This window comes from Lissotriton vulgaris, chromosome 9, assembly GCF_964263255.1.
Source record: "Lissotriton vulgaris chromosome 9, aLisVul1.2, whole genome shotgun sequence".
Classification (NCBI taxonomy): Eukaryota; Metazoa; Chordata; class Amphibia; order Caudata; family Salamandridae; genus Lissotriton; species Lissotriton vulgaris.
In genome coordinates this window covers 563,953,396-564,097,574 of record NC_141697.1, presented here as the reverse complement: position 1 = coordinate 564,097,574, position 144,179 = coordinate 563,953,396, and the positions used below count along the sequence as shown (strand labels likewise).

At 48.9% G+C, this 144,179-nt stretch overlaps 1 protein-coding gene across 1 annotated transcript; it reads left to right on the top strand.

The window, feature by feature from the left end:
- The first annotated feature begins 39,497 nt into the window (after positions 1 to 39,497).
- UBXN1 (UBX domain protein 1) lies at positions 39,498 to 123,992 on the top strand. The gene is made up of 10 exons (XM_086938096.1): positions 39,498 to 39,912; positions 41,985 to 42,055; positions 53,122 to 53,175; positions 53,289 to 53,410; positions 77,508 to 77,592; positions 79,934 to 80,125; positions 80,235 to 80,286; positions 80,744 to 80,866; positions 82,792 to 82,972; positions 123,548 to 123,992. The coding sequence occupies exons 2-10, from the start codon at positions 41,997 to 41,999 to the stop codon at positions 123,586 to 123,588; spliced, it is 909 nt and encodes a 302-aa protein (XP_086794222.1). The 5' UTR covers positions 39,498 to 39,912; positions 41,985 to 41,996; the 3' UTR covers positions 123,589 to 123,992.
- The last annotated feature ends 20,187 nt before the right edge of the window (positions 123,993 to 144,179 follow it).

The following is a 144,179-nucleotide window of genomic DNA, read 5'->3' as shown; positions in this document are numbered from 1 at the left end:
AGCTCTGCCAATCAATCTTGTAGGTCATTCTGCAAGAGAGGATCAGAGATCACCCCCCTTCCCTCAATCTGTTCTAATTTCTGTTTCTCCGCAGTCTGGAATAAAAGGTGTATACCTACTTCTTTTTCTGGGTTGTAGTGATCTTGTAGGGATCTGTCCTGTGCTGCAGACAGGACGCAGCCAATTCAACAGAGCGCTGATAAAAGAGCAAACACCTGTGCTCATCAGAAGGCTGTGTACTTTGGCCACTCAGCATGAATTAGTGGGGGTCTGCACAAATGCCAGGGGATCCCCTTCCCCAAGCAAACACCACTTATCTAGTTTTACTGGGGAGGGCAGATGCAATGAGGCCGGGATTCTCACACCAAGGTCTGCTGGAGAAAACAATCTTCTGAGCAGAAAGCAATTGCATAGTCATATCCTTGGATACAAAATCTGTCTCATGCAGCCACTCATCCACCGGGCAGCCAGTCAAGCCCCCATCATTGCAGTAGGACACCAACGCGCTGTGTGCACCCAGACGGGGTGGTCTAGCATTAATGGTGCTCTTCCACCTCCGAGGAGAGCTTTGCTGATATGACCCACACCAGGCTTCTCTAGGCTTCCCTCTACACGTACCTGTCCCATGACCCTTCATTAGCATTGTCCATACTGCTGTCAGGAACTCTGACAAGGACTGCTGACAGGGTAGACAAAGTAACAGAACATTGGGTACAGATCTGTGCAAGATCATACTCTGCATAAGGTCCCAAGAAGTCAAAACTCAGAAAGAACAGACACTCAAGTGGATTTTCAGCATACACAATAACTAACACCCAGGACGTGAATTTAACAACATTAACAATAGAGGGAATGTGGGGTGGAACACTCGGGTGTTCCAAAAAAACTTGAGAGCTCCAAACAGTAAGACTGAAACTCAGTAAGTTCATCACCCATAACTGCTGTTCCAAATACTGACTGCAAATACCCACATATAGGAAATACATTCAAAGGTAGATTCTGTGAAGCTGATACCTATGCTGATGTTAGAAAAGTAACATAAAGACAAAATCCGACATAGATCTGGAAGGATTAGGATTTGTATAATAGTGTCCAAGAAGCTGGAAGTCAGTATATGGGTATAGCAGGAGGTACAGAGGCTGGAAAGTTCCACAGGTAGGCCTGCTGGTGAAGGGCATGAGAGAGCATGGAGCAGATCATAACAGTTGCACTTGTCTGCACTAAACCTCTCACCTCAGGTGTCTTTGGGTCCGCCTTCCCCCATCTCCTGTGAAGATATAGTCCAGTGCCCGGGGACTGTTGGAACAAATCCTCAATACTGCAGGATGGTGCCAGTACTGAGTTCCACTCTCATAAATCCCTTGGCTCTTATCCTCCTAGCCAGAAATGCCTTAAGTAACCGCCTGTGGGGCAAGCAACCACACTGCCAATACAATGGCAAGTAATAGGCTGCAGCATGGGTGGTAATTAATCCAACACAACTTTGCTTCACTCTTACCTCTTCTGTCCTGTGGATCCAGCAAGTGTTTCTGGAAGTACCTCCAAGGGGCAGGGAAGTTTCACATGCCCGGGGTACTCATATTCCACCCCTCCCCGCCCACCCTAAACCCACAAGGTCAGGATTCAGGGCTTAGGTCATCATTTTAAATTTGCAGCTTCTATGCTTCTCCTGCCCCACGTCTTGCCCCTCCTACTTCCAATCAGTTTGATGGCACCTCAGCTCTGTGCCCAATCAGTGCAACTTCATTTGTGTTGAGGACAGACCCCCAATTGCAACTCTGCCCACAGTAGTGCGGGTGCTTGGCAAGGCATGCAGCCGCACACAGTTGCTGATACCTAGCTGCCATCTTGACCAGAAGTCTGCAATCTTGCCTTTTCTATGTCGAGTAATGAGTTAGGTACTGGAGAATACTGTGACATTTGTAGCTTTTTGGTTTCTTTTCTCTCTAACCCAGCTCCTGGCCCTCCTGCTTCTTCAATTCTTCTTCTTTTGGACTTTTGCTTTGTTTAGCTTTGGCTAGGCTCCAATTTTACAACTGCCATGCATGAACACTACAGGGTCATTTCCTGCTGTTAGGGAATACAGTTTGTGCTGTTTAATATCTCTTTTGAGTCAAATATTTTCTTTTCTTTGGACTCAATAATTAGGTCGAACTGTGCTGTGTGTTGTTACTCGCGGCGTTGACGGCTGAGCTGGGCCTTGTGTTCATAACTTTTTTGATGAAGGAGACTGTATGAAATTGGGTTCTTGATTGAGGGGGTGAAAAACCTTATCAAGCAACCAAAATCTTTGTTAGTGTGAACCACGAAAGTCACTAAATTAACCTGTGCTACACCCGCTGGTAGCTTGGCACAAAAGCAGTCAGGCTTAACTTAGAGGCAATGAGTCAGAACCCAATTCAAAAGAGGGCTACAGAGCATGAAGAGGTTACTGGGCCCAACCGTGGTTGAGGACTTTTACTCTTGATGTCCTGGGGCCTGGCTTATGATGGCTTCAAAGTAACTGGGCCAAGTGCCCCTTCTGCACTAGATTCTCAGGGTATGGGCGGTTTGAGTAGTCCTCCCCTCGGGGGGGAGGTGCGGATACAGATTAATGAATGCAGGCTCACAATTGAAAATGCCTACGACAGCCGCACTAATTCATTAGCCAGCCAAATACTTTTATGAAGAAAAGTAGTTTTTTATTTCTCCTGCTTACCCATACAAAAGTAGGAATACGACGTTCACAAACAATTACACAGTCCTCGCATGAAGTAGGGGCTCTAGTGTCTCTTTGGCAGTATCCCAGTCCTACTAATTCCTTGAGTTAGAGATCGTGGTCATTCCCCATTTACTATAGGTAACATCCATAGTATGCCCCACTAGTAGTCCGAGTCTCAAGAGTTTATTATGACTCTGATTTAAAATCAATAATGTTCCAGGACAAACGGTCTCAAATTGGCAGCAAGTTCCCCGGGACCTTCAGGCCCGAAACACTGGCCGGTTTTGAGTGTCCCAAGATCCAGAGTGCGCCCCATCCTCGGGTACTCACAGCGGCAGTAAGTTGGCCCAGGCGGCTGCACTCACCGGGTGCAGATTATCATACTTGTGGTTGCGCTAATGAAGCAACTGGTGGTGTCCTGTAGCTTACTGCTGGGTAAGTGTTCCTTTGATTTTTGATTGGGGGTTGCTACGACAATCTTGTCTTGGGTCCCTCGACTAGGTGAAGGAGCACGGGTGCTCAGGGTGCCCAAACTTTTTCAGCAAGGGGGAAATAACAAGTCACAGTCCTTTCTGCTCTTGGTGATCCCCTTTGACATACTGGGCCACATCAACTCACTGTCCTCGGGCTCTGGCCCGATCAGCAGGGTGAAGTTATCCAAGGCAGCCTCTCCTGGCATCTGGAGTCACCGCACAGTTTCTGCACAAGGTTTTAGCTCTTACCGCACAGTAGTCTTTTCCTCTGTGGCCCCTGCTGGCATACAGGGTAGATGGTTTACTATTGCACGAGGCTTCCACCCTTATCGCACAACAGTCTTTTCCCCGGTAGCCACTCCTGATATACGGGGTCCCTGCGCTGCTACTGCACAAGGCTTCTGTCCTTACTGTATGGTAGTCTTCCACACTGCTATATTCATAGCGGCCTCCTCCTGCCAGATGGGTCACCGACTCAGTGCTGCACACTGGCAGCAACACAATTGATGCATTAGCTGTTTCCTTCGCACCTGGAGTCCACTGGATAGGGCTCCCCACTAGACTTCACTCCCTTTAGCGCTCCCCTCTTCATTACAGGGCCCACTGGTCTTGGCAAGCAGGACGGAACTGGTGCTCCAGGCTAGGTGGTCTTGGATTCCCTGAGTGATGTTCCCTCACCGAGCAGTGAGACTAGCAGGCCTTGGCCCTCAGTCCTGGTCATAGGCAGAAGTCTTGCAGAGCTTACTCTCCTCATCCCGTCTAGCTCCTTGGCGGATGACAATATTTGGAATCTCAACCTGTCCTTATAATTCATTTCCAGACATCAAATGTGAATAGTGGTTTGAGTCTTTGAAGTTGTATACTAGATTTCTGCTTCTTTTGCTGTACATACTTATCAAATTCTTCTTCCTCCTAAAAAGCAGTCTGTCACAGCCGATCTGTCTCCAAAGATGATAGTTACACAGCACAGGACATGGGAGTAACTAGAGTTCACATCTGGATGTCATTCACAGTGAATTGTGCATCAAATGGTTAGTCCAAGGCGCCAAGCCCTACTCTTTTTGATCCTCTCATCAACCCCATCTTCTTCCTTAGACGTGCCCAGACCACTTCCTTGTGACTTCTCAATGAATAAAAAGAACTACCTTTGAAGCATACTGGGGAGGCCTGGTCCTTCCCTCCCCAGTATATGTCCTACCCAGCTTACAGGAATGTAGCTAATCCACACATCTGTCTGGGGGTTCTCTCGACCTCCTCTCCATGTTTCACCATGCATGCCTGGGTCTCCCGAATCGGAATCCAAGGCATCACAGTATTGTAGCCTTCACAGGAACACATACACCCAGTGAATGTAAACAGGATCCATGCACTGCATAGTACTGTATCCTCCATGTACAGTACCATTCAGAGGCACACATACATCCAGCACATGCATCTAACATGCACACACTGCCCAGCATTGTATCCTTTATGCATTGTACCACTCACAGGCACACACCCAGCACATGCATTTATCCGGCACGCACTATATTGCACTACATTCGTCAGGTCCTGTACCACTCATAGGCACATGTACATCCACCATGCACACATTACTCAGTACTGCATGCTTCCTGGATTGCACCCTTCCCATGCACACATACACCCAGCCCAGATACACCACTTATTCGCTGTGCAGCACTTCACACCAACCTGATGTAGGCCACGGGTGAGTTAAGCACCCAGCAGCAGAACACTTAAAAGTGGATGATCCTTTAGGCCTCACTCCAGGGACAAGAGTTGAAAAGGACGCGCTCAGTCCTACTTCTCACTCCATGGTATGCAGCCACCATCGTGTTTGTGCTGCTTAACTCCTGGTAAAGACGGTAGCCTTCCACCACTATGATGGTAGCGCTTTGGGCATCCCTCCTGGACCAACAAGACTGTAATCCTAGAGACAGGCCTATGCCGTGGTGCACATGCATGATTTGTACTTGCCTATCACAACATAAATCAACATTAGGGTTACAGACATCAGAACAGTTGGAGACTCAGGGCAGGGGTGCACGCCTATTACAAGGTAGATAACTTTTCCGCCCCAACACAATGAGTTAAGTATTTATGCAGCACTTGAACAGTTATAAAGTGAAAACACAACACATGAAAAATCCCACTCCAATTTAGAATAATAGAGTAAAATGTTATAAATAAGATTAGACCAAAATGACAAAAATCTAAAAAGTAGAGCTAGAGATATGTAATTTCAAAGATTTAGGTAGGTATAGCACCTAAAAGCACAAAGCGCAACCCACATTTATCTGGTTGTGCTAGACCGAAGGGTACTCACAAATTCTGGCCAGCCAAGAGGTAGTGCGGGTCCGATACAGGGACCAAGTTAGTGCTGCTGAAAAAGTTACCTTCTCAAAGTTACTATAGTTTTTTTTTAATATGTTATGTTACTATAGTTTTATATAGCGCAAATCATCACTGGTCTCTAAGCGCTTTTAAAGAAAAAGGAACACAACAAATAGCCACCGGTAGACCGCCCGCGACCACACTGACAATTTAAAGTATAGATGTTATCTTTTTAAACAAGTGGGTCTTTAACGCCTTTCTGAAGGACAATAGCACTGGCTCCCCTTGCAGGGTTGCAGGTAGCTCGTTCCAGATTTGAGGAAGGAGGACCGACAGAGCTCTACCACCCTTTGATTTAAGGTTAAATATCCGTGGGGTTATTTTACAGGCGTTGGAGGAGCGCAAGGCTCTGCCCGGGATGTACTTTCTCAGACAGTCTTTGATATACTTAGGGGCTTCTCCATAGATGGTTTTATGGGCTATACAGAGACACTTAAACTGCACTCGATATTCGATGGGCAGCCAGTGCAACTTCTGTAGAAGGGGCGTCGTTCGTGTTCTCCTCGGTAGGGAGAAGATTGGCCTGGCCGCATCATTCTGAACCACCTGCAATTTCCTAAGGAGCTTCCGCGGAAGACCCAAATAAAGAGCGTTACCATAGTTCAGCAGCGAGAGGACTTTGGCGGACACAATGGATTGCAATGTCGGAACAGAGAGAATAGGAACAAGTTTCCGGAGTTGTCTGAGTAGGCCTATACAAGAGCCCCCCACCGCGGAAACTTGAGGGGCCACATAGATCTGCATCAATTTTTAGTCCTAAACTAAAGTCTGCCAAGAAGAGTCCAACTCACGGTGGAGGGGCCCGGGAAGCAGGTAGTGTTGTGGATGCTTGACGCTCTAGCACGAAGTTCAAGAAAAACAGAGGAACCCTACTCACTAAGGAACCAGGGTAATAGTTGTGAGAAGTTGGCCTGATATATGATGTTTCCAATTCTGGAACCACCTTGTATCAGTCCAAACAATCCCTTATGGTGTCTGGTTGTAAGTCAACCTTATTAGACAAGCTATCTTAAGGGTAGCATAGACTAAGCAGCCTTAAAGGCTTAACTCAAGAGGTCGTGTTAAGCGAGCTGTTTTACCAATCACAGTCCTGTAATATCAAATGAAAGGACACCACACAAGTATATATTATAAAAATATATGTATTTATTTCTAAATTAATCCCCAGTACTCTTTATGAGCAAAGGGGCACAAGCGTTAAATCAAAAGCACAGTATAACATACAAAGTTGCACAATTATGGATGAGGGCGGGTGGCCACTCAAACCATATATTAAAAAAGTGGTATAAGAGATACCAATCGAACAGTGGTTAGGCCTAGGGCCTAGGGAATCGCTGGGAGCAGTCGGGACAAGCAATGCTGAAGTCGGGAAAAGCCCGCGGGATTCGGGTGCAGCACTTAAAGTACGGCTTGCACCAATGCTATGTCAATGGTGCGTAAAAGTTACACAAATAGAGTTTAAGGACACTTCCGCTGAACCTAGAGGAACCAAACTTTAGACACATACCCTAGAGGTGTGTACCAGTGTGGGAACACCGGTGTTGCAATGTTACCTCACCCACAGGAAGCGGGTGCATAGGGTCGTAGTGGCGTCGGGTTTTGACACGCAGGTTCTTGGTGCTTGGAGCTGAAGATGCTGCCGGCGATGGGAAGGAGAAGTGTCCGGTGGGATCCAAGGGTGGATCAGAGTAGAAAAGTACCTGAAAGCAGAGGGGACAGAGTCTGGGTCACTCAGCAGTGACCAGGGTGGAACCAGGACGGAACCAGGCAATGTCGGGCGCAATCAGGTGGTTGTCGAGGAGCTTCTCTCCGCTGTCACGTGGGCTCTGGGGCATCTGCGACGTCCAGGAGCAGGTCACAATCTGTCCCAAGCAGGCTCTCACCGTCGGCGCAGTCGGATTCAAGATTGGAGCAAACAACACTTGGCAAGAGCAATCCACGCAGGACCGGGGGATTGCTTCTCACTCGGACCAGGAGGGTCAGAGCGGGTGCTCCTTTTCAGAGGAGCTGGTGCAAGTCTGGAGCAACCAGAATCGCAAGTCGGTTTTAGGTTTTCGCCGGCACAGGGGCCACAAGCCAGCTAGCAAGTGACAGGGCCAACGCGTCGAGCCAAAGCAAGCAGAAGGGCCCAACGCAGCACTCGTTGAGTGTAGAGGGGTGAGCTTCGGTGCAAGAGTGGCTCAGGGTTGGGGCTTCTCAAACCCCGGTGTACAGCTTCGAGGGTCACTCGTGGGCTGCACGGTCAGCGTCTCGTGGTCTTTTCAAGATGGCGTGCCCCACGCTTCCGGTCGCCTCCACGGGTCTCAGCTCTGCAGGGACTGTGGATCGGGCTGTAAGAAGGCAGGCAAGCTTGATCTCGTCGATCTCTGTCGCTCGAGTTCCGGCGGGAACTGCAACAAAGCAGACGTCGAGGTGCTGGATGGTGCCTGTTTGCACAGGGTGGTCACTCCTTGACCACAAGGGAGATTCTTCAGTCTTCTACGTTGAGTAGGATGTCGAAGGGTCCAGAGTTTTGTTTCAAATGTTTCACCAGGATAATCTGAGTGTGTTGGCACTGCTCCCATTCTTATACCAATCTAGGGGGCTGGATTACCTGCTAGGTCCCCTCCTATGGGTAGGACCCAGGAAGGGGGTGGATATACCCCTTTCCTTTGATCCAGGCCGTGCTGGGACAGGGGCTGGTGTGCCCCAGAACCGGTTTGGCCGGATTATGCAAGGGGCAGCCTTGTGCTCCCCAGGCAGTGTCTGGTTTCTTTCAAACGTCCCTGCTACAATCCACTATCTCCTGTCTGGGGTGGTGTGACACCTCCCTGTTACAGGAAACCCTTTGTCCAGGCCTCCTCTGCTGAGTTTCGGTTGGCAGCAGGAGGTCAGACTTGTGTCTGTGGCAGAAGCATCAATTTTAAGGATCTGAGGCTCTTTTAAAAATCAACTGCGTTTCAGCAAAGTAACATGTCTTCTCCCTCTAGAGGGGTGGAATGCTATCCCCGTCGACAGAACTGTCGAGGGGATAGTATTCCAAATCGTATGACACCTTACACAACATGTTTTGATAAAGCCAAACCAAAGTTGCTATATAACCGCGAGGATTATAAGGCACTTAATAGTATATGGTATGGCATTATCCTGGATCAGCTTAGGGAGTTGTTCCTGACAGCTGCAGACAGGCTCAGCTCATGCCAGAGCTCCATCTCACATTAAACCACGCACTCTGCCTCCAGGATTGATAAGGCCTTCCATAGGAGTGGCTCACAGGTTTATATGTGTCCAGATATAGGTTTAGATATAGGTATACTATATCTAAGCAAGGGGTGATTACACCCACTTGCCCCAGCTGAGTGATCAGCCAGTTGTGTCAATTTAAGAACCAGCCAGGGGTGGCAAAAGCTATGCTTCAGCCCCTGGTAGGCCTTGGTGGCACCTATGCCCTGAGCACCTATAGTGCATGGTACAGGGGCTGACAAGGAGTCCATTTCCAATTGTGGTATGTACCAATAGCACATGTATTACGTATTTAGAGAGAGAACAGCAGGCTGGGGGTCTGATTAGCAGGCCTACAGCCTCAGTAAGTAAAAAACCAGTGAAGCAAAAAGCAAAAATTGGGGTGACCATAGGATAGCAGACCCTACTCTCCTACAATAGTTATATAGGAAAAACAGTGGGGGCTTGGCCAAGAAGCATGGCCGACAGGACGTGACCTCCTTCGGCTCCCTGCTGGCCGCCGCATTGATCCTGAAATTCTAATCCTTTCAGCGCCCATCGGCGAGTAATCGTGGTGTCCACGAGCCCGAACTGCACTGGGCTCTCCTCTGCCCCGTTTTGAGACGGCTAGCGGGCGGATCGGCGGAGTGCTCGGCCCGGACTGCCTGGTCCCGGACCTGCATGTACCTGAGGCCGGGGGTTGAGGCCTGGCCCCGAGCGACGGGGCTCTCCGGACGAGGGAGGACCCACTGCCATCGGGGCCTCCCGCAGTAACTGGGGCACCGGAGTCGTGCTGAGGCTTCCTGGCGGCAAGGGGCCCGTGTGGAACATCCTGGCTAGTAGACGACTGACCCGAAGTGGAGGAGGCAGCTGGTCCGGTTAAGGACGGAGCCGCTACTAATTGAGGCCGAGGACTGAGCCTGGGGTCGTGAGCCGCAGGCAGATTTCTGCCGGGGGGGGGGGCACTGCCATCGGGACCCCCCCTGGGTGAAGGAGGTGCCGGCGGCAGGCGGAGTGGCGTAGAACTTGTCCCGGACTGCCCTGTGAGGAGCTGCCTGGGCCCGTGGCCAGGGGCTGAGGCCTGGGCCTGCGTGACGGAGATTTCCTGGGGCCCACTGCCATCGGGGCCTCCCGCAGTGAATGGGACGCCGAAGTGGTTCTGGGGCCTTCTGGCTGCCTGGGGCCCATAATTAATACCCTGGCTGAGTGTCCCTTGGACCGGAGTGAAGGTGGCGGCCTGCCCGATTTGGGATGGGGCAGCTCAAAATTGAGGCCGGGGACTGGGCCTGTCTTCAAGGACTGCGGGCGGAGTGTGACCGGGAGGCCCGCTGCCATTGGGCCCCCCCCCGGAGTGTAGGTGGTGACGGAGGCCGGCAGATCCGCGAAGACCTGGACTGGATTGCCCGGAGGTGGGGCTGCCTGTGCCCGAGACCAGGGACTGCGGCCTAGGCCCGAGCAACGTGATTCTCCTGGTGCGGGGGGCCCACTGCTATCGGGGCCTCCGCAGAGACTGGGGCGTTGGAGTTGTGCCGGGCCTTCAGGCAGACGGAGGCCCGGATGGAATTCCCTTGTGGGCAGTAGCCTGTGGCGGAGTGGAGGGACCGGCTGTCCGCCTCAGGATGAGGCCGCTCCTGCTTTAGGCCTTGGCCTGGCGGCACGAGTGGCAGGCAGATTGGTCCTGGGGGGGCCACTGACACCGGGGCCCCTCTGAGTGGAGTAAGGGACGGCGGCGGACCGGGCCTCAATCGTGCTGTCCATGACAGAGGAGGGTATATTCTGCAACATCCCACAGACGGAGCCTCCGGGAGCTGGGACCGGGGACTAAGCCAAGACATCTCCTGTGGCCCCCCTGGAGCCCGAGACGCAGACCAACAGTTATCCTCAGAGTCGGTCTGCATGTGTAAGGGAGTGATTGGGTCGGTGGCCGAGGCCCCGCAGGCCGCCCCCTACAGGACAACTTCTCCAGGGAGACTCCGGCCGGCGTTGGGACTGCAACGTTCTTGGACAGTGGGGGGCCCAGATCTTGACACTGTGGGCTGTGGTGCTTGGCGGCCTGTACGTGTGAGACACCCAGCTGCTCTGTTTGAGTCAAGGGGCTAGTGGGGACTCCCGCGCCGTTGGAGATGCCTGGAAGGGACTTTACCGCTATTCATGATGCGTAAGAATAAAACGCCTAGGGCTGCGGCGCTCAACACTATAACGCAGTACACTACGCAGAGGCTCCCCTCGCAATGACTCGCGCGCCAGTTATTATACAGTTACTGGATATTCAGAGCAACTAAATGTTTCCAGAGACTCCCTTGCGGCCAGTCATGGTTTGTCCCCAAAATGCAATTGTGGGGGGGGGGGGCTATATGGCCGCAGCAGAGGTGGTAGCGACGGGAGGGGGAGAAGGGTTGAATATAAAAAGATCTACCTGATCCTGCGGCTGCTCCGTGCTTCTTTGCTCCTCCGTTGCCCTGCTGCTCCCAACAGTCCAGAGAAGCGCCGGAATGAGCATGAGCAGGCTTCTTTGAGGCTCTGCTCAGGCGCAGGGAGTCTAACGTTACGTCTGTTTGAACGACCTAAGACAGCCGTCTAAACAGATATATGCACTTAGAAGTGCACCAATCACTCCTCCCTGACACCCTAGCCCTGCCCTACCCTATACATGCTGGCTCGGCCAGCCGGTGAAAAATTAAATCGATAATAAAATATTGTTTTATTTTTCAGCGCTAGCTCTGAGCCAGTGAGGCGATGCTCCTCCACCTTTGCGGAGGAGCTACCGCTGCTTGGAGCCCACCATGCCACACAAGATTGAGAGAGTCTGTTCTTTATGGCTCCAAACTACCTACTAATGCATATGAGAACAGAATGCATTCTTGCACTTTATTTACTTCAGAACGTATTCCCAAGCTTTTGATACAATTCCCTTGTTGGAACCAGCGGATAAGACGCTGTCCCCTTTAGTTGACTCAGCGTTCCCCAGCTGGTTGGTGATTTCCCCTGTGCCTGGCGTTTATGACATCTGAAACAATTTAGAAGAAAGTTCTGTACCAATGCACAGCCGAACACCAAGGGGGATATTTATGAGCCCGTTTGTGACACTCTTGCACGCAATGTGGTGCAAGAGCAAAGCCAACCTTACATGTGATTTCTGAAGCCACTCAAGGCCACTTTACATGTCCCTGAGTGACTCCATAAAGCTGGAGTAAGGCAACGCAGCGTAAATCCCTACATTGCCTGATTCTGCCCTGGGAAGGCGTTCCATAGGCGCTGCGTGGGTGTTTCCATGCAACTCCCATGGTTGTTGAAGCATTCCCATATTTCTGTATCACAAGACTCAGGGCCCTGATGGGGTCTCGGAAGGGTAGAGAGGTCCTCACAAAGGCGGTGGGAAGGGATATATCCTCCCTATGTACAATTGGTAGACCAAATAGATATCCCTCCTAGAACCAGGATGGTCCATATAACGAGATAGAGAGGGGGTGTTTTGAACGGAGGAAAACACCTAACAGAGTCTATACATCCCCAAGTTAATGACCCTCCTTGGCTAAAGGGTGGGAAGGGAGGAAGACCCTTTTGTTATAATAGCCCTCACTCATTCTAATAGTGACATGCTTCATCATCGGGCTCACCCGACTCCAAAAGGTCAGGGAAGGCTCAACTTTATTTTAGAGAGCACTTATGTAAGGGGGCATAACATTTAAGATAAAATTCCTCTCCCGCTCCTAAAGTTTCCTTTATTGGTGGAGATGGAGGGAAGGTTAAAAACTGACTATAGTAGGGTGAGAGTATATGATGGTCCTTTGACCCTAAAACAAACACCAACATGCTTAAGCCCTCGCTATTGGCTTATTTAATGGTCCTGGGTTTTCGTCAGGGTGGGATGCAAAGACGTCACTTCCCCAAAGATGTGAAAGTGGAGAGATCATGCAATTAACATGTGTCACACTAGACAAATTCCTTAAGGGAGAAGTCTAATACTTGCCACCTTATTCTTAGAGGAATTACCTGTAAAAAAGAAAAGAAAACACAAAGAGAATCGAATACATGAGAAAACAATTTTGTAACGCATGTGCAGTAAAACCAGAGGCTGACTGTTGCAATGAAGCTTCACTGTTGTTGTCCCTCTTGGCGGCATGCCGTGAGAACGTCTGGTATGGAGTAGGGAGCACCAGAAAGTGGTTGAATCTGGTGTTCGCAAAGCCAGTAGAAAGAATACCAATGAAACAAATACACGGTTTGTCGATCAACCATATATTATATGGGTAGAACATGCAAAGCATATTTTATTTAATTTGTGCCATTCACAATTAATGTTGCTACTCACAGTCAAACATACATGCAGAGTGGTGCCCAACTTGTAAATGCCTTAAATGTTAATAGCGGTGTGGTTAGGCACTCACCCCAGGAAATACAGGGTGTCAGCTTCCAACGGGGGGGGGGGGGGGCTTTGAGGGGGAGGCCTTGTACTCACACACTGAGGATCTTAGGGCACCACATTCTCTGTTCGGACAAGCAGGGGAGCAGAGCACCATAGGTCTCTAATGGGGATAGACCTTTGACAAAGCAAGTAATGCTCTACAGTGAGTATGAGACGCCCGACATACCATTATGTCCTAGGGGACTACTGCCTCCTAAATTAATTACGATAACAATCAATGTTGTTTTTTCTCAGTTAAATCCTCAGTGTGTGACTGCCATCAGCTCTGCTGTGCTATTACTTTCAACTAGCTGATTTTTCCTCACAATGCCTGCTTTTACCCTCCTGCCACACTCCCATCATTGTCACTTTGAAAGTCTTTGAGTTGTTTGCCTGCGTGGTTTCAGAGGGCGAGCCGCTTTCGAAAAATTCCTTAATTGCCTTTGCCATTCTAGCTGTAAGAACTGGATCTCAGAACCGAACCTCTTGCAGTCTCCAACTCTTCTTCCCAGAGACCGCCCCATCGCCATCCACAAATATCTCCAGGTGGGCATGGCCTGAGATCTCAGAGATGTTCACCCTCGCCAGAGCCCGCAAGATGAATCAAAAGGTAAAAACATAATTACTATGCGAGTATGAGTAATGGAGGTGCATATAATAAGTGTAATCCCCATCACCTGGGTGGCGGTGTCTTCATACATCTAGCAGTCCCTAGTCTGCCAGTGTCCTCTGCAGCCTACTACATATAATGCCCACTTTCGATGATATTTTGTGAGTTCTGTGAAGCTACAGGTCTTAAAACAAGTTAAAGTTCCCTCCCAGTATCATCTCTCTCCACACTCATAAGGACCTCTTGTAACGACGAACATAACATGTCTTGAGAAGAATATATGGTTTGTTGTGCTGAAGTACTTGGACTCTAATTTGGCCCTCTTGTGATCTTGGTGTCGGCCTCACCAACATGGTGTTGCTTGCAGAGGACCACCGCCTCTTCCGTTTTTAAATCTGCTGAAAGCCACAACTGATTGGGATCAAGCCTATGGCGAAAGAGATTACAATGCAAAAGATGGGTCTCGTGAAGGATCACTATATTTGGGTCATGTTTCTAGCCATTTATTGTTAGGAAATAATAGTATGACTACTTTTTTTTAATGGAGTTTTATATAGCGCAAACTTAACCGAAAGTATCGGGTATCAGAGTGCTTTACATAGCACCAGTTGCGTTACATGAGGACACATTCATTTTTGTTAGGCATGGTTAGATTCAGTGATTTGCCCAGAATCACAGGATGTTCAGCATCATTGCCGAGACTCAAACCCAGTTCCCCAGATTCAAGGTTGACCGCCCTAGCCGTTAGGCCAACTGACTACTTCCGTGCTCACATTCCCTGGATCAGATAAGCCGTAGCACCACGGTTCCCTCACACTCCCTTAAAATATTGGCCATCTGAACCAAACTTGATCTGCGAACCATGTATAAAAGATACCCATGGAGGGAACTTAGGAGGGCATACCCCATTCATTTTGGCTAGAAATCACACCCTACTAGGTGGATTTGAAACTTTCCCTAAGTAGTACTACCATGAACAAAAGTCTCTAGGTGAGTCGTGCCTCACCCCCATCCAGACTCCGTCTTAATAACCCTTCTAGAGTGTTAAAAAGACAGGCTTGCCTTCATCTCTTTAAGCACTGGAGGATGCACTTCCCCCCCAAACTTGTGACAGACCTGGCTACCAGCCAATAGAAGAGTGGAGTGGTGTGGCTCACTGGTTAGAGGCAGCAGACCCAGAAGCAGAGAACGGCCCGGGACCAGGGTTCAATTCCCGACGTGGCAGGGTCATGGACCAGGGTCAGCGGACTCGATAATTCTCGCCCCGGTACCTACTCTAACCAGGGATCACACTCGGCAACTCTGGGCATTAGCTTGCCTCATCTCTACAACCGCCCCCCACATTCGCTGGGGATGCCTGGTTTCACCTTGGAGATACCCAGTAGGGGCCATTTCACAGGGATAGCCAGGACGGGTTCCCCAGCGGTCTACAGCGCCACGACGCCTCAGGGCAGCAGTGTGCTTTACAAGACACATACATTTACAGAGTGCACCCAGGGCAGTCTCACAAACGGTACGGCTTAGCAGGACTTCTCAGTTTGGTTCTGGTGTCTCTTCCAAGAGCCCTCTCTCTGTTAGACAGCTTGAGCTCTCTCTGCAGCTACTAAATAATCTCCCTCATCCCCTCCTGTAGTTGTAGGGCTGTACAAGATGGTCACCTCAGTCTCAATTTGCAGTAGCTCCTTACCCACCTTCAAGTTGGCGACCTTCCGCTCCCGGCCCTGCCAAGCTAATTGAATGGCTTTGAGGTACAGCCACTAGTATTTTACTCACTTCCTGCATATTTCCTGACCACTAGACTTAGTTCTTGCCTCCTATGCATAGTAACAGAAGAGAGGTCTTAGTAGAGGAAGTTCTCACTGTTGCCAAAGAAGTACTCTTTCTGCAACTAGTCTCTGCCTGAGACAGGAGTCTGCTATCACTGTGAGTACACTCCTTGGTCTGGCATGACTGGTTGGAGTAGTGTCACACTCTATGAGCTCTGACTATGCTTATTGGGAACAGAGTCCTCTTCATGGATTCCTATGAGGATTTCAGAAGACACACATATATATCCCCTTCCTCAGCACCCCTGGTAAGATTGTGTATTCATTTGCTGTCTCTAGGAGATCGGTTCTCTAAAGCCTCACATTTCTTTTGGAAGATCCTTGTTTGTGCTTCCAGGTGGGCAATGGCCATGTGGATTACTTGAATCATGTCTTCTCCGACCACCAATGATGAATCCCCAGCTTTATAGAAAATGTCTGCCTTGATTATTGCAATGTTCTTTCCTAGCTCTGTCCACTGAGAATGTAGATTGTCCGACACTGCTCTTTCAAGACTATTTTTGAGCTCTGCCAATCAATCTTGTAGGTCATTCTGCAAGAGAGGATCAGAGATCACCCCCCTTCCCTCAATCTGTTCTAATTTCTGTTTCTCCGCAGTCTGGAATAAAAGGTGTATACCTACTTCTTTTTCTGGGTTGTAGTGATCTTGTAGGGATCTGTCCTGTGCTGCAGACAGGACGCAGCCAATTCAACAGAGCGCTGATAAAAGAGCAAACACCTGTGCTCATCAGAAGGCTGTGTACTTTGGCCACTCAGCATGAATTAGTGGGGGTCTGCACAAATGCCAGGGGATCCCCTTCCCCAAGCAAACACCACTTATCTAGTTTTACTGGGGAGGGCAGATGCAATGAGGCCGGGATTCTCACACCAAGGTCTGCTGGAGAAAACAATCTTCTGAGCAGAAAGCAATTGCATAGTCATATCCTTGGATACAAAATCTGTCTCATGCAGCCACTCATCCACCGGGCAGCCAGTCAAGCCCCCATCATTGCAGTAGGACACCAACGCGCTGTGTGCACCCAGACGGGGTGGTCTAGCATTAATGGTGCTCTTCCACCTCCGAGGAGAGCTTTGCTGATATGACCCACACCAGGCTTCTCTAGGCTTCCCTCTACACGTACCTGTCCCATGACCCTTCATTAGCATTGTCCATACTGCTGTCAGGAACTCTGACAAGGACTGCTGACAGGGTAGACAAAGTAACAGAACATTGGGTACAGATCTGTGCAAGATCATACTCTGCATAAGGTCCCAAGAAGTCAAAACTCAGAAAGAACAGACACTCAAGTGGATTTTCAGCATACACAATAACTAACACCCAGGACGTGAATTTAACAACATTAACAATAGAGGGAATGTGGGGTGGAACACTCGGGTGTTCCAAAAAAACTTGAGAGCTCCAAACAGTAAGACTGAAACTCAGTAAGTTCATCACCCATAACTGCTGTTCCAAATACTGACTGCAAATACCCACATATAGGAAATACATTCAAAGGTAGATTCTGTGAAGCTGATACCTATGCTGATGTTAGAAAAGTAACATAAAGACAAAATCCGACATAGATCTGGAAGGATTAGGATTTGTATAATAGTGTCCAAGAAGCTGGAAGTCAGTATATGGGTATAGCAGGAGGTACAGAGGCTGGAAAGTTCCACAGGTAGGCCTGCTGGTGAAGGGCATGAGAGAGCATGGAGCAGATCATAACAGTTGCACTTGTCTGCACTAAACCTCTCACCTCAGGTGTCTTTGGGTCCGCCTTCCCCCATCTCCTGTGAAGATATAGTCCAGTGCCCGGGGACTGTTGGAACAAATCCTCAATACTGCAGGATGGTGCCAGTACTGAGTTCCACTCTCATAAATCCCTTGGCTCTTATCCTCCTAGCCAGAAATGCCTTAAGTAACCGCCTGTGGGGCAAGCAACCACACTGCCAATACAATGGCAAGTAATAGGCTGCAGCATGGGTGGTAATTAATCCAACACAACTTTGCTTCACTCTTACCTCTTCTGTCCTGTGGATCCAGCAAGTGTTTCTGGAAGTACCTCCAAGGGGCAGGGAAGTTTCACATGCCCGGGGTACTCATATTCCACCCCTCCCCGCCCACCCTAAACCCACAAGGTCAGGATTCAGGGCTTAGGTCATCATTTTAAATTTGCAGCTTCTATGCTTCTCCTGCCCCACGTCTTGCCCCTCCTACTTCCAATCAGTTTGATGGCACCTCAGCTCTGTGCCCAATCAGTGCAACTTCATTTGTGTTGAGGACAGACCCCCAATTGCAACTCTGCCCACAGTAGTGCGGGTGCTTGGCAAGGCATGCAGCCGCACACAGTTGCTGATACCTAGCTGCCATCTTGACCAGAAGTCTGCAATCTTGCCTTTTCTATGTCGAGTAATGAGTTAGGTACTGGAGAATACTGTGACATTTGTAGCTTTTTGGTTTCTTTTCTCTCTAACCCAGCTCCTGGCCCTCCTGCTTCTTCAATTCTTCTTCTTTTGGACTTTTGCTTTGTTTAGCTTTGGCTAGGCTCCAATTTTACAACTGCCATGCATGAACACTACAGGGTCATTTCCTGCTGTTAGGGAATACAGTTTGTGCTGTTTAATATCTCTTTTGAGTCAAATATTTTCTTTTCTTTGGACTCAATAATTAGGTCGAACTGTGCTGTGTGTTGTTACTCGCGGCGTTGACGGCTGAGCTGGGCCTTGTGTTCATAACTTTTTTGATGAAGGAGACTGTATGAAATTGGGTTCTTGATTGAGGGGGTGAAAAACCTTATCAAGCAACCAAAATCTTTGTTAGTGTGAACCACGAAAGTCACTAAATTAACCTGTGCTACACCCGCTGGTAGCTTGGCACAAAAGCAGTCAGGCTTAACTTAGAGGCAATGAGTCAGAACCCAATTCAAAAGAGGGCTACAGAGCATGAAGAGGTTACTGGGCCCAACCGTGGTTGAGGACTTTTACTCTTGATGTCCTGGGGCCTGGCTTATGATGGCTTCAAAGTAACTGGGCCAAGTGCCCCTTCTGCACTAGATTCTCAGGGTATGGGCGGTTTGAGTAGTCCTCCCCTCGGGGGGGAGGTGCGGATACAGATTAATGAATGCAGGCTCACAATTGAAAATGCCTACGACAGCCGCACTAATTCATTAGCCAGCCAAATACTTTTATGAAGAAAAGTAGTTTTTTATTTCTCCTGCTTACCCATACAAAAGTAGGAATACGACGTTCACAAACAATTACACAGTCCTCGCATGAAGTAGGGGCTCTAGTGTCTCTTTGGCAGTATCCCAGTCCTACTAATTCCTTGAGTTAGAGATCGTGGTCATTCCCCATTTACTATAGGTAACATCCATAGTATGCCCCACTAGTAGTCCGAGTCTCAAGAGTTTATTATGACTCTGATTTAAAATCAATAATGTTCCAGGACAAACGGTCTCAAATTGGCAGCAAGTTCCCCGGGACCTTCAGGCCCGAAACACCGGCCGGTTTTGAGTGTCCCAAGATCCAGAGTGCGCCCCATCCTCGGGTACTCACAGCGGCAGTAAGTTGGCCCAGGCGGCTGCACTCACCGGGTGCAGATTATCATACTTGTGGTTGCGCTAATGAAGCAACTGGTGGTGTCCTGTAGCTTACTGCTGGGTAAGTGTTCCTTTGATTTTTGATTGGGGGTTGCTACGACAATCTTGTCTTGGGTCCCTCGACTAGGTGAAGGAGCACGGGTGCTCAGGGTGCCCAAACTTTTTCAGCAAGGGGGAAATAACAAGTCACAGTCCTTTCTGCTCTTGGTGATCCCCTTTGACATACTGGGCCACATCAACTCACTGTCCTCGGGCTCTGGCCCGATCAGCAGGGTGAAGTTATCCAAGGCAGCCTCTCCTGGCATCTGGAGTCACCGCACAGTTTCTGCACAAGGTTTTAGCTCTTACCGCACAGTAGTCTTTTCCTCTGTGGCCCCTGCTGGCATACAGGGTAGATGGTTTACTATTGCACGAGGCTTCCACCCTTATCGCACAACAGTCTTTTCCCCGGTAGCCACTCCTGATATACGGGGTCCCTGCGCTGCTACTGCACAAGGCTTCTGTCCTTACTGTATGGTAGTCTTCCACACTGCTATATTCATAGCGGCCTCCTCCTGCCAGATGGGTCACCGACTCAGTGCTGCACACTGGCAGCAACACAATTGATGCATTAGCTGTTTCCTTCGCACCTGGAGTCCACTGGATAGGGCTCCCCACTAGACTTCACTCCCTTTAGCGCTCCCCTCTTCATTACAGGGCCCACTGGTCTTGGCAAGCAGGACGGAACTGGTGCTCCAGGCTAGGTGGTCTTGGATTCCCTGAGTGATGTTCCCTCACCGAGCAGTGAGACTAGCAGGCCTTGGCCCTCAGTCCTGGTCATAGGCAGAAGTCTTGCAGAGCTTACTCTCCTCATCCCGTCTAGCTCCTTGGCGGATGACAATATTTGGAATCTCAACCTGTCCTTATAATTCATTTCCAGACATCAAATGTGAATAGTGGTTTGAGTCTTTGAAGTTGTATACTAGATTTCTGCTTCTTTTGCTGTACATACTTATCAAATTCTTCTTCCTCCTAAAAAGCAGTCTGTCACAGCCGATCTGTCTCCAAAGATGATAGTTACACAGCACAGGACATGGGAGTAACTAGAGTTCACATCTGGATGTCATTCACAGTGAATTGTGCATCAAATGGTTAGTCCAAGGCGCCAAGCCCTACTCTTTTTGATCCTCTCATCAACCCCATCTTCTTCCTTAGACGTGCCCAGACCACTTCCTTGTGACTTCTCAATGAATAAAAAGAACTACCTTTGAAGCATACTGGGGAGGCCTGGTCCTTCCCTCCCCAGTATATGTCCTACCCAGCTTACAGGAATGTAGCTAATCCACACATCTGTCTGGGGGTTCTCTCGACCTCCTCTCCATGTTTCACCATGCATGCCTGGGTCTCCCGAATCGGAATCCAAGGCATCACAGTATTGTAGCCTTCACAGGAACACATACACCCAGTGAATGTAAACAGGATCCATGCACTGCATAGTACTGTATCCTCCATGTACAGTACCATTCAGAGGCACACATACATCCAGCACATGCATCTAACATGCACACACTGCCCAGCATTGTATCCTTTATGCATTGTACCACTCACAGGCACACACCCAGCACATGCATTTATCCGGCACGCACTATATTGCACTACATTCGTCAGGTCCTGTACCACTCATAGGCACATGTACATCCACCATGCACACATTACTCAGTACTGCATGCTTCCTGGATTGCACCCTTCCCATGCACACATACACCCAGCCCAGATACACCACTTATTCGCTGTGCAGCACTTCACACCAACCTGATGTAGGCCACGGGTGAGTTAAGCACCCAGCAGCAGAACACTTAAAAGTGGATGATCCTTTAGGCCTCACTCCAGGGACAAGAGTTGAAAAGGACGCGCTCAGTCCTACTTCTCACTCCATGGTATGCAGCCACCATCGTGTTTGTGCTGCTTAACTCCTGGTAAAGACGGTAGCCTTCCACCACTATGATGGTAGCGCTTTGGGCATCCCTCCTGGACCAACAAGACTGTAATCCTAGAGACAGGCCTATGCCGTGGTGCACATGCATGATTTGTACTTGCCTATCACAACATAAATCAACATTAGGGTTACAGACATCAGAACAGTTGGAGACTCAGGGCAGGGGTGCACGCCTATTACAAGGTAGATAACTTTTCCGCCCCAACACAATGAGTTAAGTATTTATGCAGCACTTGAACAGTTATAAAGTGAAAACACAACACATGAAAAATCCCACTCCAATTTAGAATAATAGAGTAAAATGTTATAAATAAGATTAGACCAAAATGACAAAAATCTAAAAAGTAGAGCTAGAGATATGTAATTTCAAAGATTTAGGTAGGTATAGCACCTAAAAGCACAAAGCGCAACCCACATTTATCTGGTTGTGCTAGACCGAAGGGTACTCACAAATTCTGGCCAGCCAAGAGGTAGTGCGGGTCCGATACAGGGACCAAGTTAGTGCTGCTGAAAAAGTTACCTTCTCAAAGTTACTATAGTTTTTTTTTAATATGTTATGTTACTATAGTTTTATATAGCGCAAATCATCACTGGTCTCTAAGCGCTTTTAAAGAAAAAGGAACACAACAAATAGCCACCGGTAGACCGCCCGCGACCACACTGACAATTTAAAGTATAGATGTTATCTTTTTAAACAAGTGGGTCTTTAACGCCTTTCTGAAGGACAATAGCACTGGCTCCCCTTGCAGGGTTGCAGGTAGCTCGTTCCAGATTTGAGGAAGGAGGACCGACAGAGCTCTACCACCCTTTGATTTAAGGTTAAATATCCGTGGGGTTATTTTACAGGCGTTGGAGGAGCGCAAGGCTCTGCCCGGGATGTACTTTCTCAGACAGTCTTTGATATACTTAGGGGCTTCTCCATAGATGGTTTTATGGGCTATACAGAGACACTTAAACTGCACTCGATATTCGATGGGCAGCCAGTGCAACTTCTGTAGAAGGGGCGTCGTTCGTGTTCTCCTCGGTAGGGAGAAGATTGGCCTGGCCGCATCATTCTGAACCACCTGCAATTTCCTAAGGAGCTTCCGCGGAAGACCCAAATAAAGAGCGTTACCATAGTTCAGCAGCGAGAGGACTTTGGCGGACACAATGGATTGCAATGTCGGAACAGAGAGAATAGGAACAAGTTTCCGGAGTTGTCTGAGTAGGCCTATACAAGAGCCCCCCACCGCGGAAACTTGAGGGGCCACATAGATCTGCATCAATTTTTAGTCCTAAACTAAAGTCTGCCAAGAAGAGTCCAACTCACGGTGGAGGGGCCCGGGAAGCAGGTAGTGTTGTGGATGCTTGACGCTCTAGCACGAAGTTCAAGAAAAACAGAGGAACCCTACTCACTAAGGAACCAGGGTAATAGTTGTGAGAAGTTGGCCTGATATATGATGTTTCCAATTCTGGAACCACCTTGTATCAGTCCAAACAATCCCTTATGGTGTCTGGTTGTAAGTCAACCTTATTAGACAAGCTATCTTAAGGGTAGCATAGACTAAGCAGCCTTAAAGGCTTAACTCAAGAGGTCGTGTTAAGCGAGCTGTTTTACCAATCACAGTCCTGTAATATCAAATGAAAGGACACCACACAAGTATATATTATAAAAATATATGTATTTATTTCTAAATTAATCCCCAGTACTCTTTATGAGCAAAGGGGCACAAGCGTTAAATCAAAAGCACAGTATAACATACAAAGTTGCACAATTATGGATGAGGGCGGGTGGCCACTCAAACCATATATTAAAAAAGTGGTATAAGAGATACCAATCGAACAGTGGTTAGGCCTAGGGCCTAGGGAATCGCTGGGAGCAGTCGGGACAAGCAATGCTGAAGTCGGGAAAAGCCCGCGGGATTCGGGTGCAGCACTTAAAGTACGGCTTGCACCAATGCTATGTCAATGGTGCGTAAAAGTTACACAAATAGAGTTTAAGGACACTTCCGCTGAACCTAGAGGAACCAAACTTTAGACACATACCCTAGAGGTGTGTACCAGTGTGGGAACACCGGTGTTGCAATGTTACCTCACCCACAGGAAGCGGGTGCATAGGGTCGAAGTGGCGTCGGGTTTTGACACGCAGGTTCTTGGTGCTTGGAGCTGAAGATGCTGCCGGCGATGGGAAGGAGAAGTGTCCGGTGGGATCCAAGGGTGGATCAGAGTAGAAAAGTACCTGAAAGCAGAGGGGACAGAGTCTGGGTCACTCAGCAGTGACCAGGGTGGAACCAGGACGGAACCAGGCAATGTCGGGCGCAATCAGGTGGTTGTCGAGGAGCTTCTCTCCGCTGTCACGTGGGCTCTGGGGCATCTGCGACGTCCAGGAGCAGGTCACGATCTGTCCCAAGCAGGCTCTCACCGTCGGCGCAGTCGGATTCAAGATTGGAGCAAACAACACTTGGCAAGAGCAATCCACGCAGGACCGGGGGATTGCTTCTCACTCGGACCAGGAGGGTCAGAGCGGGTGCTCCTTTTCAGAGGAGCTGGTGCAAGTCTGGAGCAACCAGAATCGCAAGTCGGTTTTAGGTTTTCGCCGGCACAGGGGCCACAAGCCAGCTAGCAAGTGACAGGGCCAACGCGTCGAGCCAAAGCAAGCAGAAGGGCCCAACGCAGCACTCGTTGAGTGTAGAGGGGTGAGCTTCGGTGCAAGAGTGGCTCAGGGTTGGGGCTTCTCAAACCCCGGTGTACAGCTTCGAGGGTCACTCGTGGGCTGCACGGTCAGCGTCTCGTGGTCTTTTCAAGATGGCGTGCCCCACGCTTCCGGTCGCCTCCACGGGTCTCAGCTCTGCAGGGACTGTGGATCGGGCTGTAAGAAGGCAGGCAAGCTTGATCTCGTCGATCTCTGTCGCTCGAGTTCCGGCGGGAACTGCAACAAAGCAGACGTCGAGGTGCTGGATGGTGCCTGTTTGCACAGGGTGGTCACTCCTTGACCACAAGGGAGATTCTTCAGTCTTCTACGTTGAGTAGGATGTCGAAGGGTCCAGAGTTTTGTTTCAAATGTTTCACCAGGATAATCTGAGTGTGTTGGCACTGCTCCCATTCTTATACCAATCTAGGGGGCTGGATTACCTGCTAGGTCCCCTCCTATGGGTAGGACCCAGGAAGGGGGTGGATATACCCCTTTCCTTTGATCCAGGCCGTGCTGGGACAGGGGCTGGTGTGCCCCAGAACCGGTTTGGCCGGATTATGCAAGGGGCAGCCTTGTGCTCCCCAGGCAGTGTCTGGTTTCTTTCAAACGTCCCTGCTACAATCCACTATCTCCTGTCTGGGGTGGTGTGACACCTCCCTGTTACAGGAAACCCTTTGTCCAGGCCTCCTCTGCTGAGTTTCGGTTGGCAGCAGGAGGTCAGACTTGTGTCTGTGGCAGAAGCATCAATTTTAAGGATCTGAGGCTCTTTTAAAAATCAACTGCGTTTCAGTAAAGTAACATGTCTTCTCCCTCTAGAGGGGTGGAATGCTATCCCCGTCGACAGAACTGTCGAGGGGATAGTATTCCAAATCGTATGACACCTTACACAACATGTTTTGATAAAGCCAAACCAAAGTTGCTATATAACCGCGAGGATTATAAGGCACTTAATAGTATATGGTATGGCATTATCCTGGATCAGCTTAGGGAGTTGTTCCTGACAGCTGCAGACAGGCTCAGCTCATGCCAGAGCTCCATCTCACATTAAACCACGCACTCTGCCTCCAGGATTGATAAGGCCTTCCATAGGAGTGGCTCACAGGTTTATATGTGTCCAGATATAGGTTTAGATATAGGTATACTATATCTAAGCAAGGGGTGATTACACCCACTTGCCCCAGCTGAGTGATCAGCCAGTTGTGTCAATTTAAGAACCAGCCAGGGGTGGCAAAAGCTATGCTTCAGCCCCTGGTAGGCCTTGGTGGCACCTATGCCCTGAGCACCTATAGTGCATGGTACAGGGGCTGACAAGGAGTCCATTTCCAATTGTGGTATGTACCAATAGCACATGTATTACGTATTTAGAGAGAGAACAGCAGGCTGGGGGTCTGATTAGCAGGCCTACAGCCTCAGTAAGTAAAAAACCAGTGAAGCAAAAAGCAAAAATTGGGGTGACCATAGGATAGCAGACCCTACTCTCCTACAATAGTTATATAGGAAAAACAGTGGGGGCTTGGCCAAGAAGCATGGCCGACAGGACGTGACCTCCTTCGGCTCCCTGCTGGCCGCCGCATTGATCCTGAAATTCTAATCCTTTCAGCGCCCATCGGCGAGTAATCGTGGTGTCCACGAGCCCGAACTGCACTGGGCTCTCCTCTGCCCCGTTTTGAGACGGCTAGCGGGCGGATCGGCGGAGTGCTCGGCCCGGACTGCCTGGTCCCGGACCTGCATGTACCTGAGGCCGGGGGTTGAGGCCTGGCCCCGAGCGACGGGGCTCTCCGGACGAGGGAGGACCCACTGCCATCGGGGCCTCCCGCAGTAACTGGGGCACCGGAGTCGTGCTGAGGCTTCCTGGCGGCAAGGGGCCCGTGTGGAACATCCTGGCTAGTAGACGACTGACCCGAAGTGGAGGAGGCAGCTGGTCCGGTTAAGGACGGAGCCGCTACTAATTGAGGCCGAGGACTGAGCCTGGGGTCGTGAGCCGCAGGCAGATTTCTGCCGGGGGGGGGGGCACTGCCATCGGGACCCCCCCTGGGTGAAGGAGGTGCCGGCGGCAGGCGGAGTGGCGTAGAACTTGTCCCGGACTGCCCTGTGAGGAGCTGCCTGGGCCCGTGGCCAGGGGCTGAGGCCTGGGCCTGCGTGACGGAGATTTCCTGGGGCCCACTGCCATCGGGGCCTCCCGCAGTGAATGGGACGCCGAAGTGGTTCTGGGGCCTTCTGGCTGCCTGGGGCCCATAATTAATACCCTGGCTGAGTGTCCCTTGGACCGGAGTGAAGGTGGCGGCCTGCCCGATTTGGGATGGGGCAGCTCAAAATTGAGGCCGGGGACTGGGCCTGTCTTCAAGGACTGCGGGCGGAGTGTGACCGGGAGGCCCGCTGCCATTGGGCCCCCCCCGGAGTGTAGGTGGTGACGGAGGCCGGCAGATCCGCGAAGACCTGGACTGGATTGCCCGGAGGTGGGGCTGCCTGTGCCCGAGACCAGGGACTGCGGCCTAGGCCCGAGCAACGTGATTCTCCTGGTGCGGGGGGCCCACTGCTATCGGGGCCTCCGCAGAGACTGGGGCGTTGGAGTTGTGCCGGGCCTTCAGGCAGACGGAGGCCCGGATGGAATTCCCTTGTGGGCAGTAGCCTGTGGCGGAGTGGAGGGACCGGCTGTCCGCCTCAGGATGAGGCCGCTCCTGCTTTAGGCCTTGGCCTGGCGGCACGAGTGGCAGGCAGATTGGTCCTGGGGGGCCCACTGACACCGGGGCCCCTCTGAGTGGAGTAAGGGACGGCGGCGGACCGGGCCTCAATCGTGCTGTCCATGACAGAGGAGGGTATATTCTGCAACATCCCACAGACGGAGCCTCCGGGAGCTGGGACCGGGGACTAAGCCAAGACATCTCCTGTGGCCCCCCTGGAGCCCGAGACGCAGACCAACAGTTATCCTCAGAGTCGGTCTGCATGTGTAAGGGAGTGATTGGGTCGGTGGCCGAGGCCCCGCAGGCCGCCCCCTACAGGACAACTTCTCCAGGGAGACTCCGGCCGGCGTTGGGACTGCAACGTTCTTGGACAGTGGGGGGCCCAGATCTTGACACTGTGGGCTGTGGTGCTTGGCGGCCTGTACGTGTGAGACACCCAGCTGCTCTGTTTGAGTCAAGGGGCTAGTGGGGACTCCCGCGCCGTTGGAGATGCCTGGAAGGGACTTTACCGCTATTCATGATGCGTAAGAATAAAACGCCTAGGGCTGCGGCGCTCAACACTATAACGCAGTACACTACGCAGAGGCTCCCCTCGCAAAGACTCGCGCGCCAGTCGGGACAGGATGAGGGGATCTGGCGCCGGAAGAGCCCTCCCGGGTGGAATTGTTAAAGCGATACAGGGGTCCCACTCGGCCTTGGAGCGACAGATCAAGACTGTGTCCATCGATGTGAATCTCCTACGGACTGACATGCGCAAGGTAGCCGATAAGGTCACAGATGCGGAGGGGAATATCACTCAACTGCAGGGGGAGGTCGCGTCCCTCAAAAAAACGGTCTTGCAACTCTCTGCCACGACGGAGGCCCTCGAGAGGAGAGCAGAAGATGCGGAAGGAAGAGCGCGCCACAGTAACATACATGTGCTGGGGATTCCTGAACGGGCGGAGGCAGGCAACCCGGAACGCTTCCTTGAGCACTGGATCCATACGGTACTGTGCCCTGGGAGTCTGTCGGACGTCTTTGTGATAGAACGAGCCCACAGAGCGTTGGTCCCACCCCCGAGGCCCGGAGTCCCTCCGCAGGCTCTCATTGCCAAAATCCTAATCTACAGCGACAGAGACTGCATCCTTAGAGCGGGAAGGGAGTCTAAGGACCTCACGTTTCAGAATGCAAGGGTGTCCATCTTTCCGGACTATATACAATTGGTCCAGGAACAGTGGAAGTCCTTTTTGGCAGTCAAACAAAAGCTCAGAGAGATGCATCTACAGTATATGCTGCTCTACCCAGCGAAGTTAAAGGTTATATCCCAAGGGAAGGCGCTCTTCTTCAGAGCTCCTGCGGAGGTTTGGGAGTGGCTCGAGATTAGAGGGGATGCCCTCCCTCCTGGAGAACGGGGAGGGGCCCGCAGCACATGGAGGACTAGACCACAGAGGCGGCGTAGCAGGAGAAAATGTCGAGGGTCCCGTACGGATGAGAGTGTGGAGGGCAACCGAGTCCCGGTGAGAGAAGATGGATCCCTTCGCATGGATTTGTCGGAGTCGAACCGTTTGCCAGCAGCATCTCAACCTTCCTCTCCTGGGGAGATCCTTGTGCCGGACACGTTGCAGCCCACTACAGAAGTGGTTTCCCCTACCAGTGCAATGGTCCCGGAGACTGCTGGAGCGCAGGAGCAGGTGCCGGACGGACTATCGTGAGGAGGGGAACTGGCGCTGCATAGATTGCTGGACTCCGGACATGGTGCTTAACCGTTGTTGGACAGTAAGGGGGCTATTGTTGATGGGGGGAGCTCTACATGATTCTGAGGTTCGGGGGCGGGGGGAGCGGGTTGGGGTTCGGGGGGTTTGGCGAATGATGGACTCCTTCATTGTTATGGCCGGGGTCCTGCTTTGTAGGTCCTGTTGAGCGGCCCGGTGGGAAGCCGAGTGGGGGGGGGGGGGGAGTTGTTTCCTTTTTTTGTTTTCTGTGGGTTGGTTTAGCAGATGGGGAAGCTGTCCACATGCTCGTGGGTGGGGTTGGGTATGGGGGGGTTGTTGTTAGGGAATGTTGTAGGCATCGCATGTATGACACGCCGGGCATGGGACTGGAGGGACACTGAGAGTGGAGTTCGGGGGGGAGGCGGGACACTTAGTTGACAATGGGATACAAGCTTGTGAGATGGAATGTGAGAGGGCTAGGTACTTGCACAAAACGATACAGAGTACTGTCTTAGCTTCGTAGGCATGGGGTTGCGATTGCATGCCTTCAGGAGACTCATCTTACTGAGGAGGGGGCGCAGAAGCTGGGTAAGAAATGGTGGGCCATTTGTTTCATTCTTCTTACTCTTCTTACGCTAGAGGGGTGCTGATTTGGGTAGCGCCTGGGGTCCCGTTTGCAGTCCAGTATGTAGAAGCGGACATTCAGGGCAGATATTTGCTTCTCAGGGCTAAATTGGATGGTAGGGATGTTGCCCTTCTGAATACATATTCACCGAATGTGGATGATCCAAGCTTTTTCCCGGTTCTACAGGGTGTCCTAGTTGATGACCTGGGAGCGCCGATTTTCTGGCTGGGGGACTTTGATTATGTTCTGTACCCGGTCCTTGATAGGTCTCCGCCGCGGGAGGGCACGAAACCCCGAATGACAGCACAGCTTCAGGAGGTCATGGAGAATATAGGGGCTGTAGATATCTGGCGGCTGGCCAATCTGACGCTGCAGGTATATACCTGTTTTTCTCCTACTCATAATACACACAGTCGACTTGATAGAATTTTAGTAGCCAACGCGGAGAGCAGCATGGCTCTGGAAGTGACACATCAGGCACGCTTTCTGTCCAACCACTCCCCAGCGGTTTGTCTGGTGGGATGGGGAGCCCCGGTTCCCCGTCCACGTACTTGGGGGTTCCCAGTAGATATCCTCCGTGACTCTGTGGGACGAGCACATGTTGAGAAGGCCATAAAAGACTATGTAGACCTTAATTGGGAGGTGGGAGACCTGTCACTGGCCACTAAATGGGAGGCCCTGAAGGCAGTGGTGAGGGGAGCCTGTATGGGGTTGACATATGGAGTCCGGAAACAACTTCTCCAGGACTTGCAGTCGACAGAGGAGGGGCTCTTGCGTGTCCAGACTGCAGGGTCTCCTGACGACCTACATAGGACGGAAGAGCGGGTAGCCCAAGGGAAAGTCCATGATATTCTGGACCGACTGGATAAGTATACCCTAGGCCAGTATAGGCAGAGGCTTCATAGAGAAGAAGACAAATCGGGGCGACTGTTGGCCTGGATCCTTCGTAAGGAGCAAACCCCGGAACGTATTGTGGCTCTACGGGACACCCATGGGACTGTGGTCCACTCCGAGCGTGCAATTCTTGAAACTCCTAGATCCCACCTCCAGCAGGTATACACTGCGGACCCAGGCATCTCCGAGGCCTCTTATTCCCCTTATCTGCAGGGGCTGACCCTCCCATCTATCTCTGCAGCAGACCAGAAGGACTTGGATGCGGCACTGATGGCGGACGAGGTGCGGGCAGCCCTCGCCCGCCTGCCGCGTGCGAAGTCACCGGGTAGTGACGGATATCCGCCAGAGTTTTATAATGGTCGACTTGTACAAACTGTGGAAACCTTGTATTTAATATTCACATTGTCACTTAGGTTTAGGTTCCCTTTGTCACTTGGGACACTGCACAAATGTTGTATTGATGTATAATGTTTACTCCTAACTTTATTGTTTAAACAACCCATAAAATATATTACACTGTAATCAGTGTGTTAGTGGTTCCTTCGCGCTCTGCCATTATCTAACGCTCGATATTGCAATTGTGCTTATGTATCATAACCTCATAGTATATCATTCCACAGAAAGCTCTAGCACGAAGAGAAGGCTGAGCGTCGCAGCCGGTCACTGCTGTAGTGCAAAGATCCTGTCAGTCATCACGGGCTGTCGATGCTGTAGCGCAAGGTGCAGATCTCGAGCTGTTGGGGGTCACTGTGGTGGGAAGATTTGGGTCCAGCGGAGCTTCCTATTGGCGGTCGTCATGGGCAGCAAGATCTCTGAGCTAACTGACCCCTTTGTGGTCACAAAGAGCTCAATACTTCACAATTTCACAGTTTCATAAGAGGAGCTCAACTGATACCAGCCAAGGGTCCATGGCCTGGGAAGGCACCTCTTGGCAATCAAGATCTTACTATAGCAGAGGGCAGCAGGGCTCAGGCAGATGAAGTTGCAGGTCTATGTATGCAAAAACAGAAGGGGGTACCCCCGACTATAGTTCCTAATTCGGGATATACAAATCAGTTGAAAGAACAGTTAATTAGGAACAAAGGTAATTAGTGGACATAAACTGACATCAGATAATAATAACTGTATCTAAACATGATGCATGGTACAAAAATATATATATATTTTTTTGTGTTATTCAATTGTCATTTAAAAAGCAATCATTTGTGTCTCCAGTATATATGTGATGAACAATCTACATATATGGAATGCTGTACACATTTGTTCATTTCAATTAGTCGTGCATTGCATTACAATTCATTATGTGGAGATTTTATTTTGGAGGATATTGATCCAACTAAACATTTCAATCTAAAAACATGGCTAAGGGTTACAAAGTTGCAGGTCTAGGCAGGTCCAATGCAGCAGGTTAGATGGGCAGTTGCAGGGAGGCCTCTGAAGCTTGTTGTGTTATGGCACCTCAGAATAGGTCAGCCACCAGACCCGTGGAATCATCCTGCCTGGGATGAAGGGAGAGGGTCCACTCTTCCTTCTCAGAGAGCATGGCAGGCCACAAGCATCAGGGCAATTGTCTGGCAGCAAGGCAGGCCTTCTGTAGTGTCCACAGGTCCAGACATTTACTGAAGAGTTGGTCTGAGGGTTCAATATGTATCCCTGGTGCCAACTTTGAAGATTGAGAAACTTCTAGACTTCCCCCACATCTGGTTCTGAAATTTCCTTCCCTACCCCGCCCAGGCTCCAAGGGGCCTGGTGTGACAATAGGCTGGTGTCAAGTTCTTCGTGAGTGTACTGGAGACAGCACTGATGAAATGTAATTTGTCAGGGAACAGCTCCGCCTCTTCTATCCTGGCATTAAGGCCAATCCTGTCAGCATCTACTTTCCCTTTGTCTCACTGTCTGGGAAGAATACACAAAGGCCAACTCAACTGCCAACCACACTTTGTCATGTGACTCGGGACATAAACTGCAGGCACCAAATGGTAAAGACAAGAAAATGGCAACTTTCTTAAAGTGCCATTTTCAGAATTGTCACCTAAAATCCAACTTTACCATTAGAGAGGATTTTACATTAAAATTCTTCGTAAACGTGATATCCCTACCTACTCCCAATTAAAAGTGTTCACATATTAAATGTAATAAGGTAACCCAATGTTATTCATTTGGGAGGGGTAGGCCTCACAGTAGTGAAAAACGAATGTGACGTTTTTCACTATTAGCATGCACAAAACTTAAAAGTACATGTCCAACTTTTTAGATATACTGCAACCTGCCCTATGGGCTGGTTAGGATCTACCTTAGGGTGACTTGCAGGTATTAAAAAGAGAGTTTTAGGCCTGGCAGAAGGTTTTTTTTGCCAGGTCGTATTGGCAGTTTAAAACTGCACACAACCTGCAATGGCAGGCCAGAGAATTTTTTTTAATACTACTTATGTGGGTGGCACAATAGGTGATACAGGCCCACCAGCAGCATTTATTTACAGGCCCTGGGTACATGTTGTGCCACTTTACCAGGGACATATAGGTAAATTAAATTTGCCTATCAAGTGTAGGCCAATTTGATCATGTTTAAAGGAGTGAGCACAAGCACTTTAGCACTGGTTAGCAGTGGCAAAAAACACAGAGTCCCAAAGCCAACAAAAACAAATTTCAACCCGTGGGGTATGCAAAAGGTTAGGAAGAAGGCCACTCTAAGGCTGACAGATCTAACAGAGACTACCACCACGGTTGCCCTTAGATAACACAAAGTAGGAGGGTCAAGCTGCCCTCTGGTTTATGAGGAAGCTATGTGCCCTTACGCATCGCATTTGTGAGTCCTGGAGTTTTCAGGCAGGAGATATGGGAGGAAAGGTAAGTGAAGCCTTCAATTTAATTTCTTCATTATACAAACAGCTGGCAATGTAGTTTTGCACTAGTCAACTGTGGTGAGGCCACCTTCTGGGTTGCTGGCTTTAGCCTTCATGAGGATGCAATGGGCTTTCCTTGTAAAATCCACGATAAAGTGTTGCCTTTTGTGGCTAGTATAGAAACTGTTAGGGTAGGAATAGTCTTTAAGTTGGCCCATTTTTCCTTCAGTTTATCTTTCTTTTCTTTTGAACATATTTGTTAAACCTATTTTGTGCTCGCCTGGTTTGGGCGCTGAAGATTGCATGCTCAGTTGCATTATAGGTTCATGTGCTTCATCCAGAAACATTTTAAAATATCCTCAGAAGTTCTAGATTAAAAGCCGAAGCACTTACTCTTTCAATCAGAGTGGAAAGTAGTGTTGAGTTTGTGATGAGCAACGGAAGGAAAGGTAGGATGATGAGATAGCCCCAAGTGAGTGTATGAGTGAAATTGAGAAATTAATGAGAGATGGTGAAATGAGGTGTGAGGGCAAAAGGATGTTGATTATGTCAGGAAGAGTGGCGAGTGATATCAGGGTGTAGTAACTGACAGGTGGAGTGAGAATGAAAGGAGGAAAGGGTATGGCAAATGATGGGAGCATTTGGTGAGTGATGGTGAACACAGTGAGTCAGGTCCCTCACTGCCAGTTGTTTCCTGGTGTTGACAGACAGAAGAAAAAGTTATTTCACCAGACTGCCCACCTTAAATAGGACAGGTGGTGTCATGACCCTTGTCTGACAGCCCCTACTCTGTAGGGACTGTTGGAGCAGGTTTTCCATCATCGGAGCCAAAGGGGCCTCAGTTGAGGGAAAAGAAAAGGTCCGTCCATCTCTAAATGAAGCAGGCAGACGGAGGGTTTGGGGAGTAGGGTACTCTGTCATGTTTTCGATGGAGCACTGTGAGAAGCTGGCTTAGTATATGGTGCACACTTATGTAAGTGGGCACCCTGCACTAATCCAGACATCCCTTATGGTGATTTTAGTTGTCTTAGACAACCTTAGAAAGCTCTCTAAGTGGTAGCTGTGGAGAGCAACCTTCAGGCTTAGTCCAGAAGGAGTGTAAAGCAGCTTGTTTTACCAGAGCTTAATCTTACTGATATAGATGAAGTGAAAAAGAACCAAACAGTGAATTTATAAAAATAGGTATTTATTGTAAGACACTCACTAACACATAAAACTATGTCCTGCCCAGAGATAGGCACAATGTACACAATACTTTGCAAAATAATCTGATAGGTAGCACCAATACACAGTGGTCGCCAGGGGAAACCAAACCATGTTCTAAAATAGTGGTATGCGAACCTCGACTCAAGTCAAGACTATACCCAGAAAAAGTAGAAGGGCCGGAGACCCAAGGAACCACCGAGCTAAGTAACCAGGAACCCCACGGAGGCCATGTGCAGAGTGGGAACACGACCGCTTGTGCAATTCAAGTCAATGGGTAAGTCGCGGTTGCAATTTTAAAGAAGGACCCTTACCAGTGGACCATGAAGAAACCCCGTGGAAGACAGAAGGTTGGAGAGCCAACCCACCCGTGGATACACTATGAACCAGGATACCTAAACCAGGGAAGCCGGGTGCATAGGTACGAAAAGTCACTGACACACCGAAGGTTGACCCTATCATGGTCACGTTTATGAAAAAATACTTAAAGGCCCCTAGAAAGGCCTAAGCTGAGTGTGGCATATTTGCCAGGACAAGTTACTCAATATGTCTGGTACATTCACGTAAATTCTTGAGTTGGCATTCCACGCTAAAGAATCTAATTCCCCCATTAACCTGGATGTTCTAGTGGGGTGGGCGCAGAGAGCTATCTGTCAATTAGGAATTTCTAACTGCACTATTTTAACAGAGCGCAGGAGATCTATTCTCATGAGAATAGACCCAAAACGTAATGATTTGGCTACCTCAGAAGTCGGGCCAGTGGCTGAAGGTGTGTTGTTTGGTTTTTCATCTATCCAGAAGCTAGCTAGATTTGTTTCTACTTACTCCACCCTTGATAAGGCCCAATTGTCCCTCAAAAACGATTTTCAGGAAAGCTTTTTTTGCAGGGCTGGGCGCTTTGGAGGGCATGTGTCAGGGCTCTCAACAGGGATAATATTGCTGAGGCAGGGGTGGATGGTAAGGAGAATCGGCAGACAATACCTTCTACCCCTCCTGTGCCCGTGGAGGCCGTCCCTGCTACTGTCAAGGCGGTTGCAGAGGATCACAGGAGCGATTCAAGATGCTGAATCTAATGGTAAGAGTTATTCCCCTTTCAGAGGTCATCCTAGGGGGCAGGGTGGGCCTATTCCCAGACAACTGGAGACACATTACCCAGGACCCTTGTTGTATCTTGGAGACAATCCTAGGCTTCAAACTGGAATGTTACGCTACTCCGGTGCAGTCAATCCCTCCAAAACTGATGCTTTTTTCCCAAAAAGAACAGTCTTTTCCAGACTCAGAGATTCAAATGTTACTGGCTAAAGGGGCAATATGTTTTTCGGTCATACAATAATGCTTTAGAAGTCCCATGTTTCTCACTGAAAAGAAGGGGGGCTATTGCTTGGTTCTAAATTGAAAGACTTCAATGCCTGGATATTGTACAGGCACTTCAAAATGGAAGGTGTTCACTTTCGGAAAGATATTCATCAAGAAGGAAGTTGGATGGTCCATCTAGACCTGAAAGACACCTACCTCTCAGTTCCCATCGTCTCTCCTCACAGGAGATTCCTACAATTCTTTGGCTGGGTAAATTCCTAGAATTCACGTTGCTCCCTGTCTGCCACTCATCAGCCCCTGATGCTTCAAAAAAGCTGATGAGGCCAGTGGTGGAGTTTCACTCGGTCAGAGGCGGATAGAGTTTCCATATAAATTGCCTGGAGCTCCGGGCGGGTTTGGTCGCCATCAGGAGCCTCTCTCCCTCAAAGACGTTTTGCTGAGGATGGACAACATCTCAGCTGTTCACTACGACAATAAGCTGGGGGGATGAAGTCCCGTCTACTAGCAGAGATTGCTAAGGTTTTCTGACATTTCTGTCTCAGTCACTCAATCTCTATCACAGCGGAACATCTTCCAGGCAGGAGGAACACTATAGCCGATTAGAATTACTGTCAATTTCGGGATTTCAACATCAAGAAACTTCATCCCACTGTACTCCAGGGCCCTCACGACCAGTGAGGCCCTTGAATAGTACACTTGTTTGTATATCGGCTCAATCGCCAGATATCGAATTTCTTCAGTTGAGAGAAAGTGAGGCCCAGGCTACAGATGCGTTTCTCCAGGACTGGTCTCAGTTTTGGGGTTATGCCTTCTCTCCTATCCTGATGATACCCAGAGTCCTGGTGCAAGTCAGACGACAGAAGTTTAAGATCATTCTTGTGACTCTGTTCTCCCTTGTCTACAGTACATGATGCCCCTACCATTATGACTAAAAGATTCCGGTGAAACAGCATGCTTGAATCAGACGTATCATGCAGAGAGATCGCACAAGCACATTGACTTTTTTGATTATTTGATTTTTATCAATTTGTCCGACGGTAGATCAGAGCACATTGCAAATCAGTTACATAATTTGACGTAGTTCAAACACTATGTGCAAAAATGAATGCCCCCTCCACAAGCCTTGACATAACATAGTGAATACACAGCACCAATGCGAACAAGTGTCCACAGATGTATTTGTATTTTCAAATGATTTAAAATAAGTTTCTGTTTTCAATAAAAGATGGGATTCAGAGCAAACAGACCATTGTTTCAAAAGAAGTCCACGTAGGTGAGAATTTTTATGGTTTAACTTTGTTAATTAGTATTATTATTATAATAATGATGAGTTCCATATACACTTGCCAGTGGGGTGACTTAAAAATGAACAAATTAAAACACCCCATGTACCCTCCCAAACACCCCTCTCCTGTCCCATACCCTTCGCTACTTCAGACTAGTTTTGTAGTTTGCATCAAAAGTCATAACAATGAATGAGGGTAGGATGCCTCCCACTGCGGACATCTGGTCTATTATAAGGAGGGGAGCTATAGTGCGGTACTCTGGACATGGTGTGTGTGGGGTATGGTGTTGAGAGGTGAAGCACCCTCAAGTACTAGTTGGGGCATGTGATTTCCCTGAACTCCTGCAAAAGGAATGCTCTGCAACTGCAAAGTACCCAAGTTTTCTCAAAGAGGGCCACCCTCCCCTTCAGCCTGGCTGAGATTTGCGCTGTCCCCAAGAGTTTCTGCAGTCTGTTGAGCCATGCACAGTAGTTTGGCTTTGTGTCCTTTCCCCAAACAGCTGTGATCTCCTGTAGGCTGCAATAGAGCCAAGGAAATTGTAATGCCTCTTACTGATCTTAATAGGTAAGTTGGCCTGTTAGGTAAACCTAGGCAAATGTATGCTGAGAATTGCAGGATATCAGTAGAAAAGATGGCATTTATACTAGGTATTACTTATTGCAATTCCGCTGGAGTTAGGGCACCAACATAGGAGGTGCGTCAGAGTTCCTATACTCCCACACCAGCTGTCTGTAGTCTACATAGGGTTCCAGCTACGTATGCAAGCTGAGGTGTAATATTAATACAGTGTAGTTTTTGTCAGGGCGTTCTTGCCTTTACTGCTCAAGGCACAGATGCATGTTCTATAAAACAAAGTCCATCCATACCTTAAACATGTGTGAATACGCCAGTTCTACGTCCCAATTTTCTGTACTTGAGATTTTGCTGGAGGAGCCATTTTTTTTAATGGCTTTACTAAATGTACAGTATATGTCATCATGGTTGGTGAAGACCCATTTCTCAAACAGTGTCAGCTATATTGGCTTGGGATTTGATAGATGGCTGGGTCACCCAGTGCCTGATTTGTAGATCGTGTATGCATTCATTCTCCAGGGTACCATACCTGGATTTCAATTGTTTGAAGGTTTGCAGGCTCTCCACGTCATGAAAATCTTTTACCCTCTAAAGATCTGCTAGTCTGCAAATTTATTACAGGTTAATGTAGGGTAAATTCAGGATTATCGGTTATTGGTGACATCGGGGAAGGCATTGTTGTAAGGCCCTTGTTTACTGCCACCCTGTCCAATGCTTCTAATGTTGCACTAGTGGATGGGAAAGATTACACCTCAGTGACTGCGGAAGAGTACACGCCTTCTTCCTGGTTAACCAAGGGAACTTCCATGTATGGATACCTGCAATGTGCTTGATGATAAAGCACCAGTGTTTCTCAGGGATGGGCCGATGCCATTCCACCATAAGACACGGTTGTGCTGCCATCTAGTAATAATTCCAGTGGCCCTGGCTATAGCACAGTGCAAAGTCATCCAGGAGATGGATTCTTGGGAGACAATATATCCAATTAATTGGTTGGTTTGACACGCGCTTTTGATTAAATGCTGAATCCAAAAATGTGTCTTATACCATGCAAGGTAATTATTGTGCAAATTGTACTGCGTTTACGGTTGAAAAGGCTGTCTTTTGTTCCACTAGGAGGTGCTTTTAGTGTTTGGCTTCTTTTTGTCCCATTGGACTTCCATTTGGCCACATAGGTTCCCCAGGGTGGCCCTTTGGCAGCTCTAAGCCCCATGGGCCTGACGCTCTTGCAATTTTGACTCAGTCATAAGTTGACTCCAACACAAGGCCCAGGTTACTCCCTGCGATCATTTAGCTACCAGCGTGGAACTAGGAAGACTGAGAGAGCCCTGTATTATTATTAATGGTTTTTATTGAGCGCAGACATATCACCCTGTTGGGTCTCATGGCGCTGTTACAATGTTATGTATGACTTCATCTACTCTTAGAGCTGAGATTTCCATGAAAGTCTTATAGTCTTAATTCAGTACCTGAGCATATTAGGACGGAATGTATGAAGCTCTGTGGTTATATTGAATAAGCAGCTACCTATGTTATGCCATCTATTAATGTAATAACTGCACTTTGCTTTATTAACCTTCCTGCTTTCTCAAATTTGCTTGAAAATGCACGATTTTTCTTCCTTTTTATGTCAAAATTTTCTTGGGGGGGGGGGATAACCCCCCCAAACTCCCCTTTTGGGGTTCGGGCTCGCTCGCTGCTCTCGCTCACTCGGGTGCTGGATGCAAATCACTTTGAGCCCCACCACTTTCAAATGTCACCCACCGCCCCTGCGAACAAAACAAGGCTGCCTTCTGAGACCTGCTAAACTAACAGACATGCCGACCTCGGCGCCAGATACTGTCGTTCACGTCTCCTCCCTGGCCCACACAGCAGCGTGAACAAGCCCACCGCCCCAGCCCAGCACATGAGCATGAAGCATGCTCCGAGCGGTGCAAACACATCTTTGTGTCTAGCGCCAAAGGAACTGTTAGTAAAAATAACAACAAATAAGTAAATGTGAATAACAATAAAGGGCAGCTTACATGTGGCTGTGAGGATAGACAAACACAGGAAGACAGACTTGGGGGGGTTAGGGGAGCATTTACTCTTTTCATGGAAATAGAAGACAGCCTTAGGCTATAGGGATCATAGATCCCTAGTGTGGCTAAAATCTCTGTTGTCAGAGGAGTCGCATCACCAGTAAGGACTGGGACGAGGAGGACAGAGATGTGGGGGTAAATTAATAGTTAAAAACGTTTTAGCTAAATTAAGAATCCTATGGCTTCAAATTGGCTCAGAAACTTAAACTTTAATGTTTAAGCAGAAAAGAAATCAGGAGTCTCCAGTTTCTGTGAATATTAACAAGAATTACACCACACTGCAACAGGTTGAAAAAATATGCTAATTAACCTGAAAATTACATTCTTGTACCTTTGCCCCCTTAAACGTTTTCTCCACCTCACTGCAAGTTAATAGGTGATGTAATGCCCACGGTTGGTCCCAACTCTTCTTCTTTTCTGTTCCCAAATGTTTACATGCATGGTTTAACACAAAGTTGGCAGTCTCTGCCGAGCAGACGGAGACGAGGGATATCTCCCCCAATCCCTCAATGGACCACCGTCCAGAGCACAGACTCATGCAACTGCAGGTGTCGAGCTGTGCCACTCCCTGGGCTCTTCGCTGCGGAGATTTCACGAGTACCCTTTTAGGTCGTGGCGGACACGTGCTGGAGAGAACCAAAGGAAGCAACCCGATCGTGACGCAAGATCAGGCCGGGTGGCTCTCGTCTCATCGTAGTCCTAGTGCACTGGAAGGAGAGAAGCAGAGGCCACAGGAAGCGAAACACTAGTGACGCACAGTACAGACCGGCTGGCTCTTGTTGGCGGAAGTCGGCACACCGGCAGTCGGATTCGCATGGGTCACAGGGGTCTTCCGGCTGCTTCAACTCATTGAGAGCAGCAGAGGAAAGGCGGGATTGGAAGCAGGTACCAAATTATTCTGTGCCAGCAGAACCTCTGTTGGGAATCCGGCAGCGTCCATGGCGGGTCTCCCTCGTTCGACACGAAAGCGCGGTGCTAGTTCTTATGCACTCTCATTGCAGTTTTCAGCCGAGCAGCGGCTGCAGCAGCTATGCGCTGGACTGCTTTGGCTTCCCCCGCTGCTCGGACCAAGCAGATGTGTCCATGTCAGTCCGGCATCTCCCGGGCTCTGTCACACCAAGGCACCCGGTTTGGGTGACGTGTTATGTTATCAAAAAACACTTGTTAGGACCAAAGTGCACGTTAGTGCATCGGTATCTGTGCCGCCCTGCATACTCATGGGGCTGCATTTCAGAGTAAATAGTCTTTTCAGTGTAATGCTTAATTTATATCAAGAGACATGAAACGGGGATTCGTGGTAAAGACCATATTAAATAGTGTGTGGGGGCTGGGTTACAGAAAGGTATCAGGAAAAATAAATACGAAGCGGGGGGATTTAACTAGTCAAAGGAATGATACCAAAAGACATTCACTTTTTTGTAGGGCAAACACAGAAATGCTAAAAAGTAATGTATGTAGAAAACTAAACTATTGTAAATAGAGTCTGGTTGTTGTGTGTGTGTGTGAGTGAACCAGTTGAATGTGGTATGTGTTGACTGACTGAGTTTTGAATATGTATAGTCCAAGGTTTTTTATTGTAAAAATTGTTTTTGTATGTTGATTGTAGGAGTTTAAAATGCGAAATTGGTGAAATTTAACCAACAAATGTACTTGAAGTAAGAATAAAAAGTGATTGATTGAGACTGAATTACAAGTTGTACCCACATTACGTTTATTTCTATTGTGCTATGGTTAAATAAGAAGAATTGAAGAGAACAGTATTGGCAATGTTTAGTTTTCTAGTTGGTCAGTGGCTTGGCCTTACTGTTGGGAGCCCGTACCCAGTGGTGTTTTCTAAAAAGAAATGTATGGGCATGAAGTCACCAGGGCAAGCCATGTGGAAGGAGAGAGACCTTAGCTATGTATGAAATATAAATGGATCACGGTAGAGGAAGGGCATATAATACGCAAAATTGACCTTTCAGGGACCATGGCCAGCATAATTTTGTGTGGTGACGGGCACACAACAAGAAGATAAAAAAAAATGCATACATTTTCGAGTTTAGAACAAAAATGAACCTTGGACAAGGGTAGACAAACAGACGATGCTAAGAATGAAAGACGGGAAGTTGTTAACTGATAGAAAGTGGTGTATGTAGTGATAACGTTGTAGACATTACTTGGAGAAATAAAATAGCACAAGAAGAAGAGGAAACTATAATATCATTTGTATTGTGCTTTACAGCTCCCAAATGTGCCTCATTGCACGGGCTGGTGGGTTAGGAACACTAGAGAAATTACAATCTGTGCTGGGAAATGAAGTCTTCTTGTAAATTGGGAAGGCTTTTCTCAAAGTTAGTTTCTCACCAGTGTCTTGTAGAAACTTTGCATTCTGCCTTTGACGGGAAGTAAGTACGAGATGTAACGGGGAGAGGAGGTACTAGCAGTGCTTAATTTGTAAAAGAATAAGATACAAAGTGTTGCTCAGAGGCCTATGGCCACGCATCAAAGGCTGCCTAGTCTTGATTTCACGTCGTGCCTCTTTAATCCAATATCAGACACTCCCTGTCCTCCTTATCTCACTCTTACATGTTCATTTTCATTCCTGCTTTCTCCCTTTGTCACTGTTTTTCAGTCATTCTCCCTTCTGCTTTCCCAATTTTGTATTTTTTTTTTCTCTCTCTCTCTCTCATGATTTGCATCAAAGTCTGTTGAGGGAAAATAAGTGCTGGTCCGCGAAAATGAGTGCCGGTCAAATCCACCTTCAACCACCGGCTCAGATTAAGCACTGTGGTAATAAGGGAATGGAAATGGACAATGATCAGGAAGATATAACTTGAAGTAGAAGGTAAAAGGAGCTAAAGGTTTTGAGTAAATCTAGAGAAATTGGTATAATCTAGGATTGTTCAAAGGATGTGGTGACCGTCAATGTTTTGCAGTTGGCTGCTACTCTCATCCTGTCTGTCTTGTCTGTGCAGGTATTGGGGATCATGGCGGACTTTTCGGCGCTTGAAAGCCTGTTGGAGATGGGATTCTCCCAGAACAGAGTGTAAGGAATTTTTGTGTGCCACTATGCATGTTTTTTGTATATGCCAACACGGAGTGTCAACTCAAGATCATCGTAGCCACTCTGACTCTTTTGAAAAACATGTGAATTACTGGGTCTGCACACACGCCTCCATAACAATAGAGGGTTGCACATCTTCTTAGAGGCCAGCAGTATATCTCCAACCGGTCCTGAAATAGTGTTCTATAATGTGTTTTTACCCAGACAGCACCGTTATTCTTACACCCACTCAGTTTCTCACATTAAAAGGCACATCTTGGGGTAAAAAGTAAAAGATGAATTTGTACAACAAAATCAAATATTAAACCCAAAAACGCTTATTCAGTGCAAGAAATAAAATCGATTTACATGCTAAATTCTAGGTAGACTTAGTGGCTATGATGGTTCTATATTAGTTATGATCATTTTGTACAGCAGATGCGGTACTTTGACAATGGGAGTGACTCTTACTGTTAAATTTATAAATGGAGATTGAGCAGAGTTGTTCTGTGACAAGTGAGAATAGTTTATCGTGTTCTGGCGTTGGACTTTGCATTTGGAATTTATAATTTTTTTCCGTTCTCTGGTTCGGGACTACCACTGCTAGAATACAATGAAAACAAGAATTGGCAAAGCCAATATGTCTTGCCTATGCAAGAGCTATTGGCTTTGCCAATGTGTTTTAGCCATATTGTACACCAGCGTGTCTGCTGTTCAGCATGGCTAAAAGTTAGTGACATAGATGAGTGGCGCGGAGTCTAGTAGAGTGGAATGGTGAAGAGTAGAGTGTTGTGGATTAACAGAGTGTAATTTATTGGTTGGCATAGTGTGGAGTCACATAGATTGGCAAACACTAGAGTGGCACAGAGAAGAGTGGACTGGTGTAGAGTGCATTGGCGTAGAGTGCTGTGCCACTGAATGCAGTGGCATACAATGCAGCATCATATAATGCAGTGGCGTAGATTAAAGTGGTGCATAGTAAAGTGCAGTGGTTCATTGCAGAGTGGCATAGAATGGTGCAGTGTAGTGGCGTAGAGTTGAATGATGCACAGGGAAGTGGCGCAGGGTAGAGTGCAGTAGCGTAGAGTGGTGTACAGTAGCATAGAGTGGTGCACAGGAGAGTGCAGTGTCATAGAGCGGGTTAGTGCAGAGTAAAGTGGCATAGAGTTGAGTGCAGTGTTGTAGATTAGAGTGTCAGAGTGCTGTGGTAGTGTATAGTGATGCAGATTATAGTGCAGCGGTGTGGAGTAGAGTGGCGAAAAGTGCAGTGGTGTAGAGTAGATTGTTTTAGAGTAGAGAGAAGTGGCTTAGAATAGAGTGGTGCAGGATAGAGTGCAGTTGCATAGAGTAGTGGTGTACAGTGAAGTGTTGTAGAGTGTAGTAATGCAGAGTAGATTAGTGGCGTATAGTGGATTGGCACAGAGTGCAGGGACATAGAGTTGAGTGTTGGAGTAAAGTGCATTGGCGTGTAGTGTATTGACATAGAGTGCAGTGGCGTAGAGTGCTTTGTGTCATTTGTGCCTTTCAACGTGGGAGTGCTGGTGAATTCTTGCCTTTTCAGACCTTATCGGTGCTTTTTAGCCTACCTCTAGCGGCCCCCGCTGCGCGGGTGCCGCTCGTGCTGGCAGAATCTCGAGGGAGTGCTGGACTCACTCTGACCTCTTGGGACTGCGCCAAACCTCTGGAGATCGACCCACTGACTACCCGCGGGACTGCGAGGACCAGACTGCAGTGGCTCCTGATCGACCACAGCTGGTCCTCTTCCCGCCTTTTCACATGATAAAGCTGTTCTACAAACTCTGGATACCGGGTGGCATTTGTTCCTTTCAACTTGGGAGTGCTGGTGAATTCTTGCCTTTTCAGACCTTATCAGAGCTTTTTAGCCTACCTCTCGTGGCCCCCGCTGCACGTTTGGCGCTCGTGCTGGCAGAATCTCGAGGGAGTGCTAGACTCACTTTGACCACTTGGGACTGCGCCAAACCTCTGGAGATCGACCCACTGACTACCCGCGGGACTGCGAGGACCAGACTGCAGTGCGGCTCCTGATCGGCCGCAGCTGGTCCTCTTCCCGCCCTGCCTTCTCCTATTTAGCCGTTGGGTCGCAAGCGCCCGCGGGATGGGCGCGTGCGTACGCCGGGCTAAGCCCGGGCCGTCTGTGGCCGTCCGGGGCCTGACGAGGCCGGGCTGGGCCACCCCCCCCCCCCCGCCCCCCCCCCCCCAGATTTTGTTCATCACACTGTCACTACCCTTGGGTGTACTGGTCGTTTTGATAACCATTAAGGGCTACTTTGTTTCGTGTATACTATTTGGCTTTACGTCAACCTATCCACCAGAGTTTTGTTCCTTTAACATGGCCGGACAGTCGGATAAAGGGGGAAAGACTGGACTTAAATCGATCAGTGGAAGTCTAATGGGAACACTAGACAATTATATTACTCGGGTTGCAGCCGCCCTGGATCAAGAAATAGTTGACGTTGAAAAAAGATTGTTGACCGAAATATTCTCCAAACGGTCCTCACTCCAGAGAATCGTATAAGTCAACGTTTAAGTGACTTGGGATTGCCACAGACTAGCATAGAGTTAGATTCGCTCAGTAGTATCTCCTTGGGGAATAGCTCACAGAACTCACAGATAGGTAGTGCTATCCAGGTCGTAACTATCCCGTGTGACACCTCCCCCCGATTATTCCCGCTTGCCATACAGCTGATTCTTCATCTTCATGTAATTTACCTACAGACAAAGGAAAGCGAGGGGGAGGTGGACAGAAAGGTAAAAGAGCAAAAATCCTAAAGTTAGTGAATAAAGGGGCCAAATCTCAGGGTGCTTTCAATCATATACAGCCTGTTACTTCGGTACAACCTCACCCAATGTTTAAGCCTATAGCTGCTGTACAAGGAGATGGGGTTCTGTTAGGGCAGCTAGAACACACAATTAGATCCCTAATACTCCCCCTAATAGAGAGATTGAAAATAATCACTGTTAGTTTAGGCAAGCAGGAACAAGTCACTATTAACAATTTTAAAATGTTACACTCTTTAACCGCCAACAAGAAGGTGGGAGCTGACTCTACACAAGTAGGCGAACGGGAAGTTAATAATGATTCCCAATTAATATCTCCATGCAAACTTGCATCTCAAACAGTAAAAGGGCCTGTGATAAACAGTGACAATAGAGCAACTGACCCGAGGGGTAGAGACCTGGGCATTGAGGCAAGCCAGTGCCTCACAGGGGGTCTGCAGTTACATCAGGAAGTCGGTGCTTAGCCATCTAAAACGGCCACTGGCCCTATCCATCGTAATAAGCCGGTCCAAGGTATAGGCAACCGATCCACCCTAGATTTACCCCCCAAAGCACTCCTTTAGTGGTGGTTTTGGCCAAAGTCCCTCCTCTCCGTGAAGGGGGAAAGAGAGGACTATTTTCAACTAAAGAACAAGGTTACTCACTGGTTTTCACAAAATATTGAAGGTGGCCATATGGTAGGTCACAATATAATTATGGCCCGCCGAGTTGCATGGTTGGGAAGCTCTAGGAAGAATAGAGAGGGCGATTGTATAGTTATAAACTTTAATAGCCCGATACCAGTAGCTAGGATCCTTAGGGAGTTAGAGCGAAGTACAACGTCGAATGGACAGGGCATTGAAATATTGCCTCTGGGTTCTTTTACAGACCAGGTAATCAGGGCAAATTTAGTCACTGGAATCCTATGAATAAGACGTCCGCCAATAACATTTGCTTTCCAATGGGAACAGGAGGGTGGAATACAATACCTATGAAAATAAATAGAGCTTGGCACAGAGGAGAACCAGGATATATCACAGATGTTGAGGTCACAAATAGATTTAACGTTCTTTCGGGCCTCAATGACTGCGACTGACTGGGTAGTAACCGAGCTAGCTGTCACTTGCAGGAAGACTTTAACCCCCTTCCTTTTTATCCTTTATGTCGGGCTGACATGACGAATGGAAACACTGATCCTGTTGCAGTTATTTGCAACGCTACTGCTCTCTCCACTCCCCCAGTAGGTATCCCCCAGGACTTTCTTATAGTAAGAGGGATGGTGTGGGAAAGCTAGTTTCATGGAACATAGCTGGCATGCGCCTTAAACAGGAAACACAGGATTGGCTAAACTTTGTTAACACTTTTGACATGTGCATTTTTCAGGAGACGTGGCTGTGTGAACCCTCTTTTTTGCCCAGGGGTATTTGAATTATTCGATCCCAGCAACTAAAGGTCCTAAGGGCCGTCCTATGGGTGGCCTGACTATCTGAGTCCGGCAAAGTATGTCGCTAACTGTTAAGGTGGTTGATGTTGGAAGTAAAGATATCCAATACATTAAAGTGGATATGGGCCCTCTAGGACGGCTTGACATTTATAATGTCTATGCCAGGGGCAACAAGGGTGGGAGGTCAGAAGTTTTAGCGGCTTTGGGCTCCCTCCTTGAAACCCATTCCCTGGACAATAACATTATCATAGCCGGTGAACTGAACCGTACCTTTGAACCTTTGGCCATTTATGATGATTTTGCTGGGGAGGAAGAGGATAGGCAAAGGGGGTCCCCAAACTAGAACTGAATCCTGTCACTCGATGGTCCGAAGACATTATCTGTTTAAATGCGATTTGTCTCGAAAGGGGCTTAAGGGCACTAAACGGGAGGACCAAGAGTGACCAGGTGGGGGCATGTACCTTTGAAAATGGGCGACATAGGAGCAGAATAGACTGTTTTGTGTAGCTTAAAACTCTGGAAATTAGTCTGCGACATGGAAGTTAAATGGAGGGTTGAAAGCGATCACAATCCGCTGTGCGTAGAGCACAAATGGTGGACACCCGACAACGAGACCCCGGCTCCAGGGAGGGATAGTGCCCCTTCGATTGTCCCTACAAACGATATGCGTAAGTTAAAATGGCCATATGTTTTGTCCAACCAACGGTCTATGGATTCCATTAACGCTGAGGCAGTTAAAGCGATAACAGCCATGGAGCAGGTCAATCCAACCATATCACGCCCGAATACAGTAACAGAAATCCATGATCTTTTTTCTATTATCAGGAACCATTTTCTGAAACCAATAAAGAGGACCAGTTGGGAAACTATCAAGCCAGCAAAGTGGTATAACACCCAGTGTAGGAACGCCCGCTTAGCTTTAGGCACCGCAATCAAGAGGAAAGAACTGACGGCTATTCGTATCGCTATAAAGGCCTATAAGGATAGTATATCCACAGCTAAGAAAACGTGGGATGAGCTCCACTGGCCTGAGCTAAAGGATGCGAGTGGGGAAAAAAGACCCCAGGCTCTTTTAGAACATTGTAAAATGGGGCAGGGACGTAGTTCCTGACCCTCCTGATAATAACGTATCGGAGGAGGACTGGGTTAACTATTTTAAGCCCTAGTATGCCAAAACGCAACTTGGTAGTGAGATGGTTGGGTTTAGGCCGGTTTACTTTAAAGATAACTCCTTTAGTAATAATGAAGTAATGATGGCCCTCAGCTCAGTGACTACCGGTAGAGCCCCAGGCTTAGACCGGGTCCCGGCGGATCTCTTTATTAATGATAAAGAGCGCTGGTGTAAGTATATCTTTCTTCTTGTTAATGCAGTGGCACAGGGAGCACCTGTACCGACATCCTGGCAAGGTGCAATCATAATACCTGTATTCAAGAAGGGAGATCGATCCAAACCCGGGAACTATAGACCTATAAGCTTAATTGACACCATCCAAAAGGTGGTGGGGAGGATGGTTGTCAACAAGCTTTTGAACTGGGTGGAGGAGAACAACGCCCTGTCTCCATTCCAAGCTGGGTTTCGGAAGTCCACCAGTACGGTGGACCAGGTATTCCGATTTACCTTACTGCAGTGGCGAACTGTGTTACTGGGCGTGGGCAGCCTGTACGCAGCCTTTGTCGATCTGCGGGCTGCCTTTGACCTGGTTCCAAGGTCTAAGCTGTGGTCGGTACTGAGGAACCTGGGTCTACCAGAAGAATTACTGACAAGGATAATGCAGCTGCATGAAGCAAATTTTGCTAAGATTCAGTTGGGGGGGGGGGGGGGAAGGAGTGGTCACTGTAGACTTCCCGGTGGAGCGGGGAGTCCGGCAAGGATGTTCAATGGCCCCCACGCTCTTTTCCCTGTTTACTAACGGGTTAGTGGCTCGCATGCTATCTGCTAATGTGGACGCTTCTTCTCTGGCTGGTATTCAGATACCGATTTTAAAGTTCGCAGACGATACCCTGATTTTATCAAAGACTCCGAGCGGCCTACAGCGAGCATTACTTATTTTTGACAATTTCTGTGGGGAGCATGGCTTAGAAGTCAATGTGGTTAAAACTAAGCTTATGGCCTTTAACCCCCATCGAAGTTTTAAATCCATGCTGATCATAAATGATCGCCCTCTAGAGATAGTTAAAGCTTTCATGTATCTGGGTATCCATGTAACAGATGATTTTAGATGGTCCCAGCATATAGATATTGCAGTCCTAAGGCATAGAAAATTGGCTGGTGCTCTTGGTTCAGAGCATAGAAAATCTAGGACTAAACCGATTAAGCCAGCACTGCAGGTCTACGAGGCCAAGGCCCTCGGCTCTGCACTATATGGTGCCGAGTTGTGGGGCTTTGAGAAGCTCCAGTCATTACAAACATCAGAAAATAAGTTTCTCAGGGCAATTACTGGTCTTCCCAAAAGTACTCCATTGCTCCCACTCAGGTACGATCTGGGCAGGAAGGCTGTAGTAGATCTGGCGAGGCTCCGTTCTATTCTATATTGGAGGAGGCTCTGGACCACTCCCGAGCTTTACCATTATGCCGAGGGATTTCTAGCTATAATCAAAGCGGATGTGTTCCATAAAATAGGCTGGCTAAATGTCCTTAGAACTATGCTGGGTGATCTTGGTCTCCAACTGCTCTGGGATAATCCGACTGGTGCCCTATTCCCAAGTAAAAAAGTTCGAAAGGAAATCTATTGGGAACATGTGGCTACTCGGAATTGGAGAGATACCAATGCTGGTTCTATGGCTGGAGGTTTCTTAGAAGCTAAACTGTATCCCAGCTTAGAACTCTATTGGGATGCTATAACCACCCCTAGGGACAGGCAGCTCCTTTTTCAAATTAGAGCAGGCGCCCTCCCCCTTATGTCTCTAACAGGCAGGTGGGGGGGTTCATCCAATAGCAACTGTCCAGCCTGTGGAGCACACAAGGAAACAATTGGTCATTTCTTATTTGCGTGTAGATCCTATGTAGAACCCAGGCGCATTTGGTTAACACCAGTGTGCAAAAACCTAGGTACCATCAGTAGTGCTGTAGCTTTAAGAATTATTTGTACTAGCACTTTTTTGCCTCAAGCTATAGCAACAGCCAAATATCTTGGATGGGCATGGACTATCAGACAGAGGGTTTTAGGCAGCTGATAGTCTTTTATTGTACTCGGGGTTTTGTCTGTATTCTATCTTACCTGTATATTGTATTCGCAATTTTTACTTATGAATTAATGTTTTCTAAATGCAGTGGTGCTTTTTTTAATGTTGTTTTTATATTTTTTATTGTATGCGCTTTTATGAGAAAAACTTGAATAAAGCTTCTTTGATTTGATTTGCTTTGTTGCTGAGTGGCATAGAGTACAGTGGCGTAGAGTGGAGTTGTGCAGAGAAGATTGGAATCGTGTAGAGTGCAGTGGTATAAAGAAGAGTAGCAAATAGTAAATTTTTCCTAAATGCTTGTTTAATCTGTAGGCTGTGTTGTCGTCTTTTTTTATTTATGCATGAAGCTTCTCCTTAAAGTCAACCCCATGTCATATGTAGTGTTAAACACTATAAATACACTGATCAAAACGTCCCTTGTTTGTAGCATTTCACTGTTACTTAATATCCAAACATGTGAAGAATTATGTTGCTTCACTGGTATTCATACCTGCAGCTTGCAAATCACAGAAGATGCTAGCAGCGAACGTTTAACTTGGGGAGCTATCTTGCTGGACAGATCTCAAGACATAAAGTGACATTAGCTTCTACACTTTCGCTGTCCATAGTGTACCTGTGAGGAGAAGCTGAAATTGGCAACCCTTGGAATTAATTTCCAAGCATAAAGGCCAATTGAAGACTGAAAGCTGGAGCTAATCGTATTTTCAATGTGTCCACTCCAGCAACTGTGAAAAATGTCTAGACAGGCTTCATCCTTTTGTGGAATCCGAAGATAAATTGTGCTGTAAAACCATGATGAGCGACTGCTTTACTGTGACTGACCGTTCACAGAAGAGGCTCCTACACCTCTGTGTTGTAGATATGGATTGCAACCCAGGCCCCTAACTTCTGTAGTGACATCTGTGTATTTTTTCATTCTACTTACAGCCCCAGCCATTGCAAATACCAATGTTTTAATCATTGTGGGCAAAAGAGAGTGCCATTTTAGAAGCTAATGCTGGGATCACTGTGTTAGGCATGCTTCACAGCTGCCGCGAACACTCGTAAACGCGCACTCACTTTGAAGTCAGTCGAAAGCAAAATAAACATCAGGCTCCCTCGAAGACAACCTGACATTTGACCTCTGTCTTTGAATGCTCAGTAAATGTGAGGAGATAAGATCAAGATTTACATGCCTGTTTACAGGTGGGGAGCTCTTGAAAGGATACTGGTAAATAAGGTTTTGGCATGGGAGGGATAAAGTGAACCTGGAGAGCTAAGCCAGCAAAAGGGAAGCAAGAAATGTGAGTTGCAAACCACAAAGCCAATGGCAAGAAACAGGCAGTATGCATTCGCAGGTCAACTTTCGGAAAATCTCCAAGATGTCTTTCGGATACTACACAGCTACGCTGTCTGGTAGGTTGCGACCTAACAACAAGACAAGCTACTTACGTCTAGGATGGGATGATATGAGATTTTTGTTCCTGTACAAGGGAATGTAGAGCAGCATTTGCAAACATAATATCGGCAATACAAGAATCAAGAAAAGATGCGGCATGTTGACCCTGCAGAGGGATTGATTCCACTGAGGGAAGCATTCGCTCCGGTACCTGGAAATAACCTTAACTAAAGAGGTAGAATGCATTAATGATGCCAATATCCCGCCCTTATTAGACGTTCTATTTAAACATTGATATTGCGGGGGGAATTGGAAATATCAAGGCCGGGGAGGTTCGCTAGTATAAAAATAAACTTGTTGCCTCATTTATATATGTTCTCCGAGCACTTCCAATTTGTTGCCCCACTCCCGGCTATTGCATACATCCAAGAGAAACTCCTCACCTTTGTCTGGGGTGATAAATCGTCAACAGTATCAAGATATACCTTGTTTAAGAAACTGGCCGAAGGGGGCCTGGTAGTCCCTGATATCGCCAATATAATATATATGGGTGGCTCAACAGGTCCCAGCCCTAGATTGGCATTGGTTTCCCCACACACCGCTTAGTGTAGTGGTAGAACAACAATGCATTGAGACCCCGTTGGCTACCAGGTAAACATCGACAAAACCAACGACAACACTTCTCTCCACAGCAATTCTCCCAGGTCATTGGGAATTAACGACCTGCACTCGCTAACAGACTTCCTTCCTGTCCCCCATAACTCTAGTCACTCACAACGCTAGGTTCCTGCCGGGTTGCCAGAAGCCAGTCTTTTTTGCGATGAAATGAAGAGAACACAACACGACTGGGAGACTTCTATACAGATAGAACACTGGAGGACAGGGCCAGTTGTGTAAAACAATTCCAACTCCAGCCGCACAACAAATTCAGACTGACCCAAGTATCACACTGGTTGAGGGATGGTTATATTCAAAGTAAAGCTCACTGAGAAAAGACACAGTTTGAGCAGCTATTTCTCAACTAAACAATAAAAAAAAAATACTTCACTCCTGTATACAACACTGAACCAATCACCTAGGGCACTTCCCCCTGCCTACACTTCTGCGTGGAATAGAAACCTGGGCCAAGACATTTCGGAAGGCGTGTAGTGACTAAATGGACTAGGGTGGCAAAGTCGTCCATATGTGTAAAGATTTAGGAAAATACACACAAACTTAGCCAGATGGTACTTTGCGTCAGCTGGATTACAGGCAATTATGGGTGGATCAGACCTCTTTTGGAGGGGTTGCGGGAAAGTCGTGAAAGGATAAAATTATGGTGAATATGCCCCATGGCCATTGCTTATTGGGTGGTGATAACACAAGAGTTCGAGCCGATCACGAATGTGAAAGTCAGCATGGATCCTCTTTTTTTACTGGGGGCCCCAGGGGAAAACTCTGTATACCTGTTGATGACCCTCTCTGGTAAAAGCATTAGCCACTTACTTGTAGCGGCTCACTTGGCACAATTATGGATACCGGTTCTGTCCACCCCACTCCATATCTGGTGGTCTAAGGTTTGGTCGGTTTATGCAAATGAAAAATGTACGGCATTAATACATGATATCCCTCACACATTTGAGAAAACGTTGGCACCATTTCAAACCTACATGAAGACAGAAAAGAGATACATAGGAGAACCCACTAGCAGACCACCTATCCTTCAATGCTCAGGATTGGATGATATGCCCTCGGCTCTAGAAACGGACAGCTCTGAAGGCGAACGTGACACCTAACAAACCCCTAAACCTATCACAACACACATGCTAGGGGTACAAAGCCTGCTTACTTCCAGGGGTGCTCCTCGTCATGCACCCTGTAAATGTACTACTGTTGGTAATGAGGTTAGCAATATGAAAATCAATTTTAACTCGTGCAAAAAAAAAGGAAGAAATTGGGCTCTAGAGCAAGTGAAATTCTGAGTTAAGACAAAGAAGACTTGGATTTGAGAGAAACGCAGGACCAGCAAACTAACCCCGATTCCTTTGTCTTGAAGTGAATCGTTCTGTAAACACTGTTGAATATCTCTTCCCTCTAGATCATTACTGCTTCGAAGCCCTCTGGCCTGTGGATTGTCTTCCCACAGTGCTGATACAGTGAATGTAAATTTTTTCCTTCTTTTCTGCTCCTGGAAAGTTTGGTGGGAGAGGGTAGGAGGGAAAAATGAATGCTAGTACATTACCATAACTCAGATCCTCCCAGGTTCTATCTTTTTATGTAACTTTCACTTTTCCGCTTTCTTCACAGAGAGAAAGCTTTGGCTCTGACAGGAAACCAAGGCATTGAGCGTGCCATGGACTGGTAGGTGTACCATAATAATTGTAGGCTTAGTCATCTAAAGAAATGTTGGGTTTTCTGGTTCTTGTAGCTAACTTCTTTGCTGCTTATCATTCATGTTTCTCCGTTATCAATAGGCTGATGGAACATGAGACTGACCCTGACATTGATGAGCCATACGTCCCTCCTGAGGGCAACGTTTTAGGCACTCAAGAGCCCCCTGAAGGCCGAATACCAGAGGCAATGGATGCCATATCAGGTGAGATGTAATTTCGGAGGTACCTGTCCTCTTTGGGATGTCCTCGTGAAACGCCAGACTTGTGGAAAGGTTCAGTACTCTATTCTTAATATAAGAAGTCCATCCATGGGGAACCAGAAATGTATCGCTTTGTTGCTCTCATCGATGTGTATGCCTAAGCTCATGCAAGGCTACTCCTTAAATGATGTGAGTATTTGCGAATAAAAGCCATCTTTTACCTTTTTGTTGAAGTTTTTGAACACATAATGGGGCTGCTGATAACACTTTCAATAATGGGGGTATTATTCAATTCACTTAATCAAAGAGTGAATGGTTGCTTGATTTGTTGATCGAAAGCCAGTCCTTGATGGTGTGTATGTGTCGATAGTGCTTAGCTTCGAGGCAAGCTTTCTGCATGTTGTGTTTCACCAGCCTTAGAGATCTTCATCACTGTATTTAGGGACTTGGGAATATTGAGCAATAGGGGGCTGAAGCCGAGATGCCTTTTAGCACCCCTTCTCAGCTTCTATATAGCTGGTCGGAGTCCTTTTTTTTTCAAGAAATAGATTTGTTTAATGGGTAATAATTGATCCCTCTCATGTTGGCTTTCTTTGAGGCCCAAAGTTAGATGTCTGTAATACAGCATTTTTGTGGCTAATCAGCGGGCCCAAAATCGTGATTTTTAGTAGAGGCCGAAGGCTTTGGGGCAGCTGGCATTTAAGCATTAGTCAAAGTTAGCATTTAGGCAATGATTAACTGTGCTCTGTGTTTCCATATAACTACCTTGGTGGCTCTCTAATTGCTATGGGCGCATTGAGAGTTCATAAAACAACTTTAAAAATCGAAAGTGCCTCTTAAACATTTGATTTATTGGTGGGTTAAATGGTGAGTTAAGAAGTTCATTGACGACTATGATTATCTTATAAGTAATCAAATCTAAAATTTCCATCATCTTTTTATTTGCAGGGTGAAATTTCCTAGGAGGGTAGCCTTTTAGTAGATTTGGTAAAGTGTTGCACAATATTGTAGCCTGGGAAAGATATGATACACTTAGTTGCCACTAATTGCATTACTAGGAGTCCTTTCTCCCTTTGGTTCACTTCTTTGTGGGGTCGCTGTGACGCCTAGACACCAACAGCTAACCCATTAAAAAAAGTAAAACCCCTCACCCAACCTCCTCCTGTACATACAAAAGACACAGCATATCAGTTGTCCTGGTACTCAAGAGGAAGGGAAGTAATAAAGCGAGAAAGGACTCGTAGTAATGCAATTACTGGTAATTGAAGCATTACCTTATCCTCTTGCTTCATTACTTTGTGATACCTACTGCAGCAGAATAAAAACCAGGACAACTGAATGTGTATGTTTAGAATTTATTAGAACAGATTTACCCTCCATTATTCCCTCCACAGAGCAAAGGACCTTTGATCTAAGAGATCTTAATTTCCAGTTCTTGCATAATTCTGTAATGCTTCACAAAATTGGAAGGAGTCGCCCAGGTTGCATCTTTGCATATTTCTGCTATTGTAGCTCTCTGCTCTTGTGCTAGCGTAGCTATTAACATTTCCCTTGTTGACCTACCCTGGACCCTCAGAGGGGAAGGGACCCATGTTCCCTATAGACCAAAGCTATCAACAAATTGATCTACCTAGTAAGGGTCTGAATTGTAAACTTTGCTCCCCTCTTGACCGTGTCACAAACAAACATCATTTCATGGGAGGCATAAAATAGAAAAAACGTGGCTTAAACCCCACTAATCAATAAATTGTGTTCTTATCTAATTAGCGTAAAGACTAATCTACACCAGCAGCAGGAACCCCCCAGCACTTGGATACCCTTGCAGGTGAAGAGCAGCGCTCTACACATAGTTTGATTGATAAATATCTTTACCAATGAAATGCTAAGAGATAACCAACACCAACTCTGCTCTCTAAGCTGTGTCATTTGCCAATGATGGAAATGCTCAAATGTCATAAATATTTGGGGGAACCAAGGCGATCTCAGTGATATCAAGGATTTTTGCCTGCTGCCCCCTGGAACGCCCCACTGCTCCATTGTGGATTGCTCCCTCCTCTGTGCGAGTTGCCTGAGCTTGTACCATACGTCTCTGCTGACCTGCATGGATTAGTTGTCAACAGCCTATCCCCGTTGCGCTTGCTGGCTTCAGGGACCGCCTCACCACAGCAGTACACAGCCTGAGGTGGTCCTCACTCTGAAATTCTCCACCGGGCCTGCAACAGTATTTCCTCTCCTAAATCCTGGGTGAATGCTGCAAACATGAGGAGGGTTTCTAAAATTAAATTAGTTAATTTTTGGTATCTGGGAGGTTCGGGGCCACACAAAGTAATAAATCAAAGCAAGAGAACAATTGTATAATGAAAAGGAGTTTGATTTTCTTAGGCATGCTTTTGTGACCAATGCTGTTTACAAACCCTTGTCCTTGGCCTAGAGGGCGAGCTGCTGGATCTCTTTATTCTATTATTGGGCAAGTGATTGGAAGCTGGGATTAATTCATGTACACCCTTTGACAAATTTGATAGATCGAGTTATGGAAACTCCGTCTTCAAAGTGTATTGGGATGACAATTGATCACTAAATTTAGTAAACCTGATTAGTTGGAACTGTCAAATATTTAGATTATATTCCTAATTCTCATATTCCTGGCTCAATGCATTATTTCCCTCATTCTGCAGTGAACTGAAACATTAAACATAAGATCATTCAATTTTCTTCTTTATTCTGCAACCAGTAAAATTTAAACGCGAACAGCAAAGTTCTCCTATTGAGCTAGGATCTTGTAGACCAGGTGTCTCCAACCTTCTCTGTAGTACGAGCTAATTGTGCTAAAGGAAAGTCCTCCCGAGCTACTAGCAAATGTTATCTCCGTATAATAGTGGCCTCATATGTTATCATTACACTGTCACCCCCAAAGTGGGATTATAAGTAGGGACTGCTCAAACATTTCAAGTGAGATTACCAGTAGAAATGCCAGGAAAAATCTGATTATTAAATGCGTTCACCTAACTAATGAAGTAACGGCCAAAGCATCACATGCTCTTTGACGCAAAGGACATAACCACAGCACTCTACTTGAATTATCGTCCAAGGGTTAACCTTCAAATGTGTATGTAATAGTAGCCTTTTTTTTACTTAATCAGTGTGTGAAAATGCTCATATTTTTCTAACAAATTCAGGTTTTCATTTTGGGCAAACAAACAGAAATTTCCAGAATAAATCCCTTTTTTAGGAAATACAGTCCCCAAGTATCAGATTGTCATTTTCCTCTAGTATTTCCATATACAAATGCCTCACATAAACAGATTCTGCTTCAAATGACCAGGTGTGTTTGTGGGGGGCTCTGTGTGTGTGTGTGTGTGTGTGTGTGGGGATCTCTGTGTGTGTGTGTGTATGTGTGGGGCTCTCTGTGTGTGTGTGTATGTGTGGGGCTCTGTGTGTGTGTGTATGTGTGGGGCTCTGTGTGTGTGTGTGTATGTGTGTGGCTCTGTGTGTGTGTGTGTATGTGTGGGGTTCTGTGTGTGTGTGTGAGGCTCTGTGTGTGTGTGTGGCTCTGTGTGTGTGTGTGGGGCTCTTTGTGTGTGGGGGGGGGGTCTCTGTGTGTGGGGGGGTCTCTGTGTGTGGGGGGGTCTCTGTGTGTGGGGGGGTCTCTGTGTATGTGTGTGGGGCTCTCTGTATGTGTGTGGGGCTCTCTGTATGTGTGTGGGGCTCTCTGTGTGTGTGTGGGGCTCTCTGTGTGTGTGTGGGGCTCTCTGTGTGTGTGTGGGGCTCTGTGTGTGTGTGTGGCTCTGTGTGTGTGTGTGGCTCTCTCTGTGTGTGGCTCTGTGTGTGTGTGGCTCTGTGTGTGTGTGTGTGTGGGGGGGGCTCTCTGTGTTTGTGGGGGGGGGCTCTGGGTGTGTGGGGCTCTGGGTGTGTGGGGTACTCTGTGTGTGTGGGGCTCTGTGTGTGTGGCTCTGTGTGTGTGTGGCTCTGTGTGTGTGGGACTGCGTGTGTGTGGCTCTGTGTGTGTGGCTCTGTGTGTGTGGCTCTGTGTGTGGGGCTCTGTGTGTGGGGCTCTGTGTGTGGGGCTCTGTGTGTGGGGCTCTGTGTGTGGGGCTCTGTGTGTGGGGCTCTGTGTGTGGGGCTCTGTGTGTGGGGCTCTGTGTGTGGGGCTCTGTGTGTGGGTGTGTGTGTGGGGGGGCTGTGTGTGTGGGGCTCTCTGTGTGTGTGTGTGGGGCTCTCTGTGTGTGTGTGGGGCTCTCTGTGTGTGTGTGGGGCTCTGTGTGTGTGTGGCTGGCTCTGTGTGTGTGTGTGTGGGGGGGGGCTCTCTGTGTTTGTGGGGGGGGCTCTGGGTGTGTGGGGCTCTGGGTGTGTGGGGTACTCTGTGTGTGTGTGTGTGTGTGTGTGTGGGGGGGCTCTGTGTGTGGGGCTCTGTGTGTGTGGCTCTGTGTGTGTGGCTCTGTGTGTGTGTGGCTCTGTGTGTGTGTGGCTCTGTGTGTGTGTGGCTCTGTGTGTGTGGGACTGCGTGTGTGTGGGACTGCGTGTGTGTGGGACTGCGTGTGTGTGGCTCTGTGTGTGGGGCTCTGTGTGTGGGGCTCTGTGTGTGGGGCTCTGTGTGTGGGGCTCTGTGTGTGGGGCTCTGTGTGTGGGGCTCTGTGTGTGGGGCTCTGTGTGTGGGGCTCTGTGTGTGGGGCTCTGTGTGTGGGGCTCTGTGTGTGGGGCTCTGTGTGTGGGGCTCTGTGTGTGGGTGTGTGTGTGGGGGGGCTGTGTGTGTGGGGCTCTGTGTGTGTGTGGGGCTCTCTGTGTGTGTGTGGGGCTCTGTGTGTGTGTGTGTGTGGCTCTGTGTGTGTGTGGCTCGGGGGGGGGGCTCTCTGTGTTTGTGGGGGGGGGGGGGCTCTGGGTGTGTGGGGCTCTGGGTGTGTGGGGTACTCTGTGTGTGTGTGGGGGGGGGACTCTGTGTGTGTGTGGCTCTGTGTGTGTGTGGCTCTGTGTGTGTGGGACTGCGTGTGTGTGGGACTGCGTGTGTGGGGCTCTGTGTGTGGGGCTCTGTGTGTGGGGCTCTGTGTGGGGCTCTGTGTGTAGGGGGGCTGTGTGTGTGGGGGGGCTGTGTGTGTGGGGGGGCTGTGTGTGTGGGGGGGCTGTGTGTGTGTGGGGGGCTCTGTGTGTGTGTGTGGGGCTCTGTGTGTGTGTGTGTGTGGGGCTCTGTGTGTGTGTGGGGGGGGCTCTGTGTGTGTGTGTGGGGCTGTGTGTGTGTGGGGGGGCGCTCTGTGTGTGTGTGGGGGGGGGCGCTCTGTGTGTGTGGGGGGGGGCGCTCTGTGTGTGTGGGGGGGCTGTGTGTGTGGAGGGGCTGTGTGTGTGTGGGGGGCTCTGTGTGTGTGTGGGGGGCTCTGTGTGTGTGTGTGTGGGGCTCTGTGTGTGTGTGTGTGGGGCTCTGTGTGTGTGTGTGTGGGGCTCTGTGTGTGTGTGGGGCTCTGTGTGTGTGTGGGGGGGGCTCTGTGTGTGTGTGTGGGGCTGTGTGTGTGTGTGGGGGGCTCTGTGTGTGTGTGGGGGGGCGCTCTGTGTGTGTGGAGGGGGCTGTGTGTGTGGGGGGGGGGGGCTGTGTGTGTGGGGGGGGGGCTGTGTGTGTGGGGGGGGGCTGTGTGTGTGGGGGGGGCTGTGTGTGTGGGGGGGGGCTGTGTGTGTGGGGGGGCTGTGTGTGTGGGGGGGGCTGTGTGTGTGTGGGGGGGGCTGTGTGTGTGTGGGGGGGGGCTGTGTGTGTGTGGGGGGGCTGTGTGTGTGTGTGGCTGTGTGTGTGTGGGGGGGCTGTGTGTGTGTGTGGGGGGCTCTGTGTGTGTGTGGGGGGCGCTCTGTGTGTGTGTGTGTGGGGGGCGCTCTGTGTGTGTGTGGGGGGCGCTCTGTGTGTGTGTGGGGGGCGCTCTGTGTGTGTGTGGGGGGGCTGTGTGTGTGTGGGGGGGGCTGTGTGTGTGTGGGGGGGCTGTGTGTGTGTGGGGGGGGCTGTGTGTGTGGGGGGGGCTGTGTGTGTGGGGGGGGCTGTGTGTGTGGGGGGGGCTGTGTGTGTGGGGGGGGCTGTGTGTGTGGGGGGGCTGTGTGTGTGTGGGGGGCTGTGTGTGTGTGGGGGGCTGTGTGTGTGGGGGGCTGTGTGTGTGTGGGGGGGCTGTGTGCGTGCGGGGGGGCTGTGTGCGTGCGGGGGGGCTGTGTGCGTGCGGGGGGCTGTGTGCGTGCGGGGAGGCTGTGTGCGTGCGGGGGGGCTGTGTGCGTGCGGGGGGGGCTGCGTGCGTGCGGGGGGGCTGTGTGCGTGCGGGGGGGGGCTGTGTGCGTGCGGGGGGGGCTGTGTGCGTGCGGGGGGGGCTGTGTGCGTGCGGGGACGCTGTGTGCGTGCGGGGGGCTGTGTGCGTGCGGGGGGGCTGTGTGCGTGCGGGGGGGCTGTGTGCGTGTGGGGCGGACTGTGTGCGTCTGGGGGGCTCTGTGTGCGTGTGGGGGGGCTCTGTGTGCGTGTGGGGCTCTGTGTGCGGGGGGGGCTCTGTGTGCGGGGGGGGCTCTGTGTGTGGGGGGGCTCTGTGTGTGGGGGGGCTCTGTGTGTGGGGGGGGCTCTGTGTGTGTGTGGGGCTCTGTGTGTGTGTGGGGCTCTGTGTGTGTGTGGGGCTCTGTGTGTGTGTGGGGGCTCTGTGTGTGTGGGGGGGCTCTGTGTGTGTGTGGGGGCTCTGTGTGTGTGGGGGGGCTCTGTGTGGGGGGCTCTGTGTGGGGGGCTCTGTGTGGGGGGCTCTGTGTGGGGGGCTCTGTGTGTGGGGCTCTGTGTGTGGGGCTCTCTCTCTGTGTGTGTGTGTGTGGGGGGCTCTCTGTGTGTGTGTGTGCGGGGCTGTGTGTGTGGGGGGGCTGTGTGTGTGTGGGGGGGCTGTGTGTGTGTGGGGGGGCTGTGTGTGTGGGGGGGGCTCTGTGTGTGTGTGGGGGGGCTCTGTGTGTGTGTGGGGGGGCTGTGTGTGTGTGTGGGGGGGGGCTGTGTGGGGGGCTGTGTGTGTGTGTGGGGGGCTGTGTGTGTGTGGGGGGCTGTGTGTGTGTGGGGGGCTGTGTGTGTGTGGGGGGGCTGTGTGTGTGGGGGGGGCTGTGTGTGTGTGGGGGGGCTGTGTGTGTGTGTGGGGGGGCTCTGTGTGTGGGGGTGTGTGTGTGTGTGGGGGGGGGTGTGTGTGGGGGGGGGTGTGTGTGTGGGGGGGCTGTGTGTGTGGGGGGGGCTGTGTGTGTGGGGGGGCTGTGTGTGTGGGGGGGCTGTGTGTGTGCGCGGAGGCTGTGTGCGTGCGGGGGGGCTGTGTGCGTGCGGGTGGGCTGTGTGCGTGCGGGGGGGCTGTGTGCGTGCGGGGGGGCTGTGTGCGTGCGGGGACGCTGTGTGCGTGCGGGGACGCTGTGTGCGTGCGGGGGCTGTGTGCGTGCGGGGGGGCTGTGTGCGTGCGGGGGGCTGTGTGCGTGCGGGGGGGCTGTGTGCGTGCGGGGGGGCTGTGTGCGTGCGGGGGGGCTGTGTGTGTGTGGGGCGGACTGTGTGCGTCTGGGGGGCTCTGTGTGCGTCTGGGGGGCTCTGTGTGCGTGTGGGGGGCTCTGTGTGCGTGTGGGGGGGCTCTGTGTGTGGGGGGGCTCTGTGTGTGGGGGGGCTCTGTGTGTGGGGGGGCTCTGTGTGTGGGGGGGCTCTGTGTGTGGGGGGGGCTCTGTGTGTGGGGGGGGCTCTGTGTGTGGGGGGGCTCTGTGTGTGGGGGGGCTCTGTGTGTGGGGGGGGCTCTGTGTGTGGGGGGGGCTCTGTGTGTGGGGGGGCTCTGTGTGTGTGCGGAGCTGTGTGTGTGCGGAGCTGTGTGTGTGCGGAGCTGTGTGTGTGCGGAGCTGTGTGTGTGCGGAGCTGTGTGTGTGCGGAGCTGTGTGTGTGCGGAGCTGTGTGTGTGGGTGGGGCTCTGTGTGTGGGTGGGGCTCTGTGTGTGGGTGGGGCTCTGTGTGTGGGTGGGGCTCTGTGTGTGGGTGGGGCTCTGTGTGTGGGTGGGGCTCTGTGTGTGGGTGGGGCTCTGTGTGTGTGTGTGGGGGGCTCTGTGTGTGTGTGTGGGGCTCTGTATGTGTGTGTGTGGGGCTCTGTGTGTGTGTGTGTGGGGCTCTGTGTGTGTGTGTGTGGGGCTCTGTGTGTGTGTGTGTGGGGGCTGTGTGTGTGTGGGGGCTGTGTGTGTGTGGGGGCTGTGTGTGTGTGGGGGCTGTGTGTGTGTGGGGGGGGCTGTGTGTGTGTGGGGGGGCTGTGTGTGTGGGTGGGCTGTGTGTGTGGGGGGGCTGTGTGTGTGGGGGGGCTGTGTGTGTGGGGGGGCTGTGTGCGTGCGCGGGGGCTGTGTGCGTGCGGGGGGGCTGTGTGCGTGCGGGGGCGCTGTGTGCGTGCGGGCGGACTGTGTGTGTCTGGGGGGCTCTGTGTGTGTGGGGGGGCTCTGTGTGTGTGGGGGGCTGTGTGTGTGGGGGGCTGTGTGTGTGGGGGGCTGTGTGTGTGGGGGGCTGTGTGTGTGTGGGGGGCTGTGTGTGTGTGGGGGGCTGTGTGTGTGTGGGGCGTGTGTGTGTGTGGGGCGTGTGTGTGTGGGGGGCTCTGTGTGTGTGTGGGGGGGCTGTGTGTGTGTGTGTGGGGGGGCTGTGTGTGTGTGGGGGGGCTGTGTGTGTGTGGGGGGGGGCTGTGTGTGTGTGGGGGGGGGCTGTGTGTGTGTGGGGTGGCTGTGTGTGTGGGGGGGGCTGTGTGTGTGGGGGGGGCTGTGTGTGTGGGGGGGGCTGTGTGTGTGGGGGGGGCTGTGTGTGTGGGGGGGGGCTGTGTGTGTGTGGGGGGGCTGTGTGTATGTGGGGGGGGCTGTGTATGTGGGGGGGGCTGTGTGTGTGTGGGGCGTGTGTGCGTGTGTGGGGGGCTGTGTGCGTGTGTGGGGGGCTGTGTGCGTGTGTGGGGGGCTGTGTGCGTGTGTGGGGGGCTCTGTGCGTGTGGGGGGGCTCTGTGCGTGTGGGGGGGCTCTGTGCGTGTGGGGGGGCTCTGTGCGTGTGGGGGGGGCTCTGTGCGTGTGGGGGGGCTCTGTGCGTGTGGGGGGGCTCTGTGCGTGTGGGGGGGCTCTGTGCGTGTGGGGGGGCTCTGTGCGTGTGGGGGGGCTCTGTGTGTGGGGGGGCTCTGTGTCTGGGGGGGCTCTGTGTGTGGGGGGGGCTCTGTGTGTGTGTGGGGGGGGCTCTGTGTGTGTGGGGGGGGCTCTGTGTGTGTGGGGGGGGCTGTGTGTGTGGGGGGGGCTGTGTGTGTGTGGGGGGGGCTGTGTGTGTGTGGGGGGGGCTGTGTGTGTGTGGGGGGGGGCTGTGTGTGTGTGGGGGGGGCTGTGTGTGTGTGGGGGGGCTGTGTGTGTGTGGGGGGGCTGTGTGTGTGTGGGGGGGGCTGTGTGTGTGTGGGGGGGCCTGTGTGTGTGTGGGGGGGGCTGTGTGTGTGTGGGGGGGGCTGTGTGTGTGTGGGGGGGCTGTGTGTGTGTGGGGGGGGCTGTGTGTGTGTGGGGGGGGCTGTGTGTGTGTGTGTGGGGGGGGCTGTGTGTGTGTGTGGGGGGCTGTGTGTGTGTGGGGGGGCTGTGTGTGTGTGTGGGGGGCTGTGTGGGGGGGGCTCTGTGCGTGTGGGGGGGCTCTGTGTGTGGGGGGGCTCTGTGTGTGGAGGGGGCTCTGTGTGTGTGTGGGGGGGGCTCTGTGTGTGTGGGGGGGCTCTGTGTGTGGGGGGGCTCTGTGTGTGGGTGGAGCTCTGTGTGTGGGTGGAGCTCTGTGTGTGTGTGTGTGGGGCTCTGTGTGTGTGTGTGTGGGGCTCTGTGTGTGTGTGTGTGGGGCTCTGTGTGTGTGTGTGTGGGGCGTGTGTGTGTGGGGGCTCTGTGTGTGTGTGGGGGGGCTGTGTGTGTGTGTGTGGGGGGGCTGTGTGTGTGTGGGGGGGCTGTGTGTGTGTGGGGGGGGCTGTGTGTGTGTGGGGGGGGCTGTGTGTGTGGGGGGGGGGCTGTGTGTGTGTGGGGTGGCTGTGTGTGTGGGGGGGGCTGTGTGTGTGGGGGGGGCTGTGTGTGTGTGGGGGGGGCTGTGTGTGTGGGGGGGGGCTGTGTGTGTGTGGGGGGGCTGTGTGTATGTGGGGGGGGCTGTGTATGTGGGGGGGGCTGTGTGTGTGTGGGGCGTGTGTGGGGGGCTGTGTGCGTGTGTGGGGGGCTGTGTGCGTGTGTGGGGGGCTGTGTGCGTGTGTGGGGGGCTGTGTGCGTGTGTGGGGGGCTGTGTGCGTGTGTGGGGGGCTCTGTGCGTGTGGGGGGGGCTCTGTGCGTGTGGGGGGGGCTCTGTGCGTGTGGGGGGGCTCTGTGCGTGTGGGGGGGGCTCTGTGCGTGTGGGGGGGGCTCTGTGCGTGTGGGGGGGCTCTGTGCGTGTGGGGGGGCTCTGTGCGTGTGGGGGGGCTCTGTGTGTGGGGGGGCTCTGTGTCTGGGGGGGCTCTGTGTGTGGGGGGGGCTCTGTGTGTGTGTGGGGGGGGCTCTGTGTGTGTGGGGGGGCTCTGTGTGTGGGTGGAGCTCTGTGTGTGGGTGGAGCTCTGTGTGTGTGTGTGTGGGGCTCTGTGTGTGTGTGTGTGGGGCTCTGTGTGTGTGTGTGTGGGGCTCTGTGTGTGTGGGGCTCTGTGTGTGTGGGGGCTCTGTGTGTGTGTGGGGGCTCTGTGTGTGTGTGGGGGCTCTGTGTGTGTGGGGGGGCTCTGTGTGTGTGGGGGGGCTGTGTGTGTGTGGGGGGGGCTGTGTGTGTGGGGGGGGCTGTGTGTGTGTGGGGGGGGCTGTGTGTGTGTGGGGGGGGCTGTGTGTGTGTGGGGGGGGCTGTGTGTGTGTGGGGGGGGGGCTGTGTGTGTGTGTGGGGGGGCTGTGTGTGTGTGGGGGGGCTGTGTGTGTGTGGGGGGGGCTGTGTGTGTGTGGGGGGGCTGTGTGTGTGTGGGGGGGGCTGTGTGTGTGTGTGTGGGGGGGGCTGTGTGTGTGTGTGGGGGGCTGTGTGTGTGTGGGGGGGCTGTGTGTGTGTGTGGGGGGCTGTGTGCGTGTGGGGGGGGCTCTGTGCGTGTGGGGGGGCTCTGTGTGTGGGGGGGCTCTGTGTGTGGAGGGGGCTCTGTGTGTGTGTGGGGGGGGCTCTGTGTGTGTGGGGGGGCTCTGTGTGTGGGTGGAGCTCTGTGTGTGGGTGGAGCTCTGTGTGTGTGTGTGTGGGGCTCTGTGTGTGTGTGTGTGGGGCTCTGTGTGTGTGTGTGTGTGGGGCTCTGTGTGTGTGTGGGGGGGCTCTGTGTGTGTGGGGGGCTCTGTGTGTGTGTGTGGGGGGCTGTGTGTGTGGGGGGCTGTGTGTGTGGGGGGCTGTGTGTGTGTGGGGCGTGTGTGTGTGGGGCGTGTGTGTGTGGGGGGTGTGTGTGTGTGGGGGCTGTGTGTGTGTGGGGGGGCTGTGTGTGTGTGTGGGGGCTGTGTGTGTGTGGGGGGGCTGTGTGTGTGTGGGGGGGCTGTGTGTGTGTGTGGGGGGCTGTGTGTGTGTGTGTGGGGGGGGCTGTGTGTGTGTGGGGGGGCTGTGTGTGTGTGGGGGGGCTGTGTGTGTGGGGGGGGGGCTGTGTGTGTGTGGGGGGGGCTGTGTGTGTGTGGGGGGGGCTGTGTGTGTGTGGGGGGGCTGTGTGTGTGTGGGGGGGCTGTGTGTGTGTGGGGGGGGCTGTGTGTGTGGGGGGGGCTGTGTGTGTGGGGGGGGGGCTGTGTGTGTGGGGGGGGCTGTGTGTGTGGGGGGGGCTGTGTGTGTGTGGGGGGGGCTGTGTGTGTGTGGGGGGGAGCTGTGTGTATCTGGGGGGGCTGTGTGTATGTGGGGGGGGCTGTGTGTGTGTGTGGGGGGCTGTGTGCGTGTGTGGGGGGCTGTGTGCGTGTGTGGGGGGCTGTGTGCGTGTGTGGGGGGCTGTGTGCGTGTGTGGGGGGCTGTGTGCGTGTGTGGGGCTCTGTGCGTGTGGGGGGGCTCTGTGCGTGTGGGGGGGCTCTGTGCGTGTGGGGGGGCTCTGTGTGTGGGGGGGCTCTGTGTGTGGAGGGGGCTCTGTGTGAGTGGGGGGGGGCTCTGTGTGTGTGTGGCTCTGTGTGTGTGGGGGGGGCTCTGTGTCTGCTAATACTCTCTACTACTCTCTAATGGTCACCTATTGCCATTGTAAATGACAATACCATTTATTTATGTTTAAAAAAAATGCCATTTGCAATGCCAATAACTCTAACTTTAACAAAGCGCTGAGGCCATTGCATTGTAAATGCTTGTTATGTGAGGGGCACCCATTAGGCCAGGGATGAGTTAACTTAGAACAGGAATGTTATTAATATGTCACTGATGGCTGGCATTGTGCTACAGCTACACCAATAATGCCCCAGATACTTTAAGCATGGCAATGATTATGCCATTGCTACTGTATCATGAACAGACACTATTACGCCAGAGGTATACCTCTTGTGAAGTGGCTAGCATATTCTTAACACCAAACATAGCTTTCAGGGAGTGACACTTTATGGGGGGTCCATCTTTTTTCACACTCTTGCATACATACAGCTGCTCCTGAGGCTCTTAATAGTCTCCGCTCTGGATCCATACCTTTGGCTGATCATGCACCCAACTAATACATTTTCACTCTTGTGTCCCGCAGTCCCACACTTAGGTGGGCCGGCACTGGTTACTGCTTAGGCTACTGCAGTCCTACAACAGGGACAGTTTCTCCTTGTGGCTGAGCTAGGTGGTGTGTGCTCTGGCAACTATCTCAGAGAAAGGAGAAATCCACAATGGAGCTCTCCAGTGGGCAAAAAACCTTGAGATAACTGAGGTCGCCTTGGTTCCCCAAATATTTGACATTTGGGCATTTCCATCACATTAGAGAGCGGAGTTAGTCTCTGCATTTCATGGATAAATTGTATTTTAAGACAGTTTGTTGATTGGTGGGCTTTTGGAGACAGATGGGCATGTGGCAGGCCCGAGAGATTGATAAACTGTATGGTTGAGTGTGATTTTGAGGCTCTGCCATTGGTTTGGCACTGGGCTTGTCTTCACCTCTGAGAACTACTCCAAGGGTGCTGGTGAACTACCAGCAGCTCCTAAGCTACTTTTTGGAGACTATTGTTGTAGCCTATGCTTTATAGGTTATGCTTGCACAGTACTTGTGTGGGGCTTTCGAAATCTCTTCTAAATAATAATGTCAAAAAATCTTAAGGGGCTTCCAACCCCCACATTGCTTACTATTTATTTGTTTGCTTTCTTTTCAGTCTCATTCCCTTTCTTTCCATTGGTTACAGCATGCCATTTCATGTTGGTTTCTGGTATCCCTTCGTGCGTTTGTGTTTTCTCTGAAGCATGGACCAAGTACCTCTTCCTTTTGGAGTGTTCATCCGCTGCTTTCATTTCTGGGGCTACATTTTTCTTTTAAACAAGCAATTTCTGCTACTGCATGTTTTTTCGTAGCTGTGCTTCTTCGCCTCACTGTATATATTCTTTAATGCTACTTTTTGCTATCTGTGCTTCTTGTACTTTTTATGATCTCTGCCTGTTTTATGGACTTTTGTTGCGTGCACTACGGCGTTTATTTTATTTCCAATTGTATTGTTAGCTGTGTTTTTTTATGGGAGATGATATTTGCTTGCTACAGATGAGACTGGTCTGTCAGTTTGTGATTGAAACTCTTTGTTCTCCCTTCAAGCCAGCAACTCCCCCTGGCTAAATTTCACATCCTAGCTGGCCTCTTCCGGCTTCTCCTCAAGCATTGGTGAGCCTCTGTGTTTTGCTCGCCCTGTCCTGCAATTATCCTTAGAGAGAACAACTCTGAACAGCTCGCACCCAAACATGCAGGAGAAAGGTTCCACGGTGATTGCCTGCCTACTCTTTCTCTGCCTCCTTTGCGCTTTGAAATCCACCAACCAGGAACTACAAGATCAGAGAAGGCTGGTCCCAGGACAGCACCAATCCGAGCGTGATTCTCTGGTGCTTAATCCATCTGTATCCTGACGAATGGCCGTATTCATACCTAGGTGCTTTATGCATGCTTCTATCCAGTGCAGGATCCTGAGAACCAGTAACTTCTGAATTCTGCCCCTAAACCCCTACACACGGTCTACTCCCCATAATAAACACATCATTAGTTGGTAGTATTGGCAGCAGTATATTAAACATTGATTCAGAGCTCGTGCCCCTTCCCCGTACTTTACTCATAATCATTTGTGGTAGGTGTATCATAAATCACTTCTCACATTTTTATGACTCATAATAAATCTTTAATACCGTAAATGCCTTTATGCATTATGTCCCTGTCTATTATGAATCTTGCTTTCTCCCTGAGCATGTCTGTGCCCCTGTTGTCGCTGGGTGCATTGTGCGCTGGTCATCCTCCTGCTGCTTCGGCTTTGATCTGTCTGCGGAGCCACTCAATGCCATGGGTCACGGGGCGAGAATGTGGCCTAACGGCTAAGGCGTTAAACCTCGGAGCTGGGGAACCGGGTTAGAGTCTCAGCAGGGATGCTCAACTTTTTGTGATTCTGGGCAAATCACTTAATATCCCCATGCCTAACAAAAATGAATGTGTCTGTCTGTAATGTAACTGGTTCTTATGTAAAGCGCTCTGATACCTTCGGATCTAGTTCGCACTACCAAAAACTCCTTTGCTGCCTGTATAATCTCGCCCAGTTCGCATTGCCTGTTGCTGCTGCCTTGGCCCTCCATGTTGCTGCTCCCATTGCTGGTTGCTGCTGCCTCGGCCGTCCATGTTGCTGCTCTGCTGACCTTGTCTTCTTTGCTTTCATGTTTAGCCACGTCACATCACCCTTGTTGTGCTGTTCCTGTCTGACCGTTGCCTGTCTGACCCTTGCCTGTTCCTCTTACAGCCGGGGCGCCTCACCCTTACGGGCTGTCTGACTGTTCTTGTCCTGCTTGCCGTACAGCAAGGTTGTGTCACCCTAGTGGGCTGTCCGAATCTGCTCTACAAGCTATAATCAGCCTTGGCTGCTTGTTCTACAAATGTGAGTGGTGTCACCCTTGCAGGCTATCTTCTGCTGTTCTTCAGGCTGTAATCTGCCTGGGCTGCTTGTGTCCGCAAGTGCGGGTCGTGTCACACTGGTTGCCCACTTGCCTCTTTTGCCGCCGGGGTGCAGCAGTCTGTGGCTGTCCCTTGCTGCATTTCTTGGGTCTCAGTTAGGCAGCGCTTTCGCTTTCTCTTTCTCTTCAAGACATACTGTATATGGGCATAAAGCTCTGCCCACTTTCCGCCCATCTTTTTAATCAGCTCCAGTCATGTGTAGATGGTGGCTTATCATTGGTCAATAGGCTTAATAGTCCCTCCTTGGTACCGCTTTCTCTTCTTGTAACCTCCCATGAGGACACTGCCTGTTACATGTGCTGTTTCTCCATAGGTTTTAACTACAGCCTCAGAGCACTATTTTTTTAAAAGGGATTCCGAAAGGACACACGCTTGATACTAAGCAAGGCTGACAGTGTTTACTTTACTCACTAACACATCTCACATTTATATGATACATTTCCTTTCATCAGATCCAAAGAGTACAACCTAATCTGGAATTACTATATTAATTATTTTTTCGCATTTCAAAGCTACTAATTGTAAATATGGACATAGCTATTTGAATCTACTCCTGGTCCTGTCTTGCATGCAGTCCATTATGGGTAGGGTGGATTTATCATATCTTCTGCAGGGTGCAGTACTATATGTCCTATAGGACCTCTTTTGGCCACATATGGTACTGCACCCTGCAACATGCCTAGATAAAAAAACATTGGCTTTTATAATGCCAATAACTCCAACTTTGCAGGGTACAGTACCATATGTGGCCAAAACTGGTCCCATGGAACCACTTTTGGCCAAGTATGGTCCTGCACCATGGCTAGGTAAAAAACATTACCATTTATAATGCCAACAACTCCAACTACGCAGGGTGCAGTACTATATGTGGCCAAAATGGGTCCTAGGGGGCCTCTTGGCCACATATGGCACTGCACTCTGCAACATGGCTAGGTAAACCAGCATTGGCATAGCCAATAGGTCTCGCCTTTGGGACCTTATAAGTGTTTAGCCATGCAACAGTTAATGTTGTTACACCAAGGATATTGTGCTGCATAACTAAATACTTATAAGGTCCCAAAAGCGAGACCTATTGGCTATGCCAATTTTTTTTATTTTTTTAAAGGCACAGGAGATTAAGTGAATTGACCAGAACTACTGGCTATTTTGCCTATCAAAGACTCGAACCTCATTCCTCCAGTTCCAAAGTCGAAAGCTCTGCCAATGGTGCCACATCACCTGCTGTGACCTAGGGCGGCACAAGTAAGATACATGGGTACATAGTGGAAATAAAGGGCGGCACAAGTAAGATACATGGGTATATAGTGGGAGTGAAGGGCGGCACAAGTTAAAGACGGGCATATAATGACAATGAAAGGTGGCACAAGAGAGGGGCATATAGTGGGAATAAAGGGTGGCACAAGTAAGAGACTGGGGCATATAGTGGGAATGAAGGGTGGCACGAGACAAGCATATAGTGGGAATGAAGGGAAGCACAAGAGATAAGCATATTGTAGGAATGAAGGGAGGCACAAGTAAGATACAGCGGTATATAAAGGGAATGAAGTCTGGAACAAGCACTATGGGGTGGAGTTACTGAGAGGAGGGTGGTAAAGAGAATATAAATGGCAAAGACTGGAAGGAGGGTGGTGGTACTGGAGGACAACTTGATGAGATAAGTGTTGAGCTCGCGTAGATCTAATATCGGACGCCACTTCTCCTTCGTTTTCCGAACCAGGAAGAACCTGGAATAGACCCCTTTCCCCTTCTGGGAATGAGGTACAGGCTCTATTGCCCCCTTGATGAAGAGTTGGTGGGCCTCGAGACAAAGAAGTCCTAGATGTTTGGGTGTAATGGCATCTGGAGCTCTCGTTGGAGGAAGATTTTGAAACTCCAACGTGTCCTCCCTTGATGATGTTCAGGACCCACTGGTCTGATGTTATGACCTTCCAGCTGTTTAGGCAATGGGCAATCCTGCCCCCCACTGGTGTTAACGAGGGTACAGGAACAGTAGAAAGAGCCACATGGCCGCTATTGTCTCTTAGTATTGTCTCTCCTCTGTTGCCCCCGACGTCCTTTCGGCTGCTGGCCACAGAAAGACCCCGACTGACCCTGCCTCTGTGAATATTAGGATTTGTATGACTGGCCAGGTTGGGAGTAGGAAGAGTAGCGTTACTGATTGCCGCCTCTGTAGGATGAGAAACCTCTTCCTCTTGCCTCCCTAAAAGGAACTTTGAGGTATTGTAATGTTCCCAAAGACTTAGCCGTGTCAGTATCTTTCTTTATGCCTTGTAGGGCGTCATCCACGTGTTTACCGAATAACATCTCCCCGTCATAAGGTAGGTCCAGAATCTTGTTCTGTACTTCCTGTCTAAACCACGTGGCTCGCAGCCAACCCTGGCGTCTTAAAATAGCCGAGCCTGCTAGCGCACAGAAGGCCGTAGTTGCTATATCCGTAGCGCAGTCGATTACCTCCGAAGAGGCGCGCTCCCCTTCCATCAAGATTTTCCTGACCTCATCCTTAGACCCATCCTGAAGTTCTTCCACAAACGGGGAGAGGTCACACCACATCTGGCCATCATATCTCCCCAGAATCGCCAGAGCATTAGCCGCCCTAACAAGGAGGCTGGCCATTGTGGAGAATCTTTTTCCAACATTGTCCAGACGCCTGCCCTCAGGTGGTGTCGTTAGCGGCGTGGATGGATTTTTGGATCTACTCTGTGCGGCCTGGGAGATAACCGAGTCCGGTTTTGGTTGACCTGTCAGACACGCAGGGCTGCCCTCCGGCGCCTTATACTTTTTCTCCAGTGTGGGAAGCACTGGGAGGACCGTGGCTGGATTTTGCATAGCCTTTATTCCTTCTGACCAAACATGTTCAATGATGGGGATTGAACGAACTAACTTCCGGAATGGTTCTTTGAAGTCGTACAAAACACAGTCAGATTGAACTGTGGTAATTGGAAGACCAAATCTCTTGGACGCTCATTCCATTAGGTTGTGAAAACCTCCAATATCTGCTGGAGGAGAGGTTGCGGTATCAGGCCCTGTAACATCTGGATCTTGAAGGCCATCCTGATTCCAGTCCATATTCTGATCTTGGTCAGGTTCCCCCTGCTGATCCGCATCTGACGAGGCATCATCATCATCCCGAGGATGTTCTACGGGCTCTTCTGGGTCATGCACCCGTAAGGGCAAAGAGGCGTCCGCCACTGTTTGCGATACTTGAGGCAGAGGTGTGGGAGGACATATTTGTTTAACCTCCTGTTGAGTAGGAAACCGCCTCCGATAGTCCTGCAACATTAATTGCAGGTCAGAGATGACGGCATCGCTACCATCTCCTGTTGAGACCGACGTGGAGATCTCTGTGAATGATCCTGCATGCAAGGCCTCTCTTGCTGGTTATAACAGTCTTGCGGAGCATAGTGGTGTTGCTCCGTCTCACCTTCTTCAGAACTGACCTCCTGTAATTTGACTTGCAAGTCAGAAGGGCTATAAGCTGGCCCATAACTGCTATCATTTTCCTCCTCAGAGTCATCATCAAGTAATAAGGTAGGAGGCAACAGCGTAACCCACCGTTGAGATGTCATTTCTGGTGTTATACGCCTCTTCCTTTGAGAAATGCAGATTTTCCCAGTCGTCGACGACGTCGTCGACTGGATCGTCGTCGACGGTTGAATCTTCGTCGACTGTTTCGTCGACGGAAGCGCCGACGAAGAGACTGTGCTCGTCGTCGAAAGCTGAGTCGTCGAAGGTGAAATGGTTTTCGTCGACGATGGCTGGATCATCGACGAGCTCGTCGTCAGAATCATGGTAGTGGCATCGTCGACGTAGTTCTGGTCGTCGTCATCGCCGTCGGCGCTACCCTCGTCGTCGACGCTGAAAAAGTCAGCTTTGTCGACGACTAACAGGAATCAGGCGTCTTAAACATCGTCGCCGGTGTAGATGCCGTCGTCGTAGCCATCGTCGAGGAGCCCGTCGACGAGGCCAGTTTTAGAGACAAGTCTTTCTTGACAAGAATCGTCGACGTACCTGTGGTTTTCACCGTCAACTAACGCTGTTTCTTGTCAGAAGCAATGCTCTGAGGCGTAGATGAAGGCTTTTTCACCCCTCTTTCTTTCTCTGAAGGTGGCGAAGTCACAGAGACTATCTTCTTAGCCTTTTTTGTAGGTTGCAACTCCTCAGGCTGTCCCTGTCTCTCCTTTTCACCGTGGTGAGGAGATTTTAGGGAAGCAGGCCTATCAGACCTATCAGAGGTCCCAGGCAAGGCCTTCACATGGGGCTCATTAGATGTTGAAGGGGGAGACCTACCCCTCTTCTTTGATCTTCTTGATGACACAGCAGAAGAAGAACCCTCACTGTCCGAAGACAGAACTTCCTTGCGATCCTTTATTTTTTGCAACCAGGTCAGAAGGCGGCCTTCTCTGTCCCTCAAGGTCTTGGTGGAGAAGGTTCTGCAAATCTTGCAGTCAGTGGCCTTGTGGTCCGGGTATAAGCAGTATATGCAGTCCTCGTGTTTGTCTTCAACAAACAACCTCTTTTTTGAGCAAGTAGCACAAGCTCTAAAAAGTGCTTTCTTCTCTTTGTCAGACATGACGAAAAAACAGGCAGAGTTGTAGAAATATACCCAGAAGTGAAGAAAATTGAGCAGAGCTCAATGGAGACTCCCTTGCACAACGTGTGGTAGAAAATCTGAGGCTCTCAGGAAGGTTCTATGGCGTGAGGCTGCTCTGATTGGCTATTGCAAGAATTTGGTCTCTTTTACAAAAAGAGGTGGATAAGCTACAAAATGAGATGAGGCCTAGGCCTATTTTTTCACTTTGTGCTTACTACTATGGTATTTTTTATTTACAGAGGCTCCTCATTCCGACGACGGGGAATGATACAAAGCATGGGAATCTATGAAAGTTCCAATACTGGGGCAACAGATGTTTCTTGTTACCCAACTCAGTGGTACTCGTTTTATCGACCTCAGCTGGATGAAAGGCTGAGTGAACCCGCTGGGATTTGAACCTGTGACCATTAGGTCGAACACAGGCCCCTGCAGTGGAGGCATTAGTCCACTGAACCACCAGACCCGGCTAAATGGGTACAGAGGTGGTATCGACCATCAGTAGGGTGCTACAGGAAGCTGGCCATGTACAGGGAGTGAAGCCAGAGGGGTGGTGGTGTAGCCAGGAAGGTGATCAGCACAGAGAGATGATAGATGCAGAGGGACACAGAAGCAGGGTGATATGGAAAGGGAGGGCCGTATAGACAGAGTGAGGGTGGTACAAGGACAGCACCGTAGAGGTGATAGATATGAGGACACGAAGCAATGCGGTTTGTGGGGATCGGACAGGCAGGAGGGGGCAGTGATCCAGGAAGAAAAGTGGAGGGAAAGCTGGTGCAGATCAGAAAGTCAGGAAGGAAAAAAGTTGGAGAGGCCAAATGGAGAGTAAGGGAAAATGCAGGGGTGGTGCGAGGTGGATGGTAGTTTGTAGTACAGAATTGCTAACTGTAGTGTGGTTAGTAGTGAGTAGTTCAGAAGCGCTGGCTCTGGGAGGGCTAGTAGTGAGTAGTGCTGGAGCGCTGGCTGTTAAGTCTTGTATGGGATTGTGAAGGATTGCAGACAGGGCCGAAGCTTACTTTACAGTGAGTCTCACCTCCGATAGCAGTGATATCAGGGTGACGAAGCAAGGTTGTTTTTGGGTTGGTGGGCCCAGCACTTAAACATGACATTTTACATAGCTGTGGGGCAGTCCTCCGTGCTCTGAAGTAAACCGCATTGTCCGGCCTCGTACACCAGTCACCAACGGGCAGTGGCGTCTGACTGACGAGTCGAGTGCCAGCCAAGCAGACAGTAATGAAATAACCTGCCGAACGTTGAAACGGACAACATCCGTGACCGAAGTCCTACCATTACTCACTCTATCCCCACCTGGGCGTTAGCGGTGACCCTAAGTGCCACGGACCTGTCCCTGCAGTCACCGCCCGGATATAGTATTGCAAACAGTCCGTGGCTACCTCACTGTAATTTAGACACCAGCTAAATCAAGTCAACCTCAAACCCCGCAGCGAGCATAGAATGGCACGTACACTGTAAAACAAGGTCACATGAAAACAGTTGAAATAAGTCTTTCTGGGTGGGGGGAGGGAGTTTTGTTGGGAGGGGGGGGGGAAACTCAGTCAGTGGTAGAGGTAAGCAGAGAGTTTGAGATATACAAATAGAGATGCTATAGAGAGAAGGGTACTTTACTTTCCTAGGGGTCCTGTGGAAGGTGGGGGCTCCAGGCTATTGCTCACTTTGCCCATGTCTTAAAAAGTCTCTGTCCTGCACTGACTAGGCACACACAGAACTATACAGCATCCACTCTAACCTGTGAAATATAAAATTCAGTCTGTTTCGTAACCAATTAAGTAGAACAGAACAGAGCATATTTACTTAAATTACATGTTCCCAATGTCTTTGGAGCAGCTTTAAACAAATTTGTAGATTTACTGTCAGACTTCGCCCCCTTTGACTCCTCCCCTCGTAACTCCACCCCTTCTGCTCCCACCCCTTGACACCCAGTTAATGGGATTCCACTGTGTGTTTTCCCATTTGCAGCACCGCATGCGTGTTTGTGTCAGTTTTGGTTCGAGTTAAAAGATGTGCTTTTTCAGGTCAGTCAGTCAGTGAGGAAGGGGTTTGGGCACTTGAGCCAGGAATGCTCCTGCTTTCCTAACGCGGAAGACGGTATGCAGTGCCAGTGGTTCTTTCATGCAGAGGAAGGAGTGTGCGGGGAATGGAGGTGGGTAAAGCCCTGGGTAAACTTAACTCACCGCCCTCTCTGGAGGGAGAGAGTACTCTGTGGGGGTACCGGTCCAGTGTAAGCTGGCTGCTGCCTCTGCTGCGGTCTCCGTCCTGTCCTAAATCCGGCGCTGTGAGAAGTTGGAGTTTTGAAGTTTCCAGCACAGAACCGGGTTTGTTTTTCGCTTGGGAATTTGGCTACTTTTTTTGTATCATTGCCTCACATTTCCTTCGGAAAGAGTCACATGCCTGTGCAGAAGGAAGAAAATGCAGCAAGATGTCTCGCGGGAGGGAGACACATTTTGTCTCTCCTGAATCAGTTCACCTATTAAGTGGTTCACACCCACGGCAAAACCATTTTTGCATCATTGATTCCACCCCAGAGCCAAGACACCAGCTAAAGACATGTGGGAATTAGGCAGTACCTACGAATTACGGACTTTAATGAGAAACCTAACAAGAAGAAGAAGAAAAAGTGCGGAAAGACAATCGCGGCCGCAAAAGTGAAAGTACATCTACAGCGTTTACCTTACGGGAGCGAGCAGCGGCGGGCACAATAATTGCAAACTGATGGTGCACGATAATTGCAAACAGATGGCACTGTTGCTCTCTCCCGCAAGGGAAACGCCGTACATGCACGAGGGCTCATTGGAAACAGTGCAGAACATACATGAATTTCCACAAAAGCCCGGAGTGATTCCAAGAGGTCACTCCAAAGCAGCGCTTGCGCGTTGCGTAGGCGAGACCTAAAACATTGGCATTTATAATGCCAAAGACTCCAACAAATGCAAGACCAATTGCATTGAAAATGCAATCAGTCTCGCATTTGTTAAAGTTAGAGATGTTGCTATTGAAAATGACTGTTTTTTACGTATGCTTTTTTATACCATTAGCAGTAGTGCTATGCACATATGATATCTCCACTGCAAATAAAAAAAAACTTACAAAAACAATGCTATTTTCAATGCCAACAGCTCTAACTTTAACAAATGCGAGACCTATTGCATTGCGAATGCTTGTTAAATGCGTTCTCGCAGTGCTTGGGCTACTTGCCCCTGTGTCTGTACATTAGCTCATGCTTGTTTGTGCACAAATGCAAAAAAAAAAAAAAGCTGTAAAATTGATGTGTTGTGGAGGGTAAATGTCAGAATTTCTTAATTTTTGTTTGTGTATGTTTTTACAAACCATAAATAAAGTATGAATGCTGCTAGTGCCCGATCACAAGTAAAGAATTATTTTAGGAAATGTTGGTATCCATTAAAAAGACAGTGTCCCTGTTGATACTGATTTCTTCCTTGTGCAATACTTCCCCTGCGCATCCACCTGCTACCCCAGTACCATCCATCCTCCGTCACTCTCCACCACCTGCAGTCCTTTAAGAAAAAATGTGCCCTTTCAATTTTTTTGTTTTAATTTGCTGATCCAAGTGGCAGCCCCTTATCTTGGATTGCTGAGTAAAGAAAATTGAAACAAATGGCACTCGAGTCTGTCCACTGGCACATGCATGCTTTCTAACACTTGCACTAGTGAAAAGACTGGACCAGTGCTTAATTTGAGCCGGTGGTTGCCGATGGGGGCCACCAGCACTCGTTTATGGGGTCCAACACTTATTTTTCCTCCTCATACATTTCCCGGGAGTAAAACAAAGCACCGACCATGGTCTTGTGAGCAGTGCTTTGGGCACTGACCCTCATTATTTGACCGATTAAGCACTGGACTGGACTGCCAGTTGTGGCCACCTCACTGCACTTTTTAATGTATTTTTCATGATAATGCATATCGTCAAGAAAAAGCTGAAAGCTGTAGAGCCTGGCCAAAAGGCATTGGCAAAGCCAATAGGTCCTTCGGCGAAACCAATTTGCTTTGCCGGTGCTTGTTTAAGTTGGAACCATGGTCACTTTTACTGTGCAGGTGTAAGAGAAAGGAGTGCAAAGTTTTTGGCTTTGTCATCCTTTAAGTTTTTCCCTGATCGGTTACATTTATGGATATAACTGATTTAATTTACAACAAAAAAGAAAGTCTGACTCAATATCTGCGTGACCGAAACAGTATTGATGCGTTTGTTAATGAAGGTATGTTATGTTTTTTTCTTCTTGTCAATATTGTTTTAATTGATTGCCGAAATCTTTTTAATGTGTAGTGTAGCCTGTTCTGTTTTAAATGTGACATTGTAAATGTTATTTGAAATAATTAAAATCTCCTATAAATGGCTTACCTTCTTATTCCTTCCGAAGGGAGGGAGGCAGTGGTGCTCAAAGTTCATATTTTGCGATTAATGACCCGTCCCTGCTTCTCCTCTCTAGAAACGGAAGCAGGGGGATCAACGGACGAGTCAGCAGATGGAAAAAGGCCACTGACCGAGGCAGAGCGGGAGGAACAAACTAGAAGGTATTCTGTACTGCGCGATGGTTCAGTGAAAGAACACATTGGGCAGGGTTAATCTAGGGTTTACAGAACTGCTTTCTGGCTTTTGGACTATTGTAATGCATCACCTGTTGATTGTTACGGCTTCCCGCGTCCAATCATGACTTCTACTCTTGCCTAAAAGTCATCTTCTTGGATACGTGGTTTCATTTAGTTTTTATTTTTTTATTTTTTTTTATTAATTCGAAAGTTCTACTTTCTCTTTTTTTTTTTTTTCTTCAGACAATGGATAACCCAGTGAGTTAGTGGTGCAGGGAGTTGAATACTGTTGCATCACAGAAAGACAGCCACACATGGTCTTTACATCCCGCCTATACACGCCACACCAAAACTGCAAAAAAAAAATGTGTAGCATCAGTGGTCATCAGGTGATTAAAGGATAAAGAACTTCTAGTTGAAAACCGTGCTGCAAGATGCTATTTTAATAGTCAAAAGCAAATAATTAATTGATGCAGTGGTCCATAGAACTATCTTTCCGCTGCCCATTGCCTCTTAGTATTAGTGGTAGGGTGTGGGTAACTATAGTCCTGTGTTCCTTTCGTGATTGGTCTGTTTTCTTTAAGTTTTTGGTGTACATGTTCAACAGAACGAGACCAACAAAAAGAAATACATGGGAAACAGAACGAGACCAACAAAAAGAAATACATGGGTGTCGATAGAAAAACAATGACATTTAAATCTCTGAAGCTCTTAGGTAATAGCAAAAATAGGCAGTTATTGTTAATTTGTGTTTAAAGACATTTTAAGGAACATTTTTAACAGTTGATTGCGCTGGGACAAGTCCTCTGCACAGCTTAGAAATGCTCTGCTTTCTATCTGATTATTTTCTGATTAACCCCATTAGCAAGCAAGCTCAACTCAAGTTCATCAAATTCAAAGGAGATGTGTGCACTCTTTATATAATCTGGTTGCAGTATGAGCACCATTATGATTATTGGGTGTGGGAGGGCACTTAAAATGTGTCCTTACTTTGAGTGAAGATGGTTGGTTCCCCTTACCCAGGCTGTGGTGTGGTGGCCATGAATTAGTAGTCTGGGTTTTTTTGTTTTTCTATTTTTTTGTTATAACTTCTAATGTGGGAATAATGCCTGCTCACCCTCCCTACTAAAGTTCCACCCATTTCTGAGGCCAATTGTTTTCATCATGTGTAAGACCTAGGAGGAGGATTTATATGAAATGAGGTTCAGCAGCTACTGGGTCAATAGTGGGGCCTATTTGACGACATCCTTGTTCGCCATAAGACTGTTCATCTCTCCCTGCATGTACTCTTTCCTAAGAAGTCATATGTCTGTGCAGGGTTCTGGCTGACTTGGGTTCAATCTTAACACATAAACTAGTATAAATAGTGGCACCCCTTTGAGTAATTGTTCATACTCGTTTTGACATCCAGTGGACTGTACATACCAGTAGGGCATGAACGTGATGTCAGGAATTGAACCTTTTCCTGAATAATCCCCTCCCTCTAGACTAGGCCTAAATCAGGAATCTTGCTTGGACATTGCTTCTGTGTCATGAGGAGAGCCTCTCTGCCTCCTCGAATAGCTGAATTTCTCCTACCAGCAGGCCTTGCATAGGAACTCAGCTGGCTAAATAATACGTGGATGAATGAAGTCACAACAGATTGACTATAATCTGGAGTGGAGCCACAATGCTCCTACAGCACTGCTGAACACCAGTAAACGAGAATCAAAATCTGCACCATTTGGTAGTAAAGCTGCCATTTCCTTTCTAATATGAGAGTTTTATATTTTGAGCCATTTGAATCTTCGTTAATACCCATATGGTTCTGGAAATGTCAAGGTTTAAGCTCCATACAGCTAGTAACCACTGGGACCCCTCCAGTAAAGGCCTTACAGAAAGTCTGGAAGATTAGTAGTCTGTCTGTCCGTACTCCACTCCAACCTTCTTCTTGTGGAGAGGTAATCCTCAGTCAAAGCCCTAGCTTCTCAATATATGCGCATGAATAAAACCCAAAAGTGTGTGACTTTTAATTCCTGTCTGTCCCAAAAGGAAGAAATGAATCGAACAATCATTGTTTATGCATTCATTGTGGCAATTCATAACCCTTATTGAGGAAGACACGCAAATGTTTCTTTCTTGTCCCTTCCGTGGGTGAAGCGTAGGTGCAACCCTGTAATGTTCCTGTGGTCCATTACAAATGCAACTCAAGGCAACATTGTCCTGCAGTGGCAGCTTCACAGTTGAGTGTAGGATACAAATTGCTAAACCTCAGACATTTTGTCTCTTATCTCATACATGCATTGAATGTGGCTGACCAGACAATGTCATATTTTTCAACCAATAGGATGATGGAGCTCATTGCCCAGAAGCAGAAGGAACGTGAGGAACGGGAGAAGCGAGAACAGATTGAGCAGGAGAAGCAACGACGGAAGCAGGGCCAGGAGCTCTCCATGATCCGGCAGAAGATGCAGGAGGATGAGATGAAAAAGCTAGCAGAGGATCGCCGCCGTGAGAAGATGGAGGAGAAGATGGCAAAGTAAGAAGGCCTTGGTGTGCCTTAGCAGCAGGTGCCGGCATCTCTACCGAACCTCACTCCTGGCCTAGGTTATGTGACGGGCCCATTAACTCTCATCTCTTCCTCTTAGGCAGCGGGTGCGTGAGAAAATTGAACGAGACAAAGCAGAAAGGGCTAAGAAGGTCAGTCTGTGTGGTCAGGGAGCGTATCTCTAAATACCAAGCGGGTATGGAGATGCAATGACTTGGTTATTTGTGCTAACTCGCATAAAATATTTACTTGTTGACAGTTGTCCAGTAGGGGAGTTCCTACAGGTCAGTCGTGCCTGTAAGTCTGGACAGATCCTCGCAAATGCTATATATTTTAAGTTGATAGGTAATATTAAGTACTCTGCTAACTAAATTGTTACTAAACATTTGAAAAATGGGTGGTGCTGTTATCTAACTCAATGCCCATTAGTATATTAATCTTGGAGTAAAGGAATTTGAACTTGTGTGTTGTACACAAAATCGCTTCAGGCAATACATAAACCCAATCTGCTATATTATTGTTTGTGTTCTCCTTTGGCCTTGGGTTTGGGACTCTCAGTAAGTAAAGTCTAGGTTGCCCTAGTTGATCCATCATTTCTTTTCCTTTCAGTTTGGGGGTGCAGGTGTATCACAGGCATCTCCGCCAGCAGAACCTGTCCCTGCGCCACCAGCGCCTTCCTCCCCCACCCTAGAACCACCAGTCAAGAGAGAGTATGACCAGTGCAGGATACAGGTAAGTGTGCCCAGAAGTGGTTGCACTAAAATGCCTGGGGATTCCAGTACTCTAATCTAAATTAGCTGTCGTGCTGCACCTTTTCGACTACTGTGTCCTGGTGGATTCCTACTGTGATAAATACAGGTAAACAAGTGTTTGTTCCATTTATGCTCAAGTTGGTCTATCCAGGCCATTAAACTAATAAAATGGTACCACTTCGACCAGGTTCGCAGCATAAATTGAGCAACATTAGATCTTAATTGTGAAAGCATAAATAAAATGTAAAAAAATACATCTAAACTTTCTCATAACTACACCCTATTCTGGCTAGTGTACAACATTCTGTTACTTTCCCGGAATACTGCATTCCCTTGTGGCTAATCACTTCTGTCCTGTAAACAAAGATACCAGTACAACCAAGCACCATGTGTCATCAAAGTTCTTATTTTTAACCAGCCTGGTATTTCTAAACAGAAGATTGAGATAGCCTGGGCCCAAAATCTTCTTGTATAGTATACTCCAATTCTACATTTTAGGAAAACGTTGAACTTGATAACATAGAGCTATGCAGCACACTTTCCAGCACTGCTATTAAATTAGATTGCTTATGCAATGTAAGGCAAGGGTTTATATGTACACTATAATTATTATGCAAACTATGCATTTCTAAACAAAGTGTCATTTAGAAAGTAAAATGCTGCAGGGTTTTGCAACCCCCTCTTTCTTTAAATGCTGAGTTTTAACATATTTGTAAAGTGCACGCCACACATGGGTATATTGGTGCTGAGAAATAGTAGTTTATTAACCAAATTCAGTGGCACTCATGTTTTTTTTCGACGTCTGCGAGATGAAAGGATAAATGGACTTGTCGCTATTGGTACGTGTAACCATGAGGTCATACAGAAATCGCTGCAGTTGATGCATTAGTCTACTGAGTAGTAGGACTTCAGATTTCTCAACTGACTCTTCCTTCTCATGAGTTATTGACAGAGCGACAAACCCATCTGCACCCTGTCAGAGACTGGAAGCTATGGACTTTGGAAATCATGAGGCTAGCAAAACTGTTAAAGTTGTCTCTAGGCCATACAAAAACAAGCATTTGCAATGCAATCGGTCTTGCCTTTGGGACCTTAAATGTATTTGGCTATGCAGCACATTAACCTGGGTGCTGAAACATCTACTATTCTTTAACATGGACGGAAAATAAGCACCAAACTGCATGACACGCCAGGTATGGGAACACATGGTGAGAAATATTGCCTTGCAGCGGGAAGTGGTATAGTCTAAAGCTCTGTTTTCAATATAAAATCAGGGCCTTCGGTGGTCATATCACTGAAAATGCAAGATTTGAAAAAAATATTATTGTCAACGGGTGCTCCTGTAAGGCAATTTCTCTGGACTGGAAACTAAATAATGCTAAAGAGCTTCTGGTATTTTACTGACCTCTGCTGGTCGTTTTCTTTCAAGAAAGTTAAATAGTGCCAGTTGAACAGAAAAAACGTCCCTAAGCGGAAGCAGCAAAGTCCTAGGACTGATCTCCAGATCCCACAAAGTACATACACATATAAGTGGGAACCAGACAAGTCCTAGGGCTGATCTCCAGATCCCACAAAGTACATTCATAAAAGTATATACTAAAGTATATACAAGAGGTCTCGAATGCTCGACCTAAAAAATGTCGAGATGTGCTTGGTTCTCAGCCTGGAACAGGAGGAGTGCTTTATTTCAGTATGAAGAAGCGTGGAGCTGTTGTGTGGTTCTAGTGTTAAAACAGGGGATCAGCATGGGAACAGCTGGTGTTGCTCTGCAGCAGAAATTAGGTGAATAAGTGGAGCACTTGGTTTATGCTTTTTCCAGTCCCGGAAGTGCGAGGAGCACGTTGTAATGTGTGGCAAGCACCTGATCTCTGTATACATCATCTGCGTTCTGTCGTCTGTGCGCAGGTGCGACTCCTCGATGGCAGTTCTCTCACTCAGACCTTCAGAGCGAAGGAGCAGTTGGCTGCTGTGCGGCTGTACGTGGAGCTTCATCGTCAGGACAGCGCAGACCCGTTTATCCTCCTGACCAGCTTCCCTCGCCGGGTCTTTACAGAGGACGACATGGAGAAGCCCCTTCAGGAACTGGGTAAGAGTGTCCACTAAGTCACATAACCATATGACACCCACTACAAGGACCTAACTAATATATTGCAAGGTACAGATAATGTGTATGTTATCGATAATAGTTAGGTAGTAGATATAAAGGTAAATAAATATGCTTGCTAACACAATATAGTTCAGTGTGATGCACTGGATGCCATCATATTGGCGGTTATCAATATTGACCTTGATGCAGTGCTGTTCTACCCTATCTGCCATGGTCAGCATCATGCTTGTCACGGTTCCTCCCTCTGGGTTTTCGTTCTGTAGGGGTGCTGGGCACCCCTACAGCCATAGACTGCTCTACAAGCCATTCGTCATCAGAGATGTATTCCAGTAGAGAAGCAAGGCTACATTTTGCATACCTTGACTTTGCAGTGCTTGGCTCAGTCGCAGTTGGTGTGAGTACGGCTTAAGAAGTAAAGTTAGAGTGATTTGTTTCTCGCTGGGTTGAAGACACCGCTCACCCAGGAAGCTCTCATCCTTCTCAGCGCCTCTCAGCATCTCCTCGCATTAAAGTAAGACTCACACTATTTTTCCCAGAGTTGCGGGTGGAGCGGTTGGAAGGGACATGCACTAATCCTTGACCAATTGTTAGGACTTTCCTCGCTTTCCTAGTAGTCGGTAGTTACTGGGCACTATCCCAGGTGAGCTCTATTTACCATTCCTGTTCCCTAATGTATTCTATTTGAGTAACCTTTCGGCGCTTAGCAGTCAAGGCTTACTTTTTCAGGTTGTAGTGGTTAGCAACTCGGATACTATATGAAAGTAAATAGCACTCAATGGCATTAATGTCTAGGCAGTGCACATACTTCACAGAAGAATATGCCTTTTAAGTACGAAAATAGAAGAGTTAAAATAAAGCATACAAAAACCTGCAAGGTACTAGCACGTTTTGGGTTCAGCATACTATTGCATACATGAATATCTTTGTGACTCCTTGTGCTTTATTTTTTTCATAGATTCTTCCTCTGAAATAATACAATTTGTGATACAGATGCAAGATACAGTAACTCACACCAAGTCGTTGAAAGTGGCCCCCTATCTCTCACAATAGGTTCTGATGCAGGATTTTTCTCAGAGTTCCAAAAACATGCCAGCAAAGAGTCTATCACCCCCCAAAACTGGATGAGACCCATTCTAAGATAGATGTGGATGATGTAAGATCCTATTGGGCCCAGTCTAAGTTTCTGTTTCAGTAAACTGTACACAGGGAATAGTTGGGACGCTGTAGTGTCCACTTGGGGATCCTAACTGGATCCAAGTATTTGAACATTTTTTTTTAATGTGGGCTACCACCTCTACTCTATCTTCTGTTATGACCTCAGTTTAGGGGTCAGCCTTTCATGAACAGGCGGCCATGGTCAATATTTTCACTGAGACGGGGCACACATATTTCCAAGAGCACCCAATGTACCACAAAGGCTTCACTAGTACTAACTAGGAATTGAACCTGAAAGGTAGAGTCCCATTAGTGTTACTCAAGACAGTTTGTCTGGATTCATAAGGTGTTAGAAAGATAATTATAGTAGTTACTGAATTAGCATGACCACCTCCAACCTATGCAACCAAACGCCACACCAGGTGTGCAATGGTACAAGACCTCTTGGCCTCTCGGAGACTAAACAGAACAGGTGCAGATTGCCTTCCTAGTGCTGAGTGGATTGGTAACTTGCAAGCTCAGCCACCTTATTACTGCAGTTCCACAGTCTAGATTATATCGATATTACACTTGGACGAGCAACTGAAGGCTCAAACTAGGTTGACGTCGATCCTAGCTCAGCTCAAGGTCCTCTTGGACACTTGCACCAAAAACAAGCCTGCAACCCATGCTGTGTCATGCCCCAGACAGAGAAAGAGATGCTAATCTAGCGCCTGAATTGCATTATGTGAAACTAGAAAACTTGTGATCAATCCCGGCTTCCCTTCGTGATCAAATAGTAAAATTCTGTGCAAATATTTTATTTCACTGAGCCCCCTTTTTCTTCGTTATCACGTAAGAGAGCAAATTCATATATGTGAGTTTAGGATGTGCGCTGTACATAAATCTCGTGTTTGATAGAATAGACTATAATGTTTATTCACAGATAATCCGAATCTAGGTCACCTATAGGATGTACGTAACAACTGAGACTTCCTTTACTTCACTCATGACTTAGTCAGGTTAGGGGGTGGTAAACAAACGCTTCATTCATGTTTAAAAATTATCACTTGTATCAATGCCTCTGTGCTGTCATGTAAACTGCTGTACTAAGTTGAAACACTTCTGCATGTTTAGGAAACGCACTTTTTCTAATTTTGAAGAGACTTTATAATAGTTTATATGGTGTTTCTTGTATGATTTACATGACAAACATTTTCAGGGCTCAGCTTGTGTGTGGGCTTTTAAAGCCAAGCAAGACCTTCAGCTAGTCTCTGGATTTGCTTGCTTTGTGAAATTGTTGGCTCACCCACCGCTGATTTTTGTTTTTGACTTCCTTTCACTTCTGGCCAGCTGAGCTGTGATTACTTTTGGCTGTAGTGTGGTTGTCTACTCAGATACTCCGGTCAATTGGGCCTTGTGATTATGATCAGGATAGCTCTACTGCTTCAGGCACAAGTAGACCAGAACCGTTTTTTTAGATGCAGGTAAGGTACGCTGTCTTCTACGCAGGTCCTGCCATTCAAGCGTCAAGCAGGCAGCACACTTAGACCCCGAAAGATCAGACACCAAGCAGAGGTCTGGCTTCTGACAATTTGCTATCTACTGGTGCGCAACCTCCACTGAGAGTCCAAACCGCATAAGACTGTTGCTTTATTGTAGAGGATGAACTTTTTGCCGGATTTGGTGACAATGGAGAAAACGAGAACCAAGAAAGTGTTGTCCTCCAGTTAAGGAACTACAGCAACACATGATAGATGGAATGCTGAGTAAATCAAACATTCACCCCCCAGTCAAGAGATCTGGGTTAAATCCATTGTTCTTTTGCTCACTACGCCACCCCACTTTGGACCCAGCCATATGTAAATTAGTCTTGACCCTGCTCCTCATGGGAACAGTCCAGCCCAACCTGCCGGAAGGTTCTCACTGGACCGCAAACAAGCAACCTGGGACCGGTTTCGGGGTTTCACCCCACGTCAGCCAGGCTAGCTTGAATCTTGTGGCACAGCGAGCGAATGTCCTTTTTATTTTTTAACTCCTTGTTGTGTTTTCGATCGGATTCTTCAGGATTGCAGGGCTCAGGACCTTATGCAGCAAATAGAGGTCCAGAGGGACACCTAGTACTAGGTACTGCACCCTTTCCCTGCTTCGTGGATTTCCTTTTATTGCGTATGCTACTGCTGTAGTCCGAGACTCCATTGCGTCTGGCGCAGTAGAACACTTGTGGCATGTGTATGCACTGTGGTCATCATTCCACTGAGGGCAATGTTTGTTTTTTGTTTGAAGGAACCTGAATGTCTCCACATTACATACATAGACAGGCCCTCTTAAGCATGCCAACAAGATAACACCAGCCTGACAGGCTCAGTGAAAATGTTGTTCGGGGTTTCCTATTTAAACAGATGTGGCCAGAATCGGACCCTAATCCCTCCCCCCTGCCGGCCGTCAGCTTGCCACCCCCCATTCTCATCCTGCTTCAGCCCCCCCTTCTCTGCCTGTCCTCCTTTTTTCACTGCCGCTGCGTGGATTGCCTTTTCAATCACATTCCCTGACCAAGTAGGCCCTCCTTGCTTTCTGTTTTTCGCATTTACGTCCACACTCCTCTGATTCTGTACCTACATCATTTGCTTCCTCTCTCTAATCTCCTCTGCTCAGTGGAAGCCGCATTCACCATATGCAGAAATATTTGGCCGTAAGGTCAGTGTGTGATTAGCCTCTAGTCTCAGCCTGCTTCTGCACCAGTCCCCCCTTCTCTGCCTGTCCCCCCTATTTTCACTGCTGCTCCGTGGAGGGCCTGTTGCACAGGTTAAGTTGCAATCTTTCAGTTGCTTATTGCTGTATTTGAGAGATCAATGGTGCTCAACAGTTAAAATCTTTGCCAAAACAGTGTTAACGCATACAAATGACACAATAATTGAAAAATAATACTATCACAAAACCTTCCTCATTATCACATAATTTTCCCTTTCTTGCTCCATAATTTAGTCAACCCTGCCTCATAATTCCATTGCCCTACTATGCCGGAACACCTAATTTCATGTGTATTCTTATTTTGGGAGTTGTTTACTTCGTTCACTGCCAGTGAGTTAAAATGGTAGATTGCATAGGTGTATACGATTAAAACTAGCTTCTGCAAACACTATGTTCCAGTCACCTGAGTCCTTGTAATGCAATTACAGTAGGGTCATGCCTAGCCTGGTCTGAAAGACTCTAGAACCTACTGTATTGCTGTATGTTTCTTCGAGAGTGTGCAAGATTGGGAGTGCTCTGGAACCTGCGGTGCTGCCATTTGTGTTCTTGAGAGCCCTAGATCAAAAGCACTCTAGAAACTGCAGTGTTGCTCTATGCTTGAGAAAGAGCACATGATAATAAGCACTCTGGAACCTATAGTACTGCTACATGTGTACTTTGGAAAGCTAGTGTTCATCCCACATTCTCTCCCATTCTGCATGCGTTTCATCGCCAGAGGTCCTGTTTAGCTATATGCCATCTGCTTCTCTTTGTTATCTAGGGTGTGTACATTTTCTTCTTATGTCATGTGCAGGAATGTTTGTCTTCAACCGCCTTGTGTGCTCAGAGTACGCACCATAACATGCTCCCGGCTGCAGCAGGAAACTAACTGCAACTTTTAAAACCATCAACATATATGGTAGCAATAAAATTTGTCTCATGTTATTCATTTGGCAGCCTGTGTACACATATCGTTTTTGTGCAATATCAGGTTTGATGTCCTGTGTCTTTCTTCATTTAACCCACAAACCTCCCTTCATTCAGCACCCCACCCCTACCGTCTATAATTACTTATTTGTGACGAGCAGCAATGTTTGTCGTCACCCCCTTGTGTGTTCACTGTACTGTTACTGAAGCGTCTGTCTGCCATTTAAATAGCCTATTTAAGGGAAAGTATCAGTTAGCAAAGAGCACTTACATAAAATCCCTGTGTTAATAATTCTGGTAGTAGCTGCCACATTGGCTTTGAGATTGTGTGTTCCAGGTACAGAGATCTAAATTGCTTCATCTAAGGACAACAGCGAGTAAAAAACATCTGGGAAGGCTGTCTGTTCCATATGAAATGTTACCCTAATTACCATTCCCTTTTATAAGCGGGGCATGCATGCTGTATAATGGCAATGTATGCGGACTACGTGTTCGTACTTTTCACTGCTATTCCAATCAACATAATTTTACTCAACGCCACAGACTTCCATGCCACACAATTCAACTCTGCATGTTTCAATTCCAAACCACATAATTCAACTCAACAATAAAATTACACAACACATCACATACATCCAATCTACGCCACAGAATTCCACATCATGCCACAAAATCTAACACTCCACATAATTTAACTCAACTACACACCACTCCACAACACAAAATAGCAATCCACATAATTACATTCCCATCACAAACAGTCACACTCAATCACACTCCACAACATTCCAGTGAACTCAATACCACATAACTGCTATCCACATTTCCACTGCACACACTGCTACATAATTCCACTGCACAAATCCCTTCACAGCACACAATTCCAGAACTAACCATTCCAATCCAACCACATAATTCTGCTCCACTCCACATACATCCACTCTACTCTACTCCAAACCAAAACATATTTTATTTTATTTATTTAAAAAGTTTTATATAGCGCAAACAAGATCTTCACAGATATCAGAGCGCTTTACAAAGACGGGTACATGAGGGAGCATAGTCAAACAGGTAAATCAGGCTTTACATAGAAGGGTGCATGGGGGGGCATATTCAAACAAGTAAATCAGTAAATCACAGTACAAATAGTACAGCTAAGTGACTACAAAGCCAATCATGTGAATGATAAAACAACTCATACAAATAAGTCAAGGGGTCAAACATGTAATACAGATCGGTGCAGGGTGTTAATAGGGTTCGAGATAGTAGTTCAAGTGTATTTAGCCATGAGGATAGCTTTTACTTCTTTTTTAAAGAGTGTAGTGGAGGAGATAAGCCTGGTTTCCGGAGGGAGTGAGTTCCAGATCCTAGGCGCCATTCCTGAGAAGGAGCGCTTGTATGTTTTTTCCTTCCGCAATCTTCGAGGTTTCAGCAGGAGATTGTTTGTGCCTCTCGTGTTTCTAATTCCCCCAGAGATTGTCAACTTCTGAGCGAGGTAGCCGGGTGAGTTTAGGTGTACCGCCTTGTGTGTCATGCAGGCGATTTTCAGATGTATTCTGGCTTCAAAAGGCAGCCAATTCAGGGATTTCAAGTCAGGGGTAATGTGGGAGTACTTTTTTGACCCAGTGATGAGTCTCGCTGCAGCATTTAGAGAAGCTTTTAGTGGTGCGGTTGTAGTTAGGGGGAGTCCGCAGAGGGCGGTGCTGCCGTATTCAATTCGTGGGATGACTAGTGCTTGTACTGCAGTTTGGAAGTCTTTGGCTGGGAGGTAGGGTTTAAGTTTCCTCAGAGTATTGATCTGGAAGTTCACTCCCTTTGTTGCCTTGCTGATATGTTGCTGCATGTTGAGATTAGTGTCGAGTGTTATGCCTAAAGATTTTGCTGAGTCCACGATGGTGGGTTGGACATTGAGTGCGGTTAGGAGTTTAAGCCAATGTTGAGTGGTGGATATCTTCGCTGGAGGTGAGATCAGAAGGAACTCTGTTTTCAGGGCATTGAGTTTGAGGTGATTATCGGCAAGCCAGGATTGGGTGCAACTGATCGTTGAGTTCAGGAGCAGGATGTCATTGGGTGATTGTAATTTGAGGTAAAGTTGGGTGTCATCAGCGTACATGTGAAAGTGTACATTGGATGCTTGTAGCAAGGTGGTGAGAGGTTCCATGACTAGGTTGAACAAAGTTGGGGATAGAGAAGATCCTTGGGGGACGCCTAACGTTACAGGTATTGGCGAGGACATCAGGTTGTTGCTCTTGAATTTTTGCGACCTGTTGTGAAGAAAGGAAGTGAACCACTTGAGGACAGTTCCAGATAAGCCCATTCTTGTGTTTAGTAGTTCTAGTAGATTCTCATGTTTAACGGTGTCGAATGCTGAGGAGAGATCAAGAAGGATGAGGAGGCAGGTGTCGTTTTGGTCTAGCATTTGAAGTGCGTCGTCAATTATGTGAGTCATAGCAGTTTCTGTGCTGTGTCCTGCTCGGAAGCCTGACTGGTGAGGGTTGAGGAGATCGAATTGCTCAATGTGTTTAGACAATTGTAGTTGTGCGCATTTTTCCAACAGTTTGGCGAGAGTGGGGATATTGGTGATGGGACGGTAATTGTTGAGATCCGAGGGGTCGGCTGTAGGTTTCTTTAGTAGAGGAGTGACCTGGCCAACTTTGAGGGAGTCAGGTATGCTGCCTTGTTGGAGAGAGCTGTTGATAATTTTAGTCCAGAGAGGGAGAAGCAAAGGGGTAAAGTCTTTTACTGCGGAGGCAGGGAGGGGGTCCGTGAGGTGATTGGATGGTTTCAGGGTGCTGAGCAGTTTGCCAATTTCTTCTTCCGAGTATATGCCAAAGGTTGACCATGTGGCATTGTTTTTTGGTTCAGTGGGTGCTAGGCATTGTGGTTTGGAGTAGAGGCTTGCGTCAATGAGGAGATCGCTTTTTATTTTGTCGTTTTTTTGGATAAAGAAAGCAGCGAAGTCTTCACAGGAGGGTGCCTCACGCCCAGTGTTGAGTGGTTGTGGTTGCTCCTTGGATTGTGACTTGATTAGCTCAAACAGTTTTCTCGGGCGGTTTTTTGCTTGGTCGAGTTGGAGGCTGAAGAAGTCCGATTTTGAGCGTTTTATTTTCCTGAAGTAGGCGTTTCTCTTTTTCTTCAGATCTTTTAGGTGCATTGCGGAGGGGGCTGATCTCCAGGTCCGTTCTGCCATTCGCATGTCTCGTCTATCCTCGTTGAGACTCCCGTCGTACCATGGTTTGGAGATTTTAGTAGAGACTCTTTTTAGCTGCATAGGTGCGACCTCATTAATTATAGAGGTCATAGCGTTGATATAGTGGTCAGTCAGAGTTTGGACGTCCGTGGCGCCTGTAGGTGGGAGTAGGAGATTGCAGCTGTTAGGGGGCAAGGAGCCTGGTTTGAGTTTTTTCAAGTCTCTTTTCCAGACTTTGGGCTTGGAGAGTTGAGCCGGGTTGACTTTGACTTTTTCATTGATAAAGAATGTGATAATATAATGATCTAACCAGTCACAGGGTTGGATGGATTCGAGTTGGATAGATTCCTCTTTGGAGATGATCAGGTCGAGGGTAGAGCCTTTCTCGTGGGTTGGGCTGTTGCATATTTGGGTGAGGTTAAGGGCATCGGGGAAATTTTTAAGACTATTTACCACAGCGTTGTTGCGGTCATTCCAGTGGAGGTTGAAGTCACCAAGGTATATTTGGGTGAGCTGCCGTCCGGAATTGGTTGAGATCATATCCATGATTTGTTGGGAAAAGGTGAGATTGTCCCTGGGTGGGTGGTAAATGCTGTGAAGAGAGCATATCGGTTTGCCCTCACTAATGATGTCGAGGCAGATGTATTCCCAGGATGTTGGGGATGGTAGGGATGTGGAATTGACTTTCTGAACAGAGAGGTTGTCCCTGTAGATGCATGCGATTCCACCACCTATTTGGCCTGTTCTGTCGAGCCTGATAATGTGATAGTTGGGAGGAACCAGAATGTCCATTATGGGTGTCGAAGATTCAGTTAGCCACGTTTCAGTCAGGATGATTAGGTCAAGGTCCTGCGATAAGAGTAGTTCAGCAATGGCGGCGGAATGTTTTGTGGCCGATCTGCAGTTGAGAAGAGTGCATTTGAGACGGGGTGTGTAGAGGGTGTTAGATGGTTCTAGGGAGAGAGGGATTTTTCTAAGGTTATTGGGGATAGAGGATCTGCTGTTTAGTGTGGGTGGTCTAAGGGGATTTGGGTGTATCGTGGGAATGTTGCGGTGTGGTGTGGTTGAGTGAAGTTCGGGGGCTGGGTCATAGGAGCGGAGAAGGGTGAGTGTCGAGGTCAGAAGAAGAATTGTGGGTGCGGCGAGGGCGGTTGTTGCGATTAAGAACTGGGATTGAGGTCAGATTGGGGTGGGATAGCTGAGCGCGAGAGTTAGTCGGAGGGGTGGGGGACAAGTTGGGCGAGGATGTGATGATGTGTGAGGGGTTGCGGGGGCGATGCGGGGGACGAGGGCAGTTGCTGTGCCTATGAGCCGGGATTGACGCCTGGTGTGGGGCGTGATTAGGGTGGGAGTCAGCCGGCGGAGTAGGGGACAAGTTGGGAGGGGAGGTGGAGGTGGGTGGGGGGTGTATGGGGTGTGTGGAGAGTAGTTCTTTTATGGCGTGTATCTCTTCTTTGATCTGAGTGAGGGTGGCCGTGATGTATTCCATCGAAGGGTAGGTGATGGGGGTGGGGGTGACCGTCAAGGGTGAATGGCTGACCAGGGAATTCGTGTGCATGTGGGAGAGAGGGCTGGTGTTTGAGCAGGTCTGCGTTGTGTTGGTGTGAGGGATGGAGTTAGGTGGGCAAGAGGTTTTGGGCGGTAGGGGTGTGGATGAGGTAGGGAGGAGGTTGGTGTTATGGGTGATGGCATTGGTGGTAGGCGGGGGGGTCAAGGTGTAGGCTGGGAGACTGATAGCCGTGGTGGGGGTGTAGGGAGGGTAATGGGGGCTGAGAGTAGGAGGGGAAGTGGGGTTGGAGATGGTCCTGTTGAGGGGGGGGGGGAGTTAAATTAAGAGAGTGGGTATGCTCTGCGAAGTTGGTTGGAGGGTAATGAGGACTAAGAATGGGGGGGATAAATGGGGGGAATTGTCGGAGTGCGTGTTATTCTGGTGCTGGACTACGTTAGGTGTGTTATGGGTGGGAGCTGTGCTGTCAGCGGCGAGCGGGGTGTTAATGCCCGCTGTATGTGTGATAGGAGTGTTGAAGGTATGTGTGGAGGTCCGCGAGTTGGTAGAAGGGGCGGGGGAGAGAGCGGTGTAAGAGGGGGAGCGATCTGTGTCTGTGAATGAGTGCTGAATTGCGATAGTGGGGTTGTGGGTAGGGGATGGGAGGTCAGGGGTGGTAGGTATGTCCCTGATTGAAGCGTATGTAGCTGTGAGGTCATGATTGGTGTGACTGGGGGAGATGTGAGTGTTTGTCCGTGAATTGGAGAGGTGTTCTTTGAAAGTTGGGAACATGTTGTCTAGCAGTTCCAGGTTCCTGTCTGTCGATTGTGATAGGACAATCCCGTTATTGTAAATAGTGATGGTGGCTCTGCCTGGAAAGACTTGGGATGGTGTGATGGAGAGAGTTAGACTATGAGCGGATTTTCTGGTGGAGGAGACGGTGAGTAGGGTGAAGAACGCTTTTCTCCATTGTGCTCTGCGTGTGGTGTGGAAGATGATATCAGTGTTCAGGGATCCATTGACCGGTGAGAAGTAGGTGTCAGCAAAGGGCGTTTCCGGGTGTGACCTAAGGAAGTTGTGTTTAAAGCGTTTGGCGGCTTTTTTGGTGAGTGATGGTGGGTAGTTGATTTTGTATGTGTGTTTGCCGATAGAGTCCATGTTGCGTTGAAGGGTTAGGTGGGTATGGGAGAGTGCACTAGTGCACTATAGTGGTACAAATGTGCGGAAAAACAAATGTGCAAAACAACAGGTGCATACAGTAGGTTACACAGTAATAAGTTATAGATTACCAAAGTGGCAGTAGTAATCAAGCAGCATAACCAGGATATAAGAGTGAGCAATAGAGCAAATACATACGGTAAATTCTAAGGCACAAGGTGTAAGAATAGGCATAATACTGATAATATATAAGGGTAGGGTACAATGGGAGAGTGCACTAATGCACTATAGTGGTACAGATATGCAGAAAAACAAATGCGTACAGTGGGTTACACATTAATAAGTTCTAAATTACCAAGGTGGTACAAGTGATGAACCAACACAGCCAGGATATAAGCGTGTGCGGTAGAGCAAATACATACGGTAAATTACAGAGTACAAAGTGTAAGTGTAGGTACAATACTGATATAATATATAATATACGGGCAGGATACAAAAATAGATATGAGGTAGCATACGGTGTATACGGTAAACTACAAAGTACAAGGTGTAAGTGTAGATGTAATCCTGATAGTATATAGGGGCAGGATGCAAGAAAAAATTATGAGGTGGCACACGATACAGTTTACAATAATATACGTAAATATATGAGGAATCAATCGGTGCATTCCAGGAAAAAGTGAGATAGGTGCAGCTTACAAAAATGAACAATAAACAGATACAAGAATGGTACTAATGATGTACTGAGACAAGATACCGGTGCAACCACAGAGTTGCATGATGATGTATGTGAGGTATACCTCATGATATAGTGCAGCTTACAAAAAGTACACTAAACGGATCAGGAATGATATACTGAGACTAGGTGCCGGTGCGGCCAAAAAGCTGCGTGAGGCAGAAATGACATTAGCGAGCAGCCAGAAGTAGTTGAGGTAGCGCTCTGTACATTACCAGTAGGAAATACTGCGTAATAGGTATAGGTATGAGGTAGCAATCCGTGCATTACAACTGTTCAAAATCATATGGGTCAAAGACCTTGTCATTTCAATGCCAATAGCTCTAACTCTCACAAATGCGAGACCTATTGCATTGCAAATGCGTGTTTACTTTATTCCTTCCCTAATCTTTGACAGATACCAGGTTACTTTCGTTAGGAAGCTGATTAATTCGAACCTGCACTGTTTTGCAGTTTTACAGATACAGGCATTGCCATGCAAGAACCACACGGTGGCGCTATGAAGTCACATTTCTTTTTAAATTCCGTGTTGGCTTTTCACGGGACACTGCCTCTAATCGACTTTGCAATAAATGCTGAAAGCATAGTTCCTGTGTGTTTTCTACGTCCTTTCCTTAATATGACATACCTGACATGTCTGAAATGCACAGATCCACATAAGGGTGGTGGCCTCCAGCTGTACATAACGAATGCCTTCGGTAGGATGACCACCTGGTTAGAAGGCTAATTCAGGACAAAGGTTTAAAATTCAGGACAAAAGGTAACTTTGACGGTCACACCTGAGGACGTTGCACGATTATAAAAGTCAGCTGAGAGAAGTACAAGCCAGGATAGGTTTGTTACTTAGTTTATATTACACACTGGAGTATTTAGCAAACCTTCACAAATAGCTGGACGTATTGAAAAATGAAAAAGCTAGCAAAGATGTACGCTCCAAGCTGAATTTGACAGCAGACACAAGGAGCACTTTTCAAAATTCTACCCACTTACCATGAATAATAATGCTAGACGCACGCTCTGTTGCTGTACATAGACTTGGAGTTCACAAGCAGTAGCACTACTAGAGGGTGTGAAACGGGGAGAGAAATGATGGTGAGAAAGGGGAGATGGCTATATACTGAGAGGGATAGACAGAAGATTGGAACAGTGAGAGAAGAGAAAAATCAGTGAGAAAAAAGGGCTTGCCAGCTGAGAGAGAGAGTTCTTGTCAAACAGTGGCCCGTATGTAATAATAGAATCAATATAGATAATAAGGTGCACAATCGCAATGGAAGCGTTAAAATGTCAGAGGGCGAAGAAACCACATATACCTATGGTATCTGAAAGAGACACGTTAGTGATAGATTCCCTACCTTAGAATATCCCCAGGCGCCAGACTGGATCCGGAAAGTTTTGCTTAGCATTACCCCTGCGCGTCAGTAGGTGGCGTCCTGCGGCTCCGCATCAGTCGCTGGCGTCGTATGCGCCGATATGACGTCAAGGAGGCTACTTAGGCATCACCCATGCGCGTTGACGTCAGTTCTTTCTTTTTCCGCGCCAACAAGCGCAGATCCGGATAGAGCACATACCTTAGTCATTTTTTGACTATCTTTATGAGACTTTTGTCTCGTGTTGGTTTTCTCTGGTGCAAGTAGGGATGCCTGGATTTAAGTCCTGCTGGGCCTGCCGTCGCAATATGTCGGTAGCGGACCCCTATGGTATTTGCCTCTACTGCCTGGAGACTGATAACGACTCCTGGGATTGTCGAACCATGGCCCGAAGGCCTTGAGGGAGTGGTGCCGGAAACTGCTGGAGGCCTGGCATTCCTCCCACCGCCGCTCCGGGTCAAGGGACTGTTCCCGGGACCGCTTGCGGGGCCGTAGTCGCCGCTCCTCGGGCTCAAAGTCTTCGCCTTCTGATTCCGGTAAGCGACGACAAAAAAAAGAAGTTGAAGAAGCGTCTTGGCTCTCCTACGTCCCCCGTTGGTCCTTGGATGCGAACGAGGGGGAATGGGGTTCTGCCCCTGCAGCTCCTTTGGAACCTGGGAGTCCCGCGGCCTACCCGCCTTGCCCAGGTCCGTCGGTGACTCCTGAACAGGTGCAAGAGTTTCTTGCTGCCATGGAACGCCTTTTTAGGCCTCGGACTCCCACCGGCGCACCTTTGGGCCCTGCGCTCCCGTGTCCAGATCCTGTTGGCCTGCCGGCACCGCCGGCCGATCCAGCTTCGGCGCCACAGGATCCTGCGCTGTTGGCTCTGGCCCCGGCCCCACGAGGTCCAACGCTGCCGGCTCAGGCGCAGCCCCGGCTCCGCTTCCGGCGCCGCAGTGGGTGCCATTCGTTCCACACTTGCCCCTGTTCCAGGACCATTTTGTTCCTACCTGGGATCCGCATTGGGATGCGGTGCCAGTCCAGCCCCGGCCGACGTCGTTCACGATGCAGTTTCCAACGCCGTTTGTCCCTTCTCCGGCTGTTCCGCCGCAACCGGCTCCTGCGAAGGTGGAGGAGGACTGGGAGGGGTCCGAGGCAGTGTCACTCCGAGCAGGACTGGGTGGACGATCTGGAGGACGCCGGCGACCTCGATGTCTCTTCTGACCCAGGGTTTGCCTCTCCTCCACCCACGATGGAGGAGGGCGCTCCCTACACGATGGTGCTCCGTAGGGCTGCTGAGATCCTAAACCTCGATCTTCCTACGGTGACCCTCATAACTAACCTCCTCACTGAGGTGCTCCAGACGGCGTCTTCTTCGCTGGAGCCACTGCTTCCCTTCAATGACTCCCTCACCGATGTCCTGTTGGGCACTTGGTCGCGACCGGCCACAGGGGCCATTGTGGATAAGAACGTTGCCAGGCATCACCGCCCGGCGCCTGGTGACCCCGCCTTTCTGACCTCTCACCCTACGCCTGAGAGTCTGGTCATCCAGGCCTCGACGTTGCAGACTCTAAGAAGCTGGATCAGTTTGGTAAGCGGCTGTTCTCCTCAGCCAGCTTGGGGCTGCGGTCGGTGAACACCACCTGCTTATTGGGCCGCTATTCCCACGAGGTGTGGGATACCGTTGCTCAGGTGTTGCCTCATGTCCTGAGGAGGTCCAGGCTGTACTTTCCCTGGCGGTTGCTGAGGGTAAGGATGCGGCAAGTCCACCACTTGGTGTAGTTTGGACACCGCTGACTCATTGGGCAGGGCGATTTCTACCACTGTGACGCTGCTACGCCACGCCTGGTTGCGTTCTACTGGGTTCTCGTCCGATGTCCTGTGCTCTCTCATGGACATGCCTTTTGATGGCACCCGATAAGGCCAACAGTGCACTGGAGCGTTTTAAGGACTCGCGGGCCATGGCCAAGTCCATGGGTCTTTCTGCTAAGAGCCCGGCCACTCCTGGTTTTCGTTCCTTTCGTGTCCAGGGCAGAGGCGCCCAGGCACGTTCCGTCAGCAAGCCTGTGCAGAACAAGCCTCAGCGCGGCCGCGGCTCCTGCAGGGGCGGATCTGGGAATCAGCGTGGGGGTCAGTCCACCTCCGCCCCCGCTGCCTCTACCTCCAAACCTTCCTAATCCGAGCTTTGTGGAGCACCCCACACCGGTGGGTGGCAGGATCCGCCACCACCTCCCCCACTGGCGCGATATAACATCGGAGAAGTGGGTGTTGCAGATTATCCACAAGGGTTACTCCCTCCCATTTCAGTCCACCCCTCCAGCCATGCCACCTCAGTACCACTGCATGTCGTTGGAACACTTGGCACTTCTCCGGCAGGAAGTCACGACCCTCTTGGCCAAGGGGGCCATCGAGTGCGTTCCTGGGCCAGAAGTAGGGAGTGTTGTTATTCCCACTACTTTCTGGTCCCCAAGATAGTCAAAGGGGGTCTGCGTCCTATCTTGGACCTCCGGAACATCAATCGCTTCCTCCGGAAGGAGAAGTTTAAGATGCTGACTGTGGCTCAGGTCTTGGCTGCCCTCAACCCTGGAGACTGGATGGTAGTGTTGGACTTGCCGGACGCATATTTTCACATCCCCGTCCTGCTGGCCCACCGGCGTTACCTGCGGTTCACGGTAGGCCAGGAGCATTTTCAGTTTGCCGTGCTCCCCTTCGGCCTTACCAGCGCACCTCCGTTGTTCACGAAAGTGATGGCGGTGGTAGCAGCTCATCTGCGCAGGTCAGGGGTGTCAGTCTTCCCCTACCTCGACGACTGGTTGTTGAAGGCGGGCTTGCCCCAGACAGTCGTCGCCCACCTTCAGACTACGGCCGACCTCCTGCATTTTCTGGGGTTCTCCATCAACGTCAGGCAGCTACGTGGGCCTCGCTGAACACATTTACCAAGCATTTCTGCCCTGACAGTCCAGTTCGGAGAGACGGCTTCTTTGGCCGTTCTATTCTCTGTGACTTTCTGGTGTAATCTTGTTTGCAGACCCACCACCGGGGTTGGTATTTCTGGGGTATCTATTCTAAGGTAAGGAATCTTTCACTAAAGTGTCTCTTTCGGATGCACAAGTTACTACTTGTGTAACGTTATATCTGTAAGAGACATTAGTTAGTGATAGATTCCTTACCGACCCACCCATCCTCCCCTTTCTGCCAACTCATTACTAGGGTTAAGGACATCTCTTTCAGGGCCCTGAGGTGTACGTGCCAATAGTGGGTGAAGGAGGAAAAAGTGATACTCACGAGGACACCCAGCCGGGTACCCAAGTGAAAGTGAAGGCTGGCACTCTATGGGTAGCGGAGCACTGTTACTGTGTTAATGATACACAGAGACGTGTATGAAGACGGTGATGAGGAACTCTGGAGTTGGTGTTAATCACAAGCTAAGCTGTCGCGCTGACCTGTGAATCACGAATGTTCAATATGATGGTCAGTACCTACATATGGTATGAAGCCCATCTATAGAGGCGAGTATTTTTCAATGAAGATAAAACCTTCAATAATAGGAGTCCTCAAAGCGTGTGACGATCCACTAGGCGGGCAGCACAACAGCACCAGTCTGTCTGCTGATTGCTAAATGACCAGAGAGAGAGAAAGCAGATGGTGAAAAGAGAGAAGAAGACAACAGAAGAAGATGGGGCAGAGAACGGAACAAAAACAGATACTGAAATATGCTTTGGGTGACAGAAGGTTGAAAAGAGAAAAAAGCTTTAGGTGGCATATAAAAGGTGAGGTAGCGTCAACCGAGAGAAAGCATGTGGGAGATTGAGCGAGGCTAAGACGAATGGCAAGGTAGGAGCGAGGAGGGAACAGATAGAGAAAAGGAAACCAAGATTTGAAAAGGGAGTGAACAAAGAGTTTGTTTTAGGGTTAACTTTGTAACTGTCATGTCAGACCTTTCAATCCCGATTTCAATGCATGAGTCTTTGCAAATATGGTGCTACTGTGCTCTTTCCCTTTCATGCAATGAAGCACTGCAACTTCACTTGCTACACTGTGTTGCATGAAATGTTAGTAAATATACCTCCCAAAGATTTGGCACAGGTGTCCAGACTAAAATTTTGTCTTGAACCTTTTACAGTGATGGTGCTGCCTTTTGGCCAGGGTCCCACTACAGAAGTGACATATACATGCATGCATACTAACAGAACATCTCTGTTATATTAGGCATTTCTACTTGTGCTCTTCGTTCTCAATTAACTAGAAATGTTGAAATAAAAACTTTACAGAAACACTGATTACAATAAAACCAAATCCCTCCTTTCCTAGGCTTTGTCTTCCTACCAGTCCGTTCATTCCACAATTAGTTGCTGAAGTACTTCTGGGACTGGGGCACTGCACAGGCTGCAGGAATGATAGCTACACACCTGACAGGGCTGGCTTTAGTGCGGGTGCCAAACGGTGCAAGATTCTTTGTTGTGTCCCCCCACCCCAAAGACCTTCTCCAAGAATTCAATCAGTACCACTCGCCAATGGTGCTCCTCCTCTCTACATAGACCTGTTTTCATGTATATTTAATTTATTTTATAGTGCTACTCATCCCAAGAATGTTGGGTAGAATGTTGGAGTGTGTAATATCACACGCACATTATACAGAGATACAGGCTCCTAGTAGTGTGTAAGTCAATGTATAGGAAATATTACTTAAGATCAAAGTCACTGGAATTATGCAGTTGTGCGGCGGGATGATATTTAGTATAATTATAGATTTGCCACATAATCCATCCTAATCTGCAAATTTGAGCTCAAACGTATCAAATGTTACTAAAACACAATAACACGTTTTTCCACTCAGTGGAAGGCCCTTCGGAAATATTGACTGGTCACCTTTCTTTTGCTTATTTCTCTATTCGGGTGTTAAACTAATGAGGTGCAATCAAAACCCAGACACTGTTAAAAAGTAAAAAAATGGCAAAGTAATACCATTGCAAAACGTGGCACATTATACCGGATAATATGCCTTTTCTTGCAGCATAACTTAATTAACCCTGCCACATAATTTAGCTCTCCCTTGCTGCTTAATTTCAGAGGCCCTGCTTAAGACAATGAGGATTACAATGTGTAGGAGTCGCGTCCTCCTTACTGATAGGGATTACATGTTAAGAGTTCTTAACCTAGAGAAATACAAACTCAGGATTTAAAATGTAGCAAAGCGATTGGGGTCGTTTTTATAAGTATTTATTATCCAAAGGAACCCTATTTAACAACCTAGGAATAATTGAAGATTGAGGAAAAACAATAAGGATGTAAACTCATGCCATGCAGTTTCCATGCTCCTATTTAATTCAGGTCCATCGTTCACTGTGCTATATTAGTATTTTATCTTGTGAGCTGAAGTTGACAAAGGGTTTCTGACAAAAGCAGAAACCCCCTAAACTATCAACATAAAAAAATACAATTATTTGATCCGCATGTTACACATTGCGCTTTGCTGCAGGTACAGTATCCCTGTGCCATAATTTATGATGAGTCAAAACTCCTGCTAGGCAAAACTCGGATCTCTGGAACAGATGCATTAATCACCAGAGTTAAATTGACATTTTTACTATCGTCTACAAATTGCTGGCACACAAGGGACTCCGAAGTCTGTGCCTTTAACCCTGTAAAAGTATCAAATGCAGAAAGAGCTTGGCCCCTGGTGAGGGACACCAGCCCCAGACTGAAAGCAGAATGTTTGCCATAGGCAGGGGCAGGAGGAGACCCAGCACATGCTGGAACTGCACAGAGTAGCCCATTGTCATTCTGTATGTGATACTCTGCTGACAATCCGAATGACCATGGGCTGAGTGCATTCCCTTCATGGTTGGGGAGGAGCTGATGCAGGCTCTCGAGTTCACAGCAGGAGTACGAGCTGGCCCCTATAGTGAGTGCTACAGAACTCTGAGGCTACTCATAGGGGTATAGCGCAGGTCGCTGCAATCTCCAGAAATATGGACAAAAAGCATCCGTGAAAGATCATCACAGACATGAGGGCCAATTAACGGACATGAAGCCCTCGAACCACCCTGACCCAAATTTCATTCGAGCACTATATAGGCCCTAGCCCTCTTTCTTTAGAAGAGCAACCGAGTGACTGTATATTTTCTGGTTTCGCTCAGCTTAAGTGGGGTTTGAACTTTGTTTCCAGTAGACTTTGGATAATATTGTGTTTCATGAAATGGTTTGTAAATCTATCACATAAGCACCGTATTCCCATTGCACAAAGGCTCCTGGCCGGTCAGTATATCAGGAGTAACTTGGTTTGTTTATGGTCGGTAACGGTTGTCAAAAGAAAGAGTCTAAGTCAACATGGAATCTTTCACAAGGAACATTAGGAAAAGGCGGTAGCTTCTGGCAAGTGTGTAGCTGGAAGCCAGAAGATATGTAGAACTTAAAATGTAGTGTATTTCTTTACTCAAAAAGACCAGCGGAACAAATACCAACCTGTACCGCTAACATTTTCCTGTTGAGTGAGGACTTGTGGAACCATGGGCTCTGGACATTCTATGAGTAGGCATAGCAACCACGTGGTCTAAGTCGGTTCCCTTGCCAGCCACAATGGGGCAACAGATTCCCCGACATATACATTACTTAGATGAAGTAAAATGAGAAAATATATGCTTCTGTTCTGTCTAGTCCGGGACCACTACACCAGAAGGGGAGAAGTGATTTAACTCTGCTGGTGTATGGGGGATGTTCTTTCTTTCTGGACTGTTGTAGGATGAGTGTATGGGATGAGGTATGAATGCGTTGTCTGGTGACAGTGTAATAGAAGACTGTGGAGGGATGCTTTGATGAAATTGAGTGTAAAATGTGGGATTAAATTTGGTAATTGAATGTATAGATTTAACAATAGATGTAAAGTTGCACTGAAATGTATAAAAAAAATCAAGGATAGTAAAAAGAAATGAATCAAAGTTTTGGGAAAATGATGTATATAAAAAAATCAAAAGTTTTGAGAAATACATTTATAGAGTGGATTTGGATCTGTTCACACTTTGATTTTCTCCATATGTGAAAGGTAATTGAGGCTAGCAGGACCCCATTTTGCAGTATCTTTTGTGCTCCCTTTTTTCTCCCCGTTCCTAAGCCTGCATTGAGAATGTATTTAGTGCTGGTGGTGGGAGAGGGTATCACTTTGTGCAAATTAGCAGAAAATGCATAAAGTTTTGTCTTTCCATCTGAGAATGCTTTATTTTTACCTCTTAGTTCATTTTTCTACAAATTTTAAATACAGCACGAGGTCTACCCGAAAGCAAAGTGCTTTAAATGAGCACCAGTTACATTACACAAGGTCACATGCGTTGTTTATAGGCTTTTGGTAGATCAAATGATTTGCTAAGAATCAGAGGATCTTGAGCTGACGATGAGACTCAAACCTGAATTCCACAGTGAGCAACTGTGACCCATATACCAGATCCTTGGTGAAGGGAGGTAGGCAGAAGCCACAATAAAGCTCGGCTCGTTAAGGGCTCGCGGTTCCAACAGGACCTTGAGCGGAGCCAGATCCAGGCTTCAGTCGTGAGCCTGGCTCGAGCTTTCAGTGGCTCTCCCACCTCTATGATCGGAATAACTACTTTTTCTGTCTTTAGTCACAAACTTGAATATTAGGTAACCGTGGTTGTGCGAAACTGTTCCTTGCCTCACTTCTGACCACACTTACTTGCTGATCCCTGCAATTGCACCCTAGACCTGACTGAAAAATGACATCCTCTGCCACTCCCATACTAGATACTGCATTACATAGGCAGTTCATAGTTGACACTCCCTTCCATTAGACTTGCATTTGGTGATTTCCATTAAACATAAAATGGCCTTCCAACATGAAGTTATTCGTTTGCACTGCAATAGCTTGACAGTTCCAGTGTTAATTAAACATTTCCAGATTTCTAAAGTGCGACTTATCACCCTTAAGGGTATCCAGGCGCTCGGGGTAATTGATGAGACTAGGAGAGCTATTGCCCAGAGTCACATGATGCAGAGCTGCCGATGGTGATCGAACCGTGAGCCCTCTCCTCCGGAGTCAGCCACCCTTGGTGTCCAGTTTCTTTTTTTTTTTAATTTTTTTTTTTTTTTTTTTTTAATTTTTGAAACCTTTATTGCACAGTAAGGCACCAAAACAAATACGGGCCTACAACCATCCGGCCGGCCTCGACACATATTAATGCAAGTTAGCAAGCAAAATGATAACTCGGTAGTATCAGAGCACGAGATAGCAATCAATTTAGGTTACACTGGACATCTTCGCACTACCGAGCAACAGGAGGAGTGAAGGTTAAATTTTAAAGTTTTTATATATGCCAAAATATAAACAACAAGAAGGATCAGAGTTCCAACTGTCCACCAATGTCAGGAGAGGGCAGATCAAACAAAGGAAATTCAAAGACCAAAGTACGCAATCAGGCTAGCGGCATGAGAACAGTACGACAGGATAGTCAAATCAGGATATGCTACATGCCAGTTGCCACCCCCCACGCGCCGAACCATCCCACTGACCCAAGAAAGAAGGAGAAGGAGAACCAAAAAGAAGAAAAAAGAAGGCCCATAGAAACTGAAGCTGAAAAAATAAAACCCCACCCCCCTACCCCCACCCTACACGCATGCAGAGGCTACGGCCTGCCCCCCCCCCCCCTAGCAGTGTGTCTGTCGCCCCAAAAGAGTACCCGAAATATAGATAGAAGAAACGAGAAGAAAGAAAGAAAAAGAAAATTATCACATAAGACCGGAGGAGGGCCATATGCGTAAATTCAAACAATCAGCTAGTAAGACCTCAGCCACCCATCCCCGGCTCCCCGAACCAAAGAGACAATAGGCGGCTCCACCGTCCACCCCCCACAGCCCAAACAGCGTACGCTACCGCAGTCTTTGATAGGAGGAACTCAACCCTGGCCCCTCCGATCAGGAGTATCGACGTGGTCCAGCTGTACAGCAGCCATCCTGAGCGGGACAAGCAAACGAAGCGACCCCAGCAGAGCATGACGTCGGTCAACAAAGTCTGTCCATTCCAGTGCCATGCGTGCGAGAATGATGTAGAGGGGGAGAACACACTGTAACAGGCCACCCGGCCTGAGCATTAGCAACAGCAGCAGAGGAGCGTAGGAGGCATCTCCAACCGTCCACAAAGGAGTACCCAAACATGGTATCTGAGAACGAGGCCCCATCTCCTGAGCGAGCACACAAACATCCGACCACTGCACCTCCATCACGGGCAGCACGTCGGGATATAGGGAGCACATGCCTCCAACTCATCCGAGCGTCCCGGGATAAGTAGACCACCGGAATCGGACACAGGATGTGGCGCAGTGTCCCGCAGGTACAAGTCCGCTCGGTCAGGCAAAGGCGCCACAGGGGAGGCAACATCCAGACGGTGCCCTAGGTCGCAAGCATTATGTCGCATAGCAGCTCGAAAGTCATCCAGGGCACACAGGATATCCACAATCCGTACTGGCGCCTCGGGAGAAAAGGATACTTCAGACCTCTGACCATGGGGCTCTGAGACTCGTAGGAGCCCCTTAAACTGGTCATCCACATCGCCATCGTAGAGTTCAGCACCTCGCCGGTGTTTCCCATAGCACCGCCGGGCCGGGGGCACAAACGGGACACAGACCATTATGTCGTAAGCAGGCAAATATGTAACGTTAGCAGCTGCTGTGGCACCAAGTGCAGCCCGAGGTGGTTGAAAACAAGTTGCAATTGATCGGTGCTCAAAATGGCCCCCGCCGTCTTCCGAAGCAACACAAAGCAAACAAAGCGGTATCAAGCCTAGGCGGCGATACAATGTTGCGAGTCCTACCAGCAAGTCCCTCGAGTAGAGCGATGCAGAAAAGATACAGCCGCAGGAAGACACTGTTCAGTCACCACGCTCCGCCGGCCGGCTCAGCCCCGTCCATTGCAGCCGCTGTTGTTATTGACGAGATCAGCCGATCTCGGGGAACAAAGAACCACCAGCGCCAGGGAACGTCCGAGGGAAGGCAGGAGCGTTCCGCCGGGTCCACCACAGGGAGCGACGAGGGAAGCACACCACTGGAATCGGGGTCACCTCCCAGACCCGAAAACGCAACTCGGGAACAGGATTAATGCCAGGATGAGGCACGGGACGGGAGGGAAGCGAGAAGGTCGGCGGAGCCGAGGGATCAGGCGGCCATCTTGGTCGCAGGCTAGGCTCCTCCCCGGTGTCCAGTTTCTTTACTCTGCCACATCCACAAGGACTCCAGAGTTGTGAATCCCTTTTTACTCCCCTGAGCCCCCAACGAGGATCCATAAGATAGGAACTCGGGGGAATATAAGAGCTAGACGCAGCTCCTTCTAGCCCCTTCACTGATTTCTTGATATGTTGGGTGGGGGTGTGCTGAGCTGAGCACTCCCTCCCAAGCCCAGGAAAACAAATCTAGAAGCTGGGTGAATAGGTGGGAAATAAAAATGACTGGTAGTAGCCCCGTTATTTCAATTTGCACCCCTTCCACTAGGCAGACACCCAAGCGTAGGCAGGTGGGTATGAGCACGGTGATCACTGCTCCCTGTCCATCTGCTCGTTCAACCGGCGACAGGAAGGAAAATGGTTGTATCCATCCAGATCTTGCTACACTCTCAAGAAAAATCACAAGGCTGTAAATGTAGTTGATGGGAGCGTAAACCTCTAGGGTCGAACCCTCTTATCGAGCATTTTTTCAATCACTCCGGCATAGGTAATTGAAGTCTAAATTTGTATGTATCCAAAAGAGGTCAGCGAAGCACACCCCAATTACAATTGTGTAAAGTCTTGGCAATCTCAAGAATGTGAAATCAAAATAAACCCAAGTTAAACAAATACACTATATAGTCAATGACATAAACTGATCCCAAATTTCATCAGGACAAGATGACCAAATCACGATGTTTTGATGTATAATTTTCTTTATTCCTCGTTCATATTCAGACATGAATTGCAGCCAACACGTGTTTCGTGTGTACAAAATTGGTACCCAGACTTTCTCAAGGCAAAAAAGGGGTCATCATTGATACACCTTCTGTTCGCGTTGAGACACTGCCGCTCGAGTAGTACTTCTATTCGTGAGGAAGAAAGAAGTTGTGCCCTCTTGCACTGTGTGAGATGCCATTCGTGCTGATTTTACAACGCAGGACAAACACCCGGCACTGAAAATCAGTGCGAAGGGCGTGAGGTAACCCACTCCTCCTCTCGTGGCACTCCATGTACCTTAATCGGAACTCTGCAGGTAGGGCATCTGTTTCACTATGATTGAAATCCATCAACTAAAGGATACACACCAACAAATGCATTAGGTGCATTGACCCACTCAGTACTACGATTAGAACTGGTGACCATGAGGTTAGCTCAAAACTCTGCAGCAGGTGCATTAGTCCACAGAGCATTCTCACTAGAATTATATTATGTAACCTGAATGGTGCACACGGTCCTCTTAAGTAGAGACATTTACAGATAAATGCACATGTTTAAGTGATGCTAAGAATGCTTTACCGTGTTTCTGATTCTGCTCAAACTCCCAGGTCAAAGTGCAAGTGTAAATGGGGGAAGTGTTCTGCCCTGTTGGGTTGGCCCCCTGACCCTGCCTGCCCTCTGTGCCTGCTTCGTCCTCTGTAAATCGTTTTGTCGTCGTTTGCCTTCATTTACTTTGTTTTCTTCCGCTGTCCTCTGTGCCTGCTTCTTTGTTTTGCACTCGCAATTGTTTTATTTGGCGTTTCCTAGCATTTAACCTAGCACTGTTCTACTGTTGATTGTTTCCCACCCGCTCCCTGCCGCTGCTCCCCCGCGGCCCCGCCCATGCTCCCTCCAGCATCACTACTCGCTCCCCCCCCACTCGCCACCCCGCTCCCGCCTCCCAGCTGCTCCTCCCTCCCACTAAGGTACATAAGGTGAGGCTCACGAGGAGCTGTGACCTGACCTGGTGAGACCCGGTCGCTCCTCCTGCCGCGTGGCCCACCCAGAGTGTGCCCGGCCTCCTCCTGCCGCCTCGAAGAGTTCTGCCCTGTTGGGTTGGCCCCCTGACCCTGCCTGCCCTCTGTGCCTGCTTCGTTCTCTGTAAATTGTTTCGTCGTCGTTTGCCCGCATTTACTTTGTTTTCTTCCGCTGTCCTCTGTGCCTGCTTCTTTGTTTTGCACTCGCAATTGTTTTATTCGGCGTTTCCTAGCATTTAACCTAGCACTGTTCTACTGTTGATTGTTTCCCACCCGCTCCCTGCCGCTGCTCCCCCGCGGCCCCGCCCAAGCTCCCTCCAGCATCACCGCTCGCTCCCCCCCCACTCGCCACCCCGCTCCCGCCTCCCAGCTGCTGCTCCCTCGCCCGCCCCCCCTCTCCATTTATGGCAGAGTGCATGCGTACGCGCAGCCGGCGCGTCGAAGGCGCGCCAAAGGTCAGCCCGTCCGCGCCTGGACCGCGCCCGGCGCCAGAACCCCTGGCCCCCGAAGATGCCAGCCCACCCGCCGGACCTACGACGCAGCCACCCTCAACGCACTCAACACCGGCCGGACCCACGGCTGCCACCAAGCCACCCCAGGACACACCCACAGACCCTTCACCTGCCAAACCTGCAAGGTCTCCTGCATCCGGACCTGCACCACACCCGCCAAGCCGACCCCCAGCAGCAACCACCTGAAGTGCATCCTGCTCAACTCCCGCTCTGTCCACACACGCCGTCGAACTCTGGAACCTCCTCGACTCCACATCTCCAGACGTCGCCTTCCTCACGGAAACATGGATGAATGCCTCCTCAGCGCCCGACATCGCCATCGCCATCCCGGACGGATACAAGATCACCCGGAGGGACCGCGTCAACCAGATAGGAGGAGGCATCGCCATCGTCCACAAGAACACCATCCGCATCACAACCAACTCCGACGACACCCTCACGGCCGCCGAACACATGCACTTCCAGATACACACCGACCCCATGACCACCCTCAGAGGCACCCTTATCTACAGACCCCCGGGACCACGCACACAATTCAGTGAAGACATCGCCGACTTCATCCGCCCTCACGCCCTCCCCTCTGCTGACTACATCCTCCTAGGGGACCTCAATTTCCACCTAGAGAACAACAACGACAGCAACACCACCACCCTGCTGGACAACCTCACCAACCTCGGACTCAAACAACTGGTGACCAACCCCACCCACTACGCCGGCCACACGCTTGACCCAGTCTTCTCCTCCAGCAAGGACATCTCCTTCAGCCACACCACCGGACTCCACTGGACAGACCACAGCTGCGTCCACTTCAGCTTCAGAACAACAACAACAAAGGAGCTTATAAAGCGCCTGGTGACGCCATCACGGCGTGTCCCCGCGCTGTGGAGAAAAGTCAAGACCAATGTAGGGTATTACAGGGAAAACAGGTGGGTTTTTAAGCTTTTCCTGAAGGTGGTCTCCGAGTCCGCTAGTCTGATCCCCATAGGGAGAGCGTTCCATTCCCTGGCGGCCATAACCCGGAAGGAACGACCACCCATTTTGGCTTTCCTGATACGGGGTATTTTGAGCAAGCCAGTTCCCCCAGAGCGAAGAGTTCTATTGGGCTCATAGGGAATAGCTAGGTCATTCATGTAAGGAGGAGCTTTTTGGGAGATGATCCTATGGCACATTAAGAGTGCTTTAAAAAGAATTCTTTTTTTTATAGGTAGCCAGTGGAGGGTGTCTAGAGCAGGTTTGGATGGTGCTCTCTTGGGAAGTCTAAGGACTAGACGTGCTGCTGTGTTTTGGAGGACTTGAAGTCTCCTGATGTTGTTTTGCGTTGTTCCAAGCAGAAGAACATTCCCATAATCTATTCTAGAGGTCACTAGAGCCTGTGTCATAGTGCGCCTGGCTTCATGAGGAAGGAGATCAAGGGTGCGGTTCAGGGTCTTCATGACCCCATAGCATTTTCCGACCACCTTGTTCACGTGACAGTCATAGGAGAGTTTGGGGTCAACCCAAATCCCCAGATTCTTGGCCGCTTCACAGGGGGTGGGTAACGGCCCCAGACACGAAGGCCACCACTCCTTGGTCCAGCTCGTATCCCTGCCTCCCATTACCAGAACCTCTGTTTTCGTACCATTGAGCTTCAGGCAGTGTTGGTACGAAAACAGAGGTTCTGGTAATTGGAGGCAGGGATACGAGCTGGACCAAGGAGTGGTGGCCTTCGTGTCAGGACCACGCTCCACCACCACCCGCAACAGGTTCCCCGCAGAAGCTGGAACAAGATCTCCACCGACCAGCTCGCCACATCCCTGAGCCAGAACCCCCCCCACCCGCCAGCTCAGCGAACCCCAACCAAGCCGCCAACAACCTCACAAAGTGGATCACCAACTGCGCAGACGACCTCGCTCCACTGAAGACCCCCTACCCGTCAGACCCGGCAACAAGAAAGCATCTTGGTTCACCGACGAACTCAAGAGCTCCAAGAAGAACTGCTGAGCCCTCGAGAAAGCCTGGCGCAGAGACCCGACAACATGACCACCCTCAAGCACGCCACCCGAAAACACCACCAGCTGATCCACACCACCAAGAAAACTGCATTCAAGGAACGACTGGACAACAACGCCCACAACAGCAAGGAACTCTTCAACATCGTCAAAGAGTTCTTGAACCCCAGCGCCGGAAACAACGACATCACCCCATCGCAAGACCTCTGCAACTCGCTCGCCTCGTTCTTCCACAGCAAGATCACAGATATACACAACAGCTTCAGCACACAGCCGACGCACCATACAACCGCACCAACGCCCCCCCACTACCACCCTCCGCGCCTGGACCCCGATCAACACCGAAGACACCATCCACACGATGAACTCCATCCACTCTGGATCACCAACAGACCCCTGCCCTCACCACGTCTTCAACAAGGCCGACTCCATCATCGCACCCCATCTCCGGGACATCATCAACGTCTCCTTCGATACCGCCACCTTCCCAGAGAGCCGAACTCAGCGCCCTACTGAAGAAACCTTCAGCGGACCCCACCGACCTCAAGAACTACCACCCCATCTCGCTCCTTCCTTTCCCTGCCAAAGACATCGAGAAGACCGTCAACAGACAGCTGGCCGCCTTCCTCGAGACGAATGGATCCCTCGACCACTCGCAGTCCGGTTTCAGAGCCAACCACAGCACCGAGACCGCCCTCATCGCAGCCACTGACGACATCCGAGCCCTGCTCGACAACGGGGAAACAGCAGCACTCCTCCTCCTGGACCTCTCCGCAGCGTTCGATACTGTCTGCCACCGCACCCTAGTACAACGCCTCAACAGCATCGGAATCCAAGAGAAGGCACTGGAGTGGATCATCTTGTTCCTCGCCGGAAGAACCCAGAGAGTCCGCCTCCCCCGTTCAGATCAGAGGCCACCGAAGTCATCTGCCGTGTACCACAAGGATCATCGCTCAGCCCCACGCTGTTCAACATCTGCATGAGCCCCCTCGCGGCCATCGCACGCCAACACAACCTCAACATCATCTCCTACGCCGACGACACCCAGCTGATCCTCTCCCTCACCAACGACACCACCGCCGCCAAAACCAACCTACACGAAGGGATGAAAGATGTAGCCGAGTGGATGATGAACAGCCGCCTGAAACTGAACTCCGATAAGACAGAAGTCCTCATCCTAGGATCATCACCCTTCGCCTGGGACGACTCCTGGTGGCCCCCTGCCCTGGGCAGCGCACCCAAGCCAACGGACCATGCACGCAACCTGGGCTTCATCCTGGACTCCTCCCTCTCGATGACCAGATAAGTCAACGCCGTCTCCTCGTCATGCTTCAACATCCTCCGCATGCTACGGAAGATCTTCCGGTGGATCCCCACCGAAACCAGGAAGACGGTCACCCAGGTACTCGTCACCAGCCGACTGGACTACGGAAACACCCTCTACTCTGGAACCACATCCAAACTCCAGAAAAGACTCCAAAGCATCCAGAACGCCTCCGCACGACTCATCCTGGACATCCCCCGACACAGCCACATTTCCGGACACCTGAGAGACTTGCACTGGCTCCCGGTCAACAAGAGAATCACCTTCCGACTCCTCACCCACGCACACAAAGCCCTACACAACCAAGGCCCCAGATACCTCAACAGCCGCCTCAACTTCTACACTCCCAAACGCCAGCTTCGATCGACCGGCCACGCCCTCGCCGCCGTCCCCCGCATCTGAAGAGCCACCACAGGGGGACGGTCCTTCTCCTACCTTGCCGCTAAGACATGGAACTCCCTCCCGACCGACCTCCGCCTGACCCAGGACCACCTCGCCTTCAGGAAGCAACTCAAGACCTGGCTGTTCGAGCAGTAACGGACCCCCCTCCCCTAGCGCCTTGAGACCCTCTGGGTGAGTAGTGCGCTATATAAATGCTTTGATTGATTGAAAGTGAACCCTTCATGTCCTTGTTCCTCTACTCAGCCACTTTAAAGAAACACCCACGTTTTCATGTGTAGGGAAAGTACCTACAGACACTTTCATTGTCTGCATGTGTGACCTCATCTGGTCCAATGGTGACGGCAAGGTCGCGCTGGCCAGATTATACCTCCTGGTCGATCAAGGAGGGATAAGAGCACCCAACGTTGAGTGTTATTTCTTTCTAGCCCAGCTCCAATAGCTGCTCTGTTAATTTAAGGGCCTTTCATTCAAGGAACCCTGAACAGTCTGCCATCCTATGAGCCTGGTAGAAGTGTATAATTCAGTGCTTCAGAGGGTTAAGCTTAGCCATGGCTGCCCACTGATTGTTATATGTAGAGCTGCCTTGCTTCTACAGCCTGACGATTACTAAGCATATGACTTCCTTGGCCTCCACCTGCACCAGCGTTTTTTGAGAAGAGGAACTTATATCAATAGGAAAGCCTGGTATTGAGACCAAAAGTGACCTTTCCAAGTCATCCAATTGACTGATGCCTTTCCACTCACAGGGGTATCGGTTTACGTTGCAGTGGGACAAATTACTCACACATGGCCTATTACTCCATATCCTCAGGTCCAAATGGGCAGTTAGTGACACAGAACCTGCGACACACTCCCTTATGCAAACCGTAAGCACATTTGGAACTGGGAGGAGATGCGTCAGGTGGCTGTACAAAGCCCATCAGTCATACACACTCACCTCACTGCAACACTTACGAGACATATGGGAAGCAGAAATTGGGAGGTCGGTCCATGACAAAGAATGGGCCAGAGTGCTTAAGTATCTGCATACAGTTTTATGAAATGCTAAGTTTAAATTAACACAAGTCTGTATCCTACACAACGCATATCTCTCCCAGTGCTTAATTTAAGCTGGTGGTTTCCAGTGCTCAGCACGGCACTTAATAATTTACACCGAAGCTTTACATGAGCGCCAGTTTAGGACACATTCACTGATGGTGAAATTAAGTGATTTGCTCAGAATCACAGGATGTTGAGCCAGCACAGAGACTCAAACCTAGTTCCTCAGCTCCGAAGTCGCCAGCTCTGGTCATTAGGTCACATCCTCTCCCCACTTTCATGGTTAGTTGTTGGTTCTGTTCCAGGCAGTGCTAACAGGATGAAAAGGCAGGTGCAATCTGCCTCCTAACAAGAGCCCCAGCACTATTTCTTTTTTTTTACAAATTAACCACTGATCTCTCCCTTGAAAAATAAATAGACAATTGGCTAGTGTCAGCACTCTTGCCTACGATGCGCTGATCAGCAGATCAGCACCATACGATATGGTACTTACCGTACCGGACAACATTTTGGATAGAAGTCACAAAATTATCAGCAGCGAGCACAGGACTGGCTGGCCTGAGTCTTGGAATGCTTGTATCTTTGAGCTGTTTAAGAGGCCAATGAATCGCCAAGTGGCAACTCGGTTCCTGAATTTGGACTTCTTAACAGTTAAAGGAGCTATTACCTCAAGGTGGAAAGTCACACTCCTGCCCTCGGTTATGGCCCAGCGTAAGACTGCTATGAAACGGGCTCAGGCAGTGAGCAAGGCTCTGAACAGAGAACAGGCCAAAAGTCTCTGGAAACGCCCAATAGCCTAACAGTGGGCTGGAATTTGGATGCGTCTAGGAAGGCACATAGAAATGTTACCCTGCTCCATAAGCATCATCTACTAACTCTTTCACTGATCTCTATTGTAGACACCTAGACCGGAATTCTTCCACAAACTCGAGAGGTTCTCTGTATCCTATCCACAAATTCACTGTTTTCGTTCCTCGCTGTGAGATTCAACACATCCGATTCCCCTCGCCCGTCAACCCATCATACATCATCTCCTTCGACACAGTCAGGTCTCCATTGTCCTCATTTACTCCAGATCTCCTGTCTCAACTTACATCATACACATTGTTTATCTAGTGGCCACTCACATCAGACAAGAAACAACATATTCGACAGACTGCTCTAACTCCCATCCTAGTTCACTCTTTTTCTCTGTTCTGCTTCCCCTGCAGAGATATGTTGAAAGAGCTCCATTATATGTGATTTATAACTTAACTGATGCCCTGTGAATCACTATTGGTTAGATCAAGTGCACAGTATATGTTTTGCTGACCAGAACACCACCATCCCGTACCTACTGGGCCAATGTGGTGATTCAAATGACGTGACGAAGGTCTGTAGGCTCTCTTCATAACCCTACGCTCATTCGGTCACGCCTACCAGACCACATTTAGTTGTCTGTAGACAAAAGTCTATTATCCCACCCTCATCTCTTCAGTTGCTTTACCTCAATCTGTATTTGTGTTTTAAAAAGTTTGTATCCCAAAGGTGTCACTTTTGCTCAGGCTTTTCCGTTGTTCCTTTGGCCAGTCATTGCTGTTACACAATCTCCCCCAAACTCGCTTCACCACTGCTCACCATGCACGGTCCTTAAGCATTATTTTAAATTTACTATTTTTGAAGAGCCCAGCAGCTGCCACGCTGTTCCCTTTAAATTCCTATTTTTAGGTAGAGTTATTTATAACTCGGAACCTATTACTACTGAATGAAAATCTCTGAAACCAGCCGGATTTCGTGCAATGCATGTTGTGCACTCAACCATGAAGCTTCCCCAGGCGCGCGCTTGGCCTCGCAACGGCTTGAAAGCTTGAAGGCAATCTGCTTCCCTGCTGGCCTGGTGTTTATAGCTTTTCTCGCTCGCTAATGCGTTTTTTCCCCTCCCACCCTTCCTTTGATGTCCGCTGCGCGTGGCCTCTGCCTGTCGCCTCTCCGTCCTTCACAGCCCCTCTTCGTCCTTCACAGCCCCTCTTCGTCCTTCACAGCCCCTCTTCGTCCTTCACAGCCCCTCTCCGTCCTTCACAGCCCCTCTCCGTCCTTCACAGCCCCTCTCCGTCCTTCACAGCCCCTCTCCGTCCTTCACAGCCCCTCTCCGTCCTTCACAGCCCCTCTCCGTCCTTCACAGCCCCTCTCTGTCCTTCACAGCCCCTCTCTGTCCTTCACAGCCTCTCTCTGTCGTGGAATCTCAAATTTGAGGACTACATCTTCAAAACAAGCCTGTTCATGTTGACACTTGCAATTAGAATCCTTTATTTCTTTCCATTCATCCTTTTCTTTCCTTCATTTTCTTCCTTCATTTCCATCCTTTCTTGCCTTCCTTTTCTTTCTTCCATTCCTTCCTTCCGTTCCTCCCTCCCTTTCATTCCTTTCTTTCGTTCCTTCCTCCCTTCTTCCTTCTCTTTCGTTCTTTCCTTCTTTTTTCCCTTCCCTTCCACATTATCACTCGGCGCCACCCCAGCATCACTCGGCGCCACCCCAGCATCACTCGGCGCCACCCCAGCATCATTCGGCGCCACCCCAGCATCATTCGGCGCCACCCCAGCATCATTCGGCGCCACCCCAGCATCATTCGGCGCCACCCCAGCATCATTCGGCGCCACCCCAGCATCACTCGGCGCCAACCCAGCATCACTCGGCGCCAACCCAGCATCACTCGGCGCCAACCCAGCATCACTCGGCGCCAACCCAGCATCACTCGGCGCCACCCCAGCATCACTCGGCGCCACCCCAGCATCACTCGGCGCCACCCCAGCATCACTCGGCGCCACCCCAGCATCACTCGGCGCCACCCCAGCATCACTCGGCGCCACCCCAGCATCACTCTGCGCCACCCCAGCATCACTCGGCGCCACCCCCCCAGCATCACTCGGCGCCACCCCCCCAGCATCACTCGGCGCCACCCCCCCAGCATCACTCGGCGCCACCCCCCCAGCATCACTCGGCGCCACCCCCCCAGCATCACTCGGCGCCACCCCCCCAGCATCACTCGGCGCCACCCCCCCAGCATCACTCGGCGCCACCCCCCCAGCATCACTCGGCGCCACCCCCCCAGCATCACTCGGCGCCACCCCCCCAGCATCACTCGGCGCCACCCCCCCAGCATCACTCGGCGCCACCCCCCCAGCATCACTCGGCGCCACCCCCCCAGCATCACTCGGCGCCACCCCCCCAGCATCACTCGGCGCCACCCCCCCAGCATCACTCGGCGCCACCCCCCCCAGCATCACTCGGCGCCACCCCCCCAGCATCACTCGGCGCCACCCCCCCAGCATCACTCGGCGCCACCCCCCCAGCATCACTCGGCGCCACCCCCCCAGCATCACTCGGCGCCACCCCCCCAGCATCACTCGGCGCCACCCCCCCAGCATCACTCGGCGCCACCCCCCCAGCATCACTCGGCGCCACCCCCCCAGCATCACTCGGCGCCACCCCCCCAGCATCACTCGGCGCCACCCCCCCAGCATCACTCGGCGCCACCCCCCCAGCATCACTCGGCGCCACCCCCCCAGCATCACTCGGCGCCACCCCCCCAGCATCACTCGGCGCCACCCCCCCAGCATCACTCGGCGCCACCCCCCCAGCATCACTCGGCGCCACCCCCCCAGCATCACTCGGCGCCACCCCCCCAGCATCACTCGGCGCCACCCCCCCAGCATCACTCGGCGCCACCCCCCCAGCATCACTCGGCGCCACCCCCCCAGCATCACTCGGCGCCACCCCCCCAGCATCGCTCGGCGCCACCCCCCCAGCATCGCTCGGCGCCACCCCCCCAGCATCGCTCGGCGGCACCACCACAGCACCGCTCGGCACCACCACAACACCGCTCGGCACCACCACAACACTGCTCGGCACCACCACAACACTGCTCGGCACCACCACAGCATCGCTCGGCACCACCACAGCATCGCTCGGCACCACCACAGCATCGCTCGGCACCACCACAGCATCGCTCGGCACCACCACAGCACCACTCGGCACCAACACAGCACCACTCGGCACCACCACAGCACCACTCGGCACCACTCGGCACCACCACAGCACCACTCGGCACCACCACAGCACCACGCGGCACCAACACAGCACCACGCGGCACCAACACAGCACCACTCGGCACCACCACAGCACCACTCGGCACCACCACAGCACCACTCGGCACCACCACAGCACCACTCGGCACCACCACAGCACCACTCGGCACCACCACAGCACCACTCGGCACCACCACAGCACCACTCGGCACCACCACAGCACCACTCGGCACCACCACAGCACCACTCGGCGCCACCCCAGCATCTTCTTCCTTCTCTTTCGTTCTTTCCTTCTTTTTTCCCTTCCCTTCCACATTATCACGTAGCACCACCCCAGCATCACTCGGCGCCACCCCAGCATCACTCGGCGCCACCCCAGCATCATTCGGCGCCACCCCAGCATCATTCGGCGCCACCCCAGCATCATTCGGCGCCAACCCAGCATCACTCGGCGCCACCCCAGCATCACTCGGCGCCACCCCAGCATCACTCGGCGCCACCCCAGCATCACTCGGCGCCACCCCAGCATCACTCGGCGCCACCCCAGCATCACTCGGCGCCACCCCAGCATCACTCGGCGCCACCCCAGCATCACTCGTGCCACCCCAGCATCACTCGTGCCACCCCAGCATCACTCGTGCCACCCCAGCATCACTCGGCGCCACCCCAGCATCACTCGGCGCCACCCTAGCATCACTCGGCGCCACCCTAGCATCACTCGGCGCCACCCCAGCATCACTCGGCGCCACCCCAGCATCACTCGGCGCCACCCCAGCATCACTCGGCGCCACCCCAGCATCACTCGGCGCCACCCCAGCATCACTCGGCGCCACCCCAGCATCACTCGGCGCCACCCCAGCATCACTCGGCGCCACCCCAGCATCACTCGGCGCCACCCCAGCATCACTCGGCGCCACCCCAGCATCACTCGGCGCCACCCCAGCATCACTCGGCGCCACCCCAGCATCACTCGGCGCCACCCCAGCATCACTCGGCGCCACCCCAGCATCACTCGGCGCCACCCCAGCATCACTCGGCGCCACCCCAGCATCACTCGGCGCCACCCCAGCATCACTCGGCGCCACCCCAGCATCACTCGGCGCCACCCCAGCATCACTCGGCGCCACCCCAGCATCACTCGGCGCCACCCCAGCATCACTCGGCGCCACCCCAGCATCACTCGCCGCCACCCCAGCATCACTCGCCGCCACCCCAGCATCACTCGCCGCCACCCCAGCATCACTCGCCGCCACCCCAGCATCACTCGGCGCCACCCCAGCATCACTCGGCGCCACCCCAGCATCACTCGGCGCCACCCCAGCATCACTCGCCGCCACCCCAGCATCACTCGCCGCCACCCCAGCATCACTCGCCGCCACCCCAGCATCACTCGCCGCCACCCCAGCATCACTCGGCGCCACCCCAGCATCACTCGGCGCCACCCCAGCATCACTCGGCGCCACCCCAGCATCACTCGGCGCCACCCCAGCATCACTCGGCGCCACCCCAGCATCACTCGCCGCCACCCCAGCATCACTCGCCGCCACCCCAGCATCACTCGCCGCCACCCCAGCATCACTCGCCGCCACCCCAGCATCACTCGCCGCCACCCCAGCATCACTCGCCGCCACCCCAGCATCACTCGCCGCCACCCCAGCATCACTCGCCGCCACCCCAGCATCACTCGCCGCCACCCCAGCATCACTCGCCGCCACCCCAGCATCACTCGCCGCCACCCCAGCATCACTCGCCGCCACCCCAGCATCACTCGCCGCCACCCCAGCATCACTCGCCGCCACCCCAGCATCACTCGCCGCCACCCCAGCATCACTCGCCGCCACCCCAGCATCACTCGCCGCCACCCCAGCATCACTCGCCGCCACCACAACACTGCTCGGCACCACCACAACATCGCTCGGCACCACCACAGCATCGCTCGGCACCACCACAGCACCACTCGGCACCAACACAGCACCACTCGGCACCAACACAGCACCACTCGGCACCAACACAGCACCACTCGGCACCAACACAGCACCACTCGGCACCAACACAGCACCACTCGGCACCAACACAGCACCACTCGGCACCAACACAGCACCACTCGGCACCAACACAGCACCACTCGGCACCAACACAGCACCACTCGGCACCAACACAGCACCACTCGGCAGCACCACTCGGCACCACCACAGCACCACCACAGCACCACTCGGCACCACCACAGCACCACTCGGCACCACCACAGCACCACTCGGCACCACCACAGCACCACTCGGCACCACTCGGCACCACCACAGCACCACTCGGCACCACCACAGCACCACTCGGCACCACCACAGCACCACTCGGCACCACCACAGCACCACTCGGCACCACCACAGCACCACTCGGCACCACCACAGCACCACTCGGCACCACCACAGCACCACTCGGCACCACCACAGCACCACTCGGCACCACCACAGCACCACTCGGCACCACCACAGCACCACTCGGCACCACCACAGCACCACCACACAGCACCACTCAGCACCACTCAGCACCACCACAGCATCACTCAGCACCACTCAGCATCACTCAGCACCACTCAGCACCACCACAGCATCACTCAGCACCACTCAGCACCACCACAGCATCACTCAGCACCACCACAGCATCACTCAACGCAACCCCAGATTATAGGTGTCATATTTGCGAAAGTTATAACTATTGGCATTGTAAATGACAAAGCTATTTTCAAAACCAACACATAAATAAAAAAATTGTCATTTACAAGACCAATAGCTCAAACTTTCCTAATGCGAGACCTATTGCATTGCAAATGTTTGTATTTCTGGCACGGGTGCTGATAAAGTGGCGAGTGCAGCAGAATCCTCTCCATGGAGGACCAGAGTTTGAAGCTCGAAAGAGTTCTATACAAAGTTCAAAACGCTGGTCAGTAACATGGCCTAAGGAACCCACTCATCCTATAGATAACACATTGACCCTGTAGAAAACACACACCCTGTAGAGACTGGCTTGTCTCCAGAAAGGGCATGCGTACAGAGTGCAGATGTCCCCTGCAGGCACACCATTGAGACCTGCTCAGGTAGCTGGTGGATTAGAAACAGTACAGACGCTGTCTTTATGGGAATAGCAAAAGAATGCAGAGAAGACTGGCACAGAGGATGAGTAGCTCAGCATTATAGAAGGAGAAGAAGGGAGTGTGCTGCAGATTCATCATGGACCAAAGAAGGGTGTGGGCTTCTGTGGTATTAGAGGACAGGATCAGGGGAGATGTGCCATGAAGGCAGTTGCTGGGAACAGCAGGTTGATGCTCCCCAAAGGGCAGAGGTTGTACTGGACTGTCAGACGAGGACCACAGCTTGGAGAGCGAAGGAGGTTCCACAAAGCATTTTAAATGTAGCCTGAGGAGCCTTCTGCTGAGGAGTTACTGCTGGTGCAGACACTAGGTAGAGCTCTGGGCCAAGCCAAGCAGTTTCAACCCTGCAGCAGTGTAACGTTTGGTCTGGGAGTGAGTGGCTGTATAAGTGTCTCAATGGGTGTGGGTCTGAGTTTGTGACTGTGAGTGATTCTGTGCCTGTTAGAGTAGGTGTCTAAGTCGGTGCATGATTGCCTGGGAGAATGTCTGAGTGGGTTTGTGAGTGAGTGTGTGAGTCTGAGTTGGTCGGTAAATTAGTGCATACGTTTCTCAGGGGGTCTATCACTGACTGCATCAGTCAGCGACTGGATATGTGAGGGGGTGCATTAGTCTGACTGGATCTGTGACTGGGTGCATGGGTTTTTGAGTGGGTGCAGCACCAGATTGTGATCTTATTACACTGTGCTTAGTCTCTGGTCTTACATCTGCTCGGTCTCCAGTTATGTTTTCCCCTCCATAGTACTGTTTTACTCCTCTCCTGTTTTATGTTGGATGTGGACGAATTAAACTGGAACATGAGATTTGGCATATTGGTTAGGTTGTTTTTAGTAAGCCACATGTAAGAATATAACGAGTTGTAGACTCCTGAAAGGAAGTTAGTCATGCTTTTTATGTTGCTGTACCTTATTCTCACAGTAGACTGGAAAAAAAATCTCGTTGTTTACACTTTGCTATAAATCTTGGCCCACTGCATCTGTCTGCTGTGAAAGTACGTTGCCCGAGCTCTACGTCTAATTGTCCTTCGAACAAAGAAGACAATAAATCTTGCTTTCAGAGAAATCCACATGGCTTGGGCGTTGGGAGATGTATATTCCACACCCCCGTTAAATTTGTCGTCGGGGAGTAGCAGGTTTGTGCAATCGTTTGACATCTTGGTAGCGGAGAATTTGAAAGATGTGACGAGGCCTATCTCCAAGGAGTTGGGAACAGATGCTTCTGAGATAGACTCTCAATACAAAACTCACTGAAGTAATAAATGTCCATGCTGCCTTGGCTGGTGTAATGCAGATCTGAAGGCTTTAAGGCAAGGGGGAGTGAAACCACCTGGTCAAAAGAAGTGAGTTTTAAGACAGAATAAGACCGACCAAAGGTTTGCAGGTGGACATGCCACTTGACACGAAGGCTCAGGAGCAGTCGTGGCCAACAACTGACAATTCTTGGTGCTTTTATTCAAGGTATTGCGTAAGTCCTTGGCGGGTGTTAGCATGTATAAATAGTGGCAGCTTCTAAGGCGGATGCAACCCGTTTGAACTTGCTTTTTCAGCTGCCAGAAAGACCTTTTTGTATGTCTTACTTAATGCTTGTTATCCTACTGTGTTACAAAGCCATGTGTTTTATGGCACTTGGACACCAACCATCTTTTTTGTTTTAAACTTTTTAAATTGGTTACAAACTAGAATGCTTTCTGTGATTCTGTCTGGGTTTTGCCAACAGCTGTCTGCTTCTCCGTAACAAGATTTCATGTTGTAATACAAACGGGAGAATGAAAGTATGCGGCGTGAAGAAGCTTTTACACTTTTTCGAAACCGAATGTATTGTCGTTGCTCTGACGTTCCTACATAGGCAAGGATGGCAAGCGCTTCCGAGTTTGACTATTTCCAGAATTGACAGGCTTGGTGTGATCTAAATGGTTTGTTCAATGTGAAGGAAGGACATGGTTAGATCAAATTAAAAGTAATGGACACCATAGGCTCAACCCAGATAGTCCATCTGGTCGTACCAAAAGCAGTTTTACCAGTTGGATCCTGGACACCCGCTCACTTGAGGCTTTTCTTAAAACACCTGACCACGAGATTAAGATATAACTGATGTTAAACACTGCTCTCAACTAAAACATTATGCAGAGTATGCAGAATCATTGGAATATAAAATCCAGCAACGCTATATTTGTTTTACCTTGGATTAGAGGGTCCGACGTTTTATCATTCTATTGCAGCTAGGAATTTTACCATTAAAAGTTTTCACATCTAAATGGCACACCTGTGAAACTCCTACCAACACGTGTGACTTGTGTGATGGAGGAGTGCAAGACTTACCACATGTACTGTCTGAATGCCCAAATCTGGCACTGATCGGGCCTGACGCTGGTATTTAAACCCTATCCGTATCAGATACAACATAATCATGGTACAAGGTCTTACATTGCTTTTTAATTTACCGCCTGATCAATTTGACTGTTATACCTTGTATACATTTTTAAAGAGTTTTTCAAAACGGTATTGATGTAGTTATATTTTCACGGTTTTAACAGAATGTATCTTTTATAATTTTGTTGACCTCAGCAGAGGATTAAATCAAATAAAAATCTTGAATCGCCTTTGAGTGGTACTTGCCAACCTGTCTGCTTACCCTTGTCAAGAGATTACAGTGACTTAAAATAATTGGGACTGTCTCTTACTGGAGACGGGATCACCAAAACATCACTGCTGAGAACACCGAGGGAGCGCCAGAAACTTTACCAGGGTCCTAGTTGTTTGGTTTGCGGGTTTAAGAGTAATACACTTTTAGGGCAACATTTGTATTTGGCCATTAAGTTATTACGTTTACTATGCTATTTATTGGCCTATCTTGACTCCTTTTATTCCAAACATGTTACCAAAGGTTGATCTGGAACCAGAGTTTGTTTGGTTCTTAGTCCCTGCATATGTACGCCTTGTCAAATTTTCAGACACACTTGCGAGAGTTTAGTTACCACTACAGCCATAGGACGGAGCACTCTTGAGTATCACCCAAAGCCACTCTGACGTACACACTGTAGGATAACATTTGGTAGAGCATCAATATTCTCTGAAATCTAGTTCCTATTTTTAAGATGCTGTAATATTGTTTGGGGCCATATCTCAGCCCTATGTATCGAGGCATATTTCCCCTTTCTAAGAATCAAGAAGCCTGATGTTGAAACACCTGATGTATCCCTTCGCTGCCTCTTCTTATTATTGCAAAGAGGAAGAATAAGTATTCATGTAGGAAGCATTTTCTTGTGGGACAAGGCAAAGAGAAGCCCATTGACTCCTGTAGCTACCGAGGGATTGCGTAGTTAAGCTATCATTCTGGTCTATCAAGTTTGTGTGGTTAGCCTCCTATCATTGCAGTCTTTTAAATTTGTGTGGTTAGGTTGCTGCTATTCCTGTTTCTTAAATTTGTGTTTTATTTTACCACAGGTTTGGTGCCTTCAGCAGTACTGATTGTTGCCAAAAAATAGCGTTGCACCGTCCATTTCCCTCACAGGGACTTTGGGAGAACATGCATCATCACCACCATTTACTGGGATGGCCAGTGCTGTACCCCAAATCTGGAAACAACATCTCAACGTGAGACTGCCAGTGCTGAGATGAAGCATAACTGATGCCATGACACATTCTCTGTGTGAACTGAGGCAGCCTTGGACAGTGGAGCAGGAGGGACTGGAAAGGATGCAGGGTCTCTTGAGCATCAGTTTGTTTTTAGAGACTCCTCAGATCTGTCTGACGCTCACATTTCTTACAAACTCTTCCTTTGATTATTAGGAGTTCACTTTATTTGCCTTTGAGGTTTTGAGAATTTTGTGTTTTAAGGTCCCGGCCTGGATAGGACATGCGCTGCTGGGTAAATAAAGAAAAAAAAGAGCCCCTTTGTTGACATTTATTGCTGACTGTTTATTTTCCTACCTTGAATTTTGGCCATTGTAATATGTCTCCTATGGTTCTGACTGTGGGGTGCTTTGTAGGGCTGCTAATCTCTTGTTTTTGGTGGGATTGGGGTGCTTTGGTTGGCTGTGGCTGCTAAGATGTTCAATGAGATAGCACACCTGGGTAGTGCTCGCTCTGAATTTCCAGTGTGATGAAAGTGTAAAACTGAAAGCTAGCTCTCCATAAAAATCAGTCTGTTGTATCACATTTTAAACGTTCTACCTTTCACAAGGTGCTGAAGGGTTTTAGCTGTGTGTGACGCATTACTTATTAGGTTGTGCTTTGTTGGAAGGGTGTGGTTCTGTAGGTTGGCCTACGTGGAAGGTGCTGGCGGTGTGTGTAATGACCAGAGTTTTGCTCTCATTGCGTTATATGTCACTGTGCCAGAGTATGTAGTGGAAGGAAAAGGAGTGAGAGATGGGATGCCTACGTGTTGTTTAACTGGGAAATGTGTTGCTGCAATGCAGCTGTCTCTCTTGTTATAAAGTTGTGTATATGCATTGAGCGGAGGGTAAGGCAGTAAGAGGTTGTTGGGCCTGCCATCACTGAGGAATAATTGGTTTCGGATGTTGGGTAGAGAATGCTATTTTGATAATCTATGGTTCAGTCTCTTGGTCGGAGCAATCATTCACCATCTGTTGTGTTGGTATTGGAGGTGGCCTTGGCTGTTTCCTGTCTTCGCCTGAAGGAAGTTCATTAATTTTGCTTCCTGCATGAAGAAAGTCTCCTAGCGAGTGCGTTTGTGAAGAAAGGGGCAGTCGACCGAGCTGCCAGCCTTTAGCTAATGGTTCCATTCTCTGTGCATCTTTGCCCTTTACTGTGATGCAGTTTTGCCCTTTTTTTTAAATTGTCAGCAAATCGGAGTGCATAGATGGTGGAGTGTCTGAAAGCCTGTGGATCACTTGGATGATTGATTAGAGGTGAAAGTGTTGCTGAAAATGTAGCGGGCAGGCCCCCATGCAGATTCAGTTTGTGTAGTTTAGATGAGATCCAACAAGGACAATGGTAGCTTTTAGCTTCTATGGGAAACCTAGATGAAGGAAGATAGATCAAATGATTTATTTAGTGTGGAAAGCAGGCTGTGTGTGATAGGTTTAGTTGTGGGTGGATAGGTAGTCATGAATATTCCCAGATGTTTTACTTGGAAGGTGTCACTGGCATTAGACTGCATTCTGTGGCGTGGGTTGTTGGTGGGTAATCCTGCTTTTCTGTGCAGATTAGGGTCTCTTCAAATGTTAAATTGAGGCAGGTTGTCCGCATTCTTTGGTTGACGATATGGAGGCAGTGGTCTAATGCTGAAGTGTCTCGATGGGTCTGTGTTTTCAGCTTTTAAAGTGATCTGCTTTTCGTCAGTGTTTGTAGTAGGTTGTCTTGAACTATTTGATGCCATCCCGTAGTGATCTGAGGTAGGCATTGAAGAGAGGTTTTGAGATGAATGAGCCTGCAGGTATGCCAGAAACCATGCTGAAAGAAAGTGATCTAAAAAAACGGAGAAAGAGGATGATAGATCTGTACGTGTGGTAGGAGGATTCCCAGTTTAGAAAGTTTGATTGGATTTACGTTTTTGCTAGCCCGAGTGAGAGAGTGGTGGTGGATTTTTTCAAAAGCAGGAGACCGTTCCATTAGTACTGCAACTCGGAAAACATTAGTTTACAGAAATGGTTTGTCCTTGTGATATTAAGGTGGATTCGGTGTCTCCCTTGTGGTTGAACGCTCATTAATGGTCTGAAAGTAGAGGATTCTTTTTCCAGGAGATCAAAGATTTTAATGAGCGCTACTCTTTACCAGTTTTCCTTAGAACCTAGCATAAAATATTATTTGGTGGGGTGGGTGGCAGGGTGAATGTTCTTCATGGGAAGTGGTCTAATGTAGAAGATCTCGAGATCAGTGGTGTAGGTCACTAAAGACTGAATTAATAAAGAGGGTTCTTGCAGTGGTGGCATCAGTAGATAAGAGTTAAATGTTACAGGTTTGAGCCAAACGGGTATGAGGGATGTTGGTTGTACCATTTCTGTAAACTTGGATTCATAAAGTTTTGTTTGAAGGAAGCCAGGGCCAGATGTCGTTGTGCAAGCCTAGTCTTGCTCTGAGTAGGCTCTATGCGCAGTGCCTTGGTTCAGAGATTTTGTTTCAGGTCTTTGCTTTTGACACTAATTACTCGTAAAACTTGGTAGTGGGCATCATCACGATGGTGCACTCAGAGTTGCAGAATTCCATATTATTCCATAGGAGGGCATTTGAAATTAGGTATCTGTTGGAAAAAGTGAAGTCTTTCTGGTTTCTTCATGGAAGCTTTATTAAGGTGGTATGTTGTGCTGAGCGTGTTAGGTGGTGGATTCACGCATAACTGCATGTACAGTGAGTAGCTAGATGTCGGACAGTTGTTGTGTTCTTGAGTTTAGGAGCAGTCAAAGCTGGACATCATTTGGAACCTGTGTTTGAAGAATAGACCGAGGCAGGCATGCTGAAAAAATCTACAGGGCAACACTAGGGAACAAAGGGGTATTTATGTCAGCCTTAGGGGGGTAGATGGGCACCGTGGGTGAGGAAACTTTTCTTCCGTTGTAAATCTTCAATGGCAACTCCAGTTGCTTCCTGTTTTTCTATGCCTTTCTGACTTGGGCCCAGAACTCACCTTTGCCTTTTAGCGACTGTTTCAATTTTCCATGATTCTTGTTAAGCAGACAAGGCTAAATGCCAACCCCTAAATGGCCGGGGTTTAAATCCGATTGATGTTGTAAGCATTTGTCCCAGTCCCATCCTCAAAATATCAAGGGTGCGCACAATAATCCCTCAGCATGTGATTCCAACACCTCCATTCATCCAAAGGCCACCAAGAAATTATAGGCACAGACCTGTAATAATCCCTCATAATGGTACCTTTTCCCTCCAAAAAAGGCATCTCCTGATAGTGTGACCATCCATGGGGGTCCTCTCTTTAAAAACACAAGTGCCATAGAACTGTGACTGGTCAGAGTTTGTGACTGTGTTTTTTAACCCCAGCCTCTTAAGCTTCCTCTGAGCAGATTCTGAATTTGAACAAGCTTTATCTGGAGTTCCTGGCCCCACCCCATGACCTGTCTCGGTAGAGGATTTTAGGAAGACTATCCTGGACCTTTTCATTACTGCCCTTCTCCATCGAGTCCCCTTTCGGGTCCCAATGATAGTCCAAACCATTTGGACCTCCCAACTCAGGTGGTGCTTGCCCCACAATCACTCGATTCTGCTAAGGCCTTAACTTTGCATCTGCATAGCTACCTCTGTCCAAGAAAGCACGTTTATCTGTCACCAACACCACTTTTGATGATGTCCCCAGTTCCACGCTCAGAACAGAATTTGGTGCCACCTTAGCTACAAAAACAGAGGTCCTTAGTACTTTGGGCCCTATTTTTAAGGAAGTCTGTTTCTCAAGGACAGTTCAAGTGCAATTGCACATTCCAACTCCAGAGCCCAATTTTTACCTCTTCACAGAAAACCTGAATCTCTCTTGTGTGTCTTCTGAACCTCTTTTGCTAGGTTTTGCTGGTAAGGTCAGATTGGCCGATAGGACCATCAGACAATGCCCAACAGGCTGGCCTTTTTTTTTGGCTATTTATGGGCCGGCTTTATGGTCTGTTGGGACGGTTTTTACTGTTGATTTCCTGAATATTAAAATATATTGCCTGCAGCAGGCTTATTCAGTACCTTGTAACACTTTTATACAGCATGTTTTTACAAGTTCAAAACTGCCCCAATTTGCAAACATGGGCCACTTTTTTATCTTTCTAATTCACTAATTGAGGCAGCTTTTATTTTGGTCTCCAGGCCTATTTTCAGTTCCAGTCCGACGCTGCTTGCTGTAGCCAAGGTTTTCTGCCTGGGAGAAACCCTTCTGACGTCTGGCAGTTATTAGAATGATCACACACAGCCATACACTTTTGTCATCCCACTTGAAATTTTTGTTGGCTCACCCTTCTCCAGAAAGCCTGCTTTTTTTGTTTTTGATCTCACAATCATTCCCTACTGTTCCTCTGGACCACGAGTCAAAAAGCCTTGATTCCATATGGTACAAAGTATTTGTATCAACTAGAGTGACCTTCTGCGCTGCCAGTGCCACATGCCACATTCCTCCTTAGCTGGTAAGTACATGCCCTTTGGGAAATGGTGAAACTGTTTACTATTAACCGCCAGAAACGTGTGAAGAGCACATTATCTAGTGGGGCATGATCATGACACTTTCAAACTGATTCTGAAAAGTCGTCCTCAATCGGCTGACAAAATGTCATGTTCTGGGGTGATACCAGTAACTTGCAGGTATGCCTGGATGCGAGCACAAGAATTTCCACCTAAAGTTCAGGCTACGTTGATGGGGAAGTGTTGTTTGATGGTGAGAAACTCTTTCAAGAGAAGGCAGACCTCCTTGGAGAGTTTAAGATTAGTTTAACTGTTGTGCACTCCCTCTGGTCGACCTCCTTTGAAAAACAACTTCTGTAGTAGGGGATCTCTGTGTATAGTCATAATCTTGTGAATAGTCCCGCCCATGTGCGTGGACCCCGGAGCAATCAAAATAGTCTCTTAAGTTGTCTTCTTCTGCAGTCCTGCATAGACACTTAAGAGAAAATCAAAGACCAATAATGCAGCCTAAAACTACAAGGCTACATTGGCCAGCACTTCATCTTGAAGTGAAAAGGATAGCAAAATAATATTAAATTTTACACACTTTGTAAAGTTTCACACCTAGAGAAACTCCCCTTCACAAAAATCCTTTGTCATGATAGAAAGGAAGGGTTGGACAGACAAGCCCCATAGGCTGCTATGATGTGTCTGGAAAAAGGATACCGTACCTTTAAGGAACTCTTCAGAGACCCTCAGTATCCCAGGATGCACAGCCAAAGGCCTTTTACTTTCAGTTCTTTTTTCCGGCTCCTGCTAGCAGGACCCTGGAGCATTGAGCTCTACCTTTTTGGGTATATCCTTAATTTTTGGAGCTTTTCCAGTGTTTTGTGTGTTTCACTCGACGTCTGGGGTCTTCCTCTTCCAATTGCTGTCTCTTTTGGCCAGTTTTGCCACCTCTGTCTTGTTGAAATGCCAGCTTAATCGACAAATGCCTGGAGTGTGGTCGGAAGAAGGCAAAATCTGACCCCAACAGAGTATGCATACTCTAGTCTCCCTTCTACCCATGTCCCTGACTCCTGTGATATCTGTCACTCTTTCTCCAGGAGGACCCTGCGTGACAGGGAGAAGATTCGTCTCCAAGGCCTGGAGCAGAGGAAACATCAAGCACCAGGTGGGACTTCTGGGCATGGAGGGACTCTATCATCATCCTCTGCCCGTGCATCTGCCTCTGGGGGGCTCCCCAGTCAAGAAAAGGCCCAGAAAAGGCAATGGTCCCGGTCGATGGCTTTGGCGTCTAGAGGTATGACTACCATCTGCTCCTCGTCGACCCAGGGCTCTGGGTCGAAGCGACGTCACCGTTCGGTGTCGAGGGGTAGGATGTCGAGACCTCGGACGAGGTCGACGTCTAGGAGTTCGCCGGCATTCATACATCATCGATGTCGTTATGAGTCCCGAAGAGACATGCGCTCGCCGTCGAGGCGACACCGTCGTTCGCCTTCAACTTCAACACGAAGATCAACGTTGAGGAGAGGGAGATTGCCGTTGAGGCGAGGAGAATAGACGTCGGGGAGTTCGTCGACGTCCGGAAGAACGGCGTTGAGAAGAGAGATGTCGAAGAGATAGACGTCGAGGAGAGAAAAGTCGACGTCGGAGAAGAAGTCGAGGCCTAGGACGATGTTTAGTGCCTCTGTGGTTAGCGTCTCATTGTCATCGGTGAGTCCCCGGTCGCGGAGGCGCAGGCACTCGCGCTCAGAGAGGTCAGCCTCCAGAGCATCCTCCCCGCGGCCTTCTCGTAAGAAGAGAAGAGTTATTAGGTCACCGGACTCTTATTATTCCCGGACCTATTCGCCCTCAAGGCCCAGGACGGCTATGCCGCCTCCTCTTCCGCAGCTTCCTCCACCACCACCTCCTCCTCTTCCTCCTCCTCTTCCTCCTCCTCCGCCTCCACCACTTCCTCCTCCTCCACCACTGCCTTGGCCTCCACAACCGAACCCTGTGGTTCCGGCACAACCTCTTCTGTTTCTGCAGCCCCCTGGGCCAGTGATTCCTGCAAAGCCTAGAAAGCCAAGATCCAGAGGGAGGCATTGCTCTCGCAGTGGGCGTAGATCTTCGACAAGATCACGCCATCGTTGGCGGAGGGAAAGGTCACGGTCTCGTCCAGTGACAGGAGATACTCTTCCACTTTGTCGCCAGTGGATGACATTGTGACGTTTCAGGATGTGCTGCTGTGGGGGGCAGCGAAGTTGGGGATCACACTGACTGTGCTCACCCTTTCCACTGCTGTGATTTTTGAAACGTTGCAGCGCAGGCACCTCTCTCGCTCGTTGCTACCTTTGGTGCCAGGACTGGAAGAACCAGCCATGGAGCTGTTTCTGACACCTGCCTCGGTGAAGTCGGCGCCATCTAGACTTCAAAAGAAGTACAGGCCTCCGGATTCTGATCCAGCATTCTTGAGAGCAGATCCTGTACGGAATTCTGTCATCGTGACTACGGTCCCTCCAGACAAGGAGAGCCGGCACATGGATTCTGCAGGACGGAGAGTCTGCAGTATGGCTGCCACTGCGATGAAGGCAGCTAGTGCATCAGCACTTTTGGGCAGATATGACGCTCCTTGTGGGAGTCCCTACAGCAGTTCATTGAGCTCCTCCCAAGAGACAGGAGGGAAGACTTCTAGGAGATTCTGAATGGGGGCATGATGGTCTCAAATCAGGTCATTAGTTTGGCGGCCGATGCCTCTCTCCTGGCCACGCATGGGTACTGCCATGGCATAAACTTGAGGCGACATTCTTGGTTGCGCCTTATCCACCCTCTTTGGGCCTCATGCGGACAAGGAGATGGCCCGCATCAAGGCAGAAGTGGAAACGCTGAAGGCTGTAGGTTTGGAAAAACCGAAGGACCAGCGGAAGTTGTACCATCCCTTCCAGAGACGTTACTTTTCCCAGAGGTATCAATGGGGGCAAGGTTGCCAAGCTAGTCAGCAGCAGCAACAACAGCAATACCAGCGACAACCCTTCCTGAAACGTCAGAGGGGCAGAGGCGGACAGCAGTCCTCCTCAGTGAATAAGGGCCCGACCGGATCTAAGCCCTGAGAAGTTACTTTCCCCTCGTCTGTTACCCGCTCCGGTGAGGGGGAAGCATACAGAATTACTTGGCAGAGTGGTTAAAAATTACTCAGGATAAGTGGGTGCTGAATATTGTTAGCAATGGATACAGTCTTTTGTTAGTCTGCCCTCCTCCAGCCATTCCACCGGTTCCCTCGCTCTACCAGCTGCGAGAACTCCAAGCGGAGGCCAATACCCTGTTAAGAAAAAGGGCGATAGAAGACGTCCCTCTGTCACAAAGGGGAAAGGGTCTATACTCCAAGTTCTTTTTAGTTCGCAAAAAGGACAAGAACGAGTTCAGGCCCATTCTGGATTTGCGACAAGCAAACAAGTGGATTCTCAGGGAGTAATGTTGCGTGCTGTCCTTGCACCAAATTTATCCTCTGCTGTAACGAGGAGACTGGCTTTGCGCACTAGATCTGCAGGATGCGTACTTCCATGTGCCCATTGCACGGAAACACCGGAAGTTCCTGGCTTCCTAGTCTGCAACAATCACTATCAGTACACCGTACTACCGTTTGGACTGAAGTCTGACTTTTTCAAAATGCATGGCAGTGGTGGCAGTGCACCTGAGATAGAACAAGGTGTTTGTCTACCAGTACCTGGACGACTGGTTGATCAAAGCCTCCAGCTTCCAGGAAGCGCAATTGCATTTCAACAGGATGGCTTTTCTGTTGAATCAACTGGGTTTGCACATCAACAAGGCCAAGTCCATTCCGACTCCTGTTCAGTGCCTGCAGTACTTGGGAGCCTCCATCAATACCCTCAGAGCAAGCATTTCTCGGGTGGAGCGACGCTTATCGATCCTTCGGAAGGCTCAGGTTCTCCTGTCAGTTCCATCAACAACAGTAAGGGCGGTGTCTTCTCTTCTGGGGTCGATGGCCTCTTGCATCTTCCTCACACCACATGCACGCTTCCACATGAGACCGCTGCAGGAATGTTTGGAGGATCAATGGGACCAGAAATGAGGTAGCTAGGACGACAGGATCCAACTGTCTCTACACGCTCAACAGTCCCTGAGATGGTGGTCTTCGGCCGAGAATCTCCTCAAGGGGGTTCCTTTCCACAAGGACATTCCCACACAGGCTATTGTGACGGACACTTCTCTCCACGGCTGGGGTGCGCATTCAGACCATCTACAGATCCAGGGAACGTTGATGTGGTACGTGATCCCAGACGGAATCCACGTACCACATCAACTTTCTGGAGCTCAGAGCTGTTAATTTGGCGCTGAAAGCCTTTCACCCGTCCTTCCAGACCAACTCCTTGCTTGTACAGACGGGCAATACGACCACAATGTATTACCTCAACAAGCAGGGGGGCTCGAGATCGCGCACACTGTCCCAGGAAGCGCGGGCGTTCTGGCACTGGCTGTTAGCCAGATGACGATAACGGCGACCCATCTACCAGGTGTAAAGAAGGCTCGTTCAGGAGAACCACGAGTGGGTCTTAAACGACGAGGTGCTAGGAGACATCTTCGAAAGATGGGGCACTCGAGACCTAGATCTGTTTGCCACCGCCGAAAACAGCAAATGCCGAGACTTCGCCTGCAGGTTTTACCAACCAGGGACTCTGGGGAATGCGCTATGGATCAGCTGGTCGAACAGCTTTCTGTACGCTTTTCCACCCATTCCCCTGATTCCGGCAGTGCTCATCAAACTGTCTTAGTCCAGAGCGCGAATAATCCTCATTGCTCCGGAGTGGCCTCAACAGTGGTGGTTCACAGACCTTCTCCACCGGTCTCTACAACCCCACTTGCGGCTTCCATGTCGGCCGGACCTTGTAACTAAGTTCGGGGGCAGATGGTGCACCCCAATCTCTCATCGATGAGTTTGGCGACATGGCTCCTGAGATAGTACAGTATGGACTCTTGAACTTGCCTGACGACTGCATGGAGATACTCAAGGAGGCTAAGAGACCTTTCACCAGGACTTCCTATGCCTAGAAGTAGAAGAGGTTCTGCATCTGGTGCACGTCCAAGAATGCTGATCCTGCTTCCTGCAAAGAAGATGTCATCCTTCCATATCTCTTGCAATTGGCTCAATCTGGCCTTAATTTTCATTCTATTAAAGTTCACCTCGCAACATTAACTGCGTATCGGAAATGCCCTTCACAAACATCCTTCTTCCAGATTCCTGTAATTAAAGATTTTTTGGAGGGATTGAAGAAAGTGTTTCCCCCTGTTAGGCGTCCGTCGCCTTCATGGGAACTGAATGTGGTGCTGTCCCAGTTTATGAAGGAACCTTTTGAACCCATTCATAAGGCTTCTCTGCAGCATCTTTCCTGGAAGGCGGCCTTCCTTGTGGCTATAACGTTGGCCCGCAGGGTGAGTGAGATTCAGGCCTTGTGTTGCCAAGAGCCTTATACAGTGTTTCATGCTTCTAAAGTTGTCATGAGGACTTACCCTAAGTTTCTGCCTAAAGTGATTTCTGAGTTTCATGTCAATCAGACGATGACTTTGCCTACGTTCTTTCAACATCCTTCCTCTCCGGCGGAGAGGTCTCTTCATTCCCTGGATGTAAGAAGGGTGTTGAAGTTCTACTTAGATAAGACTAAGGACATTCGTAGGTCAGACCAATTGTTTGTCAATTATGGTTCGGTCAGGACTGGTCTTGCCACATCTAAACAGTCCATCTCTAGATGGATAGTGTCCTGTATCCAGTTGTGCTACCAGAAGGCTAACAAGACCTTAGGGGGTAAGCCTAATCCCCATTCCACCAGGGGCAAAGCAGCTACAACGGCTTTGCTACGCAATGTTCCCATTACAGATATCTGCAAGGCTGCCACTTGGAAGTCGGTCCACACCTTTGCCAAACACTACTGCCTGGACTCTGATGCCAGAGCAGACGCTCAGGTTGGGCAGGCTTTGTTGAGAAATCTGTTTGCACAGTAATAGTTTTATCTGTTTCCTCCACCACTGGTTTGGTTTGTTGGGATGGGCATGCCATTCTATTCACAAGATTATGACTATACACAGGGATCCCCTACTACAGAAGGAGTAGTTTCTTACCTGTAACTCCAGTTCTGTAGTAGGGGTATCTCGGTGGATGAAATGATAATGTACTGAATGCTACAGGCCTAGCTTTATACACCTTCAAAAAGAACTGAAAGTAAAGGCCTTTCAGACCCCCCAGGATATAGCGGCATGGATTAGCAAATTTAGCGGCACCAATATGGAAATTTAGCGGCACAAATATGGAAATTTAGCGGCATTTTTGCGGCACTTTATTTTACTCATCGTTCATTTTCATCCTTAAATCCTAGAGGGTCTGTACAGTGCATTACACAAGCGGGGGGAGGGGTGTAGGCAGCGCCTAGGACTGGGCTACCAGCGCGTCATCCCCTGTGCGGGTGCTCTAGCATTGTCGCCTTGTGGTACCCGCCAGTGACGCCACCCATAGCATTGTTCAGACGGCGTGTGCAGTCTACCGTAGAATTGTACGCTGTAAATAGTGGTTTACCAACTCTTTTTAGAGAGACTTAGAACTGGGGACCTCCATTAAGGGGTGGTGTGAAAACACCCCAGGACACCAGGACATTGGCACCAGCCTGTCCAAGCTTTTTTTGTTTGGGGGGGGGGGGGGGGGGGGGGGGGTTGGGGTTCAAAAGTGCCTCCGGAGGCCCTGCCCCATTCTCACACTCCACACACTGTGAGATTGGACTAGAAATTGGCGGCTATGCTATTCTTATTTATAAGAGTGACCTTTTACAGCCCAGTTGCGCATAACGTCACCGAGCACTTTACATGTATTACTTTAATTACATTAAGAAGCATTTTCTCTGTATGGGCAATTTGCGTGTGGAGTTCTCCACTCATGGCCGCCACAAATTCAATGAAGAATTTTCCCTGCTTTTTTTCAGGCTCTTAGCAGCAAACCTTTTTTTCTTCTAAGCAATTCGGTGTAATGCGGTTCTTGATTCCTCGAAAGACGGCTATGTGACGGAGTTAGGGTTTAAAGAAATATAATGTTCGGGTTTCCGTCTACTCTGGCATTTTCCACTTGATAAATAAAGGCTTTTTGAATTGATGTGGCTGCTGTTTGATTCCTTCCCCTGCCACTGGAGGGTAGAAGGCTCACACTAAACAGGTATCTTTGGAACACTTGTGTAGTTTATTCTTCCAGTGTATTAAAGGAAGTGTAAATATGTGGTAAATACTTTTGTAAAAATGTCGGAATTTTTACAAAAGTGTCGATTTCGCAGCACTTTTGTAAAAATCGCCGCATTTTTACAAAAGTGCAGATTTCACGGCAAAACAAGGAATCGCAAAATCCTGAAGGGTCTGTTTGACTGTGCATCCTGGGATACCGAGGGTCTCTGGAGAGTTCCTTAAAGGCACGGTATCCTTTTTCCAGACACATAATTGTAGCCTATGGGGCTTGTCTGTCCAACCCTTCCTTTCTAGTTTCTCTAGGTGTGAAACTTTACAAAGTGTGTAAAATTTAATATTATTTGGCTATCCTTTTCACTTCAAGATGAAGTGCTGGCGAATGTAGCCTTGTAGTTTTAGGCTGCATTATTTGTCTTTGATTTTCTCTTAAGTGTCTATGCAGGACTGCAGAAGAAGACAACTTAATAGACTATTTCGATTGTTCCGGGGTCCACGCACATGGGCGGGACTAGTCATAAGATTATGACTATAACAGAGATACCCCTACTACAGAACTGGAGTTACAGGTAAGAAACTACTCCTTTTCCAAAAAGACAATAGTTGTCACTTTTTTGGACTCTATTCTTCTGTACGTAGATGACCGTCCTAAAGTATAAAGACCCCGCAGAAATTCTTTCACTCATTGGATGTTTGGGAGAATCAAAGAGCAGTCAGCAGCAACTAAATTACCCGCTTCAACTGCTTGCACAACTACTCCAAATCTGCTCTAATTTGTCCTCCTTTTACCATCTGCTATTCATCCGGGAGGGTTTCACACTACCAGGTCCCACTGGAGTCAATCACTACTGATTCTTCAGTTGATCTGTAAGGGCTACTTGTGCTTCTCTTTTTGAACATCCCCCTGCTTTTAATGTATCCCCCAGCCGATGCCTCAATTTTGAAGTTGGATGTTCTGGCCATATTGAACAAAAGGGTAATTGAAGTTATGCTCTTGGAGAGGAGAATGAGATTTTGCTAACTATTTCCTGGTCCCCAAGAAGAACAGGAGCCTCCGACCCATTCTAGGTTCAAGTTCCTGAACCTCTTTGTCTGCCAGGACAAGTTTAAGATGCTGTCTAGGAGTCATTAGCATCTTGAACTTGTCTTAGTTCTATCATTTTGCCCCTAAACACACAGGCACACATGATTGAATGGTTTCCACGGACCTCCAGGACTGCTATTTTCATATCCAGGTCCTGCCAGCACACAGGCATTATCTTCACAGTAGGGTTCCAACTTTATTAGTTTGCTTTGCTGCCTTTACACCTTACAACTGTACTGAAGGTTTTCACCATGATTGTAGTAGTATCGGTCTCCCTCAGGCGTTCAAGGCCAAGTCATTTCTGGTCCTCGATGACTGGTGAAAGCAAGGTCCCAGAGTTGGTGTCAGACTACTTGACATGCACCTTAGCCGTGTGCCATGATCTGGGGTTTTCTATCATTTGACACAAATCGTACCTCTCTCTGACTCGACCTCTGCTCTTTATTGATGTGATCCTGGATATAAAATACATGAGATTTTTTCTTCTGTCTCTACCGGTCTTTGACATTCCGCTCATGACCTGGGTGGTTTGGACTCAATGCCATGCGGTTCTGATCCTGCCCTCTTGTATACACCAGATACGTATGGCAGGTGGAGGAAAAGGTCTCTTAAATGATGCCTCCAACTGTAATGGTTCTAGCACCAAAGAAGTCTCTGCTTAGACTGAGATCATAGTCCCTGTCTTTGCTGAAGTCAGCTGGTGGAGGTGTCCTTCCAATCTATTGTCGGTCATTTATGCTTCCTTAAAAGGGAGGGACAGGCCACTGTGGGGACAGGTTCCTCCTTGCTGGACTCGCACAGTCGTCTAAGGCATATGACAGTTTGTGGCCTTTTTGTCCCCTACAGAGCAAAGGCTCCATGTCAGCATGTTTGAACTATGATCATTCATCTTACCCTGGAGGCATTTCTTCCCTCCATTTCATGCCCTGTGGTGCAAGTCCTCTTGTATAGTACTACTGCCGTCCACTATCTCTACACGTAAGAGGGATTAGGGTCCAAGACCCTGCACCAGGGCACTCTGTTTGTGGCAGCAGGTTTTGTGGGTGCTTTGAACATGAAGGGAAATTCCTTGAGTTGGCTGTCCCTGGAAGACCATCAATAGGGACTTCACTATGATTTGACTAGTGCGATATACTCTCAGCTGGGATATTCTTTAAACCATCTATTTTCCTCAGTCTTTAAATAGAAGCGTCCCCTCTTCTGTCCCTTGCAGTGTGGTTCTGGGGAACTCCTTGAAATGGACAAAGGGCTTCCTTTAATGTGTTTCCCTCTGATCCCGTTCATTTAATGGATGTTGCAGAAATGGCGCCAGGAGGCCCCACTAGGTTTATTGCCTCAGACTGGCCAAGTATGATTTGATATGCTGATTAGATGAAACTGTGTGTTGTGCTCTTTTCAGGAGAGGAATAGGAGGCCATCCAACTCCCCTACACTCTATCCATGAAGGCAAAGAGTTTGAGTTGGACCAGTTAGAGATTTTTAGTGTTCAACTGGTTGAGGTGGATGTCATTGTAGTTACCAGGCAACTTGCCACCAAATTTGTGTGCTGGGTCAATTTTGTTTCTTAGAGCTACGTTGAGGTTTTAGGCTCTTTAAAGTAAAACCTATCGGACAGTCTGTTGTTGGCTCATTCCCTCACTCAGCAGAGACTGCTATTCTCTACAGTCATAGGGTGCATAGCTGCAATGTCTGCCTTTCTTGCCGCCGCCTTTGTTCAGGTCAGCCCTGGTGGCCAGGTTTCTAGATTGTACTGTAGATGTTTCCACCTATGCCTTTTGCTGTTCCGCAGGGCAATTTAAATTTGGTTCTGACTTTACTCTGGCATGTCTATTTGAGCCGAAGCACAGCTGTTAAGTTCATCATTTGCCTGAAAAATAAATTTCTGGTTGCAATTAAGTCAGTCTTTAGGTTGGTGAGTATCAGGATCTGTCACTTTAGTCATTGTTTGTGGTGTTTTACCGTGACAGATCCTGTGTACTTAACACTCCTTTTGTTAAGAGGGTGTTTGCATTCAATATGGGCAAATCTGACACATTTCCAGCTTTCTTTTCCTTTGTCTGACACCTCCAAGGAGGAAGAGCAGCTTTATAGTACTCTAGATGAGCTGTCTATTATAACATGGATTGTATTGAGTGGATGACCACATTTCTATTGATTTTGCTTGGGTGAAGAAGGGCAAAACAGCGACCTAGTGTGCCATGTCTTGTTGAGAAACTGCATTAAGACCTGTTAAGCCTTGGCAAAGAAGGATCAGTCTGCTTTCACTTGGACACATTCTGCAAGAGTGATGGCAGCATACACTGCTTGGGCCAAGGGCATTTGGGTAGCTCACATTTGCTGGGCACCTGCACAGTCTTTATTGCATACCTTTGCCAAGAATTATTGCCTGTCTGCTCAGGGAAGGACTGATGGCCCCTTCACTACTTCAGTACTGCATGATTTTCTTGTTTATTCCACACTATTCTGGGCTGCCTCCATTTTGGGTACTGCTTTTGTAGTGTAGTTCCTATATTCCCAATAGGCTCTACGCATTGGAATAACATATCCTATAGATTAGACATAGGACTGAGGTCAACTAGGTCTCTATCGAATATACTAAACTTAATTGTGTGTGTGCCAGCTAACTCAGAGGTCACTAGAAACTTTGTCGAATACACAAGAAGGGATTAGTTTCTGACAACCGCATAAACATGACAACTTTGTTTCCCAAGAATAACAATATATCTCTGAGTCGTGGAAACAATAGATAAGTATTTCACCGCAGTCAATCGTGCATGCTTCGTTTCTACAGAGTTGCAGAGAAATAGAGAGACGGGCGTTTTCAATAAAAAGGGTTTATTGAACAGTCTTCTTTCTCATGCAAGAGAAGTGAACTGCTACCGTCGTTATGCAGACTGCAAAGTATAATGCGTACAGCGAGAATAGTATTATAAAATAATACTGTAAGATAATTGTATAGTTTCTAAGCCATATAAAAATATATACATAAATAACATTGACTAAAATACTCGACTGGTGCATCAAAATACGCCTACCCCAATGTACCTAACCTAAGCCTAGTACGAGGGGAGAAGTTAGTATTGTGTATCATAGGTTTCGTTTTTGACAAGAATCTACCAAATGTTTCTCTAGGTTCTTATCAGCTCCATACCTTGTTAGAATGAAGGAGGTCTGGTATCTCTGTCTCGGGACTCGATTTCCCAATACCCCGCAAGGGGAGCCGGAAACACTGGAGCTGGATTCTCGGCAGGAGAAGGGCAGCTTCCCGACCAGTGCATCAGCTGGAGAGTCTGCTTCCTTCTGCACTTGCTGTAGCGAGCTGTGTCGGGCAAGTAGGTCTTTGAACTGCTCCGAACCACCGTATCTTGCTAGAGCAAGTGAAGATATATTTATACCTTGAAGGTTTTTAGGAATGCCATAGTTTGACATAAAGTTGGGCATATGAACGTCAGGAAAGAACCCCTAGGGAATACTTGTTCTTTGTAAAGTAACTGAGTTCTTGGACAAATCAATATTCAAGCAAGGGGAAGTTCCCTAACTGCTTAAGCTGGTTTTCCGAGAAATTGTGATGTTTGGTACGGGTGGCAGTTGCCATGCCTGTATTTGGGTAGCATGGAGTATGCCTAAATCCGGGCTTGATTTCTATGACTATATAGGGGCAATGTGAATTGTACCTATATAAGTGCATGAATCGAGAAAATTCACTCGGAGCTTAAAACGCCACACAACACCCACACCACTTTCTTATGTACAACATTACTAAGTTCTAAACAAATAAAAACATATCTAAACATGATGTGTTAAAACCCACCCAAAATACATAAAAATGTATTGGTACTGGTAGTACACGAAAAGCATTTTTGCTGTACGCATTTAAAGCAATGTTTCATTTAAAGCATATAGTTTGACATTAGAAAAATGCTATCCGAATTAATCATGAAAATACATTTATGAAATGGCTCTTAAATACAGAAGAAAAAGTCGAGACCATTTCATGGCAGATTACACAAACTGTTTGAATGTGAGCAAGGTCAAATATTGTCTCATGGACGTTTTTCAAAGAATTCTAATTCTCAATGAATAGTTCTACTTTAAGCAGATTACTTTGTGCCAAAAAATGAAAAAATACAAATTTGGAAAAACAAAAGTTTGATCATAGAAAAAATAGAGTTCCAAAGTCAGAAACTGTGTTTTGAAAAATGAAGGTCGAATTCAGAATCTCTCAGAACACTGCGTGCCAAATCAAAAGTAGGTGTTATTGTTTGGAGAAAACATAAAATCTTGCAAGTCTGTAAAGAATTTGTCTACCATTGTAGGTGAAAGTTGATTACCTCATTAAGAAGATTAATTGCACATAGATGTGAAGCATCGCCGTCAGCATTGGTCGCATTAGCAATGTTCGAATTGGATGGTACCTTTGTGCCGCTTTCCTCTCGTACCTCACCATCATTCTGTGAGATCTCAATGAAGGCCGTCATCAGAATTGGTAGCCGCTGGGGACAACCCAGTGCATGAGCCGTCACTGGTCCAAGCAAAGTATCAGCATCCGTTGGCATGACTGATGGGAGTGTGAGACAGATGTCTAACACGCATTCTTATCCACATAGCAGGCATCGTAGAACAGGTAAGATGCAATCTTGCCAGATTGGTCTGAATGACATAAACCATGTGGTATTCAATTCTCTTAAATGAGTTAATCCCAAAATTTGGCCTATGTGCTCACGACACTTCATCGCCAGTAGAGTATTTTCCACGGTGATCTGGGTGTCTGCTGTGGATTGGCTTGTCATATCGAAGCAGTAGGAGCAAAAATAGTATCCCTGCAGCGAGTCCCAAAATGAGAGGCAGTCCGCCAAACACAGAGTATACGAAGTTTGGAAATATGCCTAGGACTGCTTCAAAAGGTGCTATAAGTCCAGAAAAAATAGTCTTAAATACATGTTCAATACCACTCGTATCAGACTTGTTTAAGATAACGACCTAACATTTCTGAGAAATGTACAGGGCAATTTGTTGTCAATAGGGTGTGCATCTCTGCAGAAGTCCTTGTGACTTGCAGATCATAGGTCTCTTTGGCCGAGGTCAGTGGCACAGTTTTCTGTAAAAGAATGGCTTTCATTCTGCTTAAAGTATCAATTCGTATAGAAGAGATGTTCAGTGAAGGCCATAACGGCGACTCCCGGTCTGTCTTGGTTTTTGGAAACAATACTTGCATACAGCAAGTGACCCTTGCTGACACAGTTACAAGATAGGCTACACCTGGCAACATGCCACAGCAGCTGTGATCATTCAACATAATGTAACTTCCATTAGAAAGTTGCCTAAAAATTGGATCAATCACTGCAGCTGGTGAACCTTGCAGGTGGCAGGATAAATTGTTTGAGGAACCATCGCAGGCCCCGTGTAAATTAATACCCTGACAAAGGAGAGAAACGCTTAGTGCGTTTTCACAATTTTCACCACTAAGAAACACTTCTTTACCCCCACTCCAACATCTGTGTGTGTAAGGTAATTCCCATGATGTCTTGATGTATTTTTTATCCAACCTTTCATATATGCCTGCTGGTATATGTTTTAAGCAATACTGAAAATGGGAAATTGCAGCAGGCAGAGTGATTGTTCTGTGTATTATCCATTCAATGGCTGGTTTTTCAGCGACTGTAAATGGCAATCTTTCCAGTTTTTCAATGCTCAGCACCATATAGTCTGCTCCCCTCTGTGCCAGTTTGATCTGTTTATCAGTGAGATTGAATTCTGAAAACAGTGACGTGGTATTGATTAAACGCCAAGGCACATAGCCTGAACGAAGGTTTTGCAACGTCCAACCTAATAACATGATAGAACGTAATTGCGACTGACCATGTTGCAGCATGACCAAGTCATGTTCCTTTATGTCTGTCAGAGGATACTATGCTGTCCAAAGAATATATCCTGGACGACAGTTGTTAACCCATTGTCAACTACAGAGAGAGATTTCTCTAAATTAATACGATCAATTTCTCGTATTCATTCTGCAGTCTCTGCTTGCGTAATCTTCCATGCTTCATTATAAGCAGCATAGATACCGGCGTATATAAAACGTTTGACGCGGTTTAGTAGGTCCTTGTAAGAAGTCCTTCTGGTCAGTGCCATCTTTAAGTAAAGATAAGTGTTGTTTTAGTGTAGACTTTTGTAGCCATTCAAGGCACAGTTTCCCTACACTGTATGTTGTTACTATTCCTGGATACTGTCTCTGAACATATCTTGGATCTGGCCTAGTGAATGTGAACCCTTGTGACTTATTCAGGAATCTATCTTGACAGGTGTTTGAGTCTGTGGGCCAGATTAACCATTTTTTCCAATCTGGATCTGTTCTGTTGTGAAGCAAAATAGTATGTACGTTGACCACCCTGTCTGAAGTGTTACTCCTATCAGGTGTAGGTGTAGGTATAGACAGTTTGTTTAAATCTTTGATCTTGGCTAAGACAAGATGTCTGTTGGACAGTGTCATTCAAAATCATTATTTTCTCTGGGATGATGCAGGCTCTAAATAAATCTTCTAACCCCTGCACCTGCCAGTCTTTTGTGCCCCAGACAGTTTTTGTCTCAATGTTGTCTTTCCAAAAGTCAAAACCTAACAAAGACAGCGGAGTATAAAAGGCTGCAGAATACATTTGCTTGGTATTTGTCAACATACTTTTCATTCCTGTCCTATTAACATTTTTAAAGTAAAATGATTCTGCATTTGAAACATTAAAACCTGAAAAGTATGGAAATTTGCCATAAAATATTTTTGAGCTACCCTTTGGTTGTGTAGGACAATGTTCCCATTGGTTCTATTTCAATACATTTCTAGGATTTGCAGATTTGTGCAAGAAATGATGACCATAGTGATTATAACAATACATTTGTTCATAATCCGATGAACCCTCTAAGTATTCGTGATTAGTAAATGTTGCAGACATTTCTAAGTCTGACATCATATTATTAACAGTCTCGAAGTCCCCATCATCAGAAAAGGTACTAGATGAAACAAAGTCATTCAAGGAGATCTTGAGCTGGTGTGGAATCTTCAACAGCTCCGCCGGACCAAAAATGTCATATTCAGTTCTGTCCCAAGCTATACCACCAGGTACAGGAACGACTGTGATGTTCACTGATGACAAGTCTCTTTGTTCACGATGAGATGATTTGTGTGGCTTGAGGAGTAAGTTGATGTTTTTACTTGCTGTGTCCTTTTTAACATATCTTCCATTTATCAGCATTCCCAAAGTTATTACAAGAGTCAACCAAAGTAGAAGACAAAGTACACCCAACACAATCCAAAATTCAATCTATGGTGAAACCAGATAAGTCTTTTCCAGTTGATGAAAAAGTTCTGTTGCTTGTTCTTTGAAATTCTTTTTGCTGTGTCGTTTCAGGTTCGCTGGGATCCTCGTAAAACGTATCAAAGTTAATGAAATAGTCAGAGGCAGTTCTATCAATTGTAGGGATTGCTTCAGGATTCGTTAAAATCGCTGGAACCACTTGATCACTTGTTACATTTGTATAGTCCGATGCTATTTCATTGTAGACAGGCGTTTCTTGACAAACTGTTATTTAGGTCTCAAGAGGTACAAGTTCCATGGCTTTATTGCATAGTCCTTTTCGCACTGCAGATTCTTCAAAGGTGATGAGTCTCGGGGGGCGGAGCCGGGCCGGCGGCCAAGATGGTCGCACTGGTGCCCGGCTCTCCTCTCCCGCCGCCTGATTTTCCCG

Bases quoted from the DNA above. Each gene is read 5' to 3' on its own strand.
- UBXN1 (XM_086938096.1), top strand. From the start codon at position 41,997: ATGGCGGACTTTTCGGCGCTTGAAAGCCTGTTGGAGATGGGATTCTCC. The intron at 42,056-53,121 runs GTAAGGAATTTT...CTTTCTTCACAG, and splicing joins GGATTCTCCCAGAACAGAGT to AGAGAAAGCTTTGGCTCTGA. The intron at 77,593-79,933 runs GTATTCTGTACT...TTCAACCAATAG, and splicing joins CGGGAGGAACAAACTAGAAG to GATGATGGAGCTCATTGCCC.